Source organism: Maylandia zebra, linkage group LG16 (assembly GCF_041146795.1).
Source record: "Maylandia zebra isolate NMK-2024a linkage group LG16, Mzebra_GT3a, whole genome shotgun sequence".
NCBI classification, from domain to species: domain Eukaryota; kingdom Metazoa; phylum Chordata; class Actinopteri; order Cichliformes; family Cichlidae; genus Maylandia; species Maylandia zebra.
Window position 1 is genome coordinate 34,584,303 of NC_135182.1, and position 144,179 is coordinate 34,728,481.

The window sequence follows — 144,179 nt, forward strand, 5'->3', positions numbered from 1 at the left end:
TGTGTGTGTGCATGTTTCTCTGGTGAAATTCAGTATGGTTCTGACAACAGTTTTATGTGGGGGGGCGCCAGAGACAGTGTTCGCCCACGGCGCCAAACAGGCTAGGACCGCCACTGGTAGCAAGGCTATAAATTGGTCAAGGGTTAGAGAGACAGTCTTCTGAAGTCTGTTCTATTAAACATGCAAAAGATTTCGACCTTTGTCTTAAACGTTTTCCCTGATGTCATGAAGAGCACCTTAAACTGGAACAGCAGAGAGGTCATATTTTTGGTTGTGTTGCTTTTTACCTCGCCGCTGTGCAACAGGAAGCAGCATTTCGGATGTAACCTAGTTGTCCAAGCGCAACTTAAAACCAAAAGAAGGGCACTGCCAGCCAACAATACCTCAGCTTTATTCATAGCAGTCAGTATTAACAGAAAACAAAGTGCAAACCCATACAAACCACATACGGTCAGTTTGTACAGCACTGTTTTACCATTTAGAGGAGTTGTTTTTTTATGAAATAAAACAAAACCGGATGATAAAATATATGTTGTTGAATTTTTCTTTTTTTTGTCCTTTGTATCATGTTTTTAATTTAATTTTAATTTCAGCTGAACTAGAAATTCAATAAAGGCTTTTTTTAAACAATTATTATTATTACTATTATTTATGCATTTATTTATTTGTTAGCCAGAAATGTTACTTATACCGTAATATGAGGTGTATAAGCTTGACCTGTTGGTGCTGTACACTCTTTTCTGTCACTGATATCTTTAGTTAGACTAAATGTATAATATATATGCAAACAGAGCTTTAGAAATGCATACTGATTAAATATGTTCTGCTCTTCTAATGCTTAAAAATCAATTCAGCTACATGAGCACAATGCATTAGATTTAATAATTAATGTTAAGGTTGAATAATAAATAGGAAATGATTTAAATTTAAGTTCATGCAGCTTATTTATTTATTTACTACCTTTGGTAAATGTATTCACAAAGGAACGTTTAGATGTTGTTAAATATATAATTTTTTAATTGTTTAACAAACGGAAATTAAAAAAAAAATTAATTAGCAAGACCACTTCAGAAAAACAAGTAACTGAAGATAATAATAACAAAAATTCACGTCAAATCAATGAGCCTTCTAACTTTACCGTCGTGAAACTGTCGTGAAACGCCATGACGACAGCTAAATCGCTTTCCGGTCACTGTTATGTCTCCATGCCGTGCAGCTGTCCTTGGAAAGTGTCTCGTGTGCGGCTCGTGGGAAAGATGCGGAGAACAGGTGAGTGTCCACCGGAGCGGAAACTGAAGCAAGTGTTTCAGACGCGCTCGTGCTAAATGGAGAGAAGCGGACTCGTTTACGGCTCTGTGTGTAAGGGTTAAGGCTGCTGACGTCATGCGCAGTAAAAGCATCATTAACAGGCTCGTCGTTGTTGCCGTTTGCAGTGAAGTACTTCACGTTTCATCAGTGATAGCCTGCCTGTGTGTGCTTCAGAAGCTGTTGGTGTGTCTCCGACGACACGACCGCGGGCAGGTGTGAGGCAGGTTGTAGGGTTAGCTCGGTTTAATTCATCTGTTTGTTCACAGCGAGTCCTGAGTGAAGACAAGACTGACTATGATTAAGTTTGACCCCAAACTACAAAACAAGTTAGTCTGACTCGTCAGCGAGTTAAAAAAAAAAGTGCAGAACTGCTTCTTTAAAGTCCATGAATGATGACGTCATTATCACGGTTGCGGATTTGACTCGATCCTGAACACTAAGGTTGTTATTTGGGACTGTCACCACATCAGGTTGTCTCTGTGTGACTGTAAGTATTCATTTTAATGAGGTACTACAATACTGCATGTACTACTATACTACTACAGACCATAGAAGAAGAATTGTGCTGTCTCTCATCTTTCATTCAGGTAAACAACACTTATGATAGATACTTTATCGATCTCTCAAGGGAAACTACTACATTACAGCAGCATGTTACTCAATAAACATACTTTTAAAATGTAGAGATTTAAAACAATAAACTTATAAATAAAAATGATATTCAGTTAAAGAAGTGTAAATAATAAGACTAATAATAAGAGAGCAGGTGTGATGAGTTGTCCATGATGGAGAGCAGTTTGTTCGATGACCTCCAACCCTCGCTGACTCAGACGCCTCCAGATTCTGGCCAATGATGTTCCAGCCTGTGGATCAGTTTGTTGATCCTGCTGGCATCTCTTGCTCTGATGCGGCCCCCCTCCCAGCAGACAACAGCAAAGTAAATGTCCCGCGCCACCGCAGACTGGTAGATGGTCTCCAACATCCTGCTGCACACTTTAAAGGATCTGAGCTTCCTACAGTAACTCCACTAAGGTTTAAATGTTTCCATGTTACAAAATACAGAAGAGATGGAAGTGACCAGCCAATCACAGCCTGAGGCTTCAAGTTTAGTTGATTTTCAGCTTGTTGTGTGATTCTAAGGCAGCTCAAGTTCATTTAACTAACATGTTTTAGGTTGTAGTACACTGTGATAACCACGTCGTGTGCACTGATGTTGCGTTAGCCCGCATGATGAGCCCTAACCTCGAATGAGATCGTGCTATGTGACATGTTAATGACATGTTAAGTTCCTGGGGGAGGATGAGTCAGCACAGTGTCACAGTTTTTATATATCTGTGACATGCAGCTTGTTTTCATGGATGTATCGTCTGTCCTCTTCACAGATGTCACCAACTGAAGCTTGCTGCTGAAAACAACACGGGAGCCAAAAAAAGGAAGAAAATAAAAGCCATGGCGTCTCGTTTCCTGAAGTACTCCGTGCTTCTCCAGAAGTACCGCACTCCGCTGCTCATTGCGAGCTGCGGTGGAGTCTTCGCCGCCAACATGTTCTACCACGTTTTCCCTGACGTCTCCTACCGTCAGCTCTATCAGGCCTGGCACCGGGGGGAGCCGGTCGTGCTGTCGGAAAAGCTGGAAAATCTTTTTCAGCAGGTTTTCATTTATCTTATTTTTTCAAGATCACACTTCAGATATGTTTAAAAGACTTCAGCTGTAATATGCATGTGATTGTCGCTGGAATGATGCATAAATATTTTTAGTTGCTGATGAGAGGAAAATAGCAGTAAAGATAGACGCAGGCGTCTTAGATTAATAACCATCATTATACACAAATCGAAACAAATTGTTCACAAAACATGAAATTTGTTCTTTCATGAATTTCATAAAATTCACATTTCTGCTTTGTCATTTGTAGGTGCTGAAGGACTATGGCGTCAGCTCACCCAAGAATGTCTCGGCCTTTGCGTCCTTTGGCTTCCATCCGGTTGGCGCTGGCGTCCCGTGGCTTCCTGCGGGGGCCCAAATCGGCATCCCGGCTAACTTCAACAGCACCGCCGACGACCCGAGTGGAATTACCAATCGCAACATTTTCATCAACGGCAAAACGGTGGACTGGAGCAGTGAGTCCGGTTCGACTCTAAAGGAGGCGCTTGTGTTTTCCCTCGATGCGCAGAAGTTCGCCATAGCGCGCGAGGTGGCCCGCTTGCAGTCCGGGGGACCCGTCATGAGCGCTGCTGTCGCTCCGTTCTGCCTGGGAGGGGTTTGGGTGTACAGCGTGGTGCTGAAGCAGGTTTTCGGGCTGTACGGCGGGCCTGCGCTGCTACGCGGGGCTGTGAACATCATTGCGCTTGGCATTGGTGCTGTTTCCTACTTCCTCACCTCGGACGCCGTCAGCCAGTGGCTTGACTATAGCTCGGACCGACGTGCGGCCGGAGTGTCCCGCGATTACGCCAAAGGAGGGGTGGAGTTTTACGATAAAATTCTGTCCAGAAACAAAACGCTGCGCTCGCTGATGGGGCAGAAGGGAGAGGATATGTACGCTCCCAGTGGGAACTTGTTTCCTGCTCACGTCTTTCAGCTGAAACACACGCCGTACACCTCCAGGAGGGAGCAGATCCTCGCTCTGCTGAAAGAGGAGAAAGTATGAGAGGAGGGCTAGCGATGGGAACTAAACTAGCAAGACTTTGCATGTTTTTTCTTAAAATTATGTCATCACGGATGTGCTGAATGTAATTTGTAATCAGCAAAGTCCTGAGGGGTCGTGTATTTGCTGACTTTATGCAACAACGATGGCGTGTAGGGCACAGTGTACCAATAAACTGTTTCCCTGCCTGTGTTTGTGGTCATATGTGTGATCAGTCGTATTAGTCAGATGCTGATAAGTGCTATTCCTGTTTCTCTCACCCAGGTGAGAGAAACAGGAATGTACATGCATGCATTTGTATTTTTGTTTCTATAATATGCTCTGGATAGATTTAGACTGTGGGCTGCTGACAGGTTATGCCTCTCTCTGTAAAACAGAACATTTTAAGCACATAATCAGTGCATGTGCAGATTAGTTTCTCCCATGTGCAATAAATGCCTCGACATAGCAACAGGTATTACAGGAAAAGCCATAAAGCCTTTGAATGAAAACAAACGCTGCTGTGACAGTGATGTACTGTCTTGTTGGTATATGTATGATTTCTATACATTTTACATCAGATAAAAACTTTGGTTGTAAGATTCAGATAATTATTTTTTAAAAGCGAGACATTTTAAATGAGAATAAGAAAGAAAAGTGCTTCTTTGTGCCCCCCTCTCCCTGTTAATGCCCTACCTGCCCCCCTGGCAAAACTTTGCAAGACCCGCACAGTTTATAGCTGATGTTTGCTGGAGCTGTGGCTCCAGCAAACATCAGCTGATACTAGAAATTAATAGCAAATAAATTCTAACAACAGCTGATCAAGCTTAAACGTGCTGCTGTTGTTTAGCAGCTGTAAAGCTGCTGGTCATGATGTCGGTTTGGATATGTGGTGAGAGGGAAACATGAAGATGAAACCAGGAGATGTCCTTACTGAATCATCAGAGCTAAACAGGTGATGGAGAAACAGGTTTACCTTTTAGGTGACATGAATGAGTTGAAGTTATGAACTGTTTCTGAGAGACAAATAACACCAGGATCCTTTTCTAAGTAGCTGACAGCTGGTAACTGTGCAGGGGCGGGTCTAGCAAAGTGTTGCCAGGGGGGCATGTAGGGCATTAACAGGGAAAGGGGGGCACAAAGAAATACTTTTCTTTCTTATTCTCGTTTAAAATGTCTCGCTTTTAAAAAATAATTATCTGAGTCTTACAACAAACGATTGATAGATTGATGCATATATACCATCAGAACAGTGTACATCACTGTCACAATAGCGTTTGTTTTCATTCAAAGGCTTTATGATTTTTCCTATAATGGCGGCCGGTCTCTAGTCAAAATGCCCGGGCCGATTTTTTGTCCCAGTCCAGCCCTGTATGCAGCTCATCTGCAGTCTGGTGTTACCTACATCTTCCTATTCAGAAGGCAGAATTTCCGAGTTTCTGAGTACATCAGAATCAGAATCAGAATACTTTATTGATCCCTGGGGGAAATTATTTTTTGTTACAGTGCTCCATTTTAAACCAATCAAAAGCACCACGACTGCAGTTTTTGTGTTGGATGTAAAAAGCGCACATGACGCTGTGACGTAGGTTAGAATCATGGCGGAGGTCAACGACGGTCCAGGCGTGGGATTTCTCTCGTGGAAATATGCACATTATCTTTTTCTTTCTATTGGTAGGTGCCACAGTGCACTGTGGCACGTAAGCAAGCTAGAAGGCTGCAAAGTTATGGAAACAACACATTAACAAGAGAAGTCCTGAGTAAAACCAAAGTTACTTTCCCTAGTAACTAGTTACTTTGAAAGTAACAAGTAACTTGAAGTAACTGAGTTACTTTTGATAGAAGTAACTAGTAATGTAACTAAGTAACTTACCCAACACTGCGTGCACAAATGGAACAAGGCAGTCCTACACATTTGTGTAATGTGTGCATTGAAGGACAAATCCTGGTCGAGAACGACTCCATGATTCCTCACAGTGTTACTGGAGGCCAGGGTAATGCCATCCATGTTCTGAGATGTTTAGCTAAGTACAATAACCTCAGTTTTATCTGAATTTAGAAGCAGAAAATTCAATCGTCCAGGTATTTGTCTTTATGATATGCCCACAGTTTAACCGCTCGATTCAGCATGGATAAACCAACATGGGTATCGTCTGCATAGCAGTGAAAATGTATGCAGGTTTTCTAATAATGTTACCAAAGGGAAGCGTGTACAATGTAAACATTATTGGTACAGCAGTGCCCTCTGTTGGCCAAATATGAACAAAGGACAACCCCACAATAAAGAAGTCCATGTGCAAGGCAAGGTCCACATTTCAGCAGCTTTGGGAAAGATTGTTATGCGGAGTTTCCAGCAGAGGTTAGGGGTGTTTTCCATGGGAGGACATCATGGCTGATAAAACCTCTGAGCAATCACTGCCGATTCTCTTGCTGTCTGCTCTCCTCTGGCCAGTGATTCCAATTTTAGGCAAAGCAGTTTTTTTCCTTAGGAATGCATGGAGTCTGTTTCAGATTAGAAGCTCACAGCATCTCACTGGAAAAGGGGATGTCATTAAAGTGTTGGCTCGCCACCTGCTTCTGTAGCGAGAGTACAGAGCAGGTGAAAGAGAGCCTGGAGAGGTGGAGGTTTGCCCTGGAGAGAAGGCGAGTGAGAGTCAGGAGAAGGAAGACAGAATACATGCGAGTGTGAATGAGAGGAAAACTGGTAACAATGTGAAAAAGTTGAAAATTGAAATTCTTGAAAATGTCTTAAAAGTAAAAAATATGTCAAGTGGGTGGAGACGAGCGTCAGAGGTGAACTGTGACAGGTGGAGAGCAGTGGGAGTGAAAGGGAAGGTTTACGAGGTGTTACTGAGACCTGCTGTGATGTGTGGCAGGGACAAAAAGACAGGAGGCCGAGCTGAAGATGCTGGACAAGATTAGAAAGACATCAATCAGATCAAGTTCAGTGTTTTGGAGACACAATTAGAGATGCAAGGTTGAGATGGTGCAGAGGAGGGAGAGTGGATACACCGGGCAAAGGATGCTGAAGATGGAGGCAGGAGAAAAAGAGCGAGACGATGCCAGAGGTTCATGCATAGGTATGATGGAGGAGGTTGCTGAGATAGGGTGATGGAGCAGCTGAAAGGAGAAGAAGAAGGGTCACCATCTGCTGCTGCCTTTGTGCCTTCAAATGGAATCTGAAAGTCTCAAACTCTATTTTAGGGATTCTTCCAAAAAGAAAACACCTGATTTAATGTCACGATGATAAAGATGGAGAGTCCAAAATCTGCCAAAGCTGACTGCAAAAGCCACATAATGCATAAAACCTGACATGAGTCATTCTCATCAAACCATTCAGTGACCTCTTAATCAACAGGAATGCTTCACCGCCACATAAAAGCATTGATTGTACACAGAGATCCTTAAACCTGTAAGGGGACAATTACACCTCCCAGTTCAGAATAAATAACTCCTAATGGCTTTAAAGAGAGGGCTACTGTAAGGATCCACAATTTGCGCAACTAAACTGTTTGGTGATAATAATCTTAATACAGCTTACGGTGACTCAGGACTCATCACATGCTCACTCAGATTCCCTCAGGTCATCTGTCTGCATATTAACAAAGTTCACATATAACGTTTTAATTACACTTCCAATCTTATGCCCCATGGACTGAGCTAAATATAGAAGCATGCAATTAATCGTGTTGTAGATAGATGTGCAGACAGATTTGTTGTTGTTTTTTAACATCGCTGTCCTTCAGTGACACAGAAGTCTGTTTCACCGTTGAGTGAATGGGATCGTGAGCAGGTGCATGCTCTGATAAAATCCAGACATAAGATGCGTGAAGATGGGAGAAGTGGTGAGGCAGAACGAAAGCGTGGCTGCATTCTTCTCAAAAACATCCACCATCCTCGGTGCATTAGTGCCCTTGAGCAACATGCTGAATTTGCTCCAGCTCTGTGGTTATGCAGCACATTGTGGGCGTTGACATGCCGCAGTATTTATTGGGAAATGTTCTAGCAAATACACATGATATAAATGTGTTTTTGTTTGTTCTCCATCAGTTCATACGATGCTGGAAAAATGATGAAGTTCAAAAGAAGGCAGGAGAGTACTGAAAACGAGACAAGAAGCTTTGACAATTCTGCTCCACTCCATCAACGACAAAGCAGCTTTTGAATTATGCAGATCAACAACACTGGGGTCATTGTCTTCTTCTTACTACTGCGCTTCATCAGCTTACCTCATTGTGTTCCCCACAGAATTATCCCAACAATGGTCCATTGTTTGCCACAGCGTGGCTTGTTTCTTTTGCTAACCACTTGAGGGCGGTATAACCCAGATTACCAACCTACTGTCTTTTAGAAACAAAGGATGGGAAACAGATTGATGAATTGATGAATGGGCAGCCTTGGATTTGAAATGAAAGAGAACATTTACTTTTATTCTGAAAAGCACAGCTTTTTGTCTCCAGCAGAGAGATACAGAGCTCCCTGCAGAGCAAACATGGAAGGTGGAAAAGCTTTGTTTGTGTTTGTTTGTGTGCAAGTTAAGGGGTCGGGCACTTACTCCTGGTGCAATTTATCAGTATGTATACAGAAAAATAGAGACATCAAATGCATTTCAGGTATGCAGAACCACCTATATATCCATCCATCCATCTTCATCCGCTTTATCCGAGGCCGGGTCGCGGGGGCAGCAGCCTAAGCAAAGAGGCCCAGACCTCCCTCTCCCCAGCCACCTCCTCCAGCTTATCCGGGGGAATACCAAGGCGTTCCCAGGCTAGCCGAGAGATATAATCTCTCCAGCGTGTCCTGGGTCTGCCCCGGGGCCCCCTCCCGGTGGGACATGCCTGGAACACCTCACCCAGGAGGCGCCCAGGGGGCATCCTTGTCAGATGCCCGAACCACCTCAGCTGGCTCCTATATATATATATATATATATATATATATATATATATATATATATATATATATATATCACCCTATCTCTCTCCCTTAGATATATATAATTTTTTTTATTTATTTATTTATTTTAATGCAATATAAAACTCTGCATTTAAACATTGGTTATTATTAATTTCTGGCTCTCTTCCACAATGTGTCTTTTGTCCTGTCCCCCTCTCTGAGCCTGGTTCTGCCAGACGTTTCTTCCTGATAAAGGTGAGCTTTTCCTTCCCACTGTCGCCAGCTGCCCAGTCATCTGACTGTTGGGCTTTTCTTTGTATTATTGTAGGGTCTTTACCTTACAATGTAAAGGGCCTTGAGGTGACTTTTAGTGTGATTTGCCGCTACGTAAAATGCTGATTGTTCTGTTATAGGGCCAAGCGTTCAGGAGTCGTCATTATAACAACTTATGCTGCAGTTACAATTAAGAAAAACTTAAACTTCAGAAACATATTTGACACATGTTACTTTATTCCCAACATTCTATGATAAACATTATTACGTGTCATCTCCTTATGTCAATGACAGTGGAGGTTTTTGCCCGACATTACCACTGTATCACATTTGATATGTGAGTTTTTGTATGTTTTAAGATTTCTACATCATCTGTGTGATTTTTCCCCTCGGATAAACATAAATTAATTGCACTTTATGGTTTCAAGTAATAAACTGGAAAATAAAAGCTGGTAGCAGATATGATACATAATAAAACTCATTTATGGAAATTAATATTGATTTTTTTTTTTATTTGTCAGAAGGTTCAATAAACACTAAAAAAACCAGAGCTTTGTCCATTTTTACTGTGTCCATGGAAACCTCACAGCTGAAACTAATTGTAGAGAGTACACTTCTGTCAGTATTGTGTTTGGTAAAACGCGGTCAAACTTATTGTACTTTGAAACACATTAATATGAAGTAGATGAAAGAAAAATGGTTAAAGATAATATACAGGAAACATGTTTGAGATGCATAAAAGTTGACGTGTCTCACACCAATTTCCATCAATCTATTAACAGACATGGTAGACAGCTTCAGTTCTTCGCTGAAGCTGTCTACCATGAGGCCAACTTCTGGTTAACTGGCAAACAAGCTGACCCTTTAATGTTACACTAGCTGAAAAGAAACTGAGGACCATTCAAAGTCATTTTACTCTGTGAGCCACATAAAGCCTACTTTGATCTAAATGGGCTGGAACAGTGGAACTCCCCTTTCTGTAGCTATTTTAATATAGGAAAAAGAATTGTAATTTCAGCAGTATGTCTGAGTTTTTGTTCATGATAAAGAAATGATGCTGTAGTAAATGAAAGAAATCTGTCAGCATGGCTCTTTGGGCTTAACTTGTAAGAAATAAATGTGCAAAATTGCAGAAAAAGCTCTGGTATTTCATTGTCCAGACTGTCCTGTCATCATAATATAGAAAGTTTTTCTTAAATGACAGAAAACTTTTTTTAAAAAAAATCTGAAATCACCAAAATAAAAAATAAACAACAAATCTTTATTAGTTTGCGAAAAACAAGACCTTTTCTGTAATTTAACTATCACTTTATTTACACTGGGTTAGTGTGAATAGGAATGGGGGAGATCTTTATCATTAGGAAAAGCTGCAAAACCTTTCAAAATACAGTTAGAAGTTCAAAATGTATCTCCTTCACGTTTTCCAAAGCAGTCCAACGGGCTGGAGTCCGATACTGGCCCCGGGCCTTATGTTTGACACCCCCGCTCTATGGCATGGTATTGCCTTCAACAAACGTTTTGGTTATTACGCCCTCCCTTAACCCCTTAGTGTATCATATCTGATAAGTCAGTTTTTGAGACTCTTTGATCACCAGCACGTTTTAAGCAACACGTTTAAAAAAATGCCGGATGTAGAAAATGCGATTCAAATTAAAAGTTGTTTACGCAAATTTATATTTCATTCATCAAAAAAAGTCGGAGGGTTCGAAGAACACTGAATTTTCTGGTAACTTTGTCACGGTTCAGACTTTAACGGGGTGAAAAGCGTCAGATTTTGCGGCACTGCTACCTGTGTGCGACGCGTGGCCCCGCCCCTGTGCGTTCGCTTTGCGCAATTACGTCGCCGCGCTGCCGCTGCTGTGCTGCAGGGCAGACAGGCAAAGCAGCTGCGGAGACAGCGGGGAGTGCTGACAACAGCGCACAGGCTCGTGCTGGGAAACTCAGAAACGCAACATTTTCCTAATTTGCGGCTTTAATGTGCGGCTTTCTTCGCGCCTGAAACGTTCACTCTTTGTTTCGGTGCATGCGTGGGATTATTTTCTCATTCCGTCGGCCTGAAATGACTGCTGGTCCCCGCGTCTAGCCAATGGTTACCGCTGGGGGTCCTGTCCTGTGGATTATCCGTCGTCGCCGAGCCAGTCGCATGGTCGAGCCCGGAGGAGGCCCCTCTCTGCTGGATGGATGTGCGTGAATCAGCGCGGAACTCTGAGCCACTGATGAGCGCTGTGATAAAGATGTCGCCTGGATTTTATCGGCAGCGGCTGGACTGATCTTGGATGTTCGGGCTCTGTTGCCCCCCCACCCCCCCTGTATACACAGACCATTTCCTCACATAACAAAAATTGTATTCCTTAAAAACTGGACGCCCCTGGAGCAGTTTATGACGGTAAGAAAGACGCTCAGTCACAGCTTTTCCCCCCCTCTTGGAGCCAGCTGACGCGGGTTAGCTAGCTAGCTTAGCGCTGTCACTTTTATCCAAGTTGTTCCCGCACACACTAAATAGCCAGAATTGCGAAATAACAGCGGGAGAGCGCTGTTTCAAAAGGCACGTTTTGCAACTGCGCTTGTGTTTGTTCAGTGGAATCTCATAAAAAGCCCCAGCACATACACATTTTCTCCCACAGCCTTAATAGCCAGCGGTTGTGTAGCTTGCTAGCTGTTTCTTAGCTCATTCGATATCTCGCAGCTTACAAGCTGATCCAATGTGCGCAACATTAGTGCGCATTTAAAGGCTTATTTAATCAATGAAACTTTGTTAGCAGCCTCCCCGGATCCGTTTCATGTGTTAAGATAAACGGCTCGTTTATCTGCCAGTCACCGGACAGCGCACAATAAGCCCTTTAATGAGCAGTTAGAGCTCTCTGGAACCAGCGCGGCGTCATTTAATGTTGTGGCTTTAAATATGGCACACACCTCTTATCGAGCGATAGGCACCAGTGAGCGCTTATTACACGGTTCCTGCGTCCCGTGTGTTGTTTGACGGGCTCCGTGGATTTATTTTAACGTGTAGCTTGGTGCATTCAGCGACCACAGAGCTGGTTGTGTGTTTTTGGTCAATCGTTGCTAAATAATTGTTGGTGAAGCAGCGTTTGTGTACATGTCACATTCCTGAAATGTCACGGGAGGGGGGCCTGCGTGGACGAGCTGCTGAGACGCAGCCCGTGCATTCGTATTTATTCTTTTTTTTTTATTTTTTAATGTGAATAAAATGATGGAGATGATGTGCTGATCGGTAAGGTTTTAATGTAATGGATGTAAGGGGGTTCGCTGGGATGAGGCGTCCTCATTTTTTCGATGACGTAATCCCCCACCATCCGTGCCACATCTTTGGGTCGCAGTCGGTTCCTCTGCTGCCTGCTGCTCCCCAGTCTGCTGCCGCTGCTGAGATCATATGTACCCTGCTCTGTGCTGTTTATCTGACCGTGTCTCCGTCTCCCTTCGCTCCCTGACTAAACTGTGACATGACTTTAGAGTGATGTCCTCTGAATGGGAACCAGGAGCTGGGCTCAGTGTTCTCCAAAACAAACCCAGGCATCCAACCTGCACGGCATACTGTGCATAAACAGCAGAGTCATATAGCAGTTCGTGAAACTGTCATTGCATTCAGTCTGTTTTGTGTTCCTGCACATGAAATTTTGTATGATGGTCGTATATGTACTGATTTGTGTCCATGTACGCAATGTGAATGTTTTCACTCTTTTAAAGAGTAACAAAGTGCATATTTGGGGGGTTTGGTGAGAGAGCCTCCTCTGCTCACACCAGACAGCACAACTACAATCCCATAATTCAATTAAGTTATATTTGCACAGCGCCAAATCACAACAACGGTCACCTCAAGGTGCTTTATATTGTAAGTTAAAGACCCTACAATAATACATACAGAGAAAAACCCCACAATCAGACAACTCCCTATGAGTTAACACTTGGTGACTGTGGGAAGGAAAAAATCCCTTTTAACAAGAAGAAACCTCCAGCAGAGCCAGGCTCAGGGACGGGCGGCCATCTGCCACGACTGCTTGGTGGGGATGGGAGAGAGATGGGACAAAAGACATGCTGTGGAAGAGAGCCAGAGATTAATAATAACTTGAGAGGTGTATAAGCACATAGTGAGTGAAAAAGAAAGACTCAGTGCATCATGGGAGTCCCCCAGCAGCCTACGCCTATTGCAGCATACCTAAGGGAGGATTCAGGGTCACCTGGTCCAGCCCTAACTATATGCTTTAGCAAAAAGGAAAGTTTGAAGCCTGATCTTGAAAGTAGAGATAGTGTCTGTCTCCTGAATCCAAACTGGAAGCTGGTTCCACAGAAGAGGGGCCTGAAAACTGAAGGCTCTGCCTCCCATTCTACTTTTAAATACTCTAGGAACAACAAGTAGGCCTGCAGAGCGAGAGCGAAGTGCTCTAATAGGGTGATATGGTACTACAAGGTCATTAAGATAAGACAGGGCCTGATTATTTAAGACCTTGTATGTGAGGAGCAGGATTTTGAATTCTGGATTTAACAGGAAGCCAAAACAGGAGAAATCTGCTCTCTTTCTAGTCCCTGTCAGGACTCTTGCTGCAGCACTTTGGATTAGCTGAAGGCTTTTCAGGGAGTTTTTAGGACATCCTGATAATAATGAATTACAGTCGTCCAGCCTGGAAGTAATAAATGCATGAACTAGTTTTTCAGCATCACTCTGAGACAGGATATTTCTAATTTTAGCGATATTGCACAAATGGAAGAACGCAGTCTTACATATTTGTTTAATCTGCACAAATATGGACAGATTTTCAATTGTTATTTGAAGTACTTTATTAATCATCTTTAGGAAGTCCATTGTTGGGTTTTGGAATTAAAGGAACGGAGTTATACTTAGACAAGAAAAACTACTCCTGAGGTTTAGGCTTTAGAAGTACTAAAATTACTGGATTAGGATTAGCTAATGGGTTAGGTTTTAGGTTTCTTTCTTAGTTGCCAGGGAAACAGGACCCTCTAAATAAGCCGGCTGATACTAGACAACAGCTGTAGTTACAAAACATGCTTCCTATTGAAATACATGTCAAAGTCATGCTGACTGGCTTTGGGGGGGAAAAAGGAGAAGTCATGTCCATGAGCTCTTTTTTATGTATTTATTTTTTGGGACTATTTCATGTTTAGATTTAAGGGCAGGCTGGCATACAACACATGACTTACATGTATTAGACACAGAGCTGTTTCGACAGGAGCGTTTCTGTGTGTTTTTGTCCCCTCCAAAAAAAGGTAACAGATTGCTGTCCAGAAATGTATGCGAGCTGCTGTTTGGTGTTGGTCTTGACCTGAATCCATGTGGGAATCCCTGCTCAGGCTGCTAGTTTCTGGAGCTGAACTACTTATCCTGGGAATTAGGCCTGTCATGCATCACATTTTTATTTGGGACAGTATTCCAGGCTGTTGATTGCGACCATATCGTGTTAAGTCGTGGAAGCAAGGATTATTTGGCATTAGAGACTTGCTGGCTTGTGCAGTCATTAGTACTGCAACTGATGCTGGTTTTGTTATGAATTGCAGGTAGCAAGATTTAGTTTTAAATATGAAACGTAAATATGTGATACTGCTTTGAAAACAAGCCAAACCACGATGGGGTTTGAGCTGAAGATGCGAGTGTCCATCCGTTTACCGGACAATCCATAATCACGAAGCAGAATCCCACCCCGAACGCTGGTGCACACAGTGGGAGCGGGTGCTGTGCCGTGGCTGTGTTAGCATCTAAATACGACTAAGTACAGCAGAGCAAAGTTTGCTTCCATAAAATAAAAATGCACTCATCGTTTTTATTTTTATACACATAAATTCATGAGCGGTGTTCTGAGGAGAATCCTGCTTTGACCCCGTCTGCTCTGCCCGAATCTGAAGAGGTTTAAGCAGCGGATAGACACAGTTGGTGGAGCTTAGATCGCCTGCGGCAACAGCCCTGCTTTACTTGAGCGCCACACCTGAACCTGCCATCCCTGCGGTGTACATTAGGAGGGTGTGTGTGTGCGAGGAGGAGAAAGACATAAGAGGTACAGGTGTGGCAAGGGTAATTGGGATAAACTGCACCTGCTAGCAGAGGGCAGGGGGCTCCCGCGGGAGCACCTTTGGTGTCAGGAATGATCAGATCCCCAGGTAACCTGCTCAGATTTGTGAATGATTCAGTGAATGTGATGAGGAGGCAAACTATAATTTATGCATTTATGGGCGCCACAGACTGGAAGGCTTTGAAAAGACTTGGAGAAAACTTAAGCCTGAAGACGGTGTGTCAAAACTCAGAGGTTTAATCATAGATTGTAAGACTGGAGATGCTGCAGGGTCAATATTTGCAAGAGTACAACAAAAATTCCTCTCGGATTATTTCCCATCATCCTCCTGGTGGAAATTTACAAGATGTCGAACAATAGAGCAGAAACAGAACAAGCGCTTGGCCACAGCTGTGCGTGTGTGTGTGTGTGCGTGCATGCATGTGTGTGCACGCTCTATGGTTTGTTCTGCAAAAAAAGAAAGAAAAAGAGAAGACGCAGCAGAATGCGTGCACGACTCTGGCTGAGCGAACAGAGAGCGTGCCACCCTTCTGGCCGATGACAATATTTACATGGCTAAACTTCATGATTTACATGAGCCAAGATGAAAAAAACAGATATTAAACATATGTTATGATTATCATTAGAGTTTGCAACGCATTTATTTTGCTCATAATTTTCTATTGTTCAATAAGACTTTAAATATCTGATGGGCTTTTTACTGCAGTGAGTGCATAAGCGTATCCATGTGAGCATAAGGCTGTTTAATTTCACTCGGGAGCTTTATTGTCAACAAAATGACAACTACGTCAACCTCTCATGCTGTGTGACAATCAAAACAAGCCAGTGATATGGATGAGGATCACAAAATGCTTGTGCTGGTGATTGCCAGAGTAACCACCAGCACAAGTGTTGCACATAAGTCAGAAAAAAGTGACGCGCGGAGGTCGAAAGTGCAGCAGATTTGCATCTATTTCAGCTTGATTAGTCCTCTCATTGTCAATTTATCATCACACCATTTCTGTAACTACAGGGAAGGTGCATAAAGATGTCAGCCCCTCGGTTAAACATAGGTTATAAACCAGCCCACCTAGCAGTTTGGCCAAAGGTCAGCTGTTCTTGTTATGTGTACAGTCAGGGTTGGGCTGGGAGCAGCAGAGTGTTGGGGAAATGTGATTTTAAAGAGCCTAGAAAACTGAACAATTCTTGAGGACTTGATGCTGAGTTTCTGTACTGTCATAAAGTCATGTCTGTTCAGGGGAACGTCCGTCTGACTTTCTTTCCAGCATTTCTTCCATCCTCGCCGTCTCCTTTTGTCCTTTCCTTATTTTCTTCTGCTTCCTTCCCTCCTCCTCTCCTCGTCCGGCTGCCTGCTCTTGTTAGTCTCAACGTTGGAAAGCACACCCTTTCTCTCAGCGTGGTGCTTCTCCACGCTGACAGCTTAGTGTTGCTGCTAACTGAGAGTATTGGTAAGAAGATTGCTGGCTGGGTGCTGCAGGCAAGATACGTTATCATGCTTTAAAGATGCTAGCATTTGCAAGCCTCAGATAAGTAGGCTTGGAAATGTTGCCAGAAACGCTGTGAAAAAGCCCGTCAGAAACTTTGTGTAAAACTCGAAACATTTTGAGGCCATATATGTAGTTATTGTCATTTTTGCCTTCTTTATTTGATTGACACCAGCTTCCTGTGACCTTTTGCTCACAGCCCTGTTCATGTTTAGCCAAGAGGACCAGCGACCTTTCGTTATGACCCTTTGGACAGCTCGCAGTCCTGTTTGCACACATGAAATGGAAGTTTAACCATTGATCCACAGAGTTTGGCCGTTTCACTTTGGAGTATCATGCCAGCTTTCTGCAGTTACCCGTACGCCGTCAGCATTATCGCGCTGGACTGAACTTCCTTTAGTTTGTCAGACTGGCTGTGCACAAGTGAACCAGCAGCCATTCATTCACACAAATATCCAGCCAGATATCTCTCAGAAAGGCAGCTAGTTAGTGGTCTGTTGCTTGGGCGGATATGGCACGACTTTTTAGCGAAAACCGTCTCCCGAGCTCCAAACACAGCTGTGTTTATTTGGCGCGAGATACCACAGCTACAGGACGCCAGGATGAAGGTGCCTCGGCAGATCCAAACTTCCAAAATGGAAAGCGGATAGCGGCACATTTACAATGACACAGATTTTTGTTTTTGATATGCTGCGACGAACGAGTTATCAAATGGTGGATGAGTGTGACAGGCTTTTAGACATCTTGTCTGAATATCAATGGAAAGTAAAGCGGGAGGTTGACATGCACGAGTTTTTCAAAATCGAAATCCCAGACTAAAAATAATAATTGTCTGCTTGTGAACAGCGGGACAAAAATAAAAGCTGCCTTGTGGATTGGGTGTAGCTGTTCTTGCACTGAATATTATTTGCAAATGAATGCTGTATGTTATGACTGGATGCAGGTGTTGTAGCGGTTCTTCATGATATATTTTGTTGGCCATGTTTGATTTACTTCTGAGAAATCTTATTCTTTGTCCAGCTTCGGTGTGCTTGAGTCACGCATAACTAATCAGGTGAAACTGCATATTATGATAATGGTGCTCTCACTTAGCGGGGGGGTCATAATGGTTTGATTAGCTGGAGCAGCATGCTGTCCAGGCGAAGGGGAGGTGGATGCAGACCCCCTACTGCTTAGGCAAACGCAATTAATGCCTCATAGAGCTGCATCGATTACTCCATTGCTTAGTTGAGGAGAATGAATTGAAAATTATGATGATTTTAATCTTTAATTAATCCATTTGAGTTATTTAAAAGACATCCAGATATATTCTAAATGTAACACTTACTTATCCTGCAGGCTAATGGACAAATAAAACAGGACATCACCGATGGACACATTTCGAAAGTATCTATTAGGTGATAAAATTATTGTTTGCAGAAATGCAGACAGGTTCATTTTTAGGGTTCAATCAGAGCAATCGCTGATATTTGAGTAAGTAGTAACTGTCTTTGAACTGAGGTTGGCATGCAAAAAATAACCATCACAAATCAAACGTTTACTTTTACAAAGGTGGTCAAAATGTTCCGTTATTCACAGCATGTAAGTTGAAGCAAAGTCTAAGCTTTGTCTTTGTTGGATGATCTGGAAGCTTTAAGTGGCTGTCGTGCTGTATCATCACATCAAGCCGGCCTGGATCATCCACAGTCCTTTTTTTCCCAGCGGAGGCCCTAGGATGAGACTTCAAGGGATAAAGATCTCATGAAAAGCCTCCCTTCACTGCATCCCTAAACTGTTCTTGGCATTAGTTGACGGAGGAGAACGCAAATGCCCGATACAGCCTTTAATCTGCCAGCGCCCTAATTAAAAGTCTGTGTGATGACTGGTCTTGTCTAATATAAGAATAGTGCAGGTAATACTCTGCAAGTATGTGGTCTTCTCGCTGCATCCTGCGTGCTCTACCCAGGCAGCATGTTCACTTATACCAAACTGAGCTTTTCCCAGAAGTGAAAACGCATCTAAACCAAACGTATGAGGATGATTTGTAACGGTTCTTCAGACTTGTTCCAAATTTTGTGTGTTTTAATGGCTTTAGGAGAGGATCCTGTTTTAAAAAAAGAAAAAGGTACTTGAGGATTTTGGACAGTAATGTGTTTGCGTACAGGTAGGACTGAGTTTTGGAATCATACCCGTTGTTATGGAGGACCACAGAATGAAAATATGGAAAAAAAATAATGCGCTGGAAACACAAACTTTTCTGTCTTCTTACAGTCTTCAACGTGATTCACTGTGTTCTGACACCCACACTGCTGTAGACTTTGGAAACATTGTGACTCGAGGCGTCTATTGTAATTCAGCATCCTTTATTGGCCCTATTATGAGTCATTTGTGTGTTCTAATAGGGCTGTACAATTTATCAAAAATCCTATTCAATTAAAATTATGATTTCTAACAATTATGAAAACAAAGATGATGGAAATAAAGCAATGATGGGGCTGTCTTGCTTTGACAGTACAGCTGCTCTCATTTAGTCTTGTGTTAGAAACCCAGCTCACCTCTTTCCTTCGCAACGTTTGAACCTCTCCGAAAGGCCAGACTGACTCCCTGAAAGGCTGAGGCCAATTTAAACCAGCCTGAGACACGACGACTTTGGGCAACAAGACAGATAAACCAATCGAACGGCCTGGAAACTGTTTCACAGGGAGCCCAATTAGAGGGTGAGATTATAGCTGTGAGACAGAATTACTTGGATACATGTAAATCTTCGTACAGCCACTGATCACTTGAGATGGATAAACAGGCATAAACAGAGAAATGACCGTTTGATAGGTGTGGAGACAGAAAGGAAAGAGGGTGACTTCCTGGCATGAGTGGGCGTGTCTAATGTGTGAATTGATGTTTGTTCTTATTGGTTACATTCATGAGTTTACCAATACCGGTAACCTTATAGCTCTGAAATACCAGGAACTTCCTGTGATCCTTTCCATAAATAAACTCAAAAAATGAACTGAACTCCTTCTAGAACAGTCCAAGTATTACCGGGGAGGTACTCATCTAATGCAGCTATTGGGTGTCTAGAACCAGTTGTAGATGATTGTGCTCGTTATTTATTTATCTGTCTACCTCTCTGCAGTCTTCTTGTTCAGACTGCTGTCGTTCAAATTATCGGGAGTGTTGGCAAACTTTGTCAAACCAGTTAGAAAATGCGATGTTAATCGTACTTGTGGGTAATAACGCCGCGATGCCCTCAATATGCTGCGTTTTGGGAACGTCTTTGTAAAACTGCTGCACCGGTGAGATAATCATATCTGACGTTTTGGGGAAGTTGTCTGTTAAATTTGGAGAGCGCTCTGGAGCGAGCAGAAGAAATGTAATTCAAGTTTGCCCTGGCAAAATGAAGTTTTATACCAGTTTATGAGTAAAACTGCTACATCCTAACATTATTATCAGGATTCCTCTTCAGTGCTGCCCCACCCCCGTGTTTACTATCCTCAGGTATGTGAGCACAGCTGACTCCCTGGTTATGTTCCAGTGCTTGTTCAGACTTGTGTTTTCCTTCACTCTCCTCCATCCCACATCCATTTAACCCAGCAGCAGGTAGACACGTGTGCGCTTACACATACAAGCCAATGAACATTTGAGTTGTAGATCGATTGCCACGTGCCCATTTTAACCTGCCACCTGTGCAACCTGAGCTCGGTGTGTGCGTGTCACCTTCAGATCCTCAGGTCTGCCTTTGAAACAGCTGCTTAAAGAGCCTTGAATACCTCGGGGGGTCAGAGGACACAGTTGCTTAAGAACAGTGGGTCAGAGCCAAAAATGGATTGCTCTTTTTCTGCTGTGCCCTCGATGTAAAAACTGCATTGAAGGGCTTCTGGGCTTTTGTACTTCCTCTGTAGACAAAGGGAATTTTGACGTGACTGAGTTGCAAAATCCCAAATTTAGCCCGTTGTAATGTTTATCCTGAATATAATGTTTTGAGCTATTTTAAAAGTAATGAGAACGGGTCATAGGAGATATTTAGCCTACCTTAGTGACAGTAAGAGTGCTGTTATTTTGGTGACATAGTTAACATCTCCAACTTTTCAGTCTTATGCCATCTTTTTTCAGACATGCAGCGTTATTTTTGTGCTGCACTTGACGGGCTTATTACTGGAACGTCAACGGTTTACATGGTAAAACCTGGTTTTATCCGCTGCTTGTTGTTGTTGGAGGTCTGTCGAGGAAGCCCGGAGTGATTCCGTATCCAACCTAAACACTCACTAAAAGAGGAGTTTGAAAACCTGGGACATTACTATTTTTACTTCGTGCTACTTATTTCCTCACCGTCAGGCCTGTTTTCTGTCCAAAAAAATCCTCGTTGGTCTTGAATCATATTCCACAGGACCAGCTTGTCCAAGACAAAGCTGTTTGTAAATTCTCTCTCTGTAATTTGGTCAGTTTTAGCCAGCAGATGGCTTGTGCCAAATGTAAATTTATAAATTTGTGCTGTGAAAATGTTTTCACTGTGTATATGAGTCGATGCAGGGACGACAGCGATGGGGATGTCAACATGCTTAAGTTGCTGCGCTCCTTTGTTTATTCCCGGGCCTCCGCAGCCTTTCTCAGCTGGACTCAAAGCCCGAGGATAGAAACGGTCCCTTCAAAGAGCCGACTTTGTCACAAACAAACAAAAAACAATAAACCCCGATTATAGCTGGCATACACTAAGTACACACATCAAAACTATTTACTCGTATGCCTTCACACACACATGAACTCGAGTGTCATCTCATTCTTAATCCACAGGGTTTAATATGATTGGCTGTAACAGCTTCAACTCTTCTAGGAAGGTTTGCCACAAGGTTTAGGAGTGTTTACAGGACTTTCTCCCAGAAGAGCGTTTGTGAGGTCACACCTTGATGTTGGACAGCCTGGATCGGCGTTTCAGTTCATCCCAAAGGTCTTCTGTCAGGTTGAGGTCAGGACTTTGTGCAGGCCAGTCAAGTTCTTCCTCACCAGACTCGCTCATCCTTGTCTTTCAGGATCATGCTTTGTGCACTTTGTTCCTTTCACTGCACCTAATGGGCCGAGCCCCACTCCTGAAAAACACCATAAATCCCTCCTCCACCAGACTTTACACTTAGCAGCGCAGCCAGGCAAGTACCGTTGTCCTGGCATCCACCAATCCCAGACTCGTCCATCAGATTGCCAGAGGGAGAAGCGTGATTGGTCGCTCCAGAGAACACGTCTTTACTGCTCTAGAATCCAGTGGCTGCGTCTTTACACCGCTGTATATGACACCTTGCATTGCGCTCGGTGATGTAAGGCTTGTGTGCAGCTGGTCGCCATGGAAACCCATTCCACCAACACATCTATGCATGCGCTGTTCCTGACTCTGCAGAAAGCCGGTAACCTTTGTGCGGCTCAGCATCCGCTGACCCCGGTCTGAGATTTTATGTGGCCTACCACTTCACGGCTCAGTTGCTGCTGTTCCCACTCACTTTCACATTGTTATCGTACCGCTAACACCTGATTGAGGAATAATTTATATATAATTTCAGCAATTTAAGCCTACGAGGCAGCCTCTGGCCATCCACAGTCCAGTTTCATTGACCTAATGCTGTGTTTCTGTCATTTTGGCTTGAGCAGAGCTAAACTGTTAGTGAGCTGGGACTTTTAGGGAGGGCTGAAAGCACACCGCAGTAAAGTAAAGGGATGTTATTGGTTAGAAAAATGAGGCACGAGAGCTTTTTAAAAGTAAAGGTTTTATCCCAGTTTTCTTGTTTTCAGGATCATAATTTAAATTTGATGAAACGCCTCCGTATAGATACTTTGCAAAGAGCTAATAAAAAGCTAAAGTTGGCAGATTATAACCAGTTTGGAAAGTACAGCTTCCCATATTTTATTTTATCTATTTAGTTATTTACATGGACTCTTGAGGAAAAATCCCTTGTCTCCCGATTCTGCACATTCATATGCAGAGATCTGTTTCTGCAAATTAAGCTTGGTAGTAAATCTATGAAAACAGATTGAGGCTATAGCGAGCGATTTCCATTTAATCCTAATTGTTTGCATTGGTGCAATTCTGTGCAACTGCCAAACAAGGCAACAGGTCAACACTCGTCACCGGAGAGTTTGAAGGGCTGCTGAGTCAGCCTCACGCTTTACATAAAGGCTGCTGAGTGTACGCGGCTCTGTGCGGCTTCATTTCAACAAAAGGAAGTCTCGTGTCTGCGACGGTCGAATGATGTTACTGTGAGCCGCTTTAGACAAAAGCACGTGTGCCGCATGTATGCAATTTATCGACTGCGCTCGTCATTTGTTAGCAGTGTTGCGACTCATCCTGCTAAAAGAGACCAATGTAACTGTGGTCAAACACTTTGCTGCTGTTTAAACCCTCCTCAGAATACCATTAAACCCAGATGGTGTTTAAATTTGGACGTATATCGGTTAAATTTTAAGTGTGTGTGTGTGGAGAGAAAGCTAAACAAAATGGACAGCCATAGCCTGAGAGAAAAATGTGTGTGTCAGATTTGAGAATGAGAGGATCGAGAGAACAAGAGTGTGTGAGTGAGAGAGAAGCCAGCCTCGCTGCTATTTTCTGGGGCAGGCCATCAGGCTGCGAGGCAGCAGGGAGGGATAATAACAGAAGCTGTTACATTCTTGTGGTTTCTCTGATTTCAGCATGAGGCAGGGGGCTGGCTCCGGCTGACTCATGGCCGCTCTGCCCGCTCTTTCTCTTTCGGCCTCTCTGCCAGCACTGGAGCCTCTAGCCAGAGGACAATACATGACATTTCGTCACTTTAATCTCAGACATGTTAATTACAGGACCATAAATCTGAGCTTTTTTTGCAACTCCCCTGAGCAGAAACCTACCGACTGATTAAAACTGGCTAAGCTTTCACTTCCACGGTGAGCGGTGGCAGTAATTTCTCTTTATGGTTTGGTTGTTTAGGCTTGTTGCTCGGGCTGATTAAAGGCTGATTTTTAGTGGCTGCAGCTGAGGACAGGCCCCTTATTTAGATATTAGGTATCCTAGGATATGACTGTTCGTGTTTCGTTTGTATTGATCTTTAGAGGAGCTGGTAAATTGTTTTATGTACCCTTTATTGATCAACAGCACTAGATTGACACTGAGCTGTGTGTGGTTGTTGGATGTGAGTCAGAATCGTAGAGCTGAGGCTTTACTGAACAAGCTAGAAAAACAAAACCACAGTCATGTGTTCGTATGGATTAAAGCCAGTCCTTCTACATATTAAAAAAAACAGATGTGCATCCTTTTTGGGACATTACATTTCAGACGCTAAGACCTTAAATCATTAGCGGCCTTTAAAAACCCATCGGAAATGATATGATGCCTCTTTGAAGTCATGTGTTTTTAGATGCTTGGTTGCTTTCAGAACCGTTTTTTGTCATTTCTCTTGTGCAACAGCTTCGCTCTGAAGTTGAAGCTCATTTTTAGGATCCGACATCTAAGTATCAGGTTGCACTCTTTTTGTGAAATCAAATAAATGCGGGGCAGGTTAAATCGAGTGCTCTTTTACTCTTTTTCGTACGTCAGGCGTGCATCGCAATACTCGGACCAGTGACACGGCTGCAGCTTTATTGTCGCACAGTATTCCACATCAAACCCGAGCGAGTGCCGTCTGAAGGCTGTCCCTACTGCGTCAGGACATTTACAGTTCACTGGTTTGAGCGATGCTAGCAGAAATAAAAATTCAGGGGAAAAAACTCGCTGCTTGCAGATTTGGATCAGCTGTTTGAGTTTAGCACATAAGCATGCGTCACATTTTTTTCTGCAAAGCAGATTGTGGCCTGAAAGGCGGCTCATCCACACAAAAATTCAAACTAAAGCACCTCAGGAGATGCAAAAAAAGGCAACAAATTGCTGTCTCAGTATTTTTTCACCAGCAGCTAACCTTATTTTTTAAAGCGTGGCAACATTTTACAGGCTCTGAGGTGACTGTCAGGTAGGCCCACGCTTTCCTGTTTTGGCCCTGTTTACCAACCGCAATGTGTTCCACCCACCCCCATCTCTTCATCTTCACCTCTTCATACAAGCCGTGGTGGAGCGACATCCCCTAACACCTCTCCCACACACATGCCTTCGTGCTATTTAAGCTATATAATACATTCAAACAAGCTGTTTAATCATCAACACTGCTTTTGAATCACATCTTCCGCTCGAATTGGCCGTATCGCAGCAGAGCCTTTGGCTGTTTTTCGGCAGATCGAAATAGTTTGAAGTTCTTTATGATCTCCCCCAAGCCCACATATATTTAAATTACCTTTAAGGTTTTGTGTCTTCAGCGCTTACCGTACGACTAGCCACAGCCCGGCCTGTTGTCACCTGTCTTCACATTGAGTTCGAAAGCCTAAACCACAGCACTCGAAGGACAAAACCATTCTCATGTAAATGTAACGTAGCATGCAGAGGACATCCTGAATTTGTGCACGTGGATGTATACACACACACCAGAAACCACGAACAGAAGCTCAAGCTAAAGGTGTTTAGCTCAGAAGTGCACGTATGTGATAAAAAAAAAACCTCTGAGATGTTTTAAAGACTGCATGGAAGATCTTGCTTGCATGTCCCTCTGTTTCACACTGTTGGCCATCACTGCAACAAAGAGGCGAGTGGAAGTGTTTCACTTTACCTAATTTTTGTGCCCTTGTTTGATTTAAGCCTGTGTCTGCAGAGAAGCATAGACAGTAGATGCACAGCAGTAGTTGGTGCTGAGGACTGCGGCTGCACTCATCTTTCTTTGTAAATTCTAGCGAATGCAGAACAGGCTAAATGAAGCACCGTTTAACCCGAGTTTGTGAAACCCGGTTTGAGGTTGTTGTGCATTAGGGCAGGCCACAGCTGAGTGACACAAGGCATGCACATCTGCACTCACATCCCAATTTCAAGCTTTTTCCTTTGGTGCCATCGCTGCGTCGCGACAGGGTGACAGGCGAGATGGCAGAGTGTAGTTTGGAGCATTCGACTGGTGTCCTCAAGAAATAAAGAGTATTATTCATGTTATTTACATTATTTATATGCAGATGTTTAATTTGCATGCACATCATCAGGGTGGGCTCAGTATCAGCAGAGCCCCCATCGTAGCGCTTGTTTTTACAGCATGACCTAATGGTGTGGCTGGATTTTGTGCTTCTCACCTTTGTGTTTGTAAATGAAATGCATGCTGCGGGGGGTTAGGCCTGTATGTTTGGGTTTGAAATGCTAGTGCATGTTAGTGCAAGAGTCAGCCGTTCTGAAGGTTTTGCATTAAAGCAGCAGGTGTTTTGTTTTTAATGCGGTGTGCTTGGGAATAAGGAGAAAAAGGAGTGGTTGTGTGGATGCACATATATGGAGTGGCACTTACGCTACCTGGCTTGTTTTGCATTAATATCCATTTTGGCTGTTTATGTGCTGATGTTTGTATGTTTGCTGCATTTGCATAATTTGGTGTGGTGAGAATCCTCTAGGTCCAGGTTTGCATAAATCTTTAGGGCCTTTTGTCTCTTTTGTAATAGGACCTTAATAACTCATTAACTGTGGGGGGGGAATGATCCTGCACACTGATAATATGATATTATGGTCACATTTCGGTAAAGCTGCCGTAATAGTTGCAGAAACGTCCAGTGTTGCATCTAAAGGCTGTGCTCAGTGCAAAAAGCCTTTTCCTGTTTTCTGAGCTGCCTTTGTGTCATTTTGAATGTCAGCCGCTGTTTAATTAAGTTCTCAGCAAGGAGCAAAAATAAAACATGCACATCTTCTTGGAGAAAAGGCTGGAGTAGTGTAAGGGGACACCTCTAATAAAGAGGTGGTTTGAACTTTGATGAGATGAGTAGTGACTGGTTTGGTGTTTGAGTGTTTTGACCTGAGCAGCTACAGCTTCTGAGAATAGAGTACAGGCTCGTCCCGAGGGTGACGGGGAGTAAGTGAATCATGTCGTTTTCCTGACTGTCACATGCCGTCCCGTCTGAGAGGCTGACACGTTATGTTAGTTCCTAGCTGACAAAGAAAAATCCCGTGCCTCAGGCTGACTCCTCACATCTGCGTTTTCATTTACAAAGTGGTATTTGAAAACAAAACTATCGCCACCTACACGACCATTTTAACACCGTTTTAGGATTAATCCCAGCTCTGCAAAGCTTTGCAGACCCACATGTATGTGTTTTGGCTATCTGCTGTTACTGAGGGTCAGAAATATGTGGAGCGACCGGTAATATGGGCGACTCTCGTTCATGGTGTTTATGTTAGCTCTGCACGTGCTGCAGTCGCCATAGACCAACAATTAGTTTGTTTTTAACAGGTTTGACTGAACTGCAGCCATTTTTTCGTTTTATGCTGGCCTTCTTGTTAACGTCTACAGGAACATGTTTGTTTGTTTTTTAACTCTTTCAAGTCTATCATAGGCTTTATATTTTAGCATGGATCTATCTTTATATTTTACATGCTATAGTGCCATAGCTGGGAGCATTTTAAGTTGTTATACATCAGTACAACCGTTATATCCCAAATTTCAATAATACGCCTGCATAAAGTCCATAGTAACTGCATAGCTTGCAAAAAAGTGCAGTAAACTACAAAAAACGTTTTTGTTTTTTTACACTTATTTCTAGTAAGAGAAATTTCAGAGGTGTAACCCTTAAAATTGTAAATGCAAAAAAGTTGCCCAAAATAGTTTCCAACCACAGGAAATTCATTTTGAGTGTCTTCATAGTTTCGTTTTTGAGATACACCAATTTTTATAAAATGCAGGAAAAACAAAAACAAATATTATTGTACACAATTTGCAAAAAAACAGCATGTTCATCAAAATAAAACAAAATAAACTATTTGCAACAGTGAAATTAAGCCTCTCAGAAACTATACAGAAAGGCTTAAAGTCAAACGTGACTTTTACAAACACCAGTAAACCTTTGAAAGGTCACTTCCAGTTTTTGCAGATAATGGCAGACATGCGATAGTTCGCACTGACGTAGGAAGTACTATTAACAGCTGATCGAATTGCGTGTTTCAGGACGATTATGTTTTAGTTGTTGGCAGCGCTTTTTACGCGATTTTTGCAAAGCCACATGTGGGAGGAAACTGCGACCTGGGACAAGTTGAATGCATGATATGTAAGTGCAGCTCTGGTTTTATGTGCAAAAGAAATTATTGCGCTAGCTTATGTGGTTGCAGTTGTACCGGGATTTAAAAGTAGTTACACAAATTGGAGCGTGCCCGCTCCGATGGGCTTAGGATTTGAATATTTACCAAAAAAAGAGATTTTACCTGCCTCCAAATGAATATCTTGGAATATGTTTTTACTTCCATGACTTACTTTGAGGCAGTTTCCACTTTAATGAGTCAAAGATCTGCCCACTAACAGCTTCACACTACAGTATTTTGTGTTTTTGGACAAAAGCTGCTTTCGCACGATCAGAGCATCGGAGCACTTAATGCTGCATCTGTTCATGTTTTCAATGTATGCATGTTGTTGGAATTTGAGCTGAAGTTGTCATGTGAAGATATTTTCAGATGCAGCACAAACAAATATGTTCAGACGTGTGTCAGCTTAATTGTTGTGGCAGCAGAGTTTGGTGATGAGGCCACAGACGCACACGGTTCAGATAATCTCACACTGCTTATACATAAAGAGCCTGCTCCTGTCTACTGTAGTGTGCTTGGCTTCTAGCGGGGTTTCTGCACCTTAATGAAGAGAGGCTGATTAACTTACAGCTTATTGACTCCACAGACTGTTAAACACACACTCGCTTACAGGACCAGATTCAGGGAACGGGGTTCAGCTTGGCACAGAGACACGGTGAATGTCAGCGGTGGTTTTACTGATATCAACATTAGATGCTTGTAGTTTGCTTATTTACTCATTTATTTATATTTCAATGCTTTTGGGTGTGGAGATGTGTTGAGCTGTGTTTGCCACTTAAATCACTGGGATCTTTCGAAGGATCGTGCGAAGTGCTGCATTGTCACTGAGCTAATCTATCTGCCTTGCAGCAGGAGGGCGTGCGCTTGCTATAGAACACCTGGCCTCCCTGCTGGTGGGGCAGGAATGTGCAGGGTTGGGGTGGATGCGGGTGGAAATTTGCAGAGTGTTCAGAAACCGACCCCGGTTGCACGTAAAGGCGCCGGCGTCAGCAGGAAAGGAGAAATGTGCAGCTTTAATCAGACCTGCATCTCTCTCTCTCTCGTGTGTGTGAGAATATTACTGCACAGAGGGCCTGCTGTTGTATAAACGGGGGCCCTCCCCTCTCACATTCTCAGTCCAAACTTTCCGTGGTGTGTTTAAAACATCAGTGACCACTCTGACAAACCCTAAGTGGTATTTTATTGTTGTCCAGCTAATTCATTAGTGCCGGTGACAGACAAATGTGGTCTTTACATCACCCACTCCTCGCTTATCTCCATTGACTTCCTGTATGTGTTTACAATTGATTTTGTGGATCTGTTTTAAAGCGACGCCTGCGTCTGGCCCTGAGCCTCAGAGCACAAACGATGACCCGGCGTGATCCAGTCTGCAGCCGTACAGCCTGAGGTGCCCTTTTATGGCCCTTATATCTCCTTTTATTCTAGTTTCCTTCCATATTTTCCTGTTTTAATATTTTTATCTTTATCCATTTTTAATGCATTGTTTTGTTGTCTTTTCTTCCGCGCTGTTTTTTGGACCCGTCCTTCAACTTTTGCTCGTCTGTTGTTAAGATTGTTTGCTTTTCACCTGTTCATTTAGTAACACCTGTGCTAATGAAATCAGTTTTTAACCACGTGTAGGATATTTGTTGGCATTGTTTCAGTAATTTTCTCACACAGAAATGCTGCTGTGTATGTGATGAACATTATGAATAGATGAATGATTATTTGCACTGTTAGCTAAAAGCAGGAAACCTCAAACCTGAGATAGTCGCCACTGATACCATTGCAAAAATAACAAAATGCGACGTGTGTGTGCATGACAAGAAGAAGAGAACCCCAGGTGTGAATGTCTACTGTAATTCATTTATTTCTTTTACCGTACTCAGACTATGACATGTTTTATTTCTCCTCAATATTTTAAGAAAGTATTCAGTGTGCACTTTACAGATGCAGATGTGTTCACGGCTGTTGTGCAAACAACAAAGCGATTATTTGTCTCCAGGCCTTGAAGAGTGCCGTAGTTGAAGCTAAATGTTGTTTTGCAGACAAATCAAGTGGACAGGATGTGCTGCTTTTGTGCATTTGTGGTGGAACGACCACTGTTTTGCAACCTTTCTTTATTCCAGCGCAGCTGTTGAGATTAATCTGTCCTCAAATAACTCACAGTGATGCAACACAGAGAGTAGATGTTACTCGCTCACACAGTTAGCTCTTCTCTTAGCAGAAAATGCACGTTAGCGGCTTCTAAAGGGGAGACGGTGGCGCCAATAACTCGGGAAAAGAAGCAGAAGAGAAGCGAGAAGTGAAAGATGGAAGAGCCAATGGGAGAGGGGAGGTTGTGAAGACGATGACATTATAATAAATCTAATAGGACGATGAGATGTCACTCGAGATGCTTGGAGAGACGAGGACTGCAGCGGGAGAACGAGCTGAGAAGTCTCCTCTGTGTTATCTTTGATTCAGCAGGAATCTGTGACAGGTGTTGGCTTTTATCAATGGCTCTGTGTGTGTTTGTGTGCAGAAGTAAATGGCTGCTCTCTGGCACTGATGACTGTAATTTGCATAATGGACTCACGCTCCATACTGACACTTAAAGACAGGATGAAGAGGAGGCGAAGAAGAAGAAAAGTCAGGGATTTAGTATCAAAGATTATCGGAATGTTTCTGCATTGTTTGGAAAATCGGATTCACAAATTTAGGATTTATTCTTAAATTCATTAGAAGGAAGTTGCTCAGTTACTGCTCCGCCCTCATGCAGTAACTGGTGGACTTGCAATAATAACAGTAATGCTGTGATTTATACTATGAAGAGACTTGAATGCTTCAGTACTAATGAGGTAAATTACATGTATGTTAACAGTGCTCCTCATTAAACTGGTGCAGTTCTGGAGGATAACGTTTTATTCGCTTTTTCTACGTCAGTCTTGTTTCGATCACATTGCCCGTGCACACAGCTGGGACTGACTCTGCAATTTTTAAATAATGTCATATATAAAAACGCTCATGTGCAAATAAACGTGCGCCCACTGTGTGACGCTCTGGGGAGTCCTTCATCTGTTTGGACCCAAACTCCAGTCGGCGAGCGGTGATCCTTCTCCCGCTCCTCAGTGACCCCCTGAATGGACGGGCAGAGCAGGTTAGCAGCAGCTGGATCGAATGTTAAAGTGTAAAATATTCCTGGGGAGGTAAACCATTTAAAAAAAGTGAACAGACTCTGCTAGTTCGCCTTAATAATTACACGCAAATTACATCTGAATGTTTTTATATGAGAAGTATTGGGCATGACTTTCCCATTTTTGATAGTTCTAATTATTGTTGATTGCCTAACACTCGACCTTTAACACTCGGCTTTACTGACTGAATGACCTCGTTTTATCCTTTTGGCAAAAACCTATTAAAATATGTTTTTATTGTTATTAATTTAGTAGGTTTTCTGTAATCGCGTTGCCCCGGGGCTCGGTAGGAACGTTTAATTCAGCGGTTTCTCATTCCTGTCTCAGGAGCAGGTTATTTTCCTCTTTTTCTTTCTTGTAACTACAGGTGAAAGTGCACAACTGATGTGTGAATCTTCAAATGGAGCTCGTGATCTCAAAGGCATTTTGTGAGGTTTAAATGCGAAACGCTGAATCTCTGTTAGCTCGACTAAAATCACAAGTGCTTCCTTTTTCATCAGAAAGCTTTAGTGTTGCTGAAAGTCTGTGTCGTGTCAGGTTATTTAATATAATTCAGTGATGAAATATCGAGTGTGAAAGAAGTTAATAAGAACTGAAGCGGTCAGGAAGCTCCAAAATATAAATAACTTTGGTTTTTGGTTTCTATGAGATGCTCTTTGCGCAGCAGATTTGTTTGCTCTAATTATATTTTTACGTTTTCATACAATCTGTAACGTGTGAATCCTTAAACGTGTGTCTGCTTTAACTGTGCTCCGTGCTCTATACGTAAAATGAAATTTCCCCCTCTCAGGCTGTTATTGCTCTTTGGTTTTGTAGCACACGTTGGTGCACTTGTGTTGAAATGCCCGATGAAGTGCTTCTGGAAAGCTGAGAACTAGAATGGACGGTGTAGTTTTTCTAATCAATGCAGTCGGGCCGGCTGAGTCAGGATTTTCATTCATGCTCTCCGAGAGGTTTATTCCACAAGGGCTCGGTAAGGTTCAAGCAGAGGTCTGCAGACGTTTGCAACTCTGCACGGCTGAATGATGATGGGTTTGAGACCAAAGGGGGCAGAAACGGAACCGGACATTTATAGTTTATAGTTTGCACAGTTGATTTGATTTACTGAATCTGTGGATTAGCAGTGTCTGTTACAGGCAAACTGAACGCGTGCAACACAAAGTCTGACTTGGCTCTGGTACTGCTCAGAGTTGCTGTTATAAATGATATTCTAGCTTCTTGTTGGGTCTTCATACATCTCTCTTCTCAAGGTTATTTGCTGCCTCAGCTTTCTCGCCTCGACTGGCCCGAGTTTTTGGACTCCCAGACTATCAGAGACGCGCAACAGCCCGATGCTGTTGCTGCCCTAAAATCACAAGTGGTTCCTACATAGAAGAAGTAAAATCAAAGGGTTCATAGTGGTGATCTGATGGGGGAGAAGGGAAAGGATGTAAGACCTGGTATAGGAAGTGTTTTTCTGTCTTAATGCCAAACAATAGTTTATTTCCTCATGTTTATTTGTATAGCACCAAATAAAAACAGCAGTTGCATGAAGGTGCAGGTGAAACCCTCCAGTGTTCAACCGAGTGCTGCGCCACTCGTTCTTATTCTGATTGAAATCGTCCACGAGGGCTTTAAAGTAGTTTTTCTAATCATTTATAATGAAAACGGAAATCGCAGGCTGTCTACAAACACGCACGCGCAGTGGCACACATCTGTAATTGACCACCTGTTTGTGTATGACCTAGTTTACGCTGTGCTGTGAAGCTGTTATGCACAATTCCTTTGGGATTCCTAACTGCAAGCCTCTTATTTCAACTGTTCCAAAGCAGCACAAAGGGACAGAAAAACCATACGTAGCAGTTCCTTTGAAGGAATCGGGATTATAAATAGAAATGTAAAAGGCAAGCAGAGTTCAGCTGTGAGCCCGTATTTGAGCTGGAGCAGACGGCGCCAGTTGTGAAGCTTTCGCTTTGAGGACTTCGGCGACACTAGTATAAATAAGAGGCACGGGGAAGGACGGTGCTTCAGCCCTGTTGGGATCTGCTTTATTATGTACACAAGTGGTGTGCATGCTAATAACAGCAGAGCCATGTATACAATGTGGAGCAAAGGTGATACTTTGGTCACTTTTGCCTGAATGTGGGTAAATGCTCAGTTGTTGGTGAGCCGACTCACTGAACAGAGACCTGGCGATTGTGTGGCAGCACTCAAAGCTCAAATTTATGCAGCTGCTATTAAAAAAAAATCATAATGAAGCTGGACAAACGAGGTAAAATTGGGACATTGGAGCCGGGTGTGCTTGCAGATGCAGAGAGGATGTTGGGAACTGCTCTGTGTGGAGAACGAGAGAGAAGAGAGACACAAACCTACAGAAGAAATCATGAAACGCAGCTTTAAACTAGAATGACCGAAATGCCCAGCCCGATCTTCGCATTAGATAAGTCTGTTTGTGTGTGCATGCTAATATCAGCATGTTTATATATGCGTTTACATTAAAGGCTCATTTTCCTGTGCATGGACAGGAAGGCTGCAGGAGCGTCTGTGTTTGCAATAAGCTGAGGGAGCCGCAGGAGCCCACCAGTGAGGGAAGCTTGAGGGTCAAGGGCCCTTGGTTAGACACACACACGCATTTCTGCCTGTTTGTAAGCTCCGCTGACTTCGGAAGCACGCTACAATAATTGCTTCCTGCAGTTCCGGAGGCTTCTCTCAGGGGAGAGTGGCTGTCCTGTCCAGCTCAGCAGAGCAAAGCTGGAAGGACCACAGCGGAGCAGAAAATTTCAGTACGGCGAGAACGGAAAGAGTGGAAGAGGAAACGGTGTAGTAGGACAGGAAAGAGATGAATAAGGAGGAAGAAACTTTTAAAAACCTAAAGAAAAACAAATGAGCTTAATCTATTATCCAGTTAGTCGACTCATTGATCCATACCACGAATACTACTCAGACAAATTACTTTATCTATGTGCAACACTTTTAACTGTTCCTTCTATACGCCAAGGGCTGCAACCCCGGCAGATGGCTTTCTGTCACTCTGTGACAGGAAGTTGTAAAGAAGCCAGGTAAAAGCAAGCTGCATCACCCTGCATGGTCCTGCAGCACTGTAAAGATGGAAAATGGACTGAACAGCAGACGAATGGAGCGACGTGTAGCCACATCCTGCACAGACATGGATGCTAAGGCTGATGCTTATGTCATAGCAACACTATGCAAACTAATCTAGTATGATATGTTTGAGATGCTGTGCACGAAGGCACCGATTAACCAGTTTAGACTGTTTAAGTGGGTTCCTACTTTTATACTAGTTGACCAGTTAACTAATGAGCACCTCCAGTTTAATCCATCCAGTCCTCAACTGTGTCCAGATTCTGTGTGTGGCTCAGGCTGAAAATAAGCCTGCTCGCTGTGGCGGCTCAGAAGACAAAATAAAAGCACTGTTGTGAAAGGAAGCAGGCACGATAATTGTTTTATCTCTTTTATCTCGTTTTCCTAATCCATGGAGGCCACAATTTTAATTGAATAGACATTTCGATTAATTGCGTCACTCTAGTAAAAGTTCATGAGAACAAATCGAATGAGATAAAACCTTGATGAAAATCATTCTTGACAAACTATTTTCATTTATATTTCAAACAATGGTTTTATGCCGGACTTTAAACTGATCATTAAAGCTCTCAGGCTCAGGTAGGTAACGTGAAAACGTGATTCAATGGTTGCAGACAGGATGGGATCATCCTGTCTGCAGTTTTGAAATTGTCTTCATGTGGATAAGCAGAGGAACGTTAAGACAGGAAAAGGGCAGGGCAAGGCGATACAGCCTGTGGAGTGTGTGTGTGTTTATCCCACAGCTCGTCCTCGGAGAGAGCCAGCGATAGGAGCACATTGCTCCGTCCCTCCCTTCCTTCTGCATGGCTTCATCCCTGCATCCGTCTCCCTGCTCTATTCGCTCTGTTTCCCAAGCTCGCAGCGCTGTGGCTGGCATCATCGCGCATGCTTGGCCACGTCCGCGTGCGTTTGCCCGCACTGAGGCCAGCGTGCTCGTTCCGCTGGCAGAATATACCGATCCCACCAGGAGCACCTACAGCACGACCAGCTCTGCATCTTGCAGCACTTTGTGCTCTGATGCTGTGGCAGTTCTTGCCCAGGAAATTGTGAGCGGACGTGGTAAACCGTGACCCACTGATGTGATTAAGACCGATACAGACTGATGTCTTTGTGTGATCAGTTTGGTTACTGTGACATCATAAACAATCAGCTTGCTGCACATTGTAGCTTCTTTTTCCTCGATAGGCTAATGCTTTGCTAGTTCTTCTGAGATTGTTACTGAACATCAGAGATAAATTTATGAATTTAAAAATTCTTTGTAATTAAGTAGCTGGAGGCATTACATACATGTTCCGGTTTAAGATGTCAGTAAACGGTAAGTAGGCACAAGAGATCGCGCTTCTGGGTTTGGTCAGATCTTCTGGGATGGCAGAGGCGGTTGTGCTTTTGAATCGTATAATTTTGAAATTGTTATCAAAGACATGCCTTTCTTTATCTTTGCATGGAGGAGGGGAGCAAAGGGCAATGAGTTAACTGAAACTAAAATAATAAATGGATATTTTTCACCAGCCTGTCATTGAACAGAGGAGTTTGACAGTGTGAGAAATGCTTAGCTGGAGTTTCTGAGGTTTCCCTGTTAGTTCAGTGAAGGCGAGATGCTTTTGAATCCACACTTTGCATATTTTATGTTTGTATTAAACACCTGCAGCGTCATGCTGTCTGCAAACACGATAGCTATAATTTGACTTATATCCACCAAGGTCTTCAAGTCAGCTTAATGATTAAAAAAATGACCAAAAGAAAAGACACCTCATAGCTTGAGCTTGTGTATTGAAGGTCAGTAGATTGATCTGATCATTTAAAACTGTGTGTCTTACTGCCAGTGTTTGGACTGATGAGATGTAGGCATATAGGGAAGGATAATGTTACAGTAACAGGTTGTAACTGTTTCAATCAAAAACATTTTTCACTTTATTACATTTACAGACATTTTACCAAAAAAGGATCCTATACATGCATGATATCCACATAAATTGTGTCAGGTATATTAAAATGAGTCTCAGCAGGGTACAATTACAAAGTTAAAGTCCATTTAAGGAGAGCCAAGAAAGCTAAATGAATATATAGAATAAACCATTGGCCCTGGTGGAGCACTTCTCATATTTTTATGCTTTCCTGAGTTGTTCTTAAGTCACTGGACATTCAGCACGATGAAGTAATATAATGTGACCACAGGGTGATAGATGCTTTCTTGAGATGTCTGTCACATGTCATTGTGTCTATTTTTGGTCTATTTTTGGATGAGGCGACTGTCAGAACTTCCTCTGTGCATATGACATATAGATTATTGTGTGTCTGTGTGTGTGAGAGGGAGAGTTTGTTAGCGGTGACCTGAAGTATAAATGTGCATTTATAGAGAGCGCACCATCTGTCAGTAGGTCATCCTGGTTTGTGCTCATGTGTAGTGATGAGCAGCTCGGAGAGCTCTCCCCATCCACAGATCCGTCGCTACAGACACAGCAGCCCGCGATGACAGCACCGTGACCCCTGTGGGTTTGTCACATCTGCAGTCATGCTAGATGACCTAAAAGTAAAAAAGCAGGATGTGGACAGGAAGGGCTTGGAGCTCATTGCAGCATCATATCATTCCTCTGTTTCATTGACCAGCCTCTGACAGACGGCTTTAACGACGACTCCAGACAGTCTGCGAGCCACCGACTTCTCATCAGAAGCTTCACAGAACTGAACTGTTACTCACTAATCGGATAATCGGACAGAAACACAGTTTATTGTAAAGGAAAAGTGAAACACTGTGGGGGAAACGGGGCCCGTCTGATTTCTCTGAAGCAGCTCAGAAAATTCAGAGTCGCTATTTCACTTGAAATTGACAAACAGGAAGCTCAGCAGCAGCAAAGGTGACGAGGTCTGCTTATCTCTTCCTGTGAAGCTCTCCAAGTTACATCGCAGGTCTCTTCTTTGTGTAAAGTGAACCAATCATCTTTTTTAAAACCCTCGGTTTGCATGGAGCATCCGTCCAGAACAAACGTGGCTTAAAGGAAAATAGAACAGCCCTGGTCTGAGATAATGAAGACTTACTCTGGATAAGAGCTGCTCTAGAATCTGAGAATATGCATCATAATGTATGAAAATCATGTGGAACAGGTGCCCGTGATCTTGTCTTTACTCTTTGAAAGAACTGTTCATCTACGGAGATTACAAACACATTTAGAGTCACGTGAAAGAGTCCTCAGCAGGGTGTAAAAGCAGAGAAATCCCACACCTTCATGTTTTACCTTCAGTCGACATCAGTGACTATAGGAGGTTTACTCATTCGTCGCTTTGTGTGAAGCAGGTCCGTCATTCGCTGCTCTAACTCTGCTGTAGCCTTCGTGTTTTTGTCTTCATGTTGGAAGTGAGAGCTGCGTCGTCCTCCTCATCAGCATCACCATCAGCAGTGTGTCTGCACAGATCACACAGTGAGAGCTGCACCTACTCAGCTGTGCTCTGCCGTCACAGGGCGCCTTTTTTGTTTTAGATAGTGGCGTGCTAACAGCGTGCTAACAGCGTGCTGCATTAATTCTCCCCACTAAGATTAAAACTGAATTGTTCTTTGTTTGGAAAGATACATCAGGTGTGCTGTGGTTTTTGAAGCTTGTAATAAACAGGGCAGCATGGCCCCGGTTGTTGCATTATTCTTCACTGACGAAGTCTAATTGCCTCTTAAAATAATAAAATGTGTCATCCTGGGTTGTCCCGTGAGTGTTTGAGGTGGCGGGCTGAGCCGCATCACCCTGGCAGGGAATCTGCCGCTTGCGTATTGACATTCTTTTCCCATGAAACACTCGCTCGCCGATGCTTCGACCTGCTTGCACGGGCTTGCGCGGCTGCCGTCGCTGCGTGCCGTATTGTGCATCTGTTTGTAGATGGATCGAGCCTTGAACAAAGAGGTTTTTGTCCCCTAAAGCGCACTTTAAGTTTCGTGGTGTTATGCATTCATTACAGGCAATCTTAGATCTTTGGCAGATCGGACCCTGATCGAGCCCCGTTTTGGTTTTGCTCTCACTCATCGTTTTCTCCTCTGTGCTGTGTCCTCTCTTGTTGCAGACCCTGGTAGGAGCGTGATGAGCGCGCGCTTCCGCTTGCCTGCTGGCAGATCCTACAATGTCCGGGCGACTGAGCTGGAGCGAGACAGGCAGCACACACAGGTTGTGTGCAACGTACTGCTGCTGGACAACACAGTCCAGGCCTTCAAAGTCAATGTAAGTAAACCCCCTTCAGTCCCAACCGCCTTGTTTCAATTGTGTGTGCGAGTTAAAAGCACATGGCAGAACATTACGTTTGTTTTTTGTTTGTTTTTCTTAGTGTTTTCTCAATAACACTGAAATTGTTCCCAGACAAAGACGTTAGGATGAAGACAGTGGTCTCGTCTGCTTTTTCTTTTTTTAGAATTGAAAACTTCCAGTATCAAACCCCTTCCCCTTTCTCTCAGACCAACTTTCCTACATACCTTTTTCCGTTACTGTGAATTTCCCCTCAAGCCCACCTCAGATTCATCTGAGAGTCGGTGGGGGAAAAAATCCCTTGTGTTTCGACACATCGGCAGACATTTAAAACGCAGCCCACTCTCTCTCTCTTTCTCTTGTGTTCTGATGATACTAATGGGTAGGGTTTCACTTGTCCCACTGGCTTCAGTTTGTTCCATTTCTGGCTTTGAGGTTTGATCTCAGCGGTTGATCAGTCGGTCTTTATCTCGCTTTACAAGCATTCGGTCTCACGCAGGCGAAGCTCGAGGGGAAAATAAAGCAGGGTGTCTGTAAGCGAGCGCGGTGCGTGCGCTTCAGACCAGGTGACGAGCCAGCTTGTGACTGATGTTACGGCCGTCTGTCTCGGCTCTCCGTCTGATCAAGCACCGTGACAGAGAGACACACAGTCAGTCGGGAAATTCCCTTTGAGTCACAGCGCAGTTCTTCTAATAACATCCTCTCAGACACATCACTTCCTGTTAGCGTTGAGATTTGTGTTTACTGAAAGAAAAGCACGAACGACAATATGAACATTATATCTGATGAGTGCTGATGTGATAATGAAGTCGTACTTTTTACTCTGTGCGTTAATCCACGCTACTTTGTAACTGCTCGTTCACTTCCTGTCAGTCTTGTCATGCAGATGAGTCTGAGCCACGTATGTAAAAGACCGTCTGTGTGTTCAAGCTTAGCCGAATGTGAGAACTTCAATGTAGTGTGAGCTCTGTCGGCCTCTCTGCCAGCTTCATTGATCAGGCCCCCGCAGCAGCAGTAACTTCCTGGAAGGACAAGCCATCCCGAGAGCAACAATACTTCTATTGATCCTCTCTGTGGCCGACTGGCCGTGACTCCGGCGGAGAGTGAAAATCCAGAAGCAGCCTCTTATTGTCATGGGAACCGTGGGGGCTGGTGGTGTGCGAGTGTGTGGGTTGGCTGTGGGAGGCACATGAGGGGCTTGTATTGATGATCGTATAGATGGAAAGCCGTAGGCTGAAATAATATCAGTGTAAAGTGTTATTCCAGATATTGTTGTAGCGCCGAGCGTAATTTAAATGTCATCTAAAGAAGGGTCGATGAAATTTCAAGCATCGAGCGCTTGGTTTCCATCATTTCTTGTCAGTTTTGTATTTGTTGCGCTTCAGTTTACGATGGAAAATTCAAGAAAAGCACCAACGATCAATGCGACGACTGTATTTTAGACAATAACTCAGCGAGGAGGTCAGGTATTCCGATTTACGTTCAGATATTTATTCTAACTTTTGTCTCTTAATTGCATTCATGCTGAGCCTTTTTTTTTTTTTTTTTTAATGATTACGTTTTAATTTGTAATTTTGAGTAACTGTGGAATTGCCCTGTTTTCACATTTAGTTTGAGGAAGAAGCCTCGTTAAATGTCAATGTGTCACACTTTCATAAATTAATGAACAACAGCCCCTGGACTTACAGTTTCTGCACAGTCAGAACATTTCAGACATTATCTCTGTAGTTCTCACCTACGTAATTGAGACTCACTTAAAAACTGCCTAGCAACAACACTCAGCTTACTTAATTTTCAGGAAGAAAAATATCAGATCGCCTCCTCCTTTTCCTTCCGGCTGTTCCATCCTGCACGCCTGCACGGTGCAGGTACCAAATTTCATATTCATAGTTTGCAACCCACTGCAGAAGTAGGAGAGACCTGCCAGAGGCATTCATCGCTGAGTAATAGCTACACCCATGTCGTCATCGGAAACACGATCACTAATAAAAGCAGTTTTATCTGCGTTCACCTTAAGTTCAGACTCGGTGTGGAAAATGAGGCAAAAACCCACAGCAACCATCAGTCACACCAGTCAGTCACCACTGCAGCGTTTAATAAAAAAGGAAAAATACAATGATATCACGCGTTATCCTCACATATGCGTGCTTGGAAAACCCACCTCCCCACATACAAAAGCAGGGTTAGCAGCATGGTCAATTCACAGGAAAGCAGAACCAAAGTAACCACAATACCCAACATGAATATTCAGCTGTCTGTAACAGCTATTTGGTAATCAGGCAGCTCTTAACAAAGACCCAAGTTACTGGGTTTTTTTCCCAGGCTCACAGTCAGTCTTTCGTTTGTCACACATGTATAGAAAGCACCACGTGTCCCAGTTTGCATCATTGAAATCACTACATTTGAGTATTTCATAAACAAAAATGTCTGTGATTAGGTAATATCCCTCTACTGCTGTACTACATACGGAGATCGATGAGTTGAAATGGCACTGGGATCATCTGCCCAGTAGAGAAAAGTACAATAACAAACTTAAAGTAGAAACCATCAAACTGCTTCTTTAAAAGAGCCAGCTGCTGCAAACAAGCTAATCAGAGCTACACGCTACTGTTGTTTTCTGTTTTATGTGTGTACCACAAGGGCAGTCCTGTGAACTAAATGTACTTAAACACACTAGTAAGCAGACCTGACTTCAATGTAACAGCAAAAGCTGAACTGGCGTTTGTCAATGAAGCGCCCGGCCCACTACAACTGATTTAAATGGCTTTAAATGGGGCTTATTGTGCTCACATTTCTCTTGGACATTCAGTATTAGCCCAACATTATTCCATACCATACCCACTTTATTTATAAAGCACTTTAAATGCAGACACGACAGATACAAAGTGCTGTATGCACACAATAAAAACGATTATGAAATAAAAACGAGTAAGTGCTCACACTAGGTGGAATAATGGACAGGCTCCGCCCCCTCTGAGCTTAGATTTCTGTTTCTGTTGGTCAGAAACTTTGACATGGACTCTGCACATGCAGGCAGTGAAGCACCGCCACGACAGGTGTGCTTGTTCTTTTTATTTACGTGTTTCATTTTGAACCAGCTGCAGGCGTGACTGGAGTGTGCTTCTTTAACCCCAGACGTTCGTGTAGATCCATCGTTGAGCTCAGCTTGGTAACTGCGCTTTTCTTTTTTTTTTATTGGGATTTTAGAGGCCAAGCAGAGTTTTTGCCACCTCTCCCCTTTTTCAGTTATTGTATTTCTTTTTTCTATTAATGGGACTCTATTGACTCAGTGTTTCTGTTTAAGAGATGCCCTTAAATTCCTTCTGAAGCGATTCCTGTTCTTTTATTAATGCGTCATTTTTGATTCCTGATCAGTTTTTCTCTGTGGAGCCAAAAAGATTCGATGAGCTTGGAGATTTTATTCTGATGGAGTGAACAACCACTCGTTCTCGACTTCTCACTTCCTCCGTGTGTTTTGGTTTTTGCAGCCAGCGACAGGACAGCAGAATTTGCATGTGTTGTTGTTGTAGTGCTGACAGTTTCATGGAGTTGGTTATGCTCGATGGTGAGAAAAATGAGAGTGTAACAGTAAACGGTTCGCTCCACCTCTGTGACTGGAAGAGCCAAAATAGTGAATGCAACCACGCTGCTTAGAAACCAGGGAGGTGTGAGGGAGGTGTCACACTGCATGTGTGGGCAGGATGTGCTATACGTGTGCGCTCTCGCATGTTTCTTGGCCTCAGCACGACGTCCTTTGTTTTAGGGCTGTTTAAAATCAATATTAGCAAAACAAGGCTGCCCACTAATTTTAAAATGAAGATCACTGTTTGCCCAGATGAGTTTTCACCTCCGTTGTAAGATAAGATAAGATAAGATAGAACTTTATTAATCCCTCGGGTGGGTTCCTCTGGGAAATTCGATTTCCAAAAAAAGCACAGCAACGACCGAACACACACACACACACACACACACACACACACACACACACACACACACACACACACACACACACACACACACACACACACACACATATAAATACAGAAACAAATATAAATAAAATATACAAAGGGGATAAATAGAATAAATAGGAATAAAAAATAAAAATACAAGTGAATTGCACATTTCAAGTATTGAGTCTATTGACTATTTACAAAAGTATTGCACAAGGTATTGTACAGTGAGGTGAAGAGGCACTACAGCTTAGTTGTTCCCTCCTTTGTCCTCCTGTTTCCCCTCCCTCTCCCCTCCAGAGAGGAGTTAAACAGTCTGATGGCGTGTGGGACAAAGGAGTTTTTAAGTCTGTTAGTTCTTGTCTTGGGGAGAAGCAACCTGTCACTGAACAGACTCTTCTGGTTGTTTATGGCCGTGTGCAGAGGATGCCCAGCATTGTTCATAATGTCCATCAGTTTCTTTAGTGTCCTTTTCTCTGCCACTGTCACCAGAGTGTCCAGCTTCATGCCGACCACAGAGCTAGCCCTCCTGATCAGTTTCTCCAGCCTGGATGAGTCCTTCTTTGCTGTGCTGCTCCCCCAGCACACCACAGCATAGAAAAGTACTCCAGCAACCACATGTGCATCACATGCCGTCGTGCTTTTTGGCGTTGACTCGGTGTATTAAACGAGAGCTGGTGCTGCTCATTCAGCGAGGTGGACGGACGTGCAGAGATCACAGATCGGTCCCTCGGTTCTCATCCTGAAAGTCTGTGCTGAGTTTACTGGAAAAGGAAAACGGCTATAGATGTCAGCGCCTCCACCTTCACGTTGTTCCTTTCCTGCCTGGACAAGCTGCCTCATACTTCCTGAAATTCCGTCATTCTTTAACACACACACACACACACACACACACACACACACACACACACACACACACACACACACACACACACACACACCCCCACACACACACACACACACACCCATCTTGTGGGGACATCTAATTGACATAATGCTTTCCCGAGCTTTTAGAATAGAATAGAATAATCCTTTAATTGTCCCAGAAGGGGAAATTTGGTTGTAACAGCAGCCAAAAAGACAGATATACAAACAAACAGTACACAGGAAGTGGTTACTATATACAGAGAGTATTGTACAGTTATTAAATTAAATAAAAATAGCTACAGATAAGAGGCAAAGCAGGTTGTAGTGCGAATCGGTTGATTAACTTATTGCAGTTACAGCGCAGATGTAAACATCTATGTTTGTTGGGAGCAGTTCTGATTGTACAGTCTGACAGCTGCAGGGAGGAAGGACCTGCGGAAACGCTCCTTCATGCATCTAGGATGCAGCAGTCTGTCACTGAAGCAGCTCTGCAGCTTTACCCTAACCATGAAAGATGAATGCCTAACCCAACTATAACCCGTCACTAAAACCACATTTGGAGTCTTAAAAATGCCTTCAAGCTCGTGGGGACTGGGATTCTGGTCCCCATAAATATAATAAACTTCCTATTTTTGGTCCCCACAAAGATATGAATACACGCTCATGCACACACACACACACACATTGACACACTCAGTTGTTTCCTGTGGAAGGACTTCAATAAAAATGTCACATTTTTTGTTAACCCGTCATAAAACAGTGGAATTTCCCCCCGAGTGTTTGATGTTCGATGGTCCGCTCCCCTCCAACCCTGAAGATGAACCCCTCGGGGTGACAGACTTATCAGAGCATCTTTTTCCCCCCCTCTCTCTCGCGCTCTCTGCCCCTCCTCTGCTCTCAGCCAATCTCTTGTGCTCTGATTGCTCTCTATCACCATGTCTCCTTCCTCTCTCTTCATTCTCACGCACACAGACACTGTTTCAGTCCGCGGTGCGGGTGAAGGGCACAAAGAGGGTTTGTCTCACCCGCTCGCATCGTCAATCACTCCGTTTCTCTTCTTCCATGCTCCCTCTCTCTTTTCCTCTCAGTGACTTTCTCTCTTCTTACGTTTGCATTCTCTTTCTTTTCTTTGAAAGTCTTTCTGCATTTCTCTGCTCTTTCTGACTCGTCTATCCAGAATGTGGAGCTGCTGTTGCCATAGTCTGTGTAGCTTGTTGCGTAAAAGTCCAGAGGAAGCGTGTGTGTGTGTGTGTGTGTGTGTGTGTGTGTGTACACGCTGGTGCTAGTCTCTTCTGGTATTCTAAAAGCGTACGAGCCAAATGTGCGATTGCTGTGAGAGCAAACAGACATACATTGTTAAAAGTGAGCCAGGAATACACACAAAAGGCAAGCATGCCCGCTCACACACAGACACACACACAGGCGATGGGTTTCCTGGGATTGCAGTGTAAAAGTGCACAGAGGGCTCCCACATCGAGCTGAAAAGCTGCTTCGTACAAAGGAGAAGCGTACACACAGAGTTTCTCATGGAGGCAGCAGACACGTTTATCAAGAGTCTCCGAAGGAAAGTGTCACACGAGAGGCTAGCATCGCTAGCTTCCTCATTCTTTCGGTTAGCCGCTGTCAGCTGGCTGTAATCATCAGACTTTTCAGGCACTTGGGATTTCCACCAGATACTTTAAAGCAGCCAGAATTTAAAAACTGATTTTATATCATCCTAAAAAAATTAGTATATTTCAAAAGCCCTTCTAATGTATTTAAAGAGGCATTAATAGAGATTTAAAATGCCCCATTTTTCGAAATTTAAGGTGTGGTGATGATGGAAGGGAAATGTAAGAGCCTTGATGTTGATGAAGCGCTGCTCCCTTCATCTGTCGCCACAGCAGATCATCTGCATCCATCTCACCCCATCCCCAGCATCCTCTGTCCTCCTTCACTACGTCCATGAACCTCCTCTGAGCTCTTCCTCTTCTCTTCCTGTATTTTCTTCCCGTCTCCAAACCATGCATCACAGCCATCTTGTGCCTCCTGCTGCTCCCCAGACACTCGTCTCCTCCAGCTCCACTCTGCCTGTACTCTCTTGTTCACCACAGTTGCTTTGGATTGTTTCCTCCTCTCTCTAGTGCATACCTCCACCTCTTCAAGCTCCACCTGCTCCCGATGCACACTACAGATCAGTGTTGTCTGCACGCATCATAGTCCACAGAGACTCCTGCCCGACCTCATCTGTCAGCCTGTCCATCAACACTAAGAACACTTTGTTTGATTTTGAGGAAAACATGTTTCATTTGTTGGTTAACACATGAATTCAGGAAGAGACAAAATATGGATGAAGGACAGCCCACTTGTCTTCCATGTTTAGCCCATATTTCATATTAAAATCACAGAAAGCAGGGATGAGGTCCGCTTCGGTGACTCGAGCAGCTATCGGCTAAAACCAGGATGCGTCTGCCTGTTAGCAGATGAGTGATGGCAAAAATGATCATCCCTGCAGACTTGCGATGAAGGGTAAATGCATTATTGGTAGCAAAGCTGTTTCTAGAAACGTGTTTATCGGTGATGTCAATCTGGGCTCTTTAATATGGGAGGCAGCCTCGGGTGCGCTTTAGAGGAACAGCAGCCACAAAAGGGCCGTTTGACGCAGTGAAATATGAATTTGCTACTAGAGTAAACAGTTGTTTACCAGGTTTTAATGCATTATTAAACTGCAGATAAATATTTTTTAATTAAACCGCTCATGCTCGTTTCCAGCTCATGCTGCCTGATAACACTTTCTTATTTTTCTGATTGGTGGGCTTCTTATTAGGGGATATCCCTAATGTGGTCATCCTCTCTTCACGTCCTTATTTTAAACTTCTTCTAATAAGCAATGAGCACGTAACTCGACAAAGACAAGGAAAGCCTAACCGATCACCTTCGACAATGTTCTGACCAAATTGGCTTTGTCCACAGGGTTTCCTCTCTGCAGCGCTCCTCTTTTAAATGTAGCCATGTTGAATTTTTCATGTTCACCTGAGTGTGACTGGAAAGGCCAAAAAGTCACCAGTTCTCTCAGTACACCAGCAACTCACACATAACAAGGCTTTGACATTAGTAGATTGCACACATGCAAGTTGTCCTAGAGGGCTGCCATGTCAACATGTCAACTGTCAGCTAACATTGTGTCTGTTTGCCCCACACACACACAAACAGTGCGTTGTAAAACTGTGTCAGCAGGGCAAAGGGGTGTGTGTGTGTGTGTTCTCCCATGGGAGCTCTGATGGAGCCACACATTTGTGCCCTGCCTCCTCCTCCTCCTCTTAAAGTTGCAGCAGATCAGGTGTGACTTTCTGCCCCACTTGTGATCCCGTGGCTTCTCCTCTCACCCTCGCTGTTTTCTCAGGAAATGATGTGATATTAATGATGCGTTTGATAAGTGATTTCTCACATTTTACAGCCTTTTAATTGGCTCTCTGTGGACTCTGTGTTTAGGGAGAAATCCCCCCTTTCCTCTTCCTTAATCCTGATCAGAAACCATCTGTAAACGAAACCTGCTCACCGCTTCGCTTGAAACTGATGTTTATCTTGACGTCTCGTGGAAGCTCGAGTGCAGATGGGCAGTTTCTGTTTCTTGTTTTGTTTTTTTTAAACCTGTCAACATCAGTGACTCTCACATGAAACCTGTTTCCAGGAAGGTGAATCAAGGAGATCGTGTATACAACTTTTGTCTATCATTATATGTTGGTAGTAAATAAAGCTCAGCGTGGATGACCGTGTTTTCCTTTGTTCTCTGCAGAAGTCGGATAATGGCCAGGTGCTGCTGGATGCTGTCTTCAAGCACCTGGAGCTGACCGAGAGGGACTATTTTGGCCTGCACCTGACTGACGACTCATCAGATGCACCAGTTAGTATGACAGCTGTGTGTGTGTGTGTGTGTGTGTGTGTGTGTGTGTGTGTGAGTGAACTGTTTTCACTCAGGGATCGGCACTTCTGTGGAGCACTGATGGGCACTGAAACTATGCAACGTGTTGCTGGGTAAAGATCAGCAGCAAATTAAACTTTATCAGCCTAAAGTTTGAGTCTCGCAGGCCAATAGACTGATCCTCTGTGATCCTCCGTGCGCTCTGAACACCTGTGGTGAGTGGTTCCTAGCTGTCACTGTGTAACATTGATTGCAAAGAGGGCGCTGCACCAAAATCCTCCTCGCGATTGCTTTGATCGATTGCAGATTGCTGTGGCTGACTAGTCTTTAAAGACTAGCACTACAGAAGGTTTGCCTTCAAAGTAAAAGTTCACCTGACTGCTGCAACCAACACGTTTAAAAAGGTGCAAATTTCACTTTAACATTCAAATAGTCATGCAAAGTACAGTAACAGTTGCCATGACAACCCGATGACGACCTGATAACAGCCACAGAAATCACAAAAGAGTTTTTAGTGCAGCATCTTATGTCTCTTAGCAACCAATTTCACCTAGCGACTGCTAGCAGCCAATGACGGAATGCTCACTTTACCTTAGCAACCAGTCGTTGCCAGGAGGTTGCCGACCGGTCTCTGTGAAGCACGCCTGAGAGAAACCAGTATCAGTTTAATGGTGCTGTGTTTTTAGGGGATTTAATAGAATTACATTTGATCTTTAAAACACGACAGACCCGCCTCCTGCCGCCTTACTCGGTTAGCTAGTTTCATTATAGTTTGACTTTTTGGTAAGTTAGGTCACATGTGTTTACTAAAGAAGTGATTCATGTAAAGCAAATTTAAACTGTGCTGATCCTGTATTTTGTTGGGAAAGTTGGGAGTTGATAAGAGCTTGTTTAAGGGCCAGTGTGATGAAATTAAATCATGTCTGCCTGCGAGTAATGATCAGTGTGTGCGTGCGTGCGTGCGTGTGTGTGCGTGGCCACTGGTAAATAATTGAAGTTGTGTGTTCACACTTCATGGTGTCTCTAAGTGTCTCTCTATCAATATTTTACAGCGCTGGCTGGATCCCAATAAGCCCGTCAGGAAACAGTTAAAAAGTATGTGAAATCCTCTGCACACACCAGCTCAGCTAATTCACTTCATCCTGCAGCCAAACACGTTCACTCAAGTCAAACTTCATTACATGATTTTTATTATTAATTTTCTTCCCAGCTGGTTGAGGCTGCAGCGTGCAGCGTGGTCCCAGCAATGGTTAAAAATCCACTCTCCACCTGAGGCTGATGTCTCTCGTCCACGCTGCCATTTAAAATTCTGCCTGTGCTTTGAGCCGTTATTAAACTTAATTTCAACTCCGCTCTTGTTTTTAGTAATGAGTAATATAATATGTGACGTGTGGAACAATTAAGCTTGAGTGGAATCTGCAGTCCTCCTCCAGCGATGTTTGAACTGCGCTTCAACTTTATTTCATGTCGATTGGCTCATTGACAAAAAACACTGCAGCTCTGTTTCTTAAGCAGCATGAGCGTACGTGTGTGTTTTACACTTATTATTAATTATCCCATTATCTGCATCACTAAACAAAAATACACATGCATAATGTTTCCTAAAGAAGCCCCTGAATAGAGAGCACATGTTCATTTATATCACAGACTGACACTCTCCGATGAACATTTCTCCCCTCTAACTGCTCGTCTCTGTTTCTGCAGGAGGGTCTCCCCATAACTTAAGCTTCAGAGTCAAATTCTTTGTCACAGACCCCAATAAACTTCAGGAAGAATACACACGGTAAGAGTTTCTAACAACACGACAGGCTAAGAACAGCAGCAACCACTCGGTTTGTTAAACGCTGACATTAAAGTTCACTAACAGAGGAATAAAGGCTCAGTTGTAAACGAGATCCGCTCCTCACAATGAATGAAGTGTTTTTGTCATTTGACTGAGCGTCACAGAAAGTGCTCATCAAAGCAGAGCAACTCGAACTCGCTGTATTGATGTCGTTTCATTCAGAAACGGAGCAGTGATCTCTGCGAGCAGGAGCTTTGCAATGGAAATGATGTTTCTGTAGATTTGTTAGTTCTGCGTTCAGGGTCAGTCGTCAGTAATGGCATCAGCATCAACAAAACACACACCATCAGTAGCTCTTGTAGTAGCAGGTGTTTAAACACGCTAATGCAAAAAAAGTCAACTTTGATGCTCTGAAGTGTTTCAGTCTGAGCAGCAAAGAAAGAGATTTTCTTGGTCCAGAAGATTTAGGGACAGGTTTACGTGTTGGGACATCCCAAACTGGGGTTTGGCATTTAAAAAAACAAAACAAATAAAACAGAGTACTGTCTGATTGCGTGTAAAAGGTGGGAACTCTTGATGCTGAAATGAAGCGATCTTTGAGCGCTGTTTTGTCCCGTTTAGTAAATCTGACCTGGCTGCAGACCATTAAAGGGAAACACTGTGTGCAGTTTTTAATAGGAGAAAGATACCCGTACTGGTTGAGATGCTTTTTTTGAGCCACACACAGCAGGAAACATCAGTACAGTCCCGGAGTTCCCCCCCAAAAATGTCATTCTGTTAAGTGAATCTGTACAAAATATGTGACGTTTGCGTTTAATCTTAAGTGAAGGAAATAAACAGTTGAAGTTTTTTAAGGTCGCCCACATCGGTTTTTCTCTGATTCTTCAAAAATTCTGGCATGAAGAATAAAAAGATTTAAAAACAGTGACCCTAACCCCAAAAACAGCAAATTGATTCTCTGGATCTGAGCTGTATTTTCTCTCTTAATGCAGATCAAGAAATATTTTTAAAAAGCATCTTTTTCTAAGAGAAAATGTTCTGCAAATCCACTGTCTGCTTTGTGCACGTGCAGAGGAGCGATCGCAGCTCTGCAGAGATCGTTTCAGCCTCTCTGAGCCTTATCTCGGTTTTGCACAGAGCTTGTAAAAGTGAATAGAGAGCCTTGGATCTGACGTGCCCGTCTGATGCATTGTACATTCAAGTCACGTTTAACAAGCACTCCTGACAGCAGTGTAGTACACAGAAAAACCTTAACAGTGTTCACGCTCAGGTTTGAAACCTAAACTATATATAGATATAGATATATACACACTTCACATCCATCCCGCAGAAGTTGTAACTGTGATAATGTTCCCACCAGGCCAGTGCTGTGTGCTCGTCCTTACATGACAGTATCACTGCAGCTGTGCTGGTGTTTCACTGATGACTTGTCCTGATGCTCTGTTCCTCCCCCTCAGGTACCAGTATTTTCTGCAGATCAAACAGGATATATTAACTGGAAGGTGAGTGTGTTGTTCTTTGTGTACACAGTGTTGCTGACTCAACTAGGTGGAGCATTCTGCCTCAGGCCAAATGCACTCATACAGGTGTGTTTACGGCATGAGAACCATTTATGCAGATATTTTTAACAAGCCTACACTTTAAAGGGCATTTCCCATGTTTTATTTTTGACCAGGGTAACTTTGCATGACTTAGTTAATCCGTATTTTTATGTTACTGGGCCTTGGTGCAGCAGCGTAGGTCATCTGAAACAAGCCGCTTTAATTTTCCCCTCCCCTGTAAGCCGGGGGTGTCAAACATGTGGGTCGCGGAACAGGTACGGCCTGCCAAAGAGAATAGTTCGGCCCTCTGAAAGTCGTGAATTCATTATTAAATATTTGTAGATCAACACAAGCTCTTTAAATCATGAAGGATGTAAAAGTCGTGCTGTAGTTTAATTCCAAAAACACACAGAGGTAAAAATAAAAGTCACCTTGCGTTCATTTCGGGGCGTTTTCTCATTAAACGCTCATTAACCGTGAGAAATCGGCACAGGTGAGCATCCTCTTCTTCGTGGAGGGAAAACGAGGGCATTATTATGCGATGGTTGCATTTGTTCGACCCCATAGATCAGATGGCGTTGTGCGTGAGTGAAATCGAGGTTGACACCTCAGCAGCCTTCTGATTGTTGCACAGTGGGTCCTGCTTTAAAGCCAAGATGTGGGTGACTGGAGGAAATATGAGTTAATGCAGCGCACGTAGGCTCATTGGGCAGTCGTACAAGCACTCACGACACGCTCATTATCCTTTTTGTCAGTGAATATAAGGCTCGCTGCTTCCTCTTACTTGGTTCTTCACACAAACTCGAATAGATTTTTCCCCCTCCACATTTCTGTTGCTGTTATTGATGATAGCTAATCTCTGCTCTTTGAAATGAACTGTAATAACTTTTGTATTGATCCAAGGCTGAAACGTCTGTTTAATCTGTGTGAATGTGTGTGTGTGTGCGCGTCTTCCTTCGACTTCCAGATTGCCCTGTCCTCACAACACAGCCGCGCTGCTGGCTTCCTACGCCGTGCAATGTAAGTAGCGCTCCCTCGGTGCTCCAGTTCTACTTAATAATGGAAAGGCAATTCATTAGGACTGTCTTTAGCTGCACACGCTCTTAAATGTAATGACTGTGGTTGCCTGAGTGCATTTATAACTGCTGCTCTGAAGCCATTACATTTCAATTAAGCCACGTGCTGATATTTGATATTAACACCAGTGGTATAAATATTCGATGAGGTTGTGGCTTCTCTTTGCAAAAATGGCTGCTCATAAATAACATGCAGTGGTGAAAGTGGTGAGAAAGCCTGCTGCGACGGCGCTCCTCTGCAACGGCGCCAGCTCCGTCCGCTCTGAGACGCTGTGGGTGCATCAAACGGGGAGAATATATAAACTAGACTCTCAACATGAGATGTTTTACCTGAAGGTTTTTCTTTCTTCACCCTCTCCCATGATGTGCTGCCACAGTTCTAAAGCGTTTTTCTTTGTTATTGCGGTTCTGTGTCGTAGACTACTTTTAAGGAGATTTTCACTTTGCCGTGTGAGAGCATTTTAGGCTCTTTGAGCGTGTTTTTTGACGCCGTTGAGGCCCCATTTTAAAGAGGGCCTTAAATTAATTGAATTGTGACAAATACCAGATACTGGACAGGACACTGTGGCGATTTCATACCCGAGTTTCCTCATCTGAGAAACTGATGACCTTAAACCAGAAGCTGATGGTCGACGAGCTGCTGGAGACATGGAGGTTATATGGAAACCACAATGGAAACAGTCACCAGAGAAGCCGATGTCCATGTTTGTAACACTGCATGGCTCAGAGACACGGCCACTCAGTAAGAGCCTCAGAGCCCGGTTGGATGGATTTAACTCTGGAGCACCCAGAACAGTTCAGCAAGCCAACCAGGGAACACAGGAACGTCTGATATCTGCTTTGTGGTTTGGACATCTTCTACCTCTCGACCGTCCTACAAGGTGCTGCTGGATGGAAGCAACCGATGGATTCAACAGAACGTTGGCGTGGATCCTGTAGCTGCTCGGCCGTCACTCAGGAATGTCTTACGTGGAAACCTCTAGTGTCACGTGCCAATGTACTGTTGCAGCAGTTGTAACGGGTCAGCTTGGTGGTATTATATACAGCAAACACTTATTAGCACACTCCATTAAATAGAAGCATGCAGCTGTATAGCTTAGAATGCTGATGCAATAGTCAGTACACTACACGCCAGTGGGACCAGGCTATTTTCTGGTTTTCATTGCTCTGGTGATGCGTGCATAGACTCAGTCGCTTCACCCTTTCATGCATTTCAGTAGCTGTTGTTCAATATTTATTAGCTTCAGGCTCAACACAGTTAGCTCAGTTTCACTGGTGATGGCAGAGCAGTGCAGATGCTCTGCTGCCAACAGCAAAGCAGAGGTTCAGCACACAAGTGTAAATCAAGCTTTATGCAATAAAGCACATACGACTCGGTCACTAACAGCATTTCAAATCCAGCCGTTCTCAAGGGAATTTGATATAAAAAAATTAAATAATAATCAAGTTTCTCTGTCTAATCAGATCTGTTAAATCCACTTCTGCACTTGGCTTGATGTGATCACCTTGTGCCTTACTTTAGCTGTTCTGGAGCCTCATTTAACCACTATAACTGTAAAACCCACTGACTGCAACCTGTTCATTACTATGCAGACCTGCAGACTAGGCCATTGCAGTCGATGTTCAGCCCCTCCTCCACCGATTTATGCGCTCATAAACCCCCTCTCTTACCTCGTTCCACTCTGCCTCCCTCTTCCTTTCAGCGCTCTTCCTCTATCACATGTTTTGCTGGGAATATCCTCAGCTTCAGTATGTAGGTCACAGAGCAGATTTGGCCTAGTCTAGCTGAATCACACTGCTACTGCTTTTACACACACGCGCGCACACACAGATACAGAGTGTAGCGAGGTCCGTGTCGTCACGTCGCTCAGTGCCAGCATAGATTATGAAGATACATGTTCACTTTTGGGGAAAAACTGTTCGTAGCAGCTGTTATGCTGCTAATTCAGTTAGCTCAGCCCAAATGCTGTACTCACAGCTCTAAATCCAACTCCAAAGCTCTGAAAGAAAAAAAGGCAGAAAATGACTGCCTGAAAACCAAAAAGTTCAAAAGAATTTGAATATCATCCTAATCTTACCGCAACTTGTACCAACACAAGTATCCACATTGACATATACACACTTCTATTAAATTACCTGCAACGTGAGTAAAATCATCAGTAGCATCATTATAAGACCCTTGAGCTCAAGCTAGTATCTCCCACTTTGAGCCAATCGGCAGCTGAGTATGGATTTCACATCAAGAGATGGATCCACAAAGAAAGATCAGGTTGACGAGTCTTTGAGGTTCATTGACCTTCGCGCTGAACCTTGGTAAAGAAAGAACTGCAGCTTAAAATAAAACTAACCTTAAACTACTGTATGAAACAAGAGCTATTGACCGCACACACGCGTCCCTGGTGGTGTGTACACATCAATAAAAGGGAGAGCTAGAATTGATTGGTTGGTCAATATGCTCTGGCCACCAGGTTTGTAGGTTAGTCGAGAGACTGCTTGAGTGAATTGATGGTTTTAGCCTAGTGAGCTCGCTGGATTCACTTTGAGCTCTTCATCTTAGAGCGCTTTGAAAGCTATCAGAGATCTGACAGTTATCATTGCACTCATCTGTTACTAATGTTTTGTTTTTGAAGGATGCCAGCTATTCCCATTTCCAACTCTGTGATGTTTCACATTTGCTTTTTACTGGGGCTTATTGCAGTATTTTAGTTCGGCCTCTGTCTGAAACTAGCAGATTTAGCTCCTCTCCCTTTAATGACTCTCTCACTGCTCTTCTGATTGGCTGCCCCTCCTGACAGAATATTGAAACATCTGGTGGGCGGGGTTTCTGGGCTCAGAGGCAGAGCAAAAGTTCTTCACACACTTAGTTTAATGTGTTTAGTGTGAAACCCCAATTGTGACAGTGTATATAACAGAAAAGGTCGCTTTAAGATATTTTACGTGTCGAATGATGAGGTCATTTGATGTTATTAACAAACATCCTCCTGATGTGTTGTAAAACTAAGTGCACAGTTAGTACTTAGAGTTAGTGACTCCACCAAAGTAGCTTTGCATGATTAAGTGTTCAAAATAATCCTTATTCGTCTTAAAACAAACTCTTTTGCCAACTTGTTCCTGATTGGCTGCCCCTCTCAATCAAAAGGTTTGAACAGCAGTTGGGTGGGGCTAGTTGACAATAGACGGTTATATCCACTCCCACAGATGGATATGTCTGAGCCAAGAATGGGGAAAAACTGAACATCCTGAAGCCTAACGTGCGTCTCTCTTCTCTTTCTAGCTGAGTTGGGGGACTACAGTGAAGCAGAGCATAGTCCGGGCTATCTGTCTGAATACTCCTTTATCCCAAACCCCCCTCAAGACTTTCACAAAGAGGTCGCCAAACATCACCAGCAGCACAGGTACGCTGAGACACGCTACAACACACCTGTGATTTGGTACAGTTTCCTGCATGTGGAGGCGGAAAATCAAAAATTGGTTCTTTATGTTGATTTTCAGCACCTACACCATCATACTGTATATTACGGGCCACGACTAAGGGCGTGGTTCCCGTGTAATTAAATCAGATTTAATTGTTATTTATATTTACCTGCAAACACTTAAATGTAGGTACAGTCGAATGACTGAAACCAGCCCATTGTTTCCTCAGTGGGCTGGGCACTTGGATGAGTGACGAAACGTTTCTCCCACTGTAAACGCTTCGTCCAGATGAACAGAATCAACCTTTGGAGCTTAATTTATTTTTCTTTCATGATCGCTGCTCAAACTAAACTGACAAAAGGAGTGTACAGAAAGGAGTTTCTGCTTCCCTGTAATGTACCTGGAAGTTAGGCGAGGTTAAGCAAAGGTTAATCCATAACACTGAACCTTAGAATTCAGTCATGATGAAAGATGGGGAAATATTGTTTGTTCCTCTGCAACATTATCAAGAAATGATGCAATACTTAAAATCACTTGCATCATAATTGGTTTCTATAAAATACCTGCAGTTATGCAATGTTTAAAATTACTCATGCATCCTTGAGCAGACTTGCAGTATCATTATTTCTTTGTTTCCTGTCAAACCCTGACCGGTTACGACAACCTTTGAGCGTTTGCAGGTAAATTTAATTACTTGTAATTTGATTACAGGGGTGTTACATTGTTAGTTATGGACCCTTATTATAAGGTGTTACCAAATACAGTAGAAATATGAAAGACTGATTACTGTCCCTGTATAAAAGCACACATATGGCTCACATGCTGCAGGTTTAATGACCTTTTCCTTCTGCCTGGCTCGTTTGTTTGCTGCTTTTCTTTGTGTATTTTCCGCCTCCATATGTCTAACACACACCGCGTCGTCGTCGCTGCTCTGCACGGCCTCCCGACGGCTGCTTCACCCTCTCTCACTCTGTTTATTTTTTCCCCTCTCTCTCTCTCAGCGGTCTATCTCCGGCCGAGTCAGAGTTTAATTATCTGAACACAGCACGCACGCTGGAGCTCTATGGGGTAGAGCTGCACTATGCAAGGGTAAGTCTGTTAACGCCTGTGTGTTAAAGACTGTGTTACGAAGAGTTTGTCCTTGCTTCTGGAGCATTATGGTTCATCACCTGCAACATTTTTATTTCTTTTTTAATTCCACCAAAGCTCGGAGGCCTGTCAGACATGTCCAGCGTCTGCGATCTCACTCTAGCCGTCTTGCTTCCTTCCCCTCCCCCCCACAGCAACCGCGAGCAGTTAGATGATAATCCAGAGTCCGGACCCACCCTCAGCCGTTGTGCTCAAAACTGATATCACAACGTTTTAATCTGTAAAAGGTTTCCCTCTTTCCCGCTGTCACAACGTGGTTCGTACACTGTTTTCACAGAGCCAATCACGTCTGTGCTGGGACTGAGATCAGGTCTGTGGAGCTGCAGCGTGTACAGCTGACGTTGTTGCCCACACCCTGCAGAAATGCCACACATTGGCATTCAGCTCTCATCATGACACCAACACATAGAAGCAGAGCAGGAAAACCAGCATTTAATCCGTATTTGCGATGCAGTTCTTTTTATCCACGAGCTTCCTGACTAATTCATCTGCATTCTGTTAGATTCATGTAGTTTCACTTCACAGCAGCGAGCTAAAACACTCCCATGCTAACTTAAGAGCTGCTCTAGCCTGTTGTAATTTCTAGCTGAGGCAGTAGAGAGTGGCGCTCCAGCTGCTGAAGGAAATGAGAGCAGTGATTTTTCAGGTGTGTTATTATGGGATGTACAAACGGGACTCGAGCGTGGATTAAATGTGACGGGCAAAGTATGAAATGCGTATGAGAGCTATAATCATGAAGCTCAGTTTAAAACTGTGACTCTGTGTCAGATTTAGGAACACATACTTGGTTTACATCAGTGAGGAAGCCAGTTTTACTCTCCTCCCTCCCACCTGCCTCCACCTTTACCACGCCCTCCTTCACCTGTCCCACTCTCCTCTCCTCAGGACCAGAGTAACACAGAGATTCTCCTCGGGGTGATGTCTGCTGGAATTGTGATTTACAAGAACAGGGTACGGATCAACTATTTCCCATGGTGAGTGACCCACACGTCAAGAAGAGAGGATCACAGACATCACTGTGTATGTGGGCTCAGTTTCTGTACTTTCCTGTGTCCTTTAAAATACAACAACACAAAGTAAGAAACACGTGAAAAGCAGAAGTGACAGAGGTAGTGCTATGACTGGATTTACATGTTTTTTTTTAAAGCGAGGTTTCAAAGGGAGCTCTGGGGAATCCCTGAGGATGACTGGGATGCTCCCCTGAGTTCTGCGTGACTTCCAGGGTGTTTGCCTTTCCGGTGGTAACAGGAATGCCAGTATGATGCTCTGTGAGCATAGCTTCCAGCTGGCAGCCAGACTACAACCACAACAAGTTGGAGGAAACAGAGTTCAGAGTTGAGTGGTGGTTGTGTGTCATGGGTTTTGTGATAACACTTGAAATGTGAGTTGTGTGGTTGGAAGAACCTGTTTTATCCTGTTTTAAGTCGTATAGCATAACATTACAAGTGACTTGTAAGTAGTAAGAATACAAGGAGCACTGAGCTTGGACGGAGCTTTTCCCATTGCTAGCAGATGTTGGTGTGATTTCTGAACTTGACTGGTTTATTTCTTACCCTTCACAAAGCCTTTAATGTTACTGGATCCAACTGGTTTTAGAGTGGGCACCAGCAAATACCCAGCCGATGAACCCTCTGTGCTCTCCTTACCAGACTATGCCAGTCTGTGGCAAAGGACAGCATCTGACACCTCTGAGCCGTTGTGGTTGAAATCGAGTTTCAGTGTCATTTTCGGTCTCGATAGCTTTACAAATTGAGAGAAAGTGCCGGGGAGGTTCCTCTGCGCAGGCAGATCAGATCCTTTGGGGCCAGCCTTTTGACGCCACTGGTCTAGACTGTTCCTCGTGGATTGGCGTCACTCAAAGATGCCTCTTTAGTACCTGTTTACCCGGTAGTATTGCTTAATATCACCCCCCACACAACAGGGAAATAAGAACTTTTAGTTTCCAGTTCTTTAATAATTCATGTGTAGACTTACATAAAAGGAGGACTTCCTCCATGATATGTTTAAAAATGTGACGAGGTTCCTCTGGTCAGAACGTGTCCAAATACGACTCTGAATCTGAGGCTGTGTGGACCTGTGGCATATGGGATTCACAGGTGACTCCTCTCCATCGTGTACTTTCAGTAAAGTGGTTGGTCAGGGTGGAATGACTTGCATTATCAGTGAATTTGATGATGAATGAGAATATACAAGATGAACAGGAGAGGACTAAAGGGTACTAAACCCCGAGGGACACCACAGGGGGGAGAATCTTTGCCTCGGCACACCCAGGAAATCGGATAGATTAAAAAACGTAGAAACTACATATGCTTTTCGAAACATGTATGTATTCCTGTAAACATCGTGTATTCCACTTATTATTTTCGGAGTATCAAAAAACCCAAAAGACGCTTATGATCTGAGGCTGCAGTTTCACCTGCTCGGAGCCAAAGATCAAGGTTGTTTGAAAGCAGCTCTGCAGCCAGCGGAGAACCTGGCACGTATCCGATGTGGATGAAAAACGGTGCACTGCTGGGGGAAAGAAAGAAAGCGTACTTCACTGATATTTTCATACTCTGTCATTTCCTCCTGCCAAATTTGCCCCGAACTGGGAAATCAAACGGTGGATGTTCTTGTCACAAATCCACCTCTGCGCCTGTCGGTCTGCAGTTCCTCTTGTACTGCTTCCAGGAACCCTTTTTGCTGAGAAACGAGCTGCATAATATTTTGGAAACCCCTCACATGGTGATTATTGACATGGCATATTAATGTTTAAGCCCCTGTTGAGCTTTTCTAGAATTATACAGATGATTTCACCAGATTTTTCTGGGAAGTGGGGGGAGGGGGTTTGTGTGAAACTAGGTCTCCTGAAAATATTACAGGCGTCAAATCTGCTCTCTGTCGTTCTCTCTTTGTCCTGCTTTTGCTTCTCTCTCTCTTTCTGTGTCCAAGTCACTTAATCTCATCGCCTTTTGCTCTCGGTCTCTCTGTGAAGCATCAGTTCTTGGAAATCTCCCATTCTCTGCCGTAGCATTGTGGGTGGTTAAATGTTAATGGGTGCTGAGGGTGGGAGATGAACTACTCAAACCTCTGTAACGCTGGAAGATGTGTAGGCTTAATACATCCTGAACACACTCACACAGCGGCTGGTGTGTGTGTAGGTGCATCTTTGGGGGGTTTTCTAAGATGAGTTTGATTCGATGGAAGGATTTTGTATTACAGACATTGCAAGGCCTATATTCATAAATCTGAGGTCTTTCCATTTGGGCCACAGGAAAGCCAAACCATGAAATCGTAGGGTTAAGACTCTGTTTCCGGTTTGAGCGACTACGGATAAGTCTCCGTGGAATGAGCGCTTAAGCGAGAGAAGCTGATGCAAAGTCGTCCTGAGTGGAGGAAAAATAGGCTAAAGGAAGTGTGCGTGTGCATCCAGTCTGTTGAGCTAAATTTAGAGCCCAACAGCGGTGTCCCCAACAGCTGCTGACTACCATGTGTGAGAGAGGGAGGGAGCGGAGCAGAAACATTATAGTCAACAGCATCTCTCGGCCTACGCTCGCCAATTTTTCTTCCCGTTCCTCTTCTTTCTGCCCTCCTTTAACAGAAGCTCGCCGTTTCTGCGTCCGGTTCCCTCCCGTCACACCTCACGCCGCCTCCCCTTTTGCCTTATCGCAGATCGATCTGTCAGATGAGGAGGGGTCAAGAGAGACATTTAGATTTCTGCCTCTTTCTTATTTCTGTTCACAGCAGCCTGACAAATGAGCCACACTTAGATGGGGCATGACTCACGCTCTGGGTGTGTGTGTGTGTTCATGCACGTGTGTGTGCGAGCAAGTATGTAAAATATATTTAGCAAGCAGCGATGAGTCACAGCAGCAACAAAACTAGAGGAAGGGATTAGGTTACTCTGCTCCTGCCGCTCATCAGCAGACTTTCTTACTGTGGTCACGCGTGTGCGGTTTCTGAGTCATTTTTATAGCGTGTGCGTTTCAGGTAATGCACAGATTGATGAGGTAATATCGGCGTGGTTAAAGCCTCGGACTCTCTGGTGTTGGCACGGTCTTTTAGCCCACGCCTTCAAGCTCTGGCAGGAGGTCAGAGGTTAAATGAACAGTTGATAGGACACGTGAGTCAGCCAGCTGAGAAGAAATGAGAGATTTGCTTTTCAGAGCTCGGGTCAGACTTACAGAAGATTGTGGTGGAGAAGGAAGCAGGAGTACAAAAGCACTGTATGAGAACCAGAATCAGCTCCAAATTAATTTAATTAATTCAGTTTCTTCTTAAAATGTAAATATTCCACAACAGTTTAAAACTAAACTTGACTAAACCCTAAAAATCACCTGACTGTGGGACCAATCCCAAAGGATTTTATCTGTACACTCAGATCTCATCACGCAAGTCTACGAGCTGTGACTGCTGTCTGTTTAAAGATGCACTGATTGTAAATAAGCTTTCGCGGCTCACCTGCTTTGCTTTCATTGAGCGCTTGTAGCTGCCGTGTGGTCACGTATTGGTTTCTGGACTCGGTCATAATTTCAGTGTCTGCATACATCAGTAAAAGTAGGTTTTGTGGTACTTTTTCCTGCAGTGCTCTTAATTTTAAGCCTTAATGGTATCCTCTAAGACAGGGGTGTCAAACATAAGGCTGGGGGCCCAGAATTAGCCCGGCAAAGACTTGAATCTGGAAATGTGGATGAGGGGATAAATTTTGGACTTTTAACTGCATTAGGAAGTTTTCCAGCTTTTCCTGCTGATAAAGATAAAGACCTCCCTCATGGCCAGTCATACAACACCAGACTAATTAAGTCAGAGATTTGGCTGGATGGGTGGAAATGAGAAGAGATGACGAGGCAGACGTGACAGCAGAGAGGAGGCTAAATGTTGTGCAGCGTGAAAATGTGTGACGAGTGGAAAAGAGGAGAGTGTGTCGCGTTGTTTGAAAGTGGAACGTCAGCGTCTCAGGACTGAAGATTTAACTCCGCTTTTCTGCTTCCAGGTTGAAAATAGTGAAAATCTCCTTCAAGTGCAAACAATTCTTCATCCAGCTGAGAAGAGAGGCAGTAAGTACACACACACACACACACACACACACACACACACACACACACACACACACACACACACACACCTGTTAACCTCTGTGTGTGTGTGTGACAGCATCAGATTAACCCCCTGCTGTCTGTGTCCTGGGCGTCTCTGTTGTAATCCCTCCCTTTTGTGTTGTTTCACCCTTGAATGTGTTTCTGCTTTCAACACAACAAACAGCATGTTTGTCTCCACCACAAATATTTACTCTCCTGTCCTCATTTAGCCCTCTTAAACCCGACGTAATATCTTAAGCTCAGCGTTCTTACAAAGCAAACAATTACAGCCGCTGGCAACTCCCGTTCTCAAGCATCGTTCTCAAGATTCGACATTAAGCTTCCTCATTTTTCAGTGTGTTGTTGTTGCTGTATCAACACATTTCATTCCAGGTGTTTCAGATCATAGTTCAGGAGATTAGTTGTTATTATTGATGACAATACAAATTATAATACACAGGAAAGTTTGAGTGTTGATCATGTGAGAGCGCACACAGGACGAGTATTTGTATTTGCCAGCATGAGACCAGCGCAGGTCAGAGACACTGAGTCAGGTAGAAGGTGGAGCTCGGGTGTAGGTGAGTTGCTAAACAACTTGGTTTCATGGCCCGTCTGAAGTTAAGCTCATGTTTCTGGTGTTGGTTGTGTGTGCATTATTCTGTCTGTAAACACAATAGTTTAAAAACTTAATTCTAATAAATCTTGTAGGGGTGTCGAGTGGGCTCATCTTAACGAGCCGTTTAAATTTGCCTTCCACCCACCAAGGTCTTCAAGATCAGCTTCATGAGTTATTATTGGAAGATGGACAAAAAGCCTTCGAGCTTAGAAACCGTGGTTCTAACACGCGAGCTGTGGATTCTCAACATAAGGACATGATCACATATCAGGTCAGATTTGACCTCTGACCTCTCCAACAAGTTCAGTCTGGTTGATCTGACTTTGAAAGTCATAGTAATGTTAGTTTAGTATGTTTGTATTTTTAATGAATGCACTATATCCACATCAATAATAATTATACTCAGCAGTGCAGATAACAAAAGCTCGCACTTTTACGTTTAAAAAGAAAACTAAATATAGACTGGGTCTAGAGAGTATTTTAAATTCAGGGAATTTAAAATAGAAAGTAGCTCGTCCACAGAAGGACTGGTAGCTCCCCTTACGATAAGGGTTCAGATCGCGCGAACAGGTGTGAATGTGAATGTGTGTGTTTAGTTAGTTTGTTTGTTTGTTTTAATCAATTTTAAATCATGCTTTTTATTTGTTTTTGTTTCTAATGTCTCTGTAAAGCACTTTGAATCACCTTGTTGTTGAATTGTGCTATACAAATAAATTTGCCTTGCCTAGAAAATAAAAACAGTTTTCTTAAAAGCTGCCTTGGTGGAGTTTGTGCTCTCTGAGCGCTTCTTGTTTATTTATTTCTGTTTTTTGGCTCCGGACCAAAAGTGTTAACAAGCTAAATGTTTGAAATAGACTCAGAGTACTAAAGACAAGCTTATCTCAAAGTAATGAAGTGTGACGGGGCTTTTCCTGGATTTTTGCTGCTCTCTGAGCCACACGATGTTTCTTTCTTGCACAGTTATCACCCCCTGAAGGCCCTTTGTGATTCAGGAGAAAAGAACCTGTCTGAAATCGCTCAAAGTAGAGAATAAAAAGTAATAGCAGGGCGGCAAACATGTGCAACAGTTTGTTACTGTAGCTAACAGTTATGGATGATCGGAGCAGGTCACGAACTAACCCCGTCCTCTCCTCGCTGCACACAGACCGAGTCTCGTGAGACGCTGCTCGGCTTCAACATGGTCAACTACCGGGCCTGTAAGAACCTGTGGAAAGCCTGCGTGGAGCACCACACCTTCTTCAGGCTGGAGCGGCCCATCCCGCCGCAGAAGAACTTCTTCGCCTACTACTTCACCCTGGGCTCCAAGTTCAGATACTGGTGAGAACCGCAGGCCACAAACACGAGCTGTCAGAGAAGCACCGGAGAGCCTCTGAGCATCCAGGGTCTCACATGTCCAGCACACACACAGATATGTGGGTGGATGCTTTGTCTGGCCCTCCTCCTTCGCGTCAGTTTGCGAGGCTGAAAGTGGCCGCCGTTTGCCTTTGAACCTTCTCGCACTACCTTGCCCCTGAAAAGCACGGCTTAATTATTCATGGTTTGCCTGAAACAAAGTAACCGAATTCGTGTTTGGCCTTCCGACCGTTGTCTTTCAAGTTTTGCGGGAAGTGTTTGTGTCCACGTGAGAGCCAGCCGTGCATTTCATTTCATTTTCCGTCACGCTGCCGCCGCCCTCCTCCTTTCAGACAGAGCATTCCTTCCCGTTTGGTTTGATAGTTTTTTGTTTTTTACTTCAAGTTGGAACCGGCACCGAAACATAAAATAAAATGAGGTTTTCTCCTCGCTGCTTTATGACATTGCACTGTGTCAACTTTGTTTCACTTCACTGGCGCCATGTTTTTCGTTTCCTTTTTCTATGAAATGTGAGCGAGAGCTGAACTGAGAGCTGGAGGTCTTGTGATGCATTATTGAGCAGCAGTGATGCAACGTGAGCTAGGCTCGTCTGATGTTTGGCTCCGCTGAGTGCGAGTGGTTGAGATATTGACTGACTTTTCAATAAGCACAGACCTGAATTGTGAATTTGTGCTGTTAAAAATCTTATTAACTTTGTTTCAGAAGATGAAATATGCTGTGCTTGTTACTGGTTGGCAGGCAGCTCATGGTGTTTAGATTTCTTAAAGATCGGAGGAGCTAATTCACTGAAGTGCCTCTCGTTATTAGAATAAGGCAGCACGGTCTTGTTGTGTTAAATAAAATCGATATGCATTTATGGATTTATCACATTTGTTACAGAAAACCTTCGATAGCTGCTTTTTGAAACTGTCCTAAACTTAGTTGTTTTTGTCGTCTTCAGCGGGCGGACGGAGGTGCAGTCTGTGCAGTACGGGAAGGAGAAAGGCATCAAGGACAGAGTGTTTGCCAGGTAATTCTCGGGTTCTTGATGGTCAGCTGATGATTCATGTTGATTTTGTGCAACGCTGAGTTAGTGCGTCTGTCTGAGCAGGTCACCCAGCAAGCCGCTGGCCAGGAAGTTGGTGAGTGGAACCGACTGGGAGTCGGTCAGCAGGAACAGCCTATCGGACGAGAGATTGGAGACCCAGAGCCTGCCCACTCGCTCCCCGCCCGGCACGCCCAATCAGTGAGTTCTGAGTACAGTTCAGCTGTCTCCGTAACTCTTCACCTATGTCCCGCAGACCTGGACTTATCTGGGATTCAGACAGCAGAGATGTGATAGCCCAAATGTTCACCTGCCAGCTGCTGGTGCAAAGTCCATGTCAGATTGTGCCGATGTGGGAAAAGAAAATAGTCTGGTGTGTTCATCCCAGCACATCTAAAACCTGCAGCTCCCCCACCCTTTCCCTAAACAATATTCAAGATCACTGCGTAGTTTCACCTGTAAAGAAAACTAAATGTTAAAGTGCACGTTCACTGATGAGGAGTTTCTCCTTCGTCAGGATATATCGGATATTTCCCGTCCACTCCTCTCTCACAGGGCTGAGGCTGTGTTTATTTTCAGGTCAGCTTGTGCTCTGTTATTATAGATTAACGAGAAGCTTATAAAGTAAATAAAACTGCTGTATTTCTGCAGGTAAAAGTCTGCTTCACTGTGGAGAGAACAGACCAGGCGCTGGTCCAACTTCTGCTTTCTTTCTCTCCTTTTGGACACCTGTTTGTGTTTTTATTGAACTTGTCAAGAATTAATTGGTGGGTGATAACGAGTTTTTCAAGAGTCGTTGCTGGTTCTGAGTGGCTCCGCCTCTTTTACCACAACGTTTGTTAACTCAGTATTCAGCCAGAGAAACATCGACTTCAGTCTGAGCAGCACTGCTGGGATCTCCTCGACCATAATGGCCATTTATGGCTTTCAGCCTTACATGAGGAGAAATCGTAAGGCAGAGAGCAGGTGAATAATCTTCCAGTTGTTCAGCATCTGTTATGAATCAGATGAAGGCAGAGCGTCATTAAAGTGTCAAATCTGGATGTTTTAATAAGCAATGCCTCCTTGCAGCCTTACAGCTGACATAAATCCAGACGCGAATGTAAAAAGAGTTAAATTGTAAAGATCACGAGCTTTAAATCTGAACGTCTTGCTGGTAAATAAACGAATGATGCGTTTGGGGTCACGTTTCCATCGCTGCCCTTGAACACTGTGTGTCTGCGTCTGTTTGTTTGTCAGGAACTCGCTGTTTGTCCAAGAAGGCACGCGACTACGGCCGTCGTCGGTCGGCCACCTGGTGGATCACGTGATCCACGCTTCACCCAGCCTGCCCGTCTTCTCCTCCAATCACAAGTCGGCGTCGTCCACGCAGGCTAACAGCATCAGCCTGGACTCCACACCGTAAGTCGTCTCCTTCTCCTTTAACGCACGTCCCACTCACGTTTCTTCAAGCTCTTTGTATTTGGGCAGCAAACATCAGCTTTGGACTCGGTGGCAGAGCGGTGGTTGGATCATAATTTGACTGCTTCGTAAATAGAGCGTCCCCCGAACACAGACACCCTTTAATTTACATTTTACTCATCAGATTTAGTCTGAGAGTACTGCTGAGTTGACAGCTTTTGTTTTTAGTCTGCCTGTCGGTGTCTGTGGCTTCTCCCGACAGTTCACACCCTCCCAGTGTCACTTAGCTGGCCCCAGTGGAAAGATGAACCCTTTGAAAAACAGCCCGTAAAATGTGTTTATAGCGCATAGCAGGGCGGAGCGCTTGTGCAACAGGGCTGAACTAGGAATTAGCACGCGCGTGTGTGTCTGTGTGCGCGTGCATCTGTGCTTTCTGGATCTCCTTAAAATGCTCTCACACTGTGAAATATTCGTCGAGTCGTTTAATAAAGTTCCACACGGCTGCTTCGGCGTCTGAAATCTTGCATCGAGCTGGTAGGAGAGATGGATGTCTCAGTTGGACGTCAGGATGGTTAAGTAACATTTAAGTGGTAGTTCCTCTGCCTACAAAGCTGCACACGCAGACGAACACGCCAAGTCAGTGGCTCATCGCTCTGTTACGGAGCCAGAACATGACATAATCACCTGCTCTCCCTTCCTCCCTCTCTGTTATTGTGTGCTTCGTCCATCGTGGTAGTGGAAATAAAAACAGGCCAAAACAGCGTTTTATGAGGTGAACCTCAGATGCTTTATTTTGGAGTTTGCATGTTTAACCCTTCAGACTTTAGTCTTTCCTGATGAAAACAAGTCTTCATAATTAGTGTCAAAGCACCTCAGGTCCGTGAGTAAGAGACATTCATGATCCATGTTACCTGTTCAGGTTAAAAGCAAAACACATCACGGTTTAGAGAATATATAAAAGCTATGAATTCACTGATAATATTAAACCTGGTGAATTATTTTGATTACACTTTATAATGCTGCCTGTGAAGTATTTGGAATTATTTGAATGCATTATTTAAATTTAGTTACAATGTAACATACACGAGGTTCTACTTAAATGAGCTTCCAGTACAATTCCTTTGTTTCCTGTTACAGCCTGGATTGTTAGTGTTAGTCTACCCAGCTTTGAGTCCATATAGGTAAATATCATTTCAAAAATTGCTGTGACGTTGCACGCTCAGTTGAAGGTCGAATTATTACAAAGCGTTAGCGTTGTTTTAAAATTTGTTCTATTTTCAGCTACAGTTGTTCAGAAGCACATCTATCAGTTTTAATCACAGCGCTATACTTAGTATTAGCCACGTTCCTTTTGCTGTGAATGTTTTCTGCAACTGTGCAGAAGAGAATTGGGACGCTAACCATTAGAAGAAATGTTTTTAAGTACGTCTTTCAGCTTCAGTGGTTATGAACCTCAACCATGAATCACTTTTTGATATCAGCCGCTGGTTGGAACCGCTGTGGTTTGGCTTTGATATAATTTATCAAATAAATTCTGCCTTTTCGAGTGAATATTTGCAGCATTGCTTGCGTGTTTTCAGGTGGATCACTCCTCGGCATTACGCGTTGGAGATTTTCCTCCAGTTAAACTAAAAGGAGAATCTGCTTTTTGTCACCACGCCCTTTAAAAAAAGCCCCAATGTTCTGTTTTCTAGTGGCGTGAAGTTGAAAATGATCTGTTTAGCTAACCACAGTACACTGGAGGGATCCTTATTTTTAATTGCAGTGTCTTTATTTCCTTGACAGCGTCAGGGAAAAAGCCTGGCGTGATTATGCCTTTGGCCGGAGCTGGGAGTTTATGACACGGTGGATTTTCTTTCGTTTGTTATTGTCGGATTAAACGTCGATTGGGTCATCCTCTTTACAACAGCGCGGCGCTGCACACGCAGACTTCTCGCTGCAGTGCCAGAAGGCGTGGCGTTGTTTTCGCGTGCACCCAAATTATGTGCTGGTGCATCTAAATGAAAGTTGTCATAATAAATTATTTTCTGTGCTGTAATCAAACTCTTTTCTCTGAATTCAAAGCAAAGGCAGGCTTTGGTGAATTATTTAGTTGGAAAATAAAAACTGGGTGTGCACTGAAACAGGTCTTAAATTTGTCTTTTTGTGGTTTGTAAAGCAACATTTTTCTTTATTGCAGCTCCTTTTAGCCCTCTCGTGTACCCGCATATGATTTTTCTGTCACTGCACACTCATTTGGTTCCCTCTTACACCGTGCTTTCAAAAATTTATCGAGCGATAAACATAGATCCAGTATGGAAGTATTTGATAGAAGGAAAGCTAAAAAGCAGGGCTTAGCCGTGTCCTCATCCCGGGGCTGGCCTAAGGTTGTGGCTGTCGCGCCGAGCAGATGCATAATGCAGGATGATGTGCAGCCTCGGCTCAGGCCTGCTGCGCGCTGCCCTCTCTCTCTCTGAAAGCCTGACCTGGTTTTGACCCATAATAAATGTTAGTTTGCATTCGTGTGTTTAAGAGACAAAGTGACAGTGGTAGCAGAAGCCAAAACAAAGGCAATGCTCTTTGACTTGTGCTTCTGCCCCCGAGGAGCGCCCGTACGCAGCAGTGCACACGCGTGGATGCAGACATGCACTGAAATGCTTTTACGCAGCAGAGACCGAGCCCTGATGATGCTGAAAGCCTCACCTGGCTGCTGATTCGCCGTACACGCCGACTGCTTCTTTATTGTCGGGATGATGGAGGGGGGATGTTTTCCTTCCTCCAGCAGCCCTTTTATCGAGGTTAATGCATTGTGACTAACACAGTGCTATTAAGCCTCCCTGTCTCTCACGGTCTCCTCGCCTGCTTTTCTCCATTTGTCTTCACTCCACCTCTTTAACAAAGAGGAAGACCATTGTTGTGTAGTTATCATGAATGCATGTTTGCGGCTTTGCTGTCCGTCCTCGAGCTCTCACAGCAGCTTCACAAATCCTGTGTTACTAACGGTATCGTAACAAATGGCGACACAAAGGACTTTGAAACGTGTTTCTCGCTGTCATCTCGCCTTCATTTTTGCTTTATTGCTGCTTTCTTCTTCTTCCTCCCGCCGTTTGCCTCCCTCAGGTCTCCAGATGGGGTGGATGGCCAGCCTCCAGCTCTCCCGCCCAAGCAGCTGAGCAGGAAGACCCTGAGCCAGATCATCCAGGCCCACTCCCAGCAAAGCCTGCTGGACAATCACCTCAATGAGATGTATGACGTTCCCGTCAATGCCGACAAGACCACGGTCAGTACGAAGGCGTCATAAAAAAAAACTGCAACAGTTTCTGTACAAGTAAATGGAAACTGTGTTAGCTTCAGAAGTCGTCTGATTCTAGATGTTTGAATATCTGAATAGATGAAGAGAAATCCCCGAGTATTTTATATTTGTGCCGTTTTTATATAATCTTTCTAAGCTGTTTAGAGTCTTTTAGCTCATTGTTTTGGCTGTTAAGCATCTACCGGCATCATATTAAAAAGGCGGGGTCGTTGCTGTCTTTGGTCCCAAGACTTATTTCTTCTATGAGTCTCTAAATCTGGCAAAATGAGGATGAAAGAAGGCGGCACGCTCTGCTTGGACGTATGTGTAAAAGGGACTAAACCTTAGAGGTGGTTTTAAATGATTTGGAAACGGTGACATATACCTGCAAATATTATGACACCTGTTGAAGTTTCTCATTCTGTTTCATTCTTTTTATGTGTTTCAGACTTGAATTTACTGGTTACATTTTTTAAAAAGTGACGTTTGTGCTAAAAATGCAAGAAAAGTTGGGCTGAAGTGAACCACTTTATTCTGGTGTACTGTGGTGCATTTATAGCCGTCTGTATTGTAATGTATTTGCAGTTGTACTCGTGTAACAGGAAAGAGAATGAATCTATTAAGCTTACAGGATCGGCCGCTGTTAAAGTCTGAGCGCTCGGAGCTGTTGTTTGACAATGTGCTGATCCGTGATGTTGACGTGATGACTTGTGTTCTTCCAGCTGAACGGAGTAGTCCCTCACGATAACTTGGTCCTGATCAAGATGAGACCGGATGAACACGGACGCTTCGGCTTCAATGTCAAGGTGAGAGCTGAGGAGACGGGAGTGAAAACTCCCCTCGCCACCTTTTATCTCTCCTGCAGCCGCTCAGTCTGACTTGTGTTTTTCTAGCTTATTTCTATGCCTGGTGTAAACCTTTGCCCGTGGGCACGTCATCTGTAAGCACGCGGACACATCCGCACTGCTTTCCCAAATGTTAACTCGACCCTAAATATAAAAAGGACGTTTGTGTAAGACGCTGTTAACGTGTGTGTGTGTGTCTGCAGGGTGGAGCTGACCAGAAAATGCCCATCATTGTGTCTAGAGTGGCTCCGGGAACCTCAGTAAGTCAACAAGAACCTCATTTGTCTTTACACTCTAGTGAGTTGCACATTTTTTCCTCTCACTCATAAAAACACGTCTTCAGCCGCCAAACTCTCTGAGGTCTCCGTGGTGGAGTCAGATTGATGCTGACTTTAGTATAAAACGTCCAGAAACACAAAACTTCAGCTATCTTATTTGTTTCTTCTCTTTCTCCTCTTCAGGCTGACCTCTGTGTGCCTCGCCTTAACGAGGGCGACCAGGTAGTCCTGATTAATGGGCGGGACATCTCTGACCACACCCATGACCAGGTAGTCATGTTCATCAAGGCCAGCTGTGAGAACCACTCCGGGGAGCTCATCCTATTGGTCAGACCTAATGGTGAGTGGTTGTTAGAGTGCCCAGTGCATTAAACACTGATCAGGTGTAACATCCTGACCGCTGACAGCTGAGGTGAATAACACCTATCTCTTCATCATGCCATCTGCTAGTGGGCGGGATATATCAGGGAGGAAGTGAATATTTTGTCCTCAAAGTTGATGTTAGGAGGAAAAATGGTCGAGTGTAAGGATTTGACAAAAGGCCAAACTGGGTCAGAGCATCTCCAGAACCTCAGCTCCTGTGGGGTATTCCCAGGGTGTCCCCCAGGGGTCAGTGTGCATCAGCGACAGGGTCATGAGTGGCCAACGGTCACGGATGAGCAAAGGCTGACCCGTGTGGTTCGATCAAACAGCAGAAAAAGTTGATGCTGGTTCTGATAGAAAGGTGTTAGAATACACCGAGCATCAGAGTTTGCTGTGTGCTGAGCTCCAGACCAGTCGGGGTGCCCATGCTGACCCCTGTTCACCACCGGAAACGCCAGCAACGGACATGTGAGCGTCAGAAATGAACCACAGAGCAATGCAAGGAGGTGTCCTGGTCTGATGAATCCCACCTCACAGCTCACAGGCCTCACAGGTATCTGTTGCTAACATCTTGGTGCGGTTACCACAGCAAAATGGGAACCAGCACAATATCAGGCAGGTGGTCATGATGTCATGTCTGATCGTTTACACCGACAGGCAAACTTCTGGTACTTAGGCCTTTACAGAAAGTAATGAAAGATCAGATTTTTAGAGGATATTTGTACACGTATAAACTGTAAGTACTCTCGAACACTAGTACTGTAGGTATGTGAGTAGCTCATATATTTTCTTCAGGCTTTAACCTTCAGAGTGTCTTTGTATGCTAGTGAGCTTCTTCTGCCACTTCCTGGGTTTGAATATTTGCTCCTGATGAGACTTGCAGTTTGTGCGGTGCGGCCGGTTTTAATTTAAGGACCGTAAACATTCGAATGAAGTGTTTTACAGGCTGAGTGCAGCACACTCCTGAAAATGAAATGTGGTCAGAAACTGGTGGAAACGAGATCTGCGAAGCCGCACGTGGTGGTATCCGTACGTCTCGGCCGTATGTGTGTTCACCACATAGAAGACTCGTGCTGAAGCGTCTCCTTTAATCAGCGAAGCGGGGAGAAGTGCTCTTAAAGATGATGAAACAGAGAAACTGTTTGGTGTGTGGATCAGAAACAGATCAAAGCAGATAGAAGAGTCCATCGAAGTCTTTACGTTATTCAGTTTTGCTGTTGAAATGTTGGACTGTAAGTATTTACACACAGAGGACACGTGTTCTCTTTGTGCTCGAGTTTTGTTGTATTTAAAAGTTTGTTGTTTAACTCCATGTTTTTATTCTTGGGCTCTACTAGTGTAGCTTTGCACGACTTACAGTTGAGCGTTAACGTGTCCTCTGTAAGTCCTTTATCTACTGTCTTAAACGAGCTGTTTGGACTCCTCTTCCTCCTCTTCCTCATTCCTGATTGGCTGCTTCCTGCAAAGGACAGATTTGAGCAGCTCGTGGTTTGAGCCGCATGCTCGACACAACCACTTTCATGCGGATCCAGGATTAGAGCCTTTGCCTTACAGGGATGTAAGCTGAGCTCATTATTGTGAACTTTGTTTAATCTTAGCAGCGGTGATCTGTATATGTGTCAGATGGAAAAGCTCATAGATTCCTGTCACAGTTTGTTTTCCTCTCCTCTCCTGCTCAGCCATCTATGACGTGGTGGAGGAGAAGGTGGATCCAGAGCCAGATTTTCAGTACATCCCTGAGAAATCCCCTCAGGACCCGGCCCAGCTAGACCAGCATGCTTTGAGAGACTCTATGGTCGCACTGAAGGAAGGCCTGGGCGGCGGAGCCATACTGGCACAGTTTGATGTAAGAAGGACACGAAAAAAGTTCACACGCTCACGCACACGTGAAACTGCAGGCTCGAGTCGGTGGTTTGTCATTTATTTTAAAATATTTTGTTGATTGATTCTTTCCTCCACGTTCCTGATTTATGCGCTTTTAAAATTTATAATACATAAAAACGCACAAAACAAAGACAAATGCTGATATTTGTGTTCCTTGTCTTGCAGCAACTGTACAGGAAGAGGCCGGGGATGACGATGCTGTGTGCCAAATTACCTCAGAACGTTTCCAAAAATCGCTACAGAGACATCTCTCCCTGTACGTGACCCCACAGCGCTATGCTCGCTAACTTTCTCCTTTTTCTCATCATTTCCCCTCGACTTCTATTTTCTGACTTTTTCCAACAACTTTTAACAGAAGTAACAAAGTAACGACCCGAGAACAAAGGATAAAATCCTCCTTAAATGCAAACATGCATTAAAGACACAGTTTGGACTTGTTGCTGTTTTTCTTTGCCTAATCTGACCCCCTTCTCTTGTTCGTCTCTCCCGACAGATGATGCCACCCGCGTCATTCTGAAAAGCACAGATGATTACATCAATGCAAATTACATCAATGTGAGTTATCTTTAATGTCTGCAGTTTTGCTTGCGTGATGCTCTGTTACACTGATGCTGAATCGCAGCCGGTGCATTTGAACAGGACTATCATATCACACGCTGCTCCAGTTTCGGAGCCGTGAGTTTGGGTCCTTGTGGCCATATTTGGACGAGGGGCTTGAGTGCTAGTTTGTCAGTGAATCCTGGAAAGCTGCACCCATCATCTGGTAGTTATGCTAAGTAACTGAAACTGGAGCGCAGACTTCTTGGGCTGGCTCTGCCACATGGCAGGCTGTGGTATCGGCCCGCCAGGCCTTTATTTTTCAAAGCTAACGGCAGCTTGCGTGTAGAAGAGGGTTACAAACAGAGAACAGGTGCTTCTTGGTAAGAATTTAATATAAGAGCGTAATATTTTAATGAATTGAATCTCCTTCCTGTGGGTGGCTCTGTCTGTTCATGTCATGCCTTCTCAGACCTACTGGAGGTTTGTTCCCTGCAGCAAACACGACAACCTTTGCAAACAGTGTTTCAGTGTGAAGGGCGGCATTTTAAAGCCTTGTTCACTCTGTGATCGGTAGTTGTTCGGCGTGAAGGACACAGGCCCTGCTTCCTCGCCGTCTAATCAGCATGAACAAATCCAGCTTCTCATCAGTGTCATTATTAATTCAGGGGCTGTAGGTAATCTGATAAAGACCTGGGATAATTTGACTGTTATTTGATTTGATAGAGTTGGGACGCTCATGGAAAATGACCATTCATTTATTCTCTGTTAGCTAGAAAGTGTAGTTAATGACATGTTGTATTGGGACAAGCGCTGATCCAAAAAAACAACAAAATAAGTTGGAGTAAGATGCAAATCTAATGCAGTCTCTGCTTCTTTAACCTGAACCTCTGATGTGTGTGTGTGTGTGTGTCGTCCTGTGTAGATGGAGATTCCTGCGTCCAGCCTGATAAACCGCTACATCGCGTGCCAGGGCCCGCTGCCCAACACCTGCCCCGACTTCTGGCAGATGACGTGGGAGCAGGGCTCATCCATGGTGGTCATGCTGACCACCCAGGTCGAGAGGGGGCGGGTATGTAAAAGATCTCTTCAAGGACGAGGGCAGGAAACTGAAAATGTACTGTTAGAAAGAGCCGTTTGAATTTAACGTTTCGCCGGTAAGCGGCACAGGTTACGACGCTGAGGCGTCTGGTCGAGCTGCGTCGTAATGCCTCAGTATATTTAATTATTTACAAAAGTCTGCAAAGTCTCACACGCTGCAGACTTCTCTGCAGCTCAAGCCGTTGTTAGTTTTGGAAAGAAGTAATCCTTAACACAACATTACGTAACAACGAAGCTTCCAGACACGGTGCAGATAAAAAATCTCTGGACTCGATCTACAGTTTACATCCAGGGATGAGAAATTGGAGAAACTGGACATGTTTAATGGTTTGAAATGTAACGGCGAGGACGCGATGGGTAGATGCTGAGAGTCATAAGGTGTTTGATGTGTTTACAGGTGAAGTGTCACCAGTACTGGCCCAACCCTGACAACAGCGCCACATACGGAGACTTTAAAATCACGTGCCACAATGAAGAGGGCAACTCTGCCTTCCTGGTCCGGGAGATGACCCTCACACACACACCGGTAAACTCACACACACACACACACACACACACACACACACACACACACACACACACACACACACACACACACACACAGCCAGATCACATCAGAAAGTAAAGCCGATGACCCGGGCGGGCGAGGGCGCCCCAGAGGAAGACTCCGGGTCCAATCTCAGAGAGGGAACCGCGTCTCAGGAAGGATGAGCTGTCGAAGGACCCCGAGGAGGTGTGTTGCCATAGTGACCAGTGTGGGCTGTTCTTTTTCTGGCTCCCACTGCAGCACGCGGGCCACATATTGGGATCTGGTTGCCACGACAACCCAAACACTCCAGTCGGCCACATTGCAGAAAAGGAGAAAGACGGAGAGCAGAGGAACAGAGAGTGGGATGAGGATGGTTTGAAGAACGGGGACGTAAGTTCGGTTCGATCGTGGCGTCGAAGCCTTCGGCGTGCTGCGGCGCGCTTTTAGTTCTTTCATGCTTTTAAACCACACACAGCCAGAGTACAGCACGGGCGCCAGAACGAGCCACGGCGGCCTGAGAGCAAAACAGAACCACCCCCTTTAACTAGATTCTTTGTTTGATACTTTCATTTATTATATTTTTTATGGTCATTTCAAAAAACAAATAAAACGAATACTAGAACAAATAAGTCTCGGTCGTTGTGTCCTTGGGCGAGACACTTCACCTGTGTCTGCTGGTGCTGGTCAGAGGGCCCGGTGGCGCCAGTGTCCGGCAGCCTCGCCTCTGGCAGGTTTGTGGGTTTGTTTTCATCACTCTGATGATGTCAGAGAGCATAGATATTCTTAATATGGTCATCCACACCCCGCTCTGGCTCCACCTACCCCTCTGTTCTTATCTTTTAATCTTAAGGAGGATGGTTTGAAAAGAATGAGGAACACGAACCAACGGATTTCTCCAAAGCTCCTCTGACTCCAAGTAAACAGATATCTTTCTGGAAATGAGCACAGCAGATCCCGCCTTGATCTCCCTGTGAGGAAGAGGAGGGGGAGGCCAGTTTGGGGTATTCAGTGCTACAAATCAGCTGACCCAGCTGTTCGTGTGCCTCTTTTTGAAGGAGGTGCCTCTGAATGTGCCAGAGATGCAGAGTGAAGCATGAGCCCAGGCTTTTTAAGTGCAGCGACACACACACATGGGAGGTGGGCGGGGCTTCTGCGCCTGGACGTCCACTCTCGGTGACGTCATACAGACCCAAGAACAGAAAAACCTGCAAGAAATGAAACTTTTGGCTCACAGGCATTATTTGTGTGACCTCACCGATTGTTTAATATGAGCATTCGCCATGGAAACGGTAAAAAAAGGATGATGGATCCCCTTTAGTAAACCACATGCTGCTGTATTGTCTCCTGTTAAATGGGCACTGTTCGGGGAGTTGATATATAAAGTTGGTATGAATAAGTAAACCGAAGGCTTTTGTTTGTTTGCTGCGTGTAACATGTGTGATGTGTAAACGTAGCGTCCAAACGGCGAGCTTTCGTGCCGGATCAGCTGTCTGTTTTTCCCGATCGCTTTCCTGCGTGCGGTCCGCGCAGCGTGACCTTTAAAGTATACGGCTATAAGAGGAGCCAATTAGCATTCTCCTCTGCCTGTGATTGTTGCTATGGAGATAGATGTGTTACCATGGCGATACGGCGAGGCAGTATTAAAGAGGAACACAGCGGCTCTGATTCGCACAAGAAACGGTGGTCAGTGCTTGGTTTCTTCTGCAGGGTGTGTGTTTGTGTGTCACGGTGATCCCGTGGGGTTTAAATCCTACCAACTTCGATTTTTCCACCATGGTTGGACCTTTTTTTGTATTTTTCTTGTCCCTGATGAATCGATAAAAGAGAGAAGATCTCTTGTGTTTATTCAGTGTCTAATAGAGACACTAAAAAATGTTTTCATAAGATGTGATTTACCAAATGTGTCCAGCAGAGTAAAAAGAATTAAACTGCTGTTACTTCTTCGCTCTACCCGTTTCATAACATAATTACACAAACAGGGTTCTGTGTTGTGTATCCCCAGGATGCAGAGCTCAGTGAAACATGCTTAGCGGTCTCCCACATAAAATACAATTCCTTGTTTTGGCGTGAGTGTGGTTGACATTTGAAAGTGAGGAATTCTTTGTGAGCTTTAGGTCTTCACTGAGGTCAGGGTGAATACCCTCAGTTGGTCTTCAGTGCCCTCCATCATGAAGAAGAAGTCTTTGTGTAAAAGATTACATAAAAACATAAAGGAGCATTTGTAGTCGGGCTAGTATCGGCTGGCTGTTGATGTATTGGTGTAAAGACGTTGCAGAAAAATGAGCCCCGGGGTAATCAGACGACTGTATCATCGGTGTTTGTTCAGCAGAGCAGATCTGATGTCGTCTGTAACGCTCGCGGTCTGCAGCACATGCAGCAGAGCAGCGTCACTGCTGCGGAGTCGAGCCGTGTCTAACTTCCCCTTTTAAACGTGTTGTATTTACACCGTTGCTCCAGCCAGCCGGAGAATCCTGGATGCAGGACCTTGGGAGTGTCCGGTGGCGTCTGGTGTTGGGAGGGTAGCCTCGGGTCCTGTAGGTCGAAAGGCTGAAGCTCTGTGGATCAGACTGACGTTACACCGTAGGTCTGAGTTTGCAGAGCGGGCCCACGGCACAATTTTCACTGCCTGTCAGGAATTCTGATCCCATTACTCATCAGCGTGTGCACATCTCAAACATCTTTACTGTATCTGCATCTCCAGAATCCAGCACTGCTCGTCCACAGATGATCTTTATTTTCTGTGTGTGCGTGTGCGTGTGCGTGTGTGTGTGTGTGTGTGTGTGTGTGTGTGTGTGTGTGTGTGTGTGTGCGCGCGCGCGTGTGTTCAGAGCGAGCAAAAGAGGGAAATCACTCAGATTCAGTACGTGGCTTGGCCCGACCACGGCGTTCCCGACGACTCCACTGATTTCCTGGACTTTGTGGCTCTCGTACGGACCAAACGGGCTGGACAGGACCAGCCAATGGTGGTGCACTGCAGGTACGGCCATTCTGTGTGAACCATGTGACCATGGCGAGCCAAAGATTACAGGATAAAAGTTAACCTGTCTGAGCTGGAAACGATGGATGTAGTGAAACGAGTGACTCTTCCAAACAGGTTTACTTCCAAGAAAAGTTCCAGTTTCCGTTACCAGAAAATGATTTCTCTCCTTTCCCAGGTCTCAAATGTTTGAACACCTCTCACCTGCTCCTCATTACTTCCTTCAGGGCAATTTGTTATACCTTAAGTCCCGCCTCCTTCACAGCGTGGGCAGTACCGTGACAATATAGCGCACAAATGATATCCATAAAGTCTCAGAATTGTTGGAATTTAGCTTATTTGCTCCTTACAGAGATTTTTGTTACTTCGTTAAATAATTAGTGTGTGTTATTAACAATCAAATGATCTTTCTTGATTTTTTTCCAGCGCTGGGATTGGTCGGACGGGCGTTCTGATCACCATGGAGACGGCGCTGTGTCTGATGGAGTGCGGTCAGCCGGTGTATCCTCTAGAAATTGTCAAGACCATGAGAGATCAGCGGGCCATGATGATACAGACACCTGTGCGTACGCAGCACCGTCCGCTTGCTCTCCGACGCTGTAAACTTTAAAAGCTTAAACTCTGCCTCCACTTTTCTTTTCAGAGCCAGTACCGCTTCGTGTGCGAGGCCATCCTCAAGGTCTACGAGGAAGACCTGTTCAAGCCGCTGAAGACGGCCCTCTACCAGCAGAGAGAGAAGGCGGCTGACGAGAAGGAGGAGCGGAAAGAGCAGCAGAAAGCGGGAGAGGAGCGAGACGAGGCGGCGACGGCAGAGAAAGGGGAGGCGGCCAAGGTGGAGATGCTGGAAGAAGAGCTGGACGGAGAGGATGACGACGAAGTCGAGGTGCTGGATGTGGGAGAAGTGACAGAAGAGGGGGAGGAAGAGGAAGAAGAGGAGGAGGAGGAAGTGGAGGAGCCGAGCGTCGCCAGTGCCACCAGCGTGACGAGCGAGACCAGCGCGAACCCCGATCCCGCTAACCCGTGACGTGGGTGGGCGGGGCTCACCGGGAGGAGGCCGGACGAGAGAACAAAAGCACTGTTGCACTTTAAGCTGACAAAAAATGAAACGAACAGACAAACTGACATGAAAACCTTTGGACGTGATGAGTTAAAAAACCCAGCTGTGTCGAACAGGTACCTTTAGGGGGAGTTAATGTTCAGGGTAACGAAAAGAAGAATCAAAGAATGAACGAGATGATAAAACGTGGATGGGGAGTTGCTGTAGTGCCATAAGTACGAAGGGGAAGGGCGGCCACTGTGGATGGAAAGCCTCCCCTCCGCTCTCTCTCTTATTATTTTAGTTTTTTTAAATCCCAAAGGGTTGCCCTGTCCCCTTCGGAGTGAGTCTGCCAGACGGACCTGCCTTTTTTTTTTTTTTTTTAGTGTCCTTTTAGCAGATAAAGAGAAAAACCTTATCTTTTGTTCCTCAGAGTATTTATTGTGTTTTAGTTTGTGTCAAACCCTGTCCACTGAACAAAAAAACGCTGTATGTTTTGTTTGTACAAGTCTAGAGCTTCATGCTTTCCTGATTAAATCTTAGGTAGTAAAGTAGTGTGATTCCTCTTCTTCGAACTACTTCATTATTTCTTTTGATTTTTGTGGTTTGGGGGGGGCAAAAACAACAACAGTGATTTAATTTATTGTACTTGCTTTGATCTTTCTCGTCTCGCCTCTCGTTCGGCGCTGGGGGGAGTTTGGTACTCGATCCTTCTGTGAGCGGTGTGTTTGAGCCCACAGACGCACACGTGGACGTTGTTTGGCGGGGTTTTTGATCCTCGTCACCACAGCTCCCGTCCGCTTTCGCTCACTTTCACGCTCCTGCATCGATTCGCTTCTCGCTAAAAACCGCGGTGTCCTCGAGCCGGACAGCGTCCCTCCGACCAGAGGGGCGCACCGTGGATTAGGATTAATGTGGAGCCTGAAGTCTTCATCGTGGCAAAGATGGTTTCTTTTAACCGAGCTGGATCCCGCCGGGCGGTACCTTCTGCTGAACCCGGTCCGAGCAGGTCATGTCAGTGTTTTGGCTTAAAATCATCAGGAAGCGCCACATTTTCCTCACTGTCTACCTGAAAACGCCATTCATGTTTTATATATGCAACCTGTAGAGCCCAGTTACAGATGTGAAGCTACAGCAACATAAACTCTGCTGCAATGAATTTGAATGTGTTCATTTGGTGATTAAGGTTTTTTTTAATTACACTGCGGGAAGTGAAGACGATTAGAAAATTCTTCAGGAATGTTCGATTGGCCACGAAATGAAAGTGATTCCCACGTCTCCTGCAGTATCCTCTCACGTTTCACACCTCTAATCTCTGGCCACATCAAATTCTTAATCAAATATAGTCATTTGAGTTAATTGGTCCATTTCATTTTGCAAAAGAAGAGTCAGACTATATGTCTGTATGCTTTATGTGCGCCTGAAGCAGAGATCCTGGAGAAAGAAAGCCTGGATATGTTGACCTTGCTTCCTCAGGCTGGAAATACTGGTCTTCTTTATGCAACTCAGATAGTTCTTGCTTTCTTTGCACAGGTCTTTAATGTTTAAAGGAACAGGTAGAGGGTCAGACATCTGTGGGTGAAAGCTGCTACAAGTTTTGTGCAATCAGTATTGTTTTTCACCCCCCACAGCGTTTGCACAATAGTAGCAAACTTTAATCGCTCCCTCCATCGATCTCCCCGCGTTTAGTCTTTTTGTTTTTTCAGCCCAGACCGGAGCAAACCCGGGTACATGCTGACAGTCCAGGTGGAAGTGTGGTTACTCTGAGCAGTCACGCGATTCAGCGTTAACCTGAGAAAAACTCGCTGTGAGAGGTCTGACAGCAGCCTGTGCGTGAGAGTTGTTTACAGAAGCAGCACAAACACAACATTCAGCCGATATTTCCCTTTTTGTTGGTTCTCTTTTCCCTAAACGATACCTCATCTTTGTAAGACATGTTTAGATTATAGGTGAGACTAAACAATTTTCGTATTTTCATTTCACAGAACCCAGGTAGTCGGTTTTATTTGTAAAACCCGGTGATGCTGCTGCGCTCGAGTGTGGCGATGAGTTTCATCTCGGCTCTCGCAGCGGATTCTGCTGGAAACAAATACCGCTGTGTGTGTGTGTGTGTGTGTGTGAGAAAAATACGAATGTGTGTTTTCGGTTTTCGTCCTCCGTTACCTCTCCCTCTCTGTTCCTCAGCCATCTCTAACATGTACTTTGGCAGCTGTCTGCTCTCAGCCTGCTTGCCTGTAAACTGGAATGAAAGGTTGAGCCGTGAAGCCGCAGACCTGCTCGAACCTGATCTCAAGTTTCTGGAAAAAACAAGACAAAAGAAACAAAATAAGAAATAGAAAGGGAGCCTTCCTGAAGTGTGGTTTAAAAAAGAAACTGGTTGAATCTTCGCCTGTGAAACAATTCACTTTGTGCTCATGCCTCCTTTTCAAACAGCTGAATCATCCTTGGCCACATGTAGAGGTGGGATTAAGAAGAGCCTGGAAACTGCTTTCCTCTTCACTCTTTTCTTTCTTCCCTCCTCCTCCTTAATCTCTCCCGTGTTGCATCCCTCTCCCAAAATTGGCCTAACACACTTCAGTCATTTCTGCAGAGCCCACGCAACATCCACAGTTCTCTCCTCATTGTTTTCCCCAGCTGCCTCTCTTTTTGGATCATTATACATGGATCCCACTCTCTGCACGGCCTGGAGGCGAGTGACACATCCGTGCAGAATACCGTGGGTACAGTATCAAACAGCCTGTTTTCCACAGAAGGACAAACTGAGGCTAGTCATGGGAGGGCCGGCGATTTTTTTTAACTTTTGCTTTTATTGACAAACGCGCCGCAGGCCCACATCTGTGAGTGTGCACTCTGGAAGAAGTGAAGCTTTTGTTTTTGGCAGCAGAATTAAAAGTGCCACCAAAAAAAAATACAAAAAACTCGTCATGAGACGAGAAAACGTGCGGTGAGAGGTCGATGACGGAGGATTCGAGCCGTCTGTGTTCGACGTGTTTTTGTTGACACGTAATCGGTACTGTCTGTGTATCCAAGGTTACTGAGCTGAAGTAGTGTGGAGGGGCGCGGGGAGGGCTCGGGGTGTATTTTTGTAAAGGTAACGAAGAAGAGACAGCACTTTGTAGAAGGCTGATTGGCGGGTAGTCCTACTGAGAGAGAAAGATGAGGCATAAAGCATTGTTCAGATGTTCTTCTTTTTAATTTATCTTTTTTAAATTTTGTTTGAAAATAAGACACCTGTAGGGATCAAGAATAAAAAAGAACTAACTACACAGTGCCACTTGCTAATTTTGTGTAAATAGTACTAGAACATGTAAATATAATGTTGTATATGAAAAAAAAACTTTAAAATAAAAGGGAAAATCATTTGTGAGCAGAAAGATTTTGTTTCTATTTTTATTTTTTTCTCTCCTTTGGATGATTCAAATGTGACACAAATGGTGTGTATTTCAACAATGCCCTTTCCAACTTTTTTTTTCTTTCTCATTTTATTTGAAAGGTAATCTATAACAGCGAGTGTTATATATAATGAACCACAACGTCATGAGAAATGTTTTACCGTATTATACCCTTGGTTAACTTCTACCTGTGTCATAAAATCCTTTGTCCTCAGTTGCTTGTTCCTCTCTGGTATCTTGGTTTTTACAGTGCTTTGGACATGTCTATAAGCTTGATTATGAACAATTAAAGCTTGTCTGTCAAAGCATGGAGACGTGGCTTCGGATCACCTTGCTTTTCCACACTGTAAAAGTGAGGTTGGGCAACGTTAGAGCGACTGGAGGCTGAAGATCTCGACTAGAATTATTTGGTGCCGTTTTAAGCGTAGAGTGAAGCCATCAGTCACACAAGGGAGACACAGTGCTGATGCTGTTAGTTGTAGCTGGAGAAAATGATGTTGGACCCCAAATGCACACAGTGTTAATATAGATAGACTTTCTGGGGTATAGCACCTGCCTCCATCTCCTCCTATCCCAGCATCCTCCTCTGTCACACCAACCCTCTGCATGTCCTCTTTCACTACATCCACAAATCTTCTCTGAGGTCTTTCTCTCTTCCTCCTGCCTGGCAGCTCCATCTTCATCATCCTTTGTCCAACATATCCACTGTCCCTCCTCTGCACGTGCCCTGACCATCTGTACTCATTTCTTATCCAACAGAAGGTCTTAGCATCTTCATCTTTGCCTCCTCGCCTGCATCACTGCCGATCTCGCTGCTTTCTCTTTCACTCTCGCTGCCACCAATCCACTTCTGTCACTCACAGTTTTCTGGGGTATAAAAATCTGTTTGGGTTCCAGATGCAAACATGTGGTCAGTGTGCTGCATTAGGATGCAGTGCAGCAGTGCATGTGCACAATTTCAAAGGCACACATGGTGCATATGCACTTAGTTTAGTGATATTCACCCATTTTTAACGTGCAGGGGAATCGGATTTGAGTGGCAAAGCTGTAAAACTTTGAACATTAATGTGCAAAAATCTGAAGACAGCTGAATCTTTTCAGATCTTAATCACAATAATATAGAAATGAATCAGGATAAGGCATTGTTTTAGCATTTTAAAGGCCTTTTGACAGAAGTCTGCCTGTGTACCTGGCCACAAAACCTCAAAGATGGGCTAAATTTAAAGGCACAGCTGTATTCATATGTGCAGGAAACAAAACTCTAATTTCAAATGAAACAGCATCAGTTTCTCAGAGGAGATGTTTGCTTTCCAAGTGCCTCTTTAGGTCTAGGGGCCAAGAAAGTTAAACCTATTTACTTCCAGAGTAATTTCTCGTGATAGTTTTCTTTTTCTTAAAAAGGTCATTTCCCGTTTTTCCACAGCGTTCATTACTTTCTGTCTAGATATAGTAATAATGTTTGGGCACACCAATTCCCTTAAATCAACCAGCAGTTCCTACAGCAACCAGTAGGGGGTGATGCTGTTAAACAGTGGCCATACTTTATAATTCGAGTTCAGAAAAATTAAATGAGTGGTTAAATCCTTAAGCGCTGCAGCTTTCCAAAAGCATGCAAGCTGTTGCGAGTTACACGTTTACACATATTTGATTTTACGTGTACCAGCTCAGCAGCCCCTTTCTCTTCTCTCATAAATAAATGAAGTAGAAACTGAAATAAAGTAAATATAAAATGCAAAGAAAATGACCGCTTAATGACTTTTTTTGTTTGTTCGTTCGTTCCAAGTGAGTAGAAAAGTTTAAAAAAAGAAAAGGTGTGTCGCTTTAAAAATGCTAATCGAGTCCCTTTCTTCGGGATTTGTCGTGACGTCACTTCCTGAGGAGCGCTTGCCTCCTACTTTTTGTTGGGACCTGGGAGAGAAAATTATCCCGCAGAGGCACCGAGGCGGAATAAAACAAGGAAAAGGAAGATTAGAAAACCAGAAGTCACAAAGTGCGGAAATGTCCGAGGCTTCTGTTTAGCCGACTGCGATGCAGGCGGGCGTCCTTTCACCGTGAATTCCCGCGAGGAGGTTTTTGTAAGTAGCCCATCATTCAGACGTCCTCGGATCCACAAGTGTCTGCTGGAGCAAGTGTACGTCGGCTCTGGGCGCTAAACGCGGCGTTCGTTTTGCTGTGCGGGGCGCGCCTGCCCGGTCGGAGTCGTACTTCTTAAGCGCGTTGGTGGCTAACGGTTAGCCCGCGCGGTATAACGAACGCACACCTGTTGCTTTTGCTTACACCAGGTACTTGGGGCCTTAACTGGGTAAGGTTACCGATAAAGCTAGGGCTAATTTGATTAATGTTGATCCAATGGATTTTTTTAAATTATTTTAGGTCTGTTTCGGACTTTTTTTTTTTTTTTAGGAACTTTGGTTTACCGGGTGACCTGAAGTCACAGGAAAAAATAAAATATATAAAAAATACGCACACTTAAGGTCGATTACCGTTAGCAGCTGTTTCAGACTAAGTTAAAACGTAAACTCTAACTTTGTTTTGTCGTGTTTAACGTTACTTTGCCTTCTTGATGTCAAATAACATCGCACATATTTATTTTCTAGATTTATTGTTATATTAAAAAAAAGCCTTATCGATGAAATCCTCCCATCAGTCTTTATAATCTATTTGGGGATTCTGTTAGATGGAAAGAAAATCATCTGTTTGACACCAGGTACACGGTTACCTGCCGTCAGTAATTACAGCCCCACCTTATCAGTTCTGTTTTCTTGACTAAATGAGCAGCATAACTTCATACAAAGTGACATAAGCTGTATTTGAATATCAGATTTTTGACAGCTTAGCATAAAATGTGTCACCTGTGCAGCTGTACACCCTAACCAGAGGACACACCTGTTCAGTCACAGCTAAAAACCACTCAGGAGGCATCCTAGTCAGATGTCTGAAACACCTCAGCTGACTCCTTTCAGGTTGGAAGAGCAGTCATTCTACTTTGAGCTCCTCCCAACCCTGAAGTGACAGAGTTCCTCACCCGATCTCTACGGGAGAGCCCAAGCACCGTTCAGAGGAAGCTCATTTCCACTGATTCTACCTGCCATCTCATTCTTTCAACAGCTACTGGAAGTTGTGGCCATAGGGTGAGGTGTACGAACGTAGGTTGAGAGTGGGCACGCCACCGTGGTTAGGCTGACGGCCATGGCTCGACTACAGACCAACTGCACACAAAACTAATACATTTTTACCTTAATTATTAAAAAAAAAAAATCTATACACTCTTTGATTTCAGGTGCGTACAGGTGCCCTTCCTCTCCCCCCGTCATGTTAAGTTTCCTGCGCAGGACGCTGGGGCGACGCTCCATCCGGAAACATGCAGAGAAAGCCCGGCTACGAGAAGCCCAGCGGGCCACAACGCACATCCCTGCAGCTGGGGATGCAACGTCTATCATCACCTGCCGTGTGTCTCTGCTGGATGGGACAGATGTCAGTGTTGATTTACCGGTAAGGAGTTTTTAAAGATACTTCCCATTGTGCCAGGAAAAGTCTGTCAGCTCCACATCGCACTCTCTTTTATAATTATGATCCTCATTAGAGCCTTTACGTCTTAGAGAATTTCGCTCGCTCTGCGCTCAGTCTTCTGTGAAACTATCAGAAACTGGTGGATGTTAAGTTTTGGGAACATATGCAGGCCTTCTCTGGGCTCCAGACCGGCTCCCAGTTTGTGGACTAGTTCAGGTACAGAGTCCTGATTTGTTCATGCAGGTTCCTGTTATTTCTGACCTTTATGATCAATAAAAATATGGTTTAAAAAAAACAAAAAAAATTATGCACCAATGCAAATCCTTACAAAGTAATTAACAACGTAACTGTTTAGATACAGGAAAACTTGCTGCTCTGCTACATGTGCTGCATACAGTGCTGAGTATATTATAAAACAGACTGAGAGCTACTCTGCTGGACAAACTATAATATAACACCATTTCTAAATTACCAAAAGTATATTTTTCTGCATTATTCTTCAGGGATGAGGAAAACTGGCAGCTTACAAGAGAAAATAGACAAATTTCCTGGGGGAAAGAGCAAATTTACCAAAAAAAGAACTCTGGAAAATAAGTGGTCCTATTATTATTAATTTTTTTAATTAAGTCAAGTAATATTTAATTTTTGATATTGAGTCGTATAGAAATTCATAAAACTTTGATCTTCTCGGATTATTGACTCATAAGAAATATTAGAAACAATGTTATAAAACCAACCAACTTTTACAGATGTGACAGAACAAAATAAAACTGTCCTGAACTAACAACACTGGTCACTATGTTGTTGTACACTGTTGAAGATAAGTGTGCGTCTGTGATAGGACAGATATTTAGGTTGATATCAGCGCTCTAAAAATGTACTTAGCAAGGCTGAATAGCACGTTACAAAAATAAAGAATGACCCATTAACCAGCGCGCATGTGAGAGAGTCTTGTTTTTGGACGCGTCCTGATCCTTGCTCATCCTTGAAATCGACACCTTGTTAATAATAGCATCTGAGTGAATCATTCTTTGTGACTAATTGCCTTCAGATGGGCTCTTGACATAAACGGTGTTCTTATGTGGTTATGAGCTGGAAAGTGAAAGCAGTGTACCAGTGACCACAGTGTGCCTGTGTCAGTGGAGCAGTCCTGTTAATCCTATGAAGCGCGTGCTCTCGTGCTCCTGATCACCTGTAATTCCATGATCCTCTCTGGAGAACACGCTCGGTCACATGACATGCTGGTCACCACTCCAGAACTCACTCCTCCCCTTTTTTCTCTTTATTCGTTTCACTTTATTGCCTCACAGACGAGCGCCTTGCTGCACAGTGATAGTGATTGCACTTCTAGGACAGTTTCCCCCTCGTGTGATTATTATTTTCCTGTCACTTCATGTTCTTCCTCCCGTGAGCCAAAACTCCAGTGAAGCCAGAAGCTTATCTTGAAAGCTGTCTTGTATAAATTCCAAGGAAAATGTGCTCGGGAGAAATCCTCCTCACTGTTACTGCCTGATTTCGCTCTCCCCGTTGTAGATGTTGTGGCTCAAACTGCCTGCTGCCAGCAGCAGTGCAGACCTCATTACAGGAATTTCTCATTTGCGAGCAGGAATGTGTTTTACTCAGCATATCTCACAGGTGATGTCACACATCTGAGCCCGTCCTCAGCCTGACCTGCCAAATCCTTAACGTGTAATCCCTCCTACCAGCTCAGTATTGTGCACATGAAGAGAGAGTGCCATTGTTTTCTTACTCGGTCCCTTAGAGGAATGTTATCTGCTTGGACGCGCTCTCTTGGCCTCTTGTTTCTGCTGGGGAATTGATGATTACAGGAATGTTACTACTCCAGCCTGTGCTTGCATTCATACATCTAGAAACTCAGACGTTTGGTGTGTGTGGAAAGCTTCTACAAATGCATTCCAGCAGGACCTTTTTCTTTATGTTGGGACTCTTTGTTTTTCCCCTCCCCAAGATATGCTTGTATGTAGCTTCTGCAAACACTCCCACCTTATCTTGGCGCACTCTCAATGATTGGGCAGCAGCAGACACACACTTGTTAACAGCCTTACTCAGTACTCTCCTCACTCGTTTAACTTCAGTTTGCAGTTACGATAATGTCCCCAGTTAGCTGAAATAGTTGTTTTTCAAAACAAGCAGCTCAATCTTGGTCTTGTTTGACTGTCAAACTTTTCTCCAGAAGGCGTTTGACTCGTGCTGTGTTCTTCTTGAACATCCTAATCCCTTTCCTGTCATCTGAGGGTGATTGTTTGGGTCTTCCTCCAGACTTTGTGGTCACACATCCAAATAAACTTGTACTTAAGTGCAGTTGTTTGAACTGATGATCGTGGAATCTGCAGTTGTGCAGAAATGGCTTCAAGGGATCTTCCCAATGTGTAAATGCACAATTCTCATCCTTAGATTTTAGGCTACGTTCACTCTGCAGGTCTTGATGCTCAATTCAGATTTTTTTTATTTTTTTGTCTGCTTGTTCACACTACAAATAAAATGCGACAGCAAACGCGCTCTAGTGTGAACGCTCAAAGCGGCGCATGCGCAAAAGAAGACGTCACACACAACGCGCTCTGTTTAGACCCAGAACAACAGTTTGACTGATGCACCTTAATATAAAGACTTGTTTCGGACTTTACGTTTCCCAATTTTGCTTTAAGTTATAAAGTTATTTTGTTATTTACATTTGGCCTAATAATGACCCTTGTTGCTGTTTTAGAGGAGCGCTGCTTCAAAGGATAGCTGCAGATTATACAGTACAAAGAAAATGTTCACGTTTCTCTAGAGCTGGGCGATATGAGATTTTTTCATATCACGATATGTTTTTTTCATTTCAGGCGATAACGATATCTATCACGATATAAGCCAAATAACTATATTTGTAAGATTTAAATGTGCCGTTGCTCACAAGTAAAATGTGAAATAATCAGCAGCTTGTTTTTATTTAAATATTTATTTCCCATAATAAGTTCAACAGGGTAGATGTACTTAAGGAACATGAGACTTTTTCAGATAAATAAAGGCAAATATTGCAAACTACACAAAAGACAGCCGCTAAAGCGTTTAAGTTTCAAAATAGAACAAACAAAACAGACTAAATTGTCAATTCCACTTAGAAACAAAATATTAATTCTAAAAATAAATCTTAGTTTGTTTTACAGAAGAACAGACAAAACTGACTAACTTTTGTCAATATCAAATAAACCGAGAACTAAAAGGAAATTCTCAATCTCTCCTTGTTGTATAGCTGAGCTTTTCAAACAGTTTTAACAGTTACTTTAGTCTGACAAAAGCCGAATGACGAATTAGCGCTTCCAGTCAGAGACTGAGGCTATGTCCACACGTACACGGGTGTTTTTGAAAACGGAGATTTTCCGTTTTCGTTTTAAAAAATAATCCCGTCCACACATAAAGGCAGAAATGAAGGAAAACGCTGCTATGAACATGCCAAAGCAGCAGGTGGCGCTAGATTCTTAACCGTGCAGAAATGTTGGCCAATCAGAAGTCTAGAAGCCTCGGTGGGAAAAAGTAAACAAAGCTGGGGCATAGAAGCAGAACCGAGTCGTATGTGTGGAGGGACAGTAACTGTGTGTATATGTAAGCATTTAAACACTGCAGAGAGTAGAATTAACAGTATTGTAGAAATTCATTTCACCGAAACAATAACGTGGCGCACAGTGTGACGCATGCACCAGTTTATTGTATTTGCAGACTTGCTTTCGGCACAATTTACAGTGCACGCTACTCTGTTTTTTGTCAGACTTGAAATAGCCGAAATACCTTCACACTACGGAACTTCTATGGCTCTTCCGTTCGACAATCTCTCCGGCGTTGGAAGCATCATCTGTTTTCTCTTCGGTCACGCTCGGTTGATTTTTCTAGTCGGCACACTCATTTCCTCCATTACCCGCTGGCTGCTTCCCAAACAAACACACGTGCGGCTTGGCACTTGTGCCGTACGTTACAAGTCACGCGACGTGACGCTGCGGCTGTGATTGGTTCAGCTCTGCGCTACTTAATTTGGATTGGCTGATTTTTTATTTATTTATTTATTTTTAAGAGGACAAGAGCGGCGAGCTCTATCGCGATAGTTTAATTTCTCTATCGAGTAAAAGTTATATCGCGATACATATCGTTATCGTTCTATCGCCCAGCTCTACGTTTCTCCAACGTCGTCTTCTCAACAGTTTCACTGGATGGACAGGAAGCGTTCACGATGCCTTCTCCGGCGCTGATAGTTGGCGTCTGTCTTGTGTCAGTGACGTAAAAGACGGATTTAATGCGACCTGACCATCAAACAGCAGCCGCTTTATAAAACATCAGATATGTATCGGATTCAGGACCACATACGAAAGTGGCCCAGATCGGATTTGAAAATACCGGATTTATGCCGTTCAAACTGTCATAGCATGATCGGATATGGGTCAGAAAAGTTGGATTTGAAGCGCTTTCGCCTGCAGTGTGAACGTAGCCTTAGAGTTCCTTAGACTTTCCTGTTGTTCGGGAAGGTCCAAGGTCAATCTAATGACCACACTCATCGGATTGGTCAGTCCAGTAAGTGCTGTCAAACAAATCCTCTTCATTATGTTGACAAAGAGAAGCTGCCAGTTGTCGTCAGTCACAATATTAACTTCTCATCAACTTAAAAACACTGTAGAAAGTTCAGCACTGCTTATTAATATACATTATTGTGGAATACAGAAAAATAAAAATCTTTGTGTTTTGTTTATTTAAGATGTATGCTGTACAATAATTTCACCCAGAGAATGAACAGTTAAAAGAAATGATTGTAGCCTCTGTAAACGTCTGGTCACAGCTGTAGTGGATGACTCTGGCAGCTTTGCTAGCAATCCAGCTTAGCCTTCTGTGGTACTCGTGACACAGATCTGCTGATGATTAATTTTCAGAGTCAATTTTTTTTTTTAATCATCAATTTTTATCATTGAAGTTGGAACATTTGTTTACAAAGCAAGCACAGACGCAGGCTATCAGTGTGTTAGTCCCAGCAGTCTTTTCTTTCGTGTCTGCTTCATATCTCATCCTGCTTTAATTAGATGTCATAGACGTCTCCCCTCTGTGCTCTGTCAGTGGTCCTGCCCTTCACTACTTTAAAGCCTGCCTAGTGTAGAGCAGTACCTGTTGACAGATGCTGAGGTGCTGCTGAAACTGGGGGTCTTTCTGATAACCTCATAATAAGCTGTGTCTCACCGGTGGGTTTGTCACTACAAAGTTATGCAGTTTTTCTAAGTGTAGTCATCAGAAAGATTAGTAAAGATTTGGAATAACAGGGATTTTCCAATTAATCAGTTTGAGACACAGTCTGTGTTACCTTCTGTGACTGAACTCGAGTCCTGTGATTTTTGATCATTTGGATCACACAAATATCCGCTACGTTGGAGCTCATTACTCCCCAATAAAATTAAAAATAATTTCATTACAGTGCTGGTAATTTTATTTTGACTCTGACTAAAGCCTCGTTGGGGGATGCCCAATGTACTGTGTATGAAAAACTGAATAATAATGAAAGTTACTAAGAATATAAAAGTGTATTTTAAGGGGTTACGGAAGCACAATTAAAACGTTGTGATGTTCAGAGAGGACCTTTTTGTATTTGCCAGAAGCTGTGTGTGTGTGTGTGAATGCAGAGTTTATTTATCAGTTTTAATTTGACGAGATCAAGATGAAAGAGAATTTTCCCGCCTTGCAGCAGAGCCCTACTGGGAAGTGTTGGCACAATGTTTAGTTAAAAGAACTTAAAGAAAACTTGTTTCCTGTCGCTTTGGGAAGCCTTGATGGTTTGGAGAGGCTGTTGTTTTCCTTTGTTGTTCTATGCTGTTTGAACTGTTTCTCCTACGCTGCCAGCAGCACAGGGAGCTGGACTTTCATTATATTTCATACCAACAGTGTGAGCGCACAGAGTGAAGCAGAGCGAGGTTTAGGAGCAAACGCTTCAGCTTTCAGCCTCCAGATGTCTGCGTTTCAGACACTGTTAATAATACGCATGTTACACAGTTCAAGATTCGTTTCTGGAGTTTTATGGTTCAGTAAAACTTAAGTTCTGAAATGAATCGAGATCTGAAATTGGGAATTTAGCACCAGGAGGTGTTGTGTAAGCGCTAAAAATTAACCATGTTGTTGGTGTTGTAACTTTAATGGTTAACTTAAGAAGTGGCTGAATCACAGACAGTTTTTCACTTTGGAGTTTTTACTCTCAAAGAGGAGAACTTTACACTCATAAGCACACGTGCTCAGAAAGTGTTGGCCGTCTTTGGATCTACCATCATCACATTCTCAATGATGAAGTCTAACAAACCCAGATACACAAACTCTCCCAGTGACCGCACTGAACCTGACTTTCATGCACTTAAAGCCCAAAACAGACCAGATTTCTCTCACTGAGTGAGAACTAAAAGGGAAGTAGCTGAAGTAAGTAACAAGAAGCAAGACAGCAATAGCACTTTGTATTAAAAAAGCCTTTGAAATTTTACAAAGCATGCACGTGCACACAACAGTCCCAGTTTGTCATGTGGACTCTTGGGGAAAATGAACTGCCCGCCCTGCTGCAGAGGCCTCATTAACAGAACCTGCAGCTGCCCTTTTAACCACTCGGTCAGCTTTCAGGTTTGTGTGACAGGAGTGTTGGTTAGCTGTTGTTGCTCTCTGCATTTATACTGTGCCGGCCATCGAAGCAGCAGCTCCGCTGCCTCCTGGCCCTCTCTTCGTCCCGGTCTGCCTTTGCAGACTCCTCACAGTGAAGGCTCTATGGTAGAGTCTAAAGCTGACCAATTTTGCTATAATTGAGCAGCCCTACTTCACAGCTGAGGATAATAATGACAGAAGACCTTTGGACAAAGAGCGGGCTGGATTGTAAACGGCTTCATCACTCATAATCGTATGATTTTACGATGCTTGTAAATGAACGTTTATATTAGAAAACTAGCAAAAAATCCCTTCTTTGCATCTCTAATTTTAATCTGCTCTGTATTTCACTCACAGCTGTTTGTAAGAGGCTCTCTGTGCTCCTGCTGTCAAGTGTCTGTGCGTCACACATTCATTTGCATTGTATAAAACAGTGATTTTTTTTTTTTTTTTTTTTTTTTTTTTTTTTAACATTTTGAGCTTAAGGTGTAACAAAGGGAAACCAAAGATAAAGCTAAACCTGTATTCATATTAGTCCCTTCTTCTCCTCTCTGCTAGCGTATGCCCTCCATGCATCACCTTAACGTGGCTTTAGGTTCAGACCCAGTCCTCCTTTGAAGTTCTCTACATCTCTCTCATGGTGGTGTTTCAGTGTCGGTCTAGTTTGCTTGGTGACATATTCGCATCCCAAGTCAGACTTAAGCTAAAGCAGACTAACATTTCTACCACCTGAGCAGTGTGGATTGGCTCAGTGGACAGAGGTGCCCTTCGACTCACAGTAAAAAAAAAAATCTCAGATCACTATAGTGTGTTTTAACACATCAACTGGGAACCAGTGGTATAAACATCTGGCACCAGGTGTCAGCTTAGACATACAGTAACTTAGGAAATGCTGTGTGTCCCTTCTCAATGCTTCCTGGTTTCCTTTATTCTTGTGAGACGTCCGAGTGGCTGGAAATACACCCTGAATAGGATCCACACCTCACAGGTTTACCATCTCTGGTTCTTATATGTAAGACCACCCCAGGCCAAAGGATCCTTCCCTTTTGGACGTTTATTCCCTTCTGTTTTGTTTACACCACTGCCACCAGTTAAAAAGGAAACAATAGCCGGCCACAGAAACTCGGCATTTATTCTCTTCCTCAGTTAAGAAAATGGTAAAGATAACACAGACTGGCATAAAACAGTACTTTTGCACCGTCAATGTGATTTCCAGAGAGCTGTTTGCTGAAAACGTGGCAGCAAACAGAAGATGACGTGAACAGTATGTGAAAGTCAAGTTCTTAAGGACACAGGACCTGAGAGATGCATCTGGAGCTTCATCTGATCCATATACGGAAATGGTTTCAGTGGGCGATCAAGCAATTGTGCAAACTCTCTTCATGCCTTAAATACTGTGTTTCCATGTATGTTTGCACAGTCTATAAATTGTTGTACCCATTTCCTATTTTTCTAGAAAAATATAAAGAACAGATTTATTTTTATTAATTCATGTAATTATTTAATTTTTAACCCTTCTAAGCCCATCGGAGCGTGCACGCTCTTATTTGTGTAACTATTTTTAATTCCCAGTAGAAGTGCAACCACATAAGCTAGCGCTATAATTTCTTTTGCATATGAAACCAGAGGAGTTGCACTTGCATATCATGCAATCAACTTGTCCCAGGTGGCAGTTTCCTTCCACATATGGCTTTCCAAAAATTGTGTTACCCCACCCTATCACCTACACTGACCTTCTTTTGTGTGTAGCACCAGAGAAAAGGTCAAGCCCATGGATGCTTTTTGAATGGAGTATTTAAGAGTAGACTAAATTTACATGCATGCAAACGCTCGAATCGTGTTTTTCTTTCTAAAATAACCCCGTAACCCTTCTACTCATCTTAGATATTGTTTCCTTTTTATGGACACATCGCTCCCCCGGCTGCTTGGTTGGACTCGTACTGCAGTAGTTGATATTGGTTAAAGACTTTTGTTGTCATTAAACAATCTGAGCGTCTCAGAGGGAGAACTGTGTGCTCACAGGGAGGCAGAAAGACTGCAAAGACTCTAACAATGCTACACACACACACACACACACACACACACACACACACACACACAATGAGTCCTTTGTGCTCCCTCTCCCAGGGTACTGTAGGGGTGCGGTATGCCTCGTCAGCTATGCCAGCTAGCATGGGGCCAGCCCCCTGTGCTGCCCAGGAGCTCTCTTGGGATCTGTGTGTGTGTGTGTGTGAGAGAGATCGAGGCAATCCTGCTTAAGCTTTTTACTTAGTTCTTAAACACTTCACCCATTTCTGGAAATAACATTTTGCACATAGTTGTGCCGTTATAGCCTCAGAAAGAATGTCATGTAACTGGTTTGGTTGCATGAAGTGAGATAAATTGGAAACTCTAGGCCTAGTATGTTAGAAACAATGTTACCTGGCACATGGAAAAGTACTGTGGCATCCAGGGAACGTTTTAACTAAAAAGGCTTGTGCTCCAGTAACCGGGGGTGGTGAAACCTGGTAAACAGCTGAAACTGCACCTGTTTGATCAAATAATTCCTACTTTCTTATTATGGACGAACAGACGCTGCCAGCTCGATCAGGCAGTGGTGACCGATTGGTACCGATTTTATAGGCTGATTCTAAACTCCTGAACACTAGAGGACTATGAGAACTGTGGAGCTGCAGATTGATCTCGGATGCACACAAAGCTTCTGTCATGAGATGTGACTGCTCCTCATGGAAATGTGAGACTGAGAGGAGAGCGGTGTATATTTGAGATATTTCCCAGTCCCAACGTGAACGCAGGCAGTGACTGGTACGGCCTCGTCAGAGAGGGCAACACCTATTCAGCTTCTGACAGCTTAACATTTTCTCTAATCTCTTCCACACAAGTCAGAATGTATTCCAGGGAATTATATTATTTCCCATAAAAAAATTTTCCAGAGCTGCAGGCATTGCAAAGACTGATCAAATAATCAGTTTTATCATTTATAAACTTCTTGGAGGCCGAGGCAACCCTAACTTTCATTAATGTGCTGAAACAAGAGCACTGAAGTCTTCTCTTTCATGTGTTTGCCTCTACAGAAAAAAGCCAAAGGCGAGGAGCTGTTTGAACAGATCATGTACCATCTGGACATTGTTGAGAAAGACTACTTTGGAATACGCTTCATGGACTCGGCACAAGTTCCAGTAAGCATGGAGGGTGTCTTGTGACTCTGTACTGGTTGTTTTTTGTTTATTTATTAATAAAAAAATTTAATGCCTGACTAAATCTGCAGACTTCCTGTTAATACTTAAAGTTAACATTTTTCCCCCATTACAGATATTGGATTGATGCATAAAAAGTAAATGTTTACACACTGTTTGTTTACTTTTCTAACTTTTAGCACTTATGTTATGGAGAAATATACATCTTATTGTATTTGTTGGGTAAGGAGTTCATTTTAATTTATGACTGTATTATAGTAAATATCAAAAATTTAAATATCTGTTCTTTATCTGTATGTCGCTGCCGTATAATTCTGTGTCATGCTTTTATTTGATATGATACCAAGTGTCTCTGACAGTCGTGTTTTAGCCACATATCCCACATTACTGCTCTCCCAGGAAAGGTTGAGACACAGACTTTCACTTTCAGGGCTTAAAGGCTCGGTCCACTCTGGGAGTCGGGCTGTCCTCTTACACAAACAGTTTGAAGTCATCGGTCTCTCGGGGACTCTGTTCCTTCACTGGGAAACTCAAAGGCAGGCAAACAGGAGGCAGGTTTAGAGCGCTGGGAGAGGGAGGGCTGCAATAAGGAATGTGGGGGAGAGAGATGAGAGAGTGCTGTTCCTCTGTTATCTATCTCTGTCTCTGACATGGACACAGACGCCTCCCTCTCTCTCTAACATAGTTCATGCCTCGCAGAGCCTGAACTTCTAAGAAGAAACCTCGAAGAACAGCGCACTTATTAACCAATTAACTCAAGTGGTCGCTTTGTATCAGTTGACCACACCAGTGCTTTGTTTCTATGTTCAATAAAGGCGCATGTATAGTAATGTTGCTGTTGGCTTTCATGTTAGTTTTGCTAAACCTTGCTGTGTTGATTTAATTGTTGTTGCTTTGTATTCTTTCAGCATTGGCTCGATGTCACAAAAAGTATCAAGAAACAAGTGAAAAGTGAGTATTGCAGCCCAAACACATTGATCCCTGTGTGAAGAGCATGTTTACGTTTTTGGAAGAGAAACTCACCAGCTGGGATTCTCCAGCCGACATCACAAATGGATTTCTTTGAAATGTTAGAGGCCAATACGACTGTGTTCATGTGAATAACACGAGGCACACATTACACGCTATTGTGTTATTAAATTTCATAAATATCTTTTTTAAATTTTTCCATTTAGTTGGCCCTCCTTACTGCCTTCACATGAGAGTCAAGTTCTACTCCTCAGAGCCGAACAACCTGCACGAGGAGCTCACCAGGTGGGCTTAGACACCCACACCTGCATTTCTTTCCTCTCATTTTAAAATCCCACTGTAGTGAACTTTAAAGGAAGTTTTGCCACGCACCACTCAGAAGGGTGAAATATCTGATAATTTCCTTCTGCTTTCTTTCAGATATCTTTTTGTGTTGCAGCTGAAACAAGACCTCCTCAGTAGCAAGTATGTAACTTCTGTTTCTTGCGCACACTTTTAAGCGTTTGCATGTTTTAAGTTGTCAGGTGTTAAGAATGATGCCTGTTCCCATATTTGTTCTTTACATTCTGAGGTTTCTTCTGCTTGTTCAGAGCAGAAAATGATCAGCATTTTTCAGCCTCTCTGCTCGAGCTCTCAAAGCATTTTTATACAACATGTCTCATTCACGTGGGAACACTTCCCTGACAGCTGTTAATACAGCTGTGCTGTAACTGTTTGGTAACTAAACAATCCTGCACTGTAGCCTTTGAATTTAAGTAAGAAGCTTTATTAGTTACCAAGGCGTGGACAGCTTTTCAGTCAGGAATGAAAGTTGGAACGTTTGGCTTACTGAAAGGACACGGAGACATTTACATAGGACTTAGCTGCATTTATTTAAAGGTCAAACTACGTTAGGTTTTTACTTCTGCTTCAAAAAAACGCTCAGTGTGCTCTGCAGACTGTCCTCAGTCATAGTTTCTAAACTCTGACTAGTTAAAATGAACTTGTCCTGCTCAGATGTGATCCTTTTATAAATGTTGGGTTTGCAGTTTTTACCTTGTAAGCTTAACGTTGGGTTACCGAGGAGTTTGTTATTAACAACAGCTCGTCAAACAAGTAAATTCACTGAGTAAGAGAGATGTTGGCAGCGTGGGGGGAACGTCTACAAATCTCTATAGTTTACACAGATCTGAGGAGACACTCGACTGTTGAACTCTGGCTAATGTGTTTAAATGTGAATCCTTTGTGTTGGTTTTCTTTGCCCTCTAACCTTCAGAGCCCTACAGGATTATATATTGACCTGCTGGTCATTGGAGTGTAGATGCCTTCATTCAGTCATTAAATAGAGATTAAAATATGGAATTCTGATTTCCTCTTTATGGAAGGGAACCTGCAGGCTTGAGCTTCATGGGTTTCACTACGATTCATTTTTGCACGTCTGTGTTTTTAGGCTCGAATGTCCGTTTGACACAGCGGTGGAGTTGGCTGCCTTCTCACTACAGGGTAAGCACATCAGTGTTTCACACACAGCTTATGTTTTATGTAGCTGGTGATTGTTCTGGTCTGGAGATTCGGCTTAGAAAGTCAGTGCAGCCAGATCTTACAGCAGCTGGAGAACTTTAGTCCATGCAAACTAAACGAGGCTGCAGAGCTGTAGCCTCAAATGCTAACTTGGTGTTCTTGGTGAGGTTGTGTGCCAACGAGGCTCTCACATCACAGATGCGTATCTGGAACCAGTCATGGCAGTCTTTGACTTACACTCTGAGCTCCTACCATCACACACCTGCAGTAGCTGTTTCATAAGTCCAGTGTTTACCTGCAATGAGCCATTTCAGAGGTGCTGCAGAGGAGCAAAGACTGAGTCGCTGGAGACATTTATGGAATGGGCTTGCGTGCACCAACCCTTGTGTGCTCACACTTACACATGGTCATTGTGGGTAAATGCCAGCTCATTAGTGCTCGATCCTCTTCTGTGGCCCCCTAATCCAGCACCCTTTCTGCCTTCTCCCTGCCCCTCAGCTGAGCTTTCTAGCTTTATCTTCAACTTTTTCACATTTCTGTTGTTGGTCCACGTTTAGGGATAGGCTAAAGTTATATTTTCTCCCCCTTTATCCCGAGGCTTAGCTCACAGCTGGACTAGCTAAACAATGAAGATCACAAACCTGAGCTGCTTCTGTGTATCCAAACACTGAAGCCGTAATCACGACTCTTTCTTTCCCTTCTCTCAATTTTTCTGTGTGATGGTTTATTTCTTATGCTGGCAGCTGGAAATACCCGTTACCTCATTGGAGACTTTTAGGTGGGTGATTCAGTATAAAACCAGTTAAATCTGAGGAATTCATGCACACAGTAGTGTTCAGAAGTCTCGAGCAACCCCTCATTTCTTTATGTTTTGCTTCCATGGAGCCAGACTTTCCTGTAATTTTCAAAGTGCTCTTTCTTTGGACGATGGCTGCTTTTTCCTCTCGCTTTCAGTCCAATCCTTGTACCCGACCGTTTTCAGGGAAATGCTTTTGTTTAAGCCGCGTAACTGACCTCTAAATCATCCAGGCACTCAAAGACCCCTAACTCAGTGTTGTGCCTACACATAAGAGGAAACATAGCAAAGAACCAATTTTAAATTTGATTATTGTCTTTGTTACAAGCAGCCGGCCACAGAAACTCGGCATTTATTCTCTTCCTCAGTTAAGAAAATGGTAAAGATAACACAGACTGGCATAAAACAGTACTTTTGCACCGTCAATGTGATTTCCAGAGAGCTGTTTGCTGAAAACGTGGCAGCAAACAGAAGATGACGTGAACAGTATGTGAAAGTCAAGTTCTTAAGGACACAGGACCTGAGAGATGCATCTGGAGCTTCATCTGATCCATGTACGGAAATGGTTTCAGTGGGCGATCAAGCAATTGTGCAAACTCTCTTCATGCCTTAAATACTGTGTTTCCATGTATGTTTGCACAGTCTATAAATTGTTGTACCCATTTCCTATTTTTCTAGAAAAATATAAAGAACAGATTTATTTTTATTAATTCATGTAATTATTTAATTTTTAACCCTTCTAAGCCCATCGGAGCGTGCACGCTCTTATTTGTGTAACTATTTTTAATTCCCAGTAGAAGTGCAACCACATAAGCTAGCGCTATAATTTCTTTTGCATATGAAACCAGAGGAGTTGCACTTGCATATCATGCAATCAACTTGTCCCAGGTGGCAGTTTCCTTCCACATATGGCTTTCCAAAAATTGTGTAAAAAGTGCTGGCAACAACAAAAACACACTCCACAAACACGCTTTGCCGATCCGATCAGCTGTTCATAGCACTCCCTACGTCGGAATAAATATCAGGGCGAACTATCGCATGTCCGCCATTACCTGCCATAACTGGAAGTGATGTCATTTTTCATGGGAAAGTTTTTTTTTTTTTTCCATTACAGGGCCTTTCAAAGGTTAACTGGTGTTTTTGAAAGTCATGCTTGACTTTATGGCTTTTTGTATAGTTTCTGAGAGGCTTAATTCCACTGGTGGAAATAGTTTATTTTGATGAACATGCTATTATTATATTTATTTTGTTTTTCCTGCAGTTTATAAAAATTGGTGTATCTCAAAAATGAAACTATGAAAACACTCAAAATACATTTCCTGTGGCTGGAAACTATTTTGGGCAACTTTTTTGCATTTACAGTTTTGATGGATAAACCTGAAATTTCTGTAACTAGAAATGTGCGTTTACAAAAACATGTTTTTATGTAGTTACTATGGACTTCATGCATACATATTATTAAAATTTGGGATGTAATGGTTGTATTGATGTATAGCAACTTGAAATGTTTGGTAAAATGCTGAATGGGGGGGGGGGTATTCCATCATTAACTGTAAAGATGCGTCTGTGTGTTTGCAGCCGAGTTGGGCGACTGTGATCCATTAGAACACAATTTGGATCTCGTGTCAGAGTTTCGCTTCATGCCTGAGCAGACAGAGGAGATGGAGCTGGCTATATATAACACATGGAAGGAGTGCAGGTAAGTGTTTCGTTGTTACTGAGGTAGTGTGTTTATGAGCACAGGTAGAAAGTCATGTAATGGCCACGCTGCCATATACGCCAAACATCTTAGGACTGCACTTTTCATTTTTTTTATTTAATTCGCACAAAGTTGTTTTAAATCACAACCGAAGGTAAAGACCCGACGATTAAAGAGATCCCCAACAACCAGATGAGTCCACAGCTGGTTTGGGGGATGAGGAGGCAAAGGGAAAGCACATGAAGCGGTGGCAGGGAAGGAGGGGAGTGTAGTCTGATGCATGCGTTTCCTCCTCACCTTTTTCAGAGGTCAGACACCAGCCCAGGCTGAGATCAACTACCTGAATAAAGCAAAGTGGCTCGAAATGTACGGGGTGGACATGCATATGGTGAAGGTAAGTGACACGGTCTTTCTGTACCGTTTACACACACATCAAGCACACGTAGGATCCCAAACAGGAAGTGCCCTTGATGAAAGACAGGAAGAGAAAGGAATGTGCATCGCAACATTAGCATATGATAAGATCATAATGTGAGCTCTTTGATGTGTCTTCTTTCTTCTCCCTTCCTGTCTTTTCATCACTTCTGCCCTGCAGGCTCGAGATGGTAACGAGTACAGCCTGGGCCTGACACCCACTGGAGTTCTGGTGTTTGAAGGACAAACTAAGATCGGCCTTTTCTTCTGGTACGTTTCATTCGGACCTAATTCACTTTTTTTTTTTTTTTTTTTCTTTTCATGCTTTATAGACATAATATTTTGTCCTGCCTTCCTGTGTGACTGTCTTAGGCCCAAGATCACTCGTCTGGATTTCAAGAAGAGCAAACTGACGCTTGTGGTCGTGGAGGATGATGATCAGGTGATCACGAGCGCACACACACGATGCACACATGACGGGCAGCAGACCGTGGAGAATACGGAGTAGACGGGCAGTATCTTCTTAATGTTAATAGAAACAAAGTAAAACCAGGTGTAAAAAAAAAAAAAAAAAAAAAGTTTAACTCCTGTGCTTACAAGACTAAATTAAATTCAAAATATAGATAAAATGTCTTTAACACCTGCAGTGTGATCACATTATTCAGCACATCAGGTGCGAGCAGGTGTTTTTGTGTGTGCGTTAGGCTGCAAAGTCTCCATTACAGTGGCTGTTCTGAGTTTTTCACTCTGAGTCATAATAAACTCAAATAAAACCGAATTTAAAAAAAAAAACCTTTAATGAAACTAAACAGAAGTGAAAAAAAAATCAAAATGAAATAAGAATAAAAGCTAATTTAACAAAATTCAAACCTTGTATTAACTCTAGTTGCTGCACGTTTGCTCCTGTTTGAATGAGCTTTTATCATTTTTCTCAGCTGGTCTGGTTGAAGTAAATTAGAAAATACCAGACGCTATAAAAGCTAAACTTTGCAGCTGTAACTCTACACTGTTCGATCTCATGAAACTCACTGAACACATCTAATGTGTCAGCTTCCACAAAGAAACACAAATCAGGATGAATTTCAGCATTTTGAGAAAAGTTCATCTTACAGTGTAAAATCATTTTCTAAGACCTTTCAGAAAATTCCAACAAACAACATTTTTTGTTGTTTCTTATCAAAGAAAAATCCCCCCAAAAAACTTTGTTTGATGTTGTTCCCAATCCATATTATAACAGGGAGGTGTGTGTGTGTGTGTGTGTGTGTGTGTGTCCGTGTGTCTGTGTGTGTGTCCGTGTGTCCGTCCCTCGGGTCTTTGACTGAGGTTAATAAAGGAGCCTGCCCCCTCTGGTATTTCTGGTATGCGCCCCCCAAACCTCCCAACACACACACATTCTCGTTTTGTTGTCTTAGCAAGGACATGTAATTGACATAATGCAATGCCTGACCCTAAACCTAATCGTAACCCTGACATTAAAACCACATTTTGAGCATCAAAAAGCTTGTGAGGATCAGCGTGTGTGTCCTCACAAGTATAGTGGAATGCCAGTTTCTGGTCCTTATAAAGACGTCTAAACAGGTACACACGCACACACAGTTTTCACCTCCTAACTCTGTCCTTTAACAAATGTATGCTGTAGTAATGTGATGCGCACACACACACACACTTTGACAGTAAACCCGTCTGCTCGGGTGGAGGAAGTGAAGCAGTCACTTCCCCTCATCTGTCACTCTAAATTTCAGACCATTTTTTTTCTAACAGCTGGCCAGTCTGTTAACTCACGTGACTGTTTTTTGCTGAAACCCCTGTTGTGTAAAGGATGTTGTGTTTTTCCCCCTTGAAGTGGGAGGTTGGGGTGTAGCTTCATGCATGTGTGAAATACCAGAAGTACACCTGAGAATAGATGGAAATGCAGGAACAGTGTGACTGGCACTGGACCGGCTCCAGGTCTTGTAACTGGCTGCAGTGCCAGGCGGGCTTTCATCCACGCCTCTCTGAGAAATCAAATTAATGAGGCAGCACCTGCGCTGGTGGTACAGCCGTTCATTCCTCGCATATCAGGCCCCTTCAGTAAGGAAAGCTCTGACTGTACTCCATCGCAGACGCAAAAAGCTGGAGGTTCGATGACCAAGCAGTCATTCCTATTACACTTCAGTAAGTCTATGCATGGCTAAAGTACATGCGTAGTTGGGGCATGTAATGCAGACGTGGAAAAAATAAACTTGTTATGCAGTTTTTCCTGCCCCAACTAGTTTTTCTGGTAAAATGCAGAGATTTTAAACTATACTTAAAATATTAGATTCATCATAAAAATTGTAAATAAAAAATAAAGACATCACTGGCTTGTTTGAGTCCTTTTTACCTGCTAGATCACTGCTGCACTTTCAAGTTCTACTCCAGCTGCAGAAGTTCACAATTTGCTCTAATGATGTCAAACCGCTTTAATCGAGTCCAACCCTGTCCCGATTCTCCTCAGGGTAAAGAGCAGGAGCACACCTTTGTCTTCAGGATGGACCACCCCAAGGCCTGTAAGCATCTCTGGAAGTGTGCTGTGGAGCACCACGCTTTCTTTAGGCTGAGAGGACCTGTGGAGAAGAACTCTGCACGCTCTGGATTCATACGCATGGGCTCACGCTTCAGATACAGGTGAGAGATGCACAGCCAGGGCTGTGGTTGTTCAGAGTCTTTGTGTGTATGTGGTCTTAGTCAGTTTTACGTAACCTTACATCCCAGATCATAAAAAATATAATTCCCAAGCTTTTTTAAAAAGGAAATCACAGGATAAAATTAGGATTTTAGCTCTGAGAAATATGGTTGTGGTGGGAGACTCAAACGTAAACTGGGGATTGTGGCAGACTGCTCGAGATTAATATGTCACAAATTAGATGTGTGTGTTTGTCATTGTGCGCCAAGAAGACCGTCTCAGATTGACAAACAGTGCTTAATCACTCTCTATACATGCCAAGTAGCCCATGTGTGTACACACAGATACTTGCAGTGGTACTGACAGGCACTCGGTATCAACATGCTGCAGTAGCAAGCTGCTTCCCAACTGTGTGTTTAAACATTACCCAGTTGGATAAGCTCTGCAGTAATGTTGTTTTAACACGGGGGTTGAAGGGGTTTGTTGTTAATGAAAGGTTATCGCCTGGATGCTTTCAGGGTTCAGCAGGGGTCATTGCTGCGCCTGTTTTTGCCACAGAGCATCGTTAAGAAAGAAATTTTTGTTGGGAACAGTTTGCAACTGTAAAGAAATTCTTGTGTTTGCACGATCAGCGGCAAGACTGAATACCAGACAACAAAGGCCAGCAAAGCAAGGCGCTCGGCATCATTTGAGAGGAGACCGAGCAGACGCTACTCGAGAAGAACCATGCACAGCAGAGGTGAGCCTGAAACGTGACAGTCAGCATTAACACTCACGGGAACAAATATTCATGGGAGCATGCATCACAACATCAGGGCAAAATATTTTATAGTAGAAAGTATTCTTGTGACGTTTTTCCTGTCAGTTTAACTTCTGAAAATTAAAAACACTGACTGATTGGCCACAAAGGATTTCACCTGTGAGTTGAATGAATAAGAGCTGAAGTAGCTGGGAAGGCTTGCACCTGTGCACACAAGGTCCCCCTATGTGCACTGCGTGCCGAGCCGTGCAGTCAGGAACACTGTACGCTTGGGACACAAATGAACAGAGCTTTAGAAATCCTCTACTCCTTGTGTAAAAAGCATACGATGACCTGCTTGCCCCACTTAGGCAGAGCTACGAGCACTCCTCATCACCCGAGCAGTGCCCCCTGGATTAGCTATGTGAAGGCTAACGTAGTCTCCAAGATGAGCATCATGCCAGGGGGCCTTTGTGTTGCAGGGTCAGGAAAAACCGGTTCGTACTGGAGGAAGGATGGAAGGAGAGGTCCTTGAAGAAAAGCTGCCCAGAGTACAGAGTAGCTCACCTTTAAGGGGGATCTTACAGAACATAAGTAACCTGCTGTAACCTCACGAGCCCCTCCCTAAACTATAACACAGGCACACCATGCACCAGTGTAAATGCTGGACATAGCCTCGACCCTTCGTGCAGCCTACACTGTAGCTTTACTTGTGTTAAACTCAAAGACGCTTCTGCAAAGAAATGACTTCAGGGTCTAAATGTTGGTTCAGCATGAACAAGAGTAAAAACAGTCACGTCTGCTGTAAACAAACAGCATTATTCATGTGGACACAGTTCTTAATGTGTTTTCTTTGCTTTTCCAGGACCGTTCAACCCACCAGAGTGAGTACAGAGATGTATAAATGTGTTCTTGTACATTTAAGATACTTTATTTGTCTTTTTTGTGACCATTTTCACATTAATTTATGTAAATGTTATGTCTCATTTATTGATTGTACGGGGGCTTTCGTTCTGAACATCCATACTGGGTCACATGATATAAATTTATCCGAGTATTTTCACTGTTTTCGGGTTAATCATCAGGTTGAGCTATGATCTCGATACAGAGCCTTTTGTTACAGGTGTGTGTGTGTGTGTGTGTGTGTGTGTGTGTGGGGGCTAAGACGTGATGTCAGCTGTAGCTTTAAGCTGTCGTGGGAACTGAGCTGCTGAGTCAAAGCATTTATGATAAATGAGACTACATTACAGCTCATTAGACTGCACTTTTTTTTAAAGCTGTGTCCAAGACTTGCTGTCTTAATTATGTATGAGGGTTTTCAAATTGCCTCAGGGCAGACGTTAAATTAAAACTTTGTCATAATTTAAGACAACTTTTATGTTTTCATTGTTCCAAAATGTGCCGCATGTGTCCTGGCCTGCAGGCTCGAAGCTCCACGAACACTTTGCCACCAATGATGGTCGCTCACCCAAATTTGCAAGACTTGAAAACTTTATTCTTATTTCTTAAATGTTCTTAGCGTTTTTTGTTTTTGTCTGTCATTTCAGTTACTTGCAGTGTAAAACCAAATAACCTGTATTAAGAATGCTTGAGCAGAGCTGTTTGCTCTTCAAATAAAATCTGTTTCTTTCTCTTAGGGCTCTTTCCTCAGGCAACGGAGTCAATTCCAGCAAAGACAGAAAGGTGAGGAGAAAAGCTGCTGTTTAATTTCTCCACTGTTATCTGGGGAAAGAGAAGAGCAGTGAAACACAGCATCAGGTTTAGATGTTATCACTGAGAGAACAAATGAAGTCAGGTTTAATCATCCGTTCAGCCATATCTGTGGATGTGTAGCTTTAACTTGTTTGCTCTGTGCTCCTCCAGGTGACCCCCAGCAGGAGTGCATGGGCAGCCATGCCCGTGGTCAGCCCGGTCGCTGCTTCTGCCTGTGGACCGATTGAGATCGAGGCTCTGCCCAGGAGTCCTGGGGGAGAAAAAAGAAGGTTGGTGCCTGCACATTTAAAGACTCCTCTAGATCTTTAATTTTTTGAGCTCGTCTTTCTCCCTGACGAGCATTTTAGAAAAGTGAATCAGGATTTTAAAGTTGATTCCTTATTTTTGAATGTCGCTGACGACTTACAGCTGCTCATTGCTGTATGAAAGAAAGATGCAGGAAGACACACAGCAAAAAGATTTGGGTTAAAAATAAGGGAAGGCCACCCGGTTCCTTTTAAATGTTTTGACTGTTTCCTGATTGTTGATTGGATAAAAAACAGGCCATGATACTGGCCTCATCGTGCTGCGAGTCCCTTTGTGTGAGAATAGTTTTTTCATGTGAGACCGCGAGTATGGAACGACCCCGGAGTGGACAGGACGTGGATATTCAGTTTTTATCTTTCTACTGTATTTTTTTTAATCCCGTCATTCAGCCTCTGAGTGATGTGTAAATAATTTCAGGCTTTTTTCTGATTTGATCTGTTATTTATGGATTTATTTTGTGCGTGTGTGTGTGACTGAACACAAATGTGCATTTGCATGAATGTATGTAAGCATCCAGCTTTGTTATAAACCTCCCGTGTTTCCTTGTGTGTTCCAGTATGATTATGTACTGAGGATAATTGTCTGGCAGCACGCTGGTAGGTACAGTCAGACTGAACATGCTCTCGCTTTAACCAATCATTCGCTGTGCACTATCGGCTTTGAGACTGCGGCTTTGGAAATGGGTTTTCTTGCACCGAACAGACAGCAATTCGCCGCCTTTTGCTGTTTGTTCCCTTTTGATCAGCATGGAATGCAGCAAATCGGTGCTGGGAATGGTGTTGTGATTTGGCTGCTGTGCGGGAATCGGCGATGTGATTTCAGCTTTGGATCTATTCTCTTTGATACTGTTGGTGCTTTGTAGTGTGTAGGTATCCTTGCTTTTTTTTCTACTGATGTCATTCTGAGCATCCTGTGAACCACCAACCTCATACTGGAAAACTTTAAGGAAAGTATCAGAACCACAGCTGTGCGTGAATCGGTGTTTATTTACAGATCTGTCAGATATATCATATCGTATCCCCAGAAGAGACCTCGGCTTTTATACGAGGATTTCCCAGCATAAACGTGAATGTTTCTGACCCGAACGCGGGTCAGAAACATTCACGCGCTCATTTGGATTTGCAGCTCGGGCTGAAACCATTTCTGCTCAGCTTCCTGTCACGTCTGTGGTGCACTGGCTCATTTTTGTTTTTAGACTTAAACAATAATCCTGGCTCACGTCCTGTGAATGTGGCTTAATGAGTCATTTGTACCCTCGGCTAAAGAGATTCAGAGCAGTTTACCAATTAGTTTACCATTGTGGTAAATGATGCCCAGTAGGAAAAAACTTAATTGTCCTTTAAATTGACATAAGACGATCTTAAATCAGGCCAAAGCATTTACATGGCCTCAGTCTGCAGACTGCAAATACCTGAAATGAGTTTATGTAATCATTTATTCATTCACTCGATTTTTCATAAAAATCTCAGCATTCCTGCTCTCACATAGATTAAAATGCTGCTGTTACACATTTCCTGTTTTTACCCCTCAGCCATAAAAGGCTGATCGGGTATTGGCGTCACCCACTGGCCGGGCGGCGTGGACGCCCAAGTTTGTGAATGTGATAACTCGAGAATGAGGCGACGTAGGATTGTGATACCGTAAGCCCCTGTACTGAGGGGCTGAGGTAGAGCACCGACTGCCTCCAGTAGTTTTAGAGCTTTTAGGAAAGATTACGTTTACGTCTGATGTTGTTTCAGCGACACGTACGGGCCGGCGATGCTGTGTTCTTGAGGCGATGCTGTCGAGCCTTCAGGGACTTCATTAAAAATGTTTCATCAGCCTAAGATCTTAAACCGAGATGACCTCAGTCTGTTTATAACCGACTGAGTGGACACGAGGAGGATGCTTTGACAGTGACATTGTTACATCACTAATGCTTTCGACTAATCCCCCGTGCTCTTTCCTTTCTCCTCTCCAGCTCTGCTTTCTCTCTCGCTTTGAAATCAACGGGGTTTTGGGTTTTTGCATGGACCCCACCCCACCCCCCATTAACCCGCCTGATAACATGAACAGTCAACAGAGAAATAAGTTGATTTTAAACTGTGATACAGACATTATAGTCTAGATTATATATAACAGGCAGAACTTCTAAAACCAACTTTATTCAGAACAACAATGCACACATAACATCGACGTTCAGCATAAAAACACATAACACATATTATTTGTAAGGATTCGAGTGTTATAAAATTCCCCAAATGCTTTATAGATGCCGACAGTTTTGATATCTTGGGCAGTTTATATGGTGTCATCCAGATTCATTAACATGCATACATACGCTATGATCATCTCTGTGACATGTATATAAAATAAATAAGACTAATCATCAGTGGCAGCAGATTAGAAAAGCCTTGATGTTATGGTGAGAGTGGAAACATTGGGGAGTATTTCAGGCGAGCGTAACAGCAAAAAACAAAGTGAAATTAAAATGTGAGAAATACTAATTTAAAAATAACGACTGAAATTTCTACAAACTTTTAAAAAAAGGCGTTAATGAGCCCACGGTGACATCATCAGTGTCCCATACTGCCATGTGTCTTTAAAGGTTGCCCCCTCCCTGACCCTTATTCAGTCCTGTAAGCTGTTTTACTTCTCTGAACGTTATCGTAAGTGTTAGTGGGTCGGTCTCAGCTCAGTCTCTTTGGAAACAATGTAACGATTTAAAAAACATAAAATGAAAAATACAAATCAAATCTGTTGCTAAACACTGCACGCAAAACCTAAAGGTCATTGGAAGTTCACCCACTTATCATCCCGTACCATCAAGTCAGTCCCAGTTTGGACTCAAACTCCCAGGAGACCCGTCGCGGATAAAAGCTTCTGCTCAGGAATATATAAACAGTATGAACATGGATTTGACATGAGCTATCAAACATCAGCCCCTAGAGGTGCAAAGCTGGGTCACCGATGCCCCAGAGACGTCCAGTCACTTCACTTAAGTGTTTATGTGACAGCACATGTCACACCACACTTCAGTGCACGCTGGCAGACGTGTTGCAATAAGCTGGATGGCATACTCCTGACACCGCAGAGCTCGTCACGCAAACCCGCGTCTTACTCGTTTATCCAGAATGATTTATGCCCATCAGAGCAGCTGCTTTTGTCACTGAATAAATGGTAACATATTTACACAACTTGTCACAGTTATTACACACTCTCCTACATTCATGTTATCAGCCTCCTGCTGCCTTCTTTATTCCCTTTCTTTTCTTTTAACAATCTTCTTCTTCTGCACAATAATTGCTTTCCTCCCAGTCTCACTCTTTACTTCACCTCACACACCCTGTATCTTCACTACCTCATCACCTTCCCTTTGTCACTCTTTCACTGCCACCCTGTTGTCCTCAGGTGTCCTCTTCCCTCCATCCTCCCCGCTCTTTTTCATCAAGGTTCCCCAAACGGAGTGGGACAGATCCGACCAGCTGGCCGCCGTCTCACCAGCTGTACCGGCGCGAACTGGTCTGCACGCTAATGAATGGGAAAGGCTCAGCAGTGAAGTGACTCGCCTCGCCTAGTGCGAATGTACAGATTTGTGATTAAGTGAAGCGTTCCTCAGCAGAAGTCTAACACTACCCACATCCCCCCCTTTCCCTTCAGTCCATCTCTGCACCTCATGCCTCTGCTCCTTGACCTTTGGCTCAGTGACAGTTTTGAAAAGATAACTTCCCATTGCTGCTTTCCCTCTGCTTCCTTGGCCTCTCCTTTCTGTCCTCCTCCCCCCTCTTTTTTTTCCTCCTCCTGACCTTCATGCCAAACCTCAGGGGGGAGGCTGGCAGGCAGGGGTGAGATGGTATCAGGCTCAGTTTTATGAATTCAATTCCAGTCTTGACTCTGTGAGGAAACAGCAGGTCAGAGGTTCTGGGGGATTTAGGCTGGTCCTCTTCTGCTCCTTTCACCCCCTCAGTCTCAGAAACAATTTCCTGTGTTTGTAATATTTCACACACTACTGCTGTGTTTAAATTCAGTTAAACATTTTTATAAATGAAATGAATTCGATTTTTTTTTAAAGTGAATCTGTTCTTGCATTTCTGCTGCTCTGTTTAAAAGGGAGTTGGATAAGAGGGTGGGTGTCGTTCACCTGTAGGCAGATTAGTCTGAAAGGGTTTTAGCTGTAGGTGAAAAATGAAGCTAACGGTTCACCATGTCTATTTCCAAATAATGTCTGGATTAGTTAAATTCTGTTTGAAGGTTTTATTGTTGTCTAATCATATTTTATGTTGAGCTTCTGTGAAAGCTTCTGAAATGAACCCGATGCTGCCTCCCCATTCAACTTCTAGCAAGAGATCGAGCTAGAATAATGCATTGAAACGTGCTGCAGTACAGTAACGTCTACCTGCGAGCATGCCACAGTTAAATGCTGAATAATCACGTAAATAATTCAAATGCACTGATCTTACATGGTAATTACACTGTTTATTGCACATCTCAACCAAATGAAGATAAATATGTAATATTACGTAGTTAATTGTTTACAACATGACCAAAGCGTTTGTCTTTAGAAACTGTGTTCGATTTTAAATCAAAGCAGGATAGTTTTAAATAAAGTTAGTTGTATTTCAGATCAGTCTTATTTTGAAATGATGAAATCAGAAAAGGCTCCAACTTTGGATGTTTGTTAGAAATATTTTATTTAACACGGTCACAACTTTGTCATTCTATGTTCAATTGTTTTAAGCCAATTAAAAAAGCTAATAAATACACATTGGAAGTAAGTCGTACATTTACGTTCTCACCTTTGCTTTAGAATATAGTGCAAAGAATATTTTATTGTCTGTAATGTGATAAAGTTTGTGTTTTCGGTTTGAAACAAATCAACTTATCACTAGGGCTGCCACGATTAGTTGACTAGTCACGATTACGTCGACTATCAAAATCGTCGACGACTGATTTAATAGTCGACACGTCGTTTGAAGCTTTGTAAGATCCCAAAAGACGCAGGAATAAGTAGCAGGATTTAAGAGTGTAATAACAGACATAAACAGAAGATGGCAGCACTGCATGTACAAGGATGCCAGCTGCCGTTAAACCCCGACGAAGAAGAAGCTGTGTCCCAGAATTCATAGCGCGGCCCTGCTCAGTTTCCAACAATGGCGGCAGCTAGTTAGTCTTAATATTACTCTTATTATTCTTTCTGGGTCACAAAAACGGTTAACATATTTTTAGGCGAGAATGTAGCTGTGTAAACCTCAAATATCTGCTCAGTTTATCAGGACACTGCATATTTTCAAAAGCGCTCCGACGTTTTCGGAGACGTCTGTTACCCACTAGCTCGATAGCTAGCCGGGGGCTAGGCTAACTAGAGCCGTGAGAACACCGGACTCCCGGCAAACAGTTTTCAAACCCACCGCGGTCTTTCACTACTCAGGTTAAACATGATATATGAGTCACTTAGATAACTTAAAAATGTTGTTTGCCTTTTTTTCAGTATTTTATTTGTTCCTGAGTAAATCAGTTTGTCTGAGATTAAAGTTATAGTTTTTACACAGCTGAATAAACGTCAAGCAGACAGCTGATTATCAGAAGTGTGAGATGCTCCAGAATTTACTCCAGTGTCCTGTTATATTTTAGATAGCAAGGAGTTTATTAAACTTCACCGAAACAATCTGCAAATTTCATTAAAATTTAATAAACTATCATCTTGTCTTTATTTTTAGTTAGCACAGACCTTAAACACTTAAAGCTGTAAGCTAATGATAGTTATATAAGAGCAGATGCTGCTGGTGCAATAAGCTGTACGTTTTATGTCCGATGGATGATGATCTAATTAGTCGACTAATCGCAAAAATAATCGGTGACTAGTCGACTATCAAAATAATCGTTTGTGGCAGCCCTACTTATCATCACCCAAAAAGCTCCTCATTGTAAGTCTTCGGCCCAGTTTGATACTTTACATGATACTTTGATACTTACTTTTGTCACGCTGTAATATTCAGTCAAATCCTGGTGATTGTATAATTATGTCGATATATGTGAGTCGTACCGGGTTACTGGATTACGATGTAGGATTTTTCAGTGATCTTGTATCGGATAAACGTGTGCAAACAGATATTTAAAAACGCTGCTTCTGTTGTGGAGGACTGAATAAAGACTAGGGAGTAACCGGTTGCCGGTTTCAGTTCCAGTCGGTGTGCGTCTCCTCGGTGGTACATGCATCTGTCATACTTGCCTTCGTGTCTTATTCCCCACGCGACGGCTCGATTCTCCTCACGGTGGATCTTTTAACATATTTATTGGATTTTTGAGCCCACGTACAAAGAATCGCACTTTTCTTCACATCTTTTTGTGTGTTGTTCTTTAACCCCTGTACTCTCCAGGCAGTATGTTGTAATATACAACATTTGTTATGTTTTGCTGTGTCTTCAGGCTACAGAAATATGAGGTAATTACAGAGCTGCTGGAAGAGCTTCTGCTAAGATCCGTGTGTCAAATGTTCTGCTTCAAGCACCTCTAATTCTGAGAATATTACACCGCATTATTTCCTGCTGAAGTTATTTTGTGGGCAGTGTTTTTACCTCCGGAGACATTTTTGAGTGGACTCAAACGTGGTTTCATACTTATGTTGTAAAATACAATCGTTTTATCACATGTCGGCAACGTGACCCTGTAAGTTAACGTTGGTGATGATGCTAACGGTTAATGACTATGGATTACAAGTACAAGTACTTTATGCTTTTCTTTTGGTTTTAGTAATAATTATTTGACATATTATTGGATGTTGGTGTGTTGCTCTTAAACACCTTCTGCTGTATCAGCGCGGATCAGTTCTGTCATCACTGCAGAGTCTGTACATACGTTGTCGAGGTAAGCTGTATGAATCACAATCCTTTTCTTCCAGTTTGTGTTAAAAACCCATAAAACAGCCTCTATTCTCTGTTTTCTCTTTGAATGTATTTATCATTAACCCTTCCATCCACAACTCAGGCTGAATCTGCCATGCTTTCTCTTCTTGTATGTCTCTAGTTTGCCAGTGGTTGCTGACCTAATGGAGACGTGTGTCGACGATGTCCTCAGAGGTCCCGTTGTCCCTGCAGTCACAGCTATCGAGGAGCCCGTACAAGCCGCTGCCTATGCCGGTGCTAGCGTCCCTGCAGAAGATGCGCTGAGTCTCGCTGGTAAGGCTGCAGCGAACTGGCCAATATTTAAAAACTCTCCTTAGAAGCCAGGCTTTAAAGAAAACTGCTGTAAAACAATAAATGTCTGTTTTAAGAGACTGACATAACTGCAGTTTTTGACTCTATAGCCTCATTTTTCACCGTGACGGCTGCCGCCTGGTGCGACCTTACTGACCATTGATTCACTTATATTTTTCTGTTAATGCAAGCAATAGTTACACTCAGCCAACACCGTTATGAAAAAGACCCAGAGCTGACTGTTAATAAACATCAGTGTCCTGAGACGAGACGATCACTTGCTAACTATATAAATAAACCGAAGATAACTCTGTTTGTTTGTCTTTCTGTGTTCATGTGCGGCGACTCAGAAGCAGCAGCTCGTCTGAAGCAGCTGGAGTTGGAGAGCAGTCCGCTTCTCGCTGCGCCGAGAAATAACATGAACGTCAACGTGGCCATGAACAACCAGGCGAGTGTTTGTTATTTCCTCTAAAATCAGACTCTGCTTGCTTTGATGGAGACCAGCAGCACTTCTGTGTAGTTCACTGGCAGTTCAGCATAAACAAACACATGTGCGGCACAGCGTGATGAAGCCTCTGTGACATCTGACCCAACAGGACGATGTGGTGAAGCTCACAGAGAAGTGCGGGCTGAACAGTGCGGGCAGCAGTCCATGCGTGACTCCGCTGCGCACCCCGGAGGATCTGAAGAGTAACATCCTGAAGGCTCAAGCCGAGGCGGCCGCGCTCAAGGTGTGCAACAGACCGGGGGGTGAAAAAGAGGGCCCTCCGATGTACTCTGATTCTGCTTATCCATCAGAGTGAAAGCCTCATCAGCTGAGCGGTCTTTAGCTAAGCCTTCAGTATTTTGTAGCCTTTTGTTTTTAAACACATTTAAATCAAAACAGCTAAAGTGACGTTTTGATTCATGTGTGTGAGCCCTCTCCTCATAAACGCCTGTTTGCTCTGTGCAGGGGGCTTTGGAGGAACACGCTGTGATGCTCGGAGATAAAAACTGTAACCTGCAGGAGGCTTCTGCGAGGTACGTTTTCACTCACCTGCACTTTCAGGAATATGATAACTTCTTATGTTCAGCTTCAGAATCAAAGAAAATAGAATCACGTTTCCACTCAGACTGTTATTTAACCCTTTAGGATCTTTGCATTAAGCAGCTCTTCAGAGCGCACCGTGCTATCGGCACAGGGCACACTGTCACCGCGCCTCATTGTCTTGAAACTCGGCCTTCGTTCCTTCATCTTACTGAGTCATGCCAACTGTCAGTGCTTCATCCCAGCCAATCACAGCGCTCGCTGCTGCTCGAGCTGATTAACCTCTTGAATATTTATAAGGATTATTAGCATAGCTCACAACGTTACGTCAGCCGCAGCTCGGCAGCGCTCCACAGAATGACAAACGAGTCCACGGCGGCTCGTAACCGAAGCAGCAAGCGACTCACGCTGGAGAATAAACAACGTTGGATTTGGCAGATTCTGTTGTTGACGGTTTTAGCAAATGTTTCCTGTTTGCATGTTGTTCTAAAAGCATTTCTACTGAAACTCATAATAATGAAACCTGTTTAAAAGTAATTTGTTTACTCATGTAGTCGGAGAAGTTTGACCTCCTGTCTTTCTGTGGTAACCACAGTGAATGTTTTATGCAGGAATAAGCGTTATGTGTGTCTCTCTGCCAGGTTGAAGGTGCAGTAACTCGTCTCTTTGTGTTAGCAGCCGCCCTGACGTCCAGGACACCTGGGACCTGCTGAAGCCACCATCCTCCCTGGTCTCATCTGCAGGCGCCAGGTGAGCCTTTGTTTAGAAAAACAAAACATTACTGTGGTTTGTACTTCGTTGCATCAGATCTCTCACACGTCATAGTTAAGGCCTTGACAAAGACCAGTGACAAAGTGTCCTGGCTTTGTAGGTTGATTGAAGTTAAGGTAAAGAGTTTGATTTTTCATAGTTAGCAAAAGGTGATTTGTTTTCAAGAATGTTTTAAGGTAAGCTTAACACAAAACATGTTGCACATTTAGATCAAATGGTTTAAAATAATGTTAACAGAGATGCATGTAAAGTCCTGCATCAGCCAAACAGGCAGTGAAACATTAATGGGGCAGATTAAAGTCCTTATAGTGTTTGCTGACATCTGCTGGTGTGTTTGAGTAATGCATTCGTGCATGTGTGTGTCTGTGTGTCGGCCCGGGTGTGTTAAATCACATGACTTGAGTTCTGCCTGGATACTGCTGCCGTCTCTGCAGAGAGTGACACATAAAAGCAGACGCACAGTTAGCTGTGCTGTGTGAGTTTGTGCTCTTAAAATTTGAGTTTAAAAGTGGCGAAACTGTCTTTGCTGGTTTTGGTGACTCGCAGTGTTAAAAGTTGTTAAAAGTACGCGGTCACATGCTTGTGTGATACCATTTCTTCTCCTGTTTTCAGCGCTGAGAGATTGGCTGAAGATTTAAAAGCTTCTGTTCCCAAAAAGTCCTCCGAGTCGACCAGTGAAGCCCCGGCACCAAAGGTAACGTGACTGCACGCTCACAGGTAATGACTACTGTTGTGCTTTACACTCACCAGCCACTTCTTTAGGCACAGCTTGCTAGTATCAGACTGGGGGATTTTAGTTCAGTGAACTCGTCATCAGGTTCATGAAGTCAGTCTGAAACTTTTGTGGTGTTGTGCGTTGTCCTGCTGACACGCTGTGGTCATGTGGGGATGGATGCGGTCAGCATACTGAGCCCCCACCACCACCATCACACAACCAACAGCCTGAACGTGTTGGATGCACCAAATTCTGATCCTACCATCTAAATATCATAAATGGAAACCTGCCAGACCAGGCAAGCTACATTTAGCATATGTAGCCTGAGTTTGCTGTTCTTAGCTGACTAGCATGGCACCCCATTCTGCTTCAGGCTTTAATCTGCTGTGTTCTGCATAAACTCTGCAAATGGCTGTGTGGGAAAAATTTCAGCTACGTTCAGAGTCACTTACATCACCTCCCGATGCTCATTTTGAACCTCAGCAGGTCGTCTTTCTCATCTACATGCCCAAATGCATAAAGTTGCTGCCATCTGATTGGTTCATTAGATATTTTCATTAACAAGCAGGTGAGGTGGGTTGTGACTGCATATTGATTACTCTGTGAAAGTAGGTTCAGTCTTCAGTGTGATGTAATTGGTAACAATAGCAGGTCGTCCACTTGATCCCGGACTGCTCCAGTCTGATGCCAAAGTATCCTTGAGCAAGAAACTGAAGCAAGTTGTTCTGAGATGCATTCATCTGATTGTGAATGTGTGAATAAAACACTTTGCGTGAGTAGAGTTTATTTACCCTTCAATCTGTGCCTATGCAGCCCGGTGTTTGCGTGTGACTAAAACAGGAAGTAGACGGTTTCTTTAGTGCCTGCGTGTGCTAATAAAGAGTGTTTGCATCACGCTGCAGGTTAAAGCAGAGGAGGTCGACCTGCAAAGCGCCGCCCCACTTTCTGACAACCTTATTGACTTCACTGATCCAGCTCCTGTGGTAAGAATTACTGCACTGTGTCCTGAATAATCTGCAGTGAAACTCCCACTGCATGTGTGTGGGTTAAAGTAGACCTTTAGCGTGGATGCTAACATTCTTCTGATGTTGTTGTAGCTCCCACCGGTGCAGCCGACCAAACCTCTCATCACACCGCGCTGGATCGTCCCCACAACCGCTGTGAGTTTATCAGCCTCACTTTTTAAAAGTTCACCTGTTTATGTTTTTTCCAGGTTTGGCTGTGAAATGTTAAAATGTTTTAGAAGCTGTTTTAACTGCATTCATTGTTCTGAACCACGAGGCTTTGGACTTCTCTGCACTTCCATAGTCGCTGTGCAGTTTGGCTAATGTAGAGGCGCTGTAGACACTGACCTCCGACCTTCTCCTTCACCCCCTTCTCACGCAGCCTCCCGGCGCCTTTACTAACGGCCTGCTCGACCTTGACCCCCCGCCTAAGGTCAACCCTCTTCTCCCTTCAGATGGGGGAGCATCCCTCACCTCAGCCCTCCCTCACCTCACTCACACACGTAACGCCGTCTCCACCCTCTCCACCAGGTAAAAGTGTTTGCATTTTGAACCCAAAGTTTGTTTTTTACATCGCAGCCGTCGCTGAAGAGCACGAAACGTCTCCTCCTCACTTCACTGAGCCTGAAGTTTCAGAAGAGAACATCCCTGAGAGTTTAACAGGAATCGTTAAGAGCATTTTGTTTGTGGAGGAAGAGACAGCAAAGCAAATTAGTTATTTTTCAGGTCCTTTATGCACAGCTTTTTCTTAGTTTTTTATGATTTTGTTTGTGAATGAATCAGTATTAAACAATCAGAAATGAAAAACAATACTGAACAGCAGAACTTGAACACATGCTTGAGCTGAAAGCAGGTGTTTCAGTGACAGCAAGTCAGAACATCACAAATCAAACTTTCTGTGAGGATCTCTGAGTTCAAGCAGACGTCTCATTCACGCCTCAGTTCTTCAAAAGTTGTGATTAGAAGAGTCTGAAGGATACGACTCTTTAACCTCGTGATGTGACGGTGTGTCTGGTTCTTTTATGTTTTCCTTACATCGAGCCAGATTTTTAAATCACCAAACTGAGCTCAAGATCACATTTGTGCTTTGTCACCTGTAAATAGCGATGGAGCTGGTTTCACTTTGTCAGACTCTAAAAACACGGCTGGACGTTTTAGCGTTTTCATGCAGGTCGAATGAGAAATTTATTGAAAAATAAAAGCTGCAGTCAGAAAAACCCAAAAAACCCACAGAAGGCAAATATACGGAAGAGGATTAGTGCCACCGAAAATTCTGTTGCAGAATTCTGAGAAAAAGTCAGAATTCTGACTTCAATTCTGGAAACGAAGAAGAAAAAAGACGTTTTTTTCCATACAAATAAAAGGACGAGTGATTTTTATTTTCTTTCTTTTGTTTTGTGTGTACAGTAGCTTAAATATATGTATTGGAGCCTTGCATTTTGTTTTCCATACAGGAAGTCATTTCTGATTCATAGGTTTATACATACAGGTTCGAGCCCCGGCTCGGACAGTCTCGGTCGTTGTGTCCTTGGGCGAGACACTTCACCCGTTGCCTACTGGTGGTGGTCAGAGGGCCCGGTGGCGCCAGTGTCCGGCAGCCTCGCCTCTGTCAGTGCGCCCCAGGGTGGCTTTGGCTACAATGTAGCTGCCATCACCAGTGTGTGAATGATGACTGGATGTGTAAAGCGCTTTGGGGCCCTTAGGGACGAGTAAAGCGCTGTACAAATACAGGCCATTTACCATCAAATCTGGGCTTTCAATGTCACTTTTTTTTCTCCAGTGTTTCGAAGCTCCTACGAGGTCGTAAGTGTGAGATATGGACGGTTTATAGAAGCCTGACTGCTAACCATGTGACCTTAACTTCTCGGCCATTTTGGACACACAACAATGTAAATTCAGTGCATAACATTTTATTTTACTGTTGATCGAACAAGGTAAAATTATAAAGCTATTATTAAGTTGTCGCAGGTTGTCAGACTGCAGCGTGTTCGCATTTTAGCAATTTCTTTCAAACTTACGACTCTTAAAACTGGTTCCTGCACACAAACGTTTTCTCTTTTCTGAGGCAGTAATTTGACCGTCTCTTCCACTCCTTCGTCCACAGCACTGTGGCTCAGCCGCCAGCCTCAGAGGATGGAGCCAAACCCAGAGGTCTCTTGACCACTGAGCTCTGATGAAGAAACGAGCGGCCGCCATCACGCTCTTCATCTTCCCGCCTGGTTTCCCGCTTCACCCGCTCACCCACCCGCACGCAGGCCGGCCGAGTCTGAAAACGCAAAAGAAGAGGCAGCTTGCAAACCGCCGCGACCACAACCGTAGCTACACAGATCAGCAATATGAAGTACTTTTTTTTTTTTTTAATGATCTCATGGCGTCGAGCTTAGTCTTTGTAAGATGGTGTATACAAACATTTTAGCCTCAGTATTAAGAAAACCTTATTTTTAATCTCCTGTTTGTGCACCACGTTAGTAACCTGCCATTACAGAGTCCATCCAGTCACCCAAAGCGCTGTCGGCAGCATCTCTGCCTGCTTTGAGACTCTGGTGGAAGCTCTCGCCCTGGTTCTGAGTTTAAGCACCGGCAGTGCAAACCGCTGGATCTCTGAGCTTTCCTCTGGGAAGCTGCTGAACGACACTGGATGATGGACGCACGAGATATGAAGAGCTTGAAGTGTTTGAATATAAGAGATCACGCAGTGCAGCGCGTTTAAACCCGCTAACGCTACATGATGTAGCCACTGGATCTGGAAACGTCACTGGATTACCTTCAAACACTGGACCTTCAGCTGATTTTTATTTTTTCCCACATTAGATGATGATGATGATGTTTTTAGTTTTTCAGCTGATTTTTTTATTTTATGATCCTGTTCCTGCTCTTTGTAGCTGTCGATGCTTTTAAATGCCCGCCCCCCCCCCCCCCCCGCCCCACCACCACCACCACCATCATGAGGACTTCCTGTTTTGATTCCGATCACATCTTATAATGTAAATTTGAATCCACACTTTTACCCCACTCTCGTTCCTGCTCACTCATCATTAAACTTTTAGCTCCTGTGATCGCTGGACTGCGTGGTGGGAGATGTGTCCGGGTATCTGACTGGATTGGACTCTCCAACATGTCGTAGCTGTTACTTTGCCTTATGTACATGAATGTGCTCTACATGTCTGATGGGGAAATGCTGGAGATGCCACTCGTACGTCACCTTTGCTGGAATCGTTTAACCTGTGAAATATCCTGAAAGCTGGTTTTGTATGAGAGCGAGGTGAGGCCTACGTCGGCACCGTGGGAGTTATTAAATATCTTACTTTGACCCTCGAATGGTAGAGTTGTAGTATCTCACTGTTACTGTAACCACCACGTCTGGCCACTCACTCAGGTTGTGGCTCTGTAGTACTTCTCATTATGTCTTCAACAAGGGAAGCCGGCTGTTCTTCGATGTCGTCTTAGCAGCGTTTACGCCTCAGCTCAGTGTCATTGTTCAGATATTACATGTTGTAGCATACAGGTTTAACGTTTTCACTGTAACTGCTTCAGCTGCTGTTGATATGAAGTAGACGTATATTTTTTAAGACTACCTTGGCAGTATAGTTACTACTCTGAGGAGACTTGAGGTGTTTTCTAATTACAGAGGAAGTATTACAGATCAGACTGTGAAGTCTCATTTTTATATAAACTCGTATTTTTCTGGAACACCTGATCATGATTCAGTAAAGTTTTGCCACAGTAGGAGTCGTTGTCTCTCATTCATTTTAAAACTGCGGTGAGTGTAATAATCACATCACACGCTTATGTTCCTTTTGAAATACACTTATTATGTAATTCTTTTCCTACTTTTTACTTTTACTCCCTGCATGTTTAAACAAATATCTAATTCCTGCACATTACATTTTCAAAACTCGTTACTTTCGCTTTAACGTTGTTGAGCCAAGATCCTCCTGTAAGTTTACTGTTTAAAGAGCTAAAACCTCCAAAGTTTCAGGAGTAATAAGTCATCATAAGAACTAAAAATGAAGAATGTGGGACACTGTTTGTTTGGGATTTTGAGCCCAGTGCACACCTCTGAGTGTTAAATTAACACTTTGACAGTGTTATATGTTTAAAAGTAACCTAGTCAGTTTTGAAGATTAACAAAGACTAACACTGAGCAGTGCTGATTTTCTAACACTGGAATATTTCTAACATTTTGAGTTATTTTCCAGTGTTAGAAAATCAGCACTGCTCAGTGTTAGTCTTTGTTAATCTTCAAAACTGACTAGGTTACTTTTAAACATTTAACACTGTCAAAGTGTTAATTTAACACTCAACAGTGTTGTATTTAACACTCAGAGGTGTGGACCCATATAAATACTCTCCAGTGTTAATTTAACGCTGGAGATTTTGCTGTGTACCACTTAAAATTACTTACGTTGACGTGAATTATAATTAATATGTATGTATTCTTTTTGTTTCCTGTAAAAACCCGACTCCCTACCCTCGTATTCTAGTGTACCTACCTTTAAGTATTTGTAGTAAAATATAATTGCGCTGAAATTTCAAATACATTGAAATTGCATGTTATTACAGGGGAATTACGTTTGTACCGACTGTCAAATTAACTATTTAATAAAGTCCACTAGTCAAATGGCAAAGTTGACGTAGGTGAATGAAGCGGTCCGTTTCATAACCAGAGCTGCAACAGCGCCGTCAGTAATGTAGTCCATGTTTTCTACCACTAGATGGCAGACGAGTACCGTTGTTACTCTCGATGCAGTCCAGCGTTGAGCAGAGCTCCACCTTCCATCACTTCACAGATGGCTTCATGCAGAACTGCAAATATCAAACTCATGAAGTCATTAAAGAGCTGAGCCTGCATTTGAGTCCTCGTCTCTGAGCGTGAACAAGGCAAAAGAAAAAAGACTGCATCCTGGCACATAATGATCTATTTCAGCCAACACGGTCTATCTGAAATGACAGCCATGGCACGCAAAGCACTGACTTTAGCTTATAACACTGAAACCTTTATTTAGTATACTTTAAATCAGGGGTGCCCAATCCCGGTCCTCGAGAGCTACCGTCCTGCAGCTTTTAGATGCATCCCTACTCCAACACAGCTGAATCAAATGAATGGCTTGTTATCAGGCCTTTGCCAAACACGATGGCATGCTGAAGAGGTAATCAAACCATTTGATTCAGCTGTGTTGGAGTAGGGATGCATCTAAAAGCTGCAGGACGGTAGCTCTCGAGGACCGGGATTGGGCACCCCTGCTTTAAATGAAATAACTTGTACCTGTTCATCTACCTATTCATGCAAATATCAAATAGGCCAATTGCAGGGCAGGCTCTCGATGCATTTCAGCATGACCAGGAAGACCTGCTGAACGCCAAACCGAGCATCAGAATAAGGAGGAAAGCTGAATTTGGACGAGGCGTGGTGGTTGCTGGTCTGAGTTTTTCAGAAACTGTGGATCTCTTGGCATTTTTCAACACAACCATCGCTTTAGTTTCTAATAAGCACTCATTACAATCAAGGTATGCCAAAGAGGTCGAGTCTTGACAGCCTGGTCTGATGAGTCTCTGCCTTTTCTGCTGAGGGCGTATTTTGTCTTTAAAAGTCGATGTTTTCTCCTTTTTTATCCTCTTTCAGAGTCTTAACACAGGCCAGTAGGTCCAGTAGTAGCAGAGGGTGGACCTGTTGACTGCTCTTTACTACTGTTAACCTCTAGGGCGCAGTGTAGCTCCAACGAAGATCCAGGGAACTCGGTGGTTTTTAATCAACACATGGAGTTATAATTCCATCTGATGTGTAGTAATAAAAATATTTAAAGAATCTGAACAGAGTGATCAGAGACTGAAACTGGGATTCCAGTGGATCTCGCCCCCTGGATATACTCTGCCATGTCTATAAATCACATCTCTGTGTTCAAGATTAGTGTTTGATTTGCTGTTAATCAGATTTCATATGAGTGATGTCTGTATGAGGAACACAGGAGTCATTTGTGACAGTGTGCTTGTATCAGGAGTGAGCTCCTTTCCCCCCCCTAGAAGTAGAAGTCGTCCCTTTTTGATGAAGTGGTGCATCATCTCTCCAGTTGCTTCATTATCAGAAACAAAACATCAACATCCTTCAAGGCACGATAAACAAGCTGCAGCGTGCTTATTCTGGAGCCGTGCTCGGTGGCTTTAGCCAAACATTTAATGCAAAGTAAAATAAAAATAAAGTCTTCAGCGAGTGTTAAAATGAAAGCAGAGCCTGCTGATATTTGCGAATAGCCATATTGGTTTACATTGGTGACTGGTCTGGCTGCAGAGCAACACATAGTTGGATCATTATGAAGAGGCAGAGCGGCCTACAGCTCAATAACTCAGCCAGGACTGCTCCCCTCAGCAGATGGGCCGACTTTCCACACCTTCCAAATGAATAATTGATTACGTACACGGACCTTATGCCAGGTCATGATTGCTTAAGCATGCTCAAAGCTCTGGGTTGATTCATGCAGATTTGGCTAACAGCCCGTGCCCTGATGTCACCAAGCAGACATTACATGGCTTCTCTTAAATTTTAATGGTCTTTGAGGCCGGCTATCAGAACTGTTGGGTGAATACCAAATGCATTTAGAAACTCAGCCTTGTTTAGAGTTTGGGTTTTGGTCTGATAAGGATGTGTTAGAGCCAGGTTTAGAGGACATAACTGCATAGTTCTTCACAAAAAATAACCAAAAAAGTAAAATGTCAGGTGTTTGTTATAGTAAGTTATTTGTTATTCACTTCCACAAGAAGAGGTGCTAGAAAGAGGAAGTGATTTGTGACAGAAAGAGGCTCCAAAATGTGACCTGTCACTTTTTTCTTTTAATATCAACACTTTGTGGAAGCTACTTTGGATTTTTATATATTTTAGTTTTCTGATGACCGTTTGAAGACGGAGCAACAACATCTGTTCAAATCTTAAGCTTGATACGAATATCTGACTCATGTCAAAAAAATATGAGTTTTAGATCGAGCATCACGAGTCATGGCGACAAAAACGTCGGCAGTGGCTGACGCGCCGAAAGAAATGAAAACCAAGAGAAACTCGCCATCACGGGTATTTCTCAGACACTTGTAAACCAATGTTGGACAAATTTATGAAACTGTATTTGTCAAAATCTTCACAGAGGACGAGATTTTCAACATTTCATATTATTTTTATTTGTACACAAAAGAATTATGTTTGTGTTTGTATGTGCGCAGATTAACATGTATATCAGGATAATGTTTGTCCCTTTTCTTTTGACTGCATCTCATTAACCAACTGTCTCTCCTGTCATTTACAGCCTGTCCTGTTATTTTGTAAGCCTTTGTCTTAAGCTATTGTTCCTTTGTTAAAAATGTTTAAAAAAAGACTTGAGAAGAAGAACTGTTGATGCTCACAAAGCAGGAGATGGATGTACAAGTTATCACAGAGTTTCCAAGTGTCAAGAACTGGAGTGAGAAGACTCATCAGTCACACAGTGCAAAACAAGCCTGGCACAGGTCGGAGCAAAAGATTTCAAAAACTGGAAAGAAACCTGGACCCCAACAACCCCAAACAACTGCCAATCACTCAAAGAAGCCCAACACTAGAACGCTGCACAGACTGGACTACGAGGCTGCAGACCAAGAAAAACTCCACTTCTGCAGAAGAGACACCTTCAAGCCAGCCTGTAGCATGCTGAGGACAACCTGGAGAAAGATGATGCAGACTGGAAGCAGATGACATGAAACCAGAGCTTTTTGGCCACAGAAATGATGCGTATGTTTGGAGAAAGAAGGGCGAGGCATACAGCCCAAAGCCACCGTCCCCACGGTGAAGCACGTGGTGGCAGTATTATGTGTCTGGACGTCGGAATCCCGACGAGGTGGAAAGAAGACGTGAAGATTTTAAAAGAAAACCTCAAGCAGTCAACAGAAAAATCAGAGTCGGGGTCATCGCGTTGCCTTGCAACATGACAACGACCTCAAGAAACCAAAGTGACCGACTCTCCTGCTACAGAGTCGGTAACGTCCTGACTAGAATCCCACTCAAAATCTGAAGTGAACTGAAGACCAAGGTCCATGCTGGAAACCATCAAATCTGGAGGAGCGCGAGATTCTCCGAAGAAGTCTGAGCCGGGATTCCTCAGGAGACACATGCGAGACGTGTTGGAAACTACAGCAGTCGACTGCAGCTGTTAGCATCAGTCGACTAATAATTTTGAGCCCTGAAGTTTTTGTGAAATAATTTTGTTTCTGTGTGTAAAGTAAAATTATGTAAGCATCCAAAATAAAACCAGGATTTGGGGGAAAGCTGTAACAAAAATTCCGACTGTTTAACGACACTTGGGAAATACTTTTTATGAAATTTGAAATTGAATTTTCACAGGGGGGCTAATAACTCTGTCCTCATCTGCACATGCTGATGAGCCCCCTGCTTTTTGCCATCTTCTTTCAAGCTAATCCATAAAAGTTTTTGCAACGTCTTGTGTCACGAGACAGGGAGGCCAGCAGCTCAGCCATCGATGGGTGGTTGTGCAAGGTCCGTAGCAATGTTTCTGCTGTCTGTTACATGTCACAGTAAGATCCAGGTAAGATTTCACAACAGAGTGTTTTCAATGGTGCGGCTCAAAGAGAAACAGGAAAAAGTTTATGGATTCATGGATGGAGTGGCAGCTCTCCACCACTTCATTTAAACTTCCTCTCCAAGCAAACCTGAGTTGTGTCCATAGAGTTTGAGAGAAAAAAGGATGTTTTTCAGAGATGTAAAATCAAATGTTTCTAATCAGACCTGCACCTCACAGGCTTTATTTGTTTTGCAAATTAAAACATACTTTCATTTGCTTGGTGCAATCCAGATGCTGATGAAATGTCCTCTATTCCTGGCCCCACATCTGTCTGCGTGGCGTTCTTTCTTGTGATTGTCAGATCCTGATGAAGTTTCCTGTTTCTGCAGAATAAACTGACCTTGGCGGGGGAAAAATCCCCGCCGCAAAGATGAGCAAATGGTGGAGCATCTGGACGGGTGGAGAAAGGGAGAACTAAAGATAGTGCTGCTTTTGACTGTGTGTGTTTGCGTACATGTTTGATTGGCATCCAGATGTCAGGGAAATTCAACAGTTAATCTCCACGACAGGGAAAAGCCAGAGTGTCTCTGTTACACAGACACAAACGAGACTCAGTCCATCAAAACAATAAAGACCCGTGTTTTGTTTTTTCTGGCAAGCGTGTTTGCAGGAGACGGATTCCTGTGTCGGAGCGTTTTGATAATAAGCTTACACATCTCCGATATCGGAACAGGTTTACATCCTTGGTGTGTGTGTGTGTGTGTGTGTGTGTGTGTGTGTGTGTCAGAGTTTGTACATGTCTGGTCAGTGTAGAAAGGTATTCATAGTTAAAGCTCTGAAATGAAAAAGACGTGAGTGAGCAGTAATTGATCCCTAGAGGGCTGCATTGTGCCAGCAAGTGTGTGTGTGTGTGTGTGTGTGCCAGGTGAGATAGTGATGTGCCAGAGTCAGTAAAAAGCCTCATTATTCACACAAGAAAGGACACACACACGGACAGTCATTTTAATTGGCAATATTCATGTCAGCAGTTTGTCTCTCTTTAGGAAAAGCTTATTATTTATCTGTCATGTGTTGAGTATTGTGTTGTGTCTGCTCGAGTCCAGCAGGCTGGATATCAGTGTGTGTTTGTAGACACGCACCGTGTGTCGTGTCTGTGCGCTTGGATCGTTTCAGGTTTCTGCTACACCGCTTCCAGGAAGGCAAACACCTGATCGGAGCTCGACTTGCGGTGCACTCGTTCTTCCTAAATGTCCACGTTTTACCCCTCAGCTGTAAGAGAAGGCCGATGGGGTGTTATTGTCACGCTGTCGGGCAGCCAGGTGAGCGGCACAGACACCCAACTTTGTGAACGGGGTAAGTCGAGAATGACGTATGAACTCTTTCCTCCATAAAGCCGACATGTGATGACCTCTCCTGAGTTTATTGATGCACAGTGAGGTGTTTAAAGACGTCTGACGACTATTCCAGTGGTTTTTTCCCGTCTTTCCTGTGGGAATGTCTCTTCCTGTTTGGGCTGCCGTTCTCGCACCTGCTCTGTGTTGGTTCGGTAAGTTCATAGTATCTATAGGCTGGATGCTGCTGCCGTTCCTTCCAGATTGTTCAGGCTAATATGGTGGGAATCAGTCCCTCTTTGATCCCTGTTCATGGTGCTTTTTGTGTGCTTGTTCCTGCCTGCTTCCCATTTCCCTGTTTGAAGTCCCTGTTTTCCTCAGTAATTTTGCAAACACTGCCAGCTGATATCATCCCCTTCACAGGAAATTAATTATCAATAATCCAGTTGCCTGCCTGCCCGCTCTTCACCGCCACTCACCGACCTGCCCGCCGTTTACCCCTCCAGCAGCTGTACGAGAGACAGAAAGACTAAGGCAGCTGAAACTGAGCATACGTTTTGCAGGATCCTGTTGAATTTTGAACTCCATCTCTCTTCCCTTTCAGTGCCTCGGGTTGTGTTCCTGCTGACAGATCGCTCTCTCGAGGCACCTCCCTGCTCTCCGCTAACTCGTGCCTACTTTTTAATAAATGCTGTAAAACTGCTGTCGGCTTGTTGAGTCTGATTCCCGAGTCCACGAGCTCAAACCTGACACAGACTCTGTGCCTTAGTCAGATCCTGGGTGGAAGAGCCCATAATGTCACACCTCCACCTCTCTCTGACCTTCTGCACATCACCGCTCTGAGATCTTCCTCCTCTGTGACTCTCGCTGTACCGCCTGCTCGTCTGACCACCGTGAACTTTGAGCCGAGTGGCCCCTTGTCACATGCTGTCTTAAAGCCAGCCTGTGTCTTGAACATATATAACTAACTATATATTATTGTTTCTAATTATTATTATTAGCAGTTTGCAGTCGGTTCTGTTTGTCTGTTAGCAGTCCATTGTCCACAGTTTCAAATTTGGTGTGGTGGTAGATGCCAATAACAGCATCATTTTAGTAAAACTCGGGTCTTTATTGTTGTTCCTGATCAGACTTGGTGGGACGCAGCCTCCTGCTGATGGACCTGATGTAAGAACTCACTGCACTGTAACCAGATTATCAATGTGTTAAAGTGATTTATTGATTTAAAAGAAAACTTTTTTTTAAGTCTATATTGTGTTTGTAGCCTGATTAGGGACAAAGGTTGGGCATAATAATAATAAACCTGCTCAGTGTAATAGTGAGACCCTCCAGAACAATGCTGTTCTGCTTAAAGATACCCTGTATTTTCCTCTAAAGAAACTCATTCGCTGCTTTTAATCCATCTGAGACATTAGGAGCAGTGAGCAACCACGGTGAAGCACCCAGGGACCAGCTCTAGTTGTAAGCCACGAGGGCAGAGTGACGGGAGAATTAACCCTGCGAGTGTCTGACGGTGGGAGAAGTCCCAGAGGAAACTCTTGCAGGCACATGGAAAATCTTCAAGCTCCACACAGGAGGGTCTTGTTCTGGCCCAGGCTGTAACCGAGCAGCGTTCCCTGGACCTGAAAACAGAAGGTAAAGCTGAAAACTGCAGTTCACTCAATGATCACTTGGGGCCGGTTCCAAAAGCAAGTCAAGTCTGGGGGGTTTCTTTATAACTCATCTGCTTGGATGATGGCGTTAGGGGCGTGGCTTCTGTCTGATCCTGAAAAACAAACATGAGGCAGCCACAATACCAGGATTTCATCCTAAACTACGGATGATGGCGTCGCCCATCTTCTATGCAGTGCATGGTTGTCTCCAGGACCAGCCAGCTCTGCAATAACGCAGCTAACCACCGAGGACTGTGTTCAGTTTTTATGTAAAGAGACGTTACAGCGAGTCATTTTCCCACCATATCTTGGGAAATTTCTAATTCAGGATATTTTCCACATTTGCTCTTTCTCACATGCACGAAACGGTCTGAGTCAGGCAGTTAGATGTGCTGCATGCACAACGATGCAATCTGATATTATCCGAGCTTCATACTAAGCAGGTGTGTGCATGTCAGAGAACAGCTGATGCTCCATGTGACTGTGTTGGACATTCAGTTCTACTGAGTAAATCCTGGAAATGTTCATGTTTGAGTGCGGCTCAGAGTCCACAGCTGAGCTCAAGCACTGCTTCCCTCTGCAGCTCTGAACCTCTGTAGTGAAATCTCTCTCTCCAAATGTCAGCCCGGTCTTTTGAAACAATCCACGGTGACAAACACAGTGACAGAGATTCCCCGACACATCAGAAGATGCATATGAATGAGACAGCCTCACCCTGCAGAGGAGAGGGCTGCTGTTATCAGTATAGCAGGTTCAGTGGCTGGCCATGGGCAGGGCTGTGACAGGTTGTGTGTGTGTGTGCGCGCAGAGGCAGGATAGAGGGGATATTGGGCCTATACGGCAAGTGTGTGCTTGAGAGCAGAGACGAATTCTGTGTGTTAAACACAAACAAGAGTCATTGTGAAAGAAAGAAATTGAGTTGTAGGTGTGTGTGTGTCTGTGTGTGGGTGGCTGACGGGCAGACAGCTTGACAGAGCTCATCTGTGGCAGTCACCCTCCTGTGTGTTATCAACAATGCCCAGACGGGTGCTGCCAATCATCCCACATGCCAACGGGACCTCACATCAACCCATCAGCCAGACCACAAAGACACACAAACACACACACACGCATGCACAAACACCTGGGTCTGCAGCGTCATCTGCATGCACACACACACACAACAGGCTGCGTGCTCTCGCCCGTCACTCTTAGTTGCTGTCATTACGCCTGTGCACACTGGGAGCAGGTGTCACTCACAAGCAAAGATGAGGGTGGGACACCCCCTCCATGCACAGCCTCTACACACAGACACACAAACATACAGGGCCCTTTACTGACTTACAAATCCACCCATACGTTGTTCTGTGGGCTAATGCCACACTTTCTTCTTCACTGAGACAATTTCAGAACTATATTCGTATGTGGATGCACAACAGGGTGGCAGTAAGAAAAGGCCTGAAGCTGAAGCTGAAGTGTGTGTCAGCGTGCTGGAAACATGTAAAGACTTTGACTGCAGGTACTGTGGCGACTTAAAATTTCTTTTTTATAATATTTGTCACACAGAAAAGTTCTGACGTGGACCCACTCAGGAGCCGGAGGGCAGGTAGTGAAAATAAGGAGTTAAATTTAAAAAATGTACATGGTTACAGAAAGGTTCTGCAATAAGGAAGCAGGTCATCTACAGTGAAATAAGGAAAAGTCCAAAGAGAACGACACAGAAAGCAAACAGGGAGCAGCAGGAGCCAGGAGAGCAAGCGCAGAAACAGGAGGACGGCTCCATGATGCAACAAAGACGAGCCCGCGTGCAGCTCCGCCACGCCACGTTCTGATTTTATTCCATCCTTCTGCTGGCTTCAAAGCAACCTGAGGGCCTGCACCACATCACTTTGCTCTGTGCTCTTCATCCTGCATATTTTTAGCTTCTGAAACTTGTGAAGCTTCTGAAGCTTTCAAAGCACTTATTAGCTTGAGTGGTGGATCAGCTCCAGTGGCCACGGTGCAGGTACCCCGAGTGGGATTCGGGCTATACGGAAGACACTAAATATACACAGAGGGGGGAAGGTAATGAGGGACAGATGACCTCAGTCAGACAACAGGAAGGTAGTAAACCCACTGTAAGCCAAACTGAGGAGCAAACCTTTAACTAAAAATGAGAGAAACTACATGTTACCTGGAGCTGTACAGCTACATGAGAGTGTGCGATGGTGTCGGTTACCCACAATGCCTTAGCTTCCTGAGGAGAAGAGGAGGAACGAGCAGCCAAGTTTGTGCTAGCAGGAGGAATTTAGCATGAGCACAGCCTGACACGCTAACGTGTGCTCCCAGCTAACATCATCAGATTTTACTCACACTGTAGCGCTGTTTAGTGTTCATATGTGTTAAATTATTACCTTTGAAATAGAAAACGTGTGTCGTGCAGGGTGACTGGCCTTTTCACAGTGGAACAGTTAGCATCTCAAACATGGTTGAATATGGGGAAACATGCCAGGTCAGATCTGAAACAGAAAAGATGGAGGCAGCATCTGTGCTCCCACCCACTGGTCAGACCTCTACATCGGAGAGACCAAACAGCCACTTCATAAACGCATGGCACAACATAGACGAGCCACCTTGATGGGACAAGACTCAGCATCTAAAGGTCAAAGGTCACTCTTTGGGGATGCCAATGTTCACATTTTGGACAGAGAGGACAGATGGTTTGAAAGAGGAGTGAAAGAAGACATCTATGTCCACTGTGAGCGACCATCTTTGAACAGAGTGGGTGGGTGAAGCTGCGTGGGTCCAGCCTCCGTGTCTTCACCCACGCCTGGTCCAGCCTCCGCCTCTGCCTCGGCTTCACCTGGTCCAGTCATGACACTATGACTATCATGCACAGTCAACGAGTTTAGAGAGAGTTCAAAGTTTAGCTTTTACTTGCTGTAAATCTTCAATCTTACTGAAGTCTGCTTGTTTAAAATACAATTAAGCCAAACTTCAGATTGTCCATTCATAAAGTGTATTGTTCTTTAGTGTATTAGATTAATTACCGACTCTTTTTGTTTAACTCAGTGATAAAAGCAGCAGTAAGAAAAACTTTGAAATGAATTGCCAGTTGTTGTTTTTATTCACGTGCTATTTGATGGAGGCGTTGTCCAAAAGTACTGAATAAAAAGTCCTTTTTATTTATGTTTATTTGCACATCTCAGCTAAATGCCACCAAGTTATTACAATGACGGGAGATAAATCTTTTTTTATGGTTGAATTTGTCGCTCATTGTACTTGGTAATGATATGATTCATAATATTTACCCTTAATTAAGTCTTTAAGTCTTTAATCAGGTGGAATACTACTGCAGATTGACGCCTTCATTCCAGTTTGTTGGCATTTAGCAAACCCCTTTTCATTCGATGAAAGCGTTCATCCACCGAGTCCATTGTGATGTGTTTGTATTGTGTTTTGATTCTTTATATTGTTGGGCTATTTATTCGCCAGCACTTCCTCCAAATCCGTCAGCATCCCTTGTGGTTTGCCGTATCCTAATTGCCACAAACGCATCTGTCACACCAAACAACGTTTCCATAACAACCATTATTGAGATAGGCAACCGCAGCCTTTGTAGAGTGTCAGCTAACTCAGAAGGGAACGATGCACACGGACACACATACTGTCCACGCAAACGCCGCAAACACACACTCATAAATATTTCAGTGACGGCATCGGTCACATTTGCTTAACTTAAGATGTTATTATTCCACCGATTCAAACAGAAAATAATGATCACTCACTCATTACCATGTCTATTTCCATCGCTCTTCTTCTTCTTCCTCCTCACTCTCTCACACATGCTGTCTGGATAGAGTATCAGGCCTCTATTCAAGGTAATTAGCGAACTGTAATTCTGTCACTCAGGGTCTCTCTCCATCTGTGTGGCTGTGCCATAGAGATAACATCTGCTGAGACGACTGCATGATGCTGTATTCGTTTTGTTTGTCTCTGTTTTATATTGAAAGAAAAATAATGCCAATGAAGAAACAAGGCTTTAGGGTTCAAGTGCAGCAACAGCTCAGTGACGGAGCTCAGAGAACGTCAGCAGTTCAAATAAAGCACAGGAGAATGAACGTCGTAGCATGAAGGGAGCTTAACCTACACCACCTAACCCAAAGAAGCTCAATTCTGTCTTGAGTTGGTTTAAAATGGCTTCAAATTTTTAATTTAATATGAATATCTCATCATCATGTGGCAGGGATCCTATGGTTTTTGACAGGCTTACCTTGGATCAGTGGTTCAGGCTGGTGGGTGGGATATGTTCTTTGGTTTCATCTGATCACAGAGCTCCAGTCATCTCAGACATGACGATGAGTTCACTGTACTCAAACGTCCTCCAGGTCACCAGATCTCAGTCCGGCAGAGCACCATTGGGATGCAGTGGAACGGAGATTAGCATCGTCGATGTGCAGCCAACAACTCATCAGCAGCTGTGTGATGCTCCATCTCAACATGAAACATGAAACACGGAATGAAGCTCTGTGTAAGAGCAAGGTGTACCTAATAAAGTGCAGCCAAAGTTAGAAGGAGAGCTGGTGAAAGAGCACAACTGACCAGTCCTTCTTATGCACCATCATTAAGACAGAGGTAGATCTGACAATCACAGTTAGATTTGTGTGTCACTTTAATGTATTCATCTTGGGTGGAGGGGCTCTCGGGAGCAAGTGGAGAGCCAGTAAGTAGGCTTTGCTAATATGAGGTCAACAAGCAGACAACGAGGTCTAACAGCTCACTTTTCTCAGGATTATGTTGCTACACAAATGCCTACAGAACGCTGAAATGGCTTTGAAACTGCTTACCGCCAGCAGGAAAAACATAAACTGGGGAATAAATTTCCCTCTGCTCAGAATCTGTATCTCTTATTGATGATCGTCAGGGAAAACCAAAGGATTTAGACGGTCTATAAAAACAGCAGAGCCTCTCACTATCCCCAGAGAAATGACTGGTCAGGAGGCAATGGTTCTCAAACATCTGTTTTCTGGAACATGGGCTGCTTAGAGAAATTAGAGATGCAGCATAAATAATGAAGACAACAGACCTCAGAAGAAAACTCTCCTGTTGTTGAACCTTACTGTACGTATATCCTTGATACTCATCCTGCTCTGACTTTATAATGATCCTCATTTATAAAATGGACATAATGAACAATAAGACTTCCACCTAGAACTAAGCCCACAGGTGCAACAGTGAGAGAGTTGTTGTCTTTTTGCCACCAGAGAAGGCGCCCCCTGTAGGCCATTCTAAACAGTGCAGACTGACTTTAATTTTAAGACCCAAAGGTTTCAACATTTTTTACAGTCTGTCGTCAGAAATGATGAGAATCTTCATCGGTCTGACCACTAAGCACTGGTAACCTTTTATTCGTGGCACTGTGAACAGGAGCGAACATTTTCACCTTAAAGTTGATGTTAGAAGCAAGAAAAATGGGAAAGTGTAAGAATTTGAACGAGTCTGACAAAGGGCCAAACTGTGACAACGATTTGGGCAGAGCACCTTCAGATTTGCAGCTCTTCTGGGGCGTTCCTGCCCTGCAGGGGTCAGCATCCATCAAAAGTGGTCCAAGGAATGAACTATGGTGTACAGGGATGATCTGATATCGTCGTGTTGGTGTTGTTCCCACATCATCATAATAAATGTTGTTCCAGGTGCACATTGCAAGTGACCAATCACATTGTTGTGACGTAATACTTTTGCAAGCCAAGTGATTTGTTCATTTATGAATGTTGCAAGGACAATATGTATAATGCTTACCGTTTATTAAAGAACAGCATCCTGGAATGCAAAGAATTCAAATTGCTGGATCGGCGGACAGAGGCGATTTCTCGCAAGTTAAGTAGATTTTTTTTACGGCGTTTTTTTCCGAAGTCGCAAAAGTATGACGTCACAACAATGTGATTGGTCACTTGCAATGTTGAACCTGGAACAACAGTTATTATGATGATGTGGGAACAAAACCAACACGACGATATCAAGATTGTGCGGTGTACAGGGTCATGGGCCGCCAAGACTCACTGATGAGCGAAAGCCGGCCCATATGGTCCAATCCAACAGACGAGATGCTGTAGCTTAAATTGCTGAAAAAGTTCATGCTGGTCCTGGTAGAAAGGTCTCAGAATACACAGGCACCAACTATAGACACGTGAGCATCAGAACTGGACCACAGAAGAAGTCTGAAGAAGTCTTAGTCTGATGAATCCCGCTTCCTTTTACATCATGTGGATGGCAGGGTTCGGGTGGGTGGGTCCGTTGCTTACCTGGGGGAACACCTGATACCAGGATGCACCATGTAAAAAAGGCGAGCTGGTAAAGGAAGTGTGATGGTTTGGGTGATGTTCTGCTGGGAAACCTGGTGCTGCATCCACGTGGGGATGTTACTTTGACACATACCATCTACTTAAGCATTGTTGCAGACCGGATATATACTTTCATGGAAACAGAACTCCCCGATGGCTGTGGCCTCTTTCCGCAGGATAATGCAGCCTGCAACAAATCAGAAATGGTTCAGGAATGATTTGAGAAGTTGACTTGGCCTCCATATTCTCCAGATCTCAATCTAATCAGGCATCTGTGGGTCTGATCCATGGAGGCCTCACCTCCGTGGACTGTTGTTAACATCTTGGTGCAGATACAGCACAGCTTCAAGGGTCTAGTGGAGTCCATGCCTCAATGGGTCAGGGCTGTTTTGGCAGCAAAAGTGGGACCAACACAGTTTTAGGCAGGTGATCATAAAGTATATGTTGACTGAGAAAGCACAGTGTATTCAGGGTCCTGCAGCTCTGTGAAACACTGACCTTGAGAGAAAGAGAGGAACACAAAGTCGAGGCAGGAAATGGAAGATCGTTCAGAAAAGCAAAGAACCAATCATCCGTACTGTGCAGACATGCACGCTGGCAACATATTTGCAAAAAATTTCTGTTATTTGAAAAAGCTCAGAGGCTTTCATAGAACAGCAGAGAGTAGAGCAGAGGCTATTACTCATTAGATCGCTGGAGAGAGCTACAGACAGATGTGGGATGATTCAGTCTGAACTTTGGTTTATTGCCATTTCGCTCTGTCTCTACTCACGAAATAGAAGCGCTGCGCTTTGATGGTTCAGCACAGAACAGGAAGTTGAAATGTGGAGTTTGCTTGTTTTTTGAACACGGTGTTGTTGTCCTTGTCATGCGTTTGTCTTTGTGTTCAGGTGCCCCAGTTAAAACTCAGCGCTTTGTTCCTCAAACTAGTGCGAGCCTTCAAGTCTCATAACAACGCCTGCACACACACAAATTTGACAAATGCAAATATGCATGCACAGCACTAGTCAGGGATTTCAGGGTTACTTGATTCACCAAAGGCAATAGGCATGGTGAAGAAATGCACTCCCTTGAATAAGATTTCAAACTGAGCTGATGTTGGGAGTCTGTGCATTTTGAATAATTATTCTGTTTTCTAAAGAACGGGCAACCTTGTCTTAACATGAGAGCGATGGATTGTTTTGCATTAATTAAAATACCGATGCTCTGATTGACAGTAGAGAACATCATGCACAAGATAACGTGTTGCAGGGCAACCACAGCCCTCTGACCCCATGATAATCGGGATAAAGTGCAGTTTAAATGTTCGCACTGTGCTGCGTCACTGTTTCAGTCTCCCATGTCACGATGCTTCTTTCATCAGTCGCCTGCGCCGGCTGTCAGTTGCAGCACAATAAAGAAAAATAAAACAAAAACACAAAGATAAACAAGGTTTCTGTTGGTTGCAGACATTTTCATTTACATGAACTGTGACTGTGATGGGCCAGCCGTAAAACAGGAACACTGAAATTGTCAAAAGTGAGTAATCTTTTTAATTTAGTCAGTGTGTGTGTAATGGCGAGGAACACACTGAATAGGGCAGAATCAGTGGAATGAATAAAAATGATTATCTTATTAGAGAAAAAAGGCAATGTAAGGGAAATCACTACGTTTCCAGTACTCCGACATAATGATGTATATTTTCAGTGACATTCAAAGCTGTTACGATTGCATACACGTACATGTATACATGCATAATAGAGCATCATTTGTTGCTGTGGAAATAATTAACGGCGCCGGCTGTGTTTGAAAAATCTGCATCGCACACATTGCATCAAAGAAAAACTATTACAATGAGACACAGCGCAGCATCTATGTCAATAAAATGAATCTAGCCTCGCTCGCGTTTGTTTCATCTTTCCACAAAATCGAATCATAAATAGTTAAGACAGATGTTCACTGAAGTTCGGAGTAAAACAGACAATAGGCAAGTTTTCTCTTTTAACTTATTATGAAATAGATGTCAACTGCGCAGTGCAGAGGCGGTGGAATAATGATGTTATCAGTGTTTAAGTCGGTTTGCCTTCACTAATAATAACACTTTTTTGTTTTTCCCGGGAGCTGAAGTTGTCGGAAGTGAAACAGCTGGAAATGCTGTGGAAACTCTAAGAATGTGGGTCCCACTGTTAGACAAGCAAAGGTGACAGAGACCAGCAGCAAAACCTAAAAGTAAAGCTTGAGTATTGGAGGCTGTGTAGGAGGACCAAGTAGACATCTTAGTCAGGTTTTGCTATAAACTCAGCTAGTCAGCTAGTTAGCTTCAGATATAGATTAAAAACTCTGATTCTTACATCTGCCCGAAATACAATCAGGATCTAAGTATAAGACCAGTGGCTTTATTGCACCTGTCCATTAGTCCAAATACTATTTTCTAACCAAATACCTGCAAATATAATGGCTCCTAAGTTTTAGCTGTTTTCGTTATAGCTAATATGCTAATATGCTAAACCAAGAGGTTGTACGGTCTTAAACTTTTTACCCAGTTTTTGTTTGCATTACCCTGTAATGTCTGTCAAAAACCAAATACCTTTGTACTGTGTTTACAATAATATTGATTATATATTCCCTGAAAAACCAAAACAGTGTTAGCTTGTTAGCATGAAACTTCATCCATCTAGCTAAAACACCATGTAATGTCTAATACATGAAAATTCTCCTGAAAATCTTTGGAAAGTCAACAAAAATTTAGCACACAGTTTACCAAGCTGTCGAGGTCATGCGAGAAGAAAAGTGGCAGAAAAGATTAAATTTTTAGCTCACATTTATTTTATTTTATTTTATTTTTTTCAGTACAAATAGACATGACAAACTTTTTTGTTAACAGGTAAATCATAGCATGGCATCAGGTTGTACAATCGTGAAAAATCTTTGCAGTCCTGTGGAAAAAGTGCACCCCGTGATTTAAGATAAGATAAGATGACCTTTATTAGTCCCACAGGTGGGAAATTTGTTTTGTTACAGCAAAAGTGCAAAGTTATGTAGCAGAAATTAGAAAACACTGGAATGCAATAAAATAAAATACTATATACAATAGAATAAAATAGAAATACAAATACTATATACAACTGAGTAGGAAAATTTAGCAGCAGAATCCTGAAGGAATTATTTTCTGTAGGACTACATCAGTCTCTCACATTTGCCATTTGCTCCAGACTAGCAAACCGCCAGGACTTCTGCTTTCATAGACGTGGTCACACTCGCTGATAATCAGCTAATCAAGTGATTAGCGATACCTGGCTGACACTTTTATTCCTATGGAAGCAGTAAGGGAGCACATAGTTTTTCACATGACTGTGAAGTTATGCAGAAAAGCTTTTATTAGCAGTAACATTTATCAGAGAGGTGTTTATGCTTTGTGTTGTTTCCACAGTTTGACTTTACAGCACACAAACAAATCAAAGTCTGAAAAGCTGTTACCCAACTCAGGAAACGGGACCATCTGAGGACCACGTGAAAGCCAAGTGAGCCTCACAAAGCAGCTAGCATCACTGTTTTGCTTTCTTGTCTCTTTTTCTGTTTCACAACTGCACCGTTACACAAATCTCTTACCTCGTGTACTTTATTCTTTATTCATGGCAGTAAAATTGAATTTAAGGGTCCATTTTAGTTGTTTTTGTGATGCCCAAGTCTGTACAATTGTGCCTTTAAGAGACTGACATCAGATTTGCAAGTGCTTCACCAAAACCTCCTCCTACCTCTCTGCCCAAACACATGTCATTCACATATTCATGAGGTCAGGGCTGTGCTCTGTGGCAAACTGAGCAGATTTGAGAATAATATCAATTCTCCATGGGAAACTAATGAGTGGTGGACATCCCCACTGGTCACAGGGGGACACAATCCATTCCTTCACACTGTGGGCGCCTGTTGGAGTCTGTGCTGTCCCTCTCTGTCTTTGGAGCTTTTAGCTCCGTGCTCTGCCATATGGCCACTCTGTCAGACCATTCCAGGAATATTTAGGAGAGCCCCGACTCTCTGTGCCCAGACGTGGTCCACTCATGCTAGGCCAAGACAGAGTGACAGCGAGCCCCCTGGATGGGAGGAAAGGAGGGAGGGTGGAAACAGAAAAACTGCTGTATAAAGGAAAGGAAGAAATAGTACTTGGAGGGATGAGAAATGGATATTATAGACTGAACAAAACAGATCCCTGCATTATCTTTGAAGCCATTAAAAGAAAAATCAAACGGAAGGAGAGGGAGGAAACGGAGACGTAAAAGGCTCCAATAGCAGAGACGCAAACGCTGTCGGGAGAAGAGACAGATTGAGGAAGACGCACAAAAGAAAAAGAACTATTCATCTGCAAAAAAGGAGAGAGAGGAAGAGGACGAGGGTGAGATCTGGCAAAGTGAGAAGAAAGAGAAATGATGAGAGAGGAGAGAGAAAAGGAGTAAAAGGGAGGAAATGGAGTGAGAGAAAGTGAAGAGGCCAGGTGCAGCGTCAGAGCAGATGGAGAGAAGGAGGAGAGGGAGGGAGAGAAAGAGTGATGGCAGAGAGGGAAACACAGAGCGGAGAAGTTAATGTCTCGACCGTTGTGTGATGGGGCGTGTCTGTTCCAATGCCAGGACGCTTTTCTATAAACTCATTTAAAGACCCTGTTTTGGGTTTTTCCTGCCTCCCCTCCGCCTCCCCCCGCCCGGTCTTCTCTCTCTGTTTCTTCCCCTCCTGCTCAGCCTCCCTTTCTTCGGTCGGTCATAAAAGCACTCTGAACCATTTACCACAATTCAACTTTAGATTTAACTTGATTTAAAAACAAGCTACTGAAAAGGAAAAGATTTGGCGGATTTTCAAGTTTAATGTTTTGGCTAAAGTGTGTTTCTATTTTGATTGGAAAACTGATAACTGATCCTATCAGTGTGGTGAACGTGAGGCTAGAGGCGAAACCTGCCTACCAGCACGCCTCAGGCTCTCTGATTATCATGATGTATATTTACTTTATTACTTGGTGTAGGCAGTAACTGCCTAACTTCCTGACTCCTCTCCCTGTTTGTTATATGTGTAAGCTGTTATTATGTCTTATAGTCAACATGTTAATGTGGAAACTTCACATGCACAACCACACCACCTGCCTCCTAACGCAGACTCATTTTTAGCTCTTTTAGTTCAGTGACAGCCTGGTGTCCTCTCAGGAGATTTCACAGAACATACGATTGTTTCGTTGGAAGACTCGTGAGTTTATCCGTCTGCTCGTAAAACTGCAGCGAATCTGGGGTTTTTTTTTTCAACGTGTGAAGAGTTAAGCTAGCTTTCCCGCATCACATATTTACTTTATATTCAGAGGATGCTACGTTCAGTGACACATGGGTACATAAGGTTTTTGAATAATGACCCATTTTCAGGATCTCAAAAGTAATTGGACAAACAAATATAATTTTAAATATAAGGATTGTTTCTAGTACTTGGATGAAGATCCTTTGTGGTGAATGGGCTGTGTTTCCGCCCTTGAGATGATCTCTGGGCTTTTATTGCAGCCACCTTCCTGCTCCTTTTGCTAGCAGTCACATCAGTAAACACCTGCAGCCTGGTTCAAACACTCCACCATGTCATGATTAAATGTTTTGAAAGTTTTAATCAAAGCAAGAATTCTGCGATCATCTGCTTCAGTTGTCTTCTTTGGTCTACTTTTGTAAAACCCCTTGAATGAAACCTGGAAGTCTGCACTTCAGCCACAAAAAACCTCAAGTCTTAAAACAGGTCCAAAGATTTAAATTAAATCTATGAGTTGTTTTTGTAAAGTTCGCATATTATGGATATGTTAACAGTTTTGGTCCACATTGCGTGAGTATTAATGGATAAATATATAATAAGTCCCGTGGCTTTTTTGACCTGCATGCAACTGAGCCTTTTCATTGGTTAAATCCCACAGTCCTTCTTTCCTCTCAGCCAAACAAGCAGCTTAATCTTGACACTAATCCTAACCTAAACCTGATTCTAACACTAAAACCAAATGTTAAATCCTGTTAAATCCTGAAAAAGCAGTCTAACTGTGAGCACCTCCATCTTTGGCTTCACAGTAAAAGTCCCCATGGATACAAGTGCATTCAATCCCCACTGTGACATAATAATAGGAACACGCACACACACATCTGTCCGACGTCCTGGAGACGCTTTGCCAGCGCAGAAAGCATTGTGAAAATAGCATGAACAATCTCTCTTCTTTTCTGTCACAGGGTCACTGGAGCAGCGCAGACATAAACATAATAATCCCTTTGAGCGCCATGGGGGGACGAGATGCCCATATTAGGAAGCGAGGAGAAAGGGAGGCGTGGCGAGCCCTACAGGGCCACGATGGGGAACTTGACATGGCGGAACGGGTGAATTATATTGGAAACCCTGAGAACAGTTCAGCATCCAGACTGCTGGAGTGGGATGACTGTCTGTCTGAGGCTGGCATACTCCCACACACACACACACACACACACACACACACACACACACACACACACACACACACACACACACACACACACACACACACACACACACAATATGCTTGTCTGTCCTCTTTCCATTTCCCCGTCTTCATGCCTCTGTCCTTCATGCCTGTTCTTTTTAAAACGCTGATTTTTTTAATCCCATCTGTCATCCACGCCAACTTTAGCTTCCTTTATTCTTTTATTTGTGACTTCTCTTCCTCCTGTCCTCCCACTGCTTAAACCTTGGTGTTTCACACCTGTTAGTTTTCTGTGTAACCTCGTCGGCTAAAAACACCCCCTGATCCTGCAGCACACACTTGGCTTTCCACGTGTTGCGTGAAATCACCTAGTGCTGGCTAACATCAGCTAAGAAATCCAAACAGTTTGCCGAAGAGCATTTTACCCACACCGTATTCTTTTTCTTACTTCCTACCACCAGCTGGTCCCAGTGAAAATGCCGGGGATTTTGTGAAATGCCAGCATGTACCTATTCCTGTTTTCTGTGCCATGAACGTTTAAGGAATTGGTTTCAATCGTCTCTTGTTTTTTTTTACCTTTGCAGCTGTAACACCTGTGTCCAAGTCCCCATGAAAGAGCATGTTTTAGTGATACTTGGGCATTGCTCAGTGTCCTTGCAGACTGATAGAAACATGTGAAATTTCTCTTCTTGTTATTTTAGTCCACACACGACTATCAGTCTCAGAAAAGATCCCTCCTTCTTTTTCAGTCTTAAAACTGAAGTTTGATGGTTTACAGATTGTGACAGCTTTTAAGGAACATTTGGTGCATCCATATTTTGGTATATTCATACTTTAAAAAAACACACACACATTTGTTTATTGGTTTTAACAGGTTTTACATAAAACACAGTGAACATAAGATAAAATAATGACAAAAGACATAATAATAGAAACAAAAATAGTGCAAACCATAACAGAAGGGGAGGGAAGGGCAGACAGACATCAAATTAGTACTTCAAGCCGTCAAGTCCACAGTGTGTACGTTGCAGTTCTCCAAAAAGTTGGAGAATTTTGACCATGTGGCCCAAAACTTGTCCAGTTGGTTTCTTAATACATAAGTTATTTTCTCCAGAGTTAGTATAGACGTCAGTCCATTAAGCCACATATTTTTTTGATCTTTCCAACACTTAGCAAGACATTGCTTGGCTTCCAAAAGTCCGATCGTTAACAGAGCTCTGATGTTTGCAGCAGGTCAAAATTGTTCGGATATATATTTAAAATACATATTTTGGGATCAAGTGGAATCACATCAGCAATGATTTGGCTTAACAGATTTATTACCTTTTCCCAAAAGACTTTCACTCCCATATAAGATAAGATAAGATAAGATAGAACTTTATTAATCCCTCGGGTGGGTTCCTCTGGGAAATTCGGTGCAGTGAAACAAAGAGCCCCTATCTATTCATACTTTTTAGTCAAATAAATGCCAAAGAAACGCGATCAACACACCATCCCAACATGCTGGCCAATGGTGATTTCATCTATTAGATGACTGGAAAAACTCTCAAAGGAAAAAAGAAATATCTGAATAAATATGAGGCTTGTAAATGTAAATGTGATCTAAATGTATTCCCAGTATCAGTGTGTGAATCTGCAACAAGAAGGGATTGGAGTGATTTTTCTCTGCGCTTGTCTGAAATCTTTTGCACTTTACTAATACTTTACCTGCAGAGCCATACTCTGCACTTTACAAGCAACTGTGAACAAACCGAGTGCATCACAGCGAGCAGCTATCCGACAGTTTGTCTACACGAAGCCAGTTTCAGGAACTGAAGAAAGACTCGGTTTGTGTGTTCGTCTCACGTAAACGCTCTTTAAGTTCCTGAAAACTGATTTTCAGAAGCTCCACTTTTGTGTTTAAGGAAGGAAGACGAAATTCTGGCTTGCAGCTAAAGGTTTTGTGCCTTTATCTCTTTTTGATGAAGGTGCTATTATATCGCCACCAGCGATGGTGATTGATAAGAAAAAAGAAACCTAAACCTAAAAAGACCAAACTCACTTTGAGGGTGGGCTTCATACGACATACAGCGGGGAAAATAAGTATTTGACACATCAGCATTTTTATCAGTAAGGGGATTTCCAAGTGGACTATTGACACAACATTTCCACCAGATGTTGCCATCAAGCCAAATATTGAAGTCATACAATCAAATCAGAACATATAAGTATACAAGTTAAACCATAATAAATAAAGTGAAATGACACAGGGAATAAGTATTGAACACACTTTATTCAATACTTTGTAGAAAAGCCTTTGTTGGTGATTACAGCTTCTAGACGCCTCTTGTATGGATAGACCAGTCGTCTGCATTGCTCAGGAGTGATTCTGGCCCATTCTTCCACACAAACGGTCTTTAAATCTTGAAGGTTCCTTGGGCCTCTTTTATGAACTTTAATCTTCAGTTCTCTCCATAGATTTTCTATGGGATTTAGGTCAGGTGATTGACTGGGCCATTCAAGCAACTTGATTTTCTTTCTTTGAAACCACTTCATTGTTTCCTTGGCCTTGTGTTTGGGATCATTGTCTTGCTGAAATGTCCACCCTCTTTTCATTTTTAGCTTCCTGGTAGATGGCAGCAGATTTTTATCCAGAATGTCCCGGTACATCTCTCCATTCATCCTGCCTTCAATAATATGAAGTCTGCCAGTACCCCTTGCTGAAAAGCAGCCCCAAACCATGATGCTTCCACCCCCAAACTTGACTGTTGGTATGGTGTTCTTGGGGTGGTGAGCAGTGCCATTTCTTCTCCAAACATGGTGTGTAGAATGACTGCCAAAAAGTTCAATTTTGCTTTCATCTGACCATACTATAGTCGTCCAATAATCCACAGGCTTCTCCAAATGCTGTTGCGCAAATTTTAACCGAGCCTTGACATGCTTTTTGTTCAGCAATGGAGTCTTGCGTGGTGAGCGTGCATGGATGCCATGGCGGTTCAGTGCATTGCTTATAGTTTTCTTTGAAACAACAGTACCTGCTGATGCAAGGTCTTCCTGAAGTTCTGTCCGAGTGGTTCTTGGCTCTTGGAGAACCCTCCTGATTATTCTTTGGACTCCTCGGACAGGGATCTTGCGTGGAGCACCTGATCGTGGCAGGTTTATGGTGAACTGATGCACTTTCCATTTCCGGATAATGGCCCCCACAGTGCTCACAGGAACATTCAGCATTCTGGAAATGCACCTATAACCATTCCCATCAAAATGCTTTTCAACGATAAGATTACGAAGATCTTGAGAGAGTTCTTTGCTTTTACCCATCATGAAGTCTTTCCTGTGTGCCTTCTGGGTAATGAGGAGCCTTTATAGGCCATCAATTAGGACTGAAGCAGCTGATATCAATTGGTACTGATAGGGGACAGGATTTCTCTATCAATACTGACAGATTTCAGGTGATCTCCTGGCTTTCTATGTCATTTTGCCCCTTGTTATCTCCATGTATTCAATACTTATTCCCTGTGTCATTTCACTTTATTTATTGTGGTTTAACTTGTATACTTATATGTTCTGATTTGTTTGTATGACGTCAATATTTGGCTTGATGGCAAATTT

General features: G+C 43.5%; 3 protein-coding genes across 7 annotated transcripts; all 3 read left to right on the forward strand.

The window, feature by feature from the left end:
- The first annotated feature begins 1,142 nt into the window (after positions 1–1,142).
- Positions 1,143–4,141, forward strand: tmem177 (transmembrane protein 177). 2 transcript variants are annotated; one of them, XM_004566008.4, is made up of 3 exons: positions 1,143–1,269; positions 2,691–2,958; positions 3,221–4,141. In XM_004566008.4, exons 2-3 carry the CDS (start codon positions 2,758–2,760, stop codon positions 3,950–3,952), a joined length of 933 nt encoding a protein of 310 aa, XP_004566065.2. In that variant the 5' UTR covers positions 1,143–1,269; positions 2,691–2,757; the 3' UTR covers positions 3,953–4,141. The 2 variants fall into 2 exon arrangements, with proteins under 2 accessions (XP_004566065.2, XP_076731484.1); XM_076875369.1 differs by lacking the exon at positions 1,143–1,269 and adding an exon at positions 1,396–1,795.
- A 6,792-nt stretch (positions 4,142–10,933) lies between these two features.
- ptpn4a (protein tyrosine phosphatase non-receptor type 4a) lies at positions 10,934–81,506 on the forward strand. 2 transcript variants are annotated; one of them, XM_004566010.6, is made up of 27 exons: positions 10,936–11,480; positions 38,001–38,155; positions 46,772–46,879; positions 47,950–47,992; positions 48,602–48,680; positions 50,138–50,182; positions 51,189–51,241; positions 54,572–54,692; positions 55,713–55,800; positions 56,746–56,834; positions 60,833–60,896; positions 62,678–62,850; positions 63,827–63,895; positions 63,977–64,111; positions 65,150–65,311; positions 68,411–68,570; positions 69,305–69,388; positions 69,631–69,687; positions 69,889–70,045; positions 71,748–71,914; positions 72,118–72,208; positions 72,446–72,507; positions 73,415–73,561; positions 73,988–74,116; positions 76,948–77,096; positions 77,523–77,658; positions 77,740–81,506. In XM_004566010.6, the coding sequence occupies exons 2-27, from the start codon at positions 38,018–38,020 to the stop codon at positions 78,118–78,120; spliced, it is 3,087 nt and encodes a 1,028-aa protein (XP_004566067.1). In that variant the 5' UTR covers positions 10,936–11,480; positions 38,001–38,017; the 3' UTR covers positions 78,121–81,506. The 2 variants fall into 2 exon arrangements, with proteins under 2 accessions (XP_076731485.1, XP_004566067.1); XM_076875370.1 differs by lacking the exons at positions 76,948–77,096; positions 77,523–77,658; positions 77,740–81,506 and adding an exon at positions 74,172–76,932 and having other exon boundaries at positions 10,934–11,480; positions 73,988–74,123.
- A 1,861-nt stretch (positions 81,507–83,367) lies between these two features.
- Positions 83,368–120,071, forward strand: epb41l5 (erythrocyte membrane protein band 4.1 like 5). Of its 3 annotated transcripts, none has more exons than XM_012923228.3 (26): positions 83,368–83,599; positions 84,805–85,016; positions 94,754–94,858; positions 95,785–95,827; positions 96,052–96,130; positions 96,266–96,310; positions 97,275–97,327; positions 99,720–99,840; positions 100,147–100,234; positions 100,436–100,524; positions 100,627–100,696; positions 102,731–102,900; positions 103,531–103,637; positions 104,503–104,521; positions 105,275–105,320; positions 105,501–105,619; positions 112,659–112,810; positions 113,179–113,276; positions 113,425–113,559; positions 113,781–113,848; positions 114,531–114,605; positions 115,239–115,320; positions 116,244–116,324; positions 116,439–116,501; positions 116,728–116,876; positions 118,450–120,071. In XM_012923228.3, exons 2-26 carry the CDS (start codon positions 84,837–84,839, stop codon positions 118,517–118,519), a joined length of 2,307 nt encoding a protein of 768 aa, XP_012778682.1. In that variant the 5' UTR covers positions 83,368–83,599; positions 84,805–84,836; the 3' UTR covers positions 118,520–120,071. The 3 variants fall into 3 exon arrangements, with proteins under 3 accessions (XP_012778682.1, XP_076731487.1, XP_012778684.1); XM_012923230.3 differs by having other exon boundaries at positions 83,369–83,599; positions 114,534–114,605; XM_076875372.1 differs by lacking the exon at positions 116,728–116,876.
- The last annotated feature ends 24,108 nt before the right edge of the window (positions 120,072–144,179 follow it).

Coding starts and splice junctions, on each gene's coding strand:
- epb41l5 (XM_012923228.3), top strand. CDS start 84,837: ATGTTAAGTTTCCTGCGCAGGACGCTGGGGCGACGCTCCATCCGGAAA. Junction 100,697..102,730: donor TCGTGGAGGATGATGATCAG/GTGATCACGAGC, acceptor GATTCTCCTCAG/GGTAAAGAGCAGGAGCACAC. Junction 105,321..105,500: donor ATTCCAGCAAAGACAGAAAG/GTGAGGAGAAAA, acceptor GTGCTCCTCCAG/GTGACCCCCAGCAGGAGTGC.
- ptpn4a (XM_004566010.6), top strand. CDS start 38,018: ATGAGCGCGCGCTTCCGCTTGCCTGCTGGCAGATCCTACAATGTCCGG. Junction 69,389..69,630: donor GCTTCGGCTTCAATGTCAAG/GTGAGAGCTGAG, acceptor GTGTGTCTGCAG/GGTGGAGCTGACCAGAAAAT. Junction 70,046..71,747: donor CCTATTGGTCAGACCTAATG/GTGAGTGGTTGT, acceptor TCTCCTGCTCAG/CCATCTATGACGTGGTGGAG.
- tmem177 (XM_004566008.4), top strand. CDS start 2,758: ATGGCGTCTCGTTTCCTGAAGTACTCCGTGCTTCTCCAGAAGTACCGC. Junction 2,959..3,220: donor TGGAAAATCTTTTTCAGCAG/GTTTTCATTTAT, acceptor TGTCATTTGTAG/GTGCTGAAGGACTATGGCGT.